General features: G+C 47.8%; 1 protein-coding gene across 1 annotated transcript; it reads left to right on the top strand.

Moving 5' to 3' along the window:
* Window positions 1-26413: 26413 nt before the first annotated feature.
* On the top strand, window positions 26414-137426 carry RTN4R (reticulon 4 receptor). Its single transcript, XM_077308493.1, has 2 exons — window positions 26414-27282; window positions 135255-137426. The coding sequence occupies exons 1-2, from the start codon at window positions 27261-27263 to the stop codon at window positions 136679-136681; spliced, it is 1449 nt and encodes a 482-aa protein (XP_077164608.1). The 5' UTR covers window positions 26414-27260; the 3' UTR covers window positions 136682-137426.
* The last annotated feature ends 6753 nt before the right edge of the window (window positions 137427-144179 follow it).

Genomic DNA, 144179 nt, shown 5'->3' with positions numbered 1-144179 from the left:
CCGAAGTGCAGTTTCAGGGGCCTCTGCCATCAACAAACCCATTTCAATTAATATTAGTTCAATTAGCCTCGAACACAAAGGTTATTTCCTGCAATTTTATGGCTTTTCAATGGTATTTGCACGGGTATAATTCACTCCTGGCTCAGTTAACTACAGGAAATAAAACTGGCATCTGGGGTAATATATTCATTACTCCTCTCCCCTGGAATGTGCTGTTAAAAAGTCTCTTCTCCACACAGTTCTAACAAGTACAGATGACTTGTCGGGCGCTTCATGGCAGCAATGTGCCAAGCTGAGCTGCCTGTTTGGGATTCTTGCCAGCAGTAAAAAACAAAACAGTAGGTTAGCAAAGCTTCTTTTCAGAACTGGGTGTTGCACTGCAAGAGTCCAGCAAGAGAGTTCCTCTGGGATTTCTGAACATGCTCGGTGCACCCATCAAAGGGTGCTGTATATGGATTCTTGAACAAGGCTACTGGGGAAAATACATTAGGAGAATAGAGTAGCCCGGTCCCTTGTAGCTGCTGGCAGGGGTCTGGGGATGGGGGCGGGAGCAGGGGGCAGAGAAGAGTACCAAAAATTAATGTGATGTGCTGATGTAACCCAGAAGAGACATCGGTGGAGGTGGTGGTAAAACTCTGACTTTTGGGCAAAAACTCTATAATGGGATTAACTTCTTTCCATAGGGTTTTGTCCCCAAACCAGAGTGTTGCCCCTGGCATCACCACATCCTGTTTAGTTCCTGCTTGTTCCCTTCTTGTGCCTGGTAGGTTCCCCTGGTTTCAGAGAGCCTGTAAATGGAGAGAGAAGCTCCCAGCTGGGGACTATGAGAGCTATAGACTAATTACCATAGTGATAACAGGGAAGTAAATGGAGAAAAGGGTGAAGGGGAATATAGCATCTAATTCCAGTTTTTATGCCACTGACGCACTGCAGAGTCTGGCGAAGGACCTTGTTTGCCAGTTTGGTGTAGTAGTTAGGAGTGCGGACTTCTCCTCGAGGTAGCCTTGTAGGCAGACACTATCTTCTATCCCTCTCTGCTCTATCGGAAATGTCCTTCCATAAATAAACCTTTTTCCTCCTTTAACCTAAAATACAGCGTGTGCATATCTATGACTTATCTACCCTAACATGCTGAACTCCCTCCCCTTCCCAAACCTTTCCCTTCTCAAGCTCCACCCCAAAATGCCCAGGTATTTCCCAACCAGGAGCTGGCAACCCTCGTTGTAAGGCAAGGATCTGTACTCACACTGCCCAGTTTGGGTTGTGCCACCTCTAGATTGTATACTGCTGAACTGTGGAGCAGAGGAGTCCTTGTCCCTAGAGCAGACTATGCCCTAGAGCAGGGGTAGCCAACCTGTGGTCCTCCAGATGTTCATGGACTACAATTCCCATGTGCCCCTGCCAGCGTTTTCTGCAGGGGCTCATGGGAATTGTAGTCCATGAACATCTGGAGGACCACAGGTTGACTACCCCTGCCCTAGAGTGCACCTGCTCTTTGTAAGCTTGGGTTTTGTGAAACAATACTTGTAGCTCTGAGATGTATCCAGTTCTCTTTTTGGTGGGGGGAAAAATCACTTTTACTTGCTTAGCAAAGAGGTTGCTCTTCCCTCTCAGAAAAACGTGTGCCTGTACAAAATAATAAATGCAAATTGAACTAGCTAATGGCTACTTTGAGGAAATAGAAGAAATGTCAGGGATGAAGTGTCATCTGGCCGTCCCCAAAGACTTGAACAACTGGGCTGTGCACAGTGGTGGATTGGAAGTGACAACTCTGGTAATCATGGAAATGAAGATGAATGTTGGCAGATTAGCTGGAGTTGAGGCACTCCACCTGTGTCGACCATGTGAGTTCACCTGCTCTCCATCTTGTGGAGCTTGTCAGCAATGTCAAAGAGCCTAGCCTTGCTTGAACAAGGTCAATTCATCTTCTCCTTGGTACTCAAGGGTAGATCCAAGCAGCCAGTTTCCTTCACTCCTGAATTAAAGGTAAAGGTATCCCCTGTGCAAGCACCGGGTCATATCTGACCCTTGGGGTGATGCCCTCTAGCGTTTTCATGGCAGACTCAGTACGGGGTGGTTTGCCAGTGCCTTCCCCAGTCATTATCGTTTACCCCCCAGCAAGCTGGGTACTCATTTTACCGACCTCAGAAGGATGGAAGGCTGAGTCAACCTTGAGCCGGCTGCTGGGATTGAACTCCCAGCCTCATGGGCAGAGCTTTCAGACTGCATGTCTGCTGCCTTTACCACTCTGCGCCACAAGAGGCTCCTGACTTAGGTCCGTTCTATTCCTGCCCTCTTTGTACACTTCTTAAAGGTGACTGGCCAACAACCAGTAGTGTGGAACTGTAGACTGGAGTCCGTAGACTCTTGGGGCCTTTTCGCACAGGGATCTTTGTTGCAAATTGTTTGCGGAATGAAAAATCGCCATTTAAAATAGTGGAATTCGTCGTTATGCATACCTGCCTTTGTAGTGGAATCAGTTGCGTTTTTTAGCGTTTCCCACAGGCTTCCGGTCTCGGCAGAAATTGCTAGAAAGGAAGCGCTATTGCCAAGCTCGTCCCGCCCCTGGCCGTCAAGCAGCCAATGGGCAGCCGTTAGCATGCTCCCAAACAGCCCCTTTCCCTTTAAGAAAGGTTTTTTTAAAAAAAAAAACGACCCATAGCAATGAATCTAGGTAGATTCGTTGCTACGGAGAGACCCATCCAGCTGCCTAATGTGAGCTGTCGTTTGATTGTATGATCATTTGCACGCTGCCTCGAGTGATAAAAAAAAAAATCCCCCCACCTCTCACGGGCACGATTTTCGGCTGAATTTATTTGTAAAAAATAAAGGGACTTTATTTCAGCAAACGGGCTTTTCAGTTGTTTGTGCTTAGTGACTAAAGGTGAAGGACTGAAGCCAGGGAAGCCTCTAAACAGAAAGAGGCTCGCCGGTGCGTTTATCCCCGCTCGCTCGGAGAAAAAAAAATGGCGATCGCTTCGCCGGAAGTTTGGAGGAGAGAGCCAGGGGGAGGGACTTTGAAGAACCAGCAACAATGGTAACGCACAGATCTTTAGCGCTACTGTTGCAGATTGGTTGCAGGAGTGTATCGCTATCCGGAGGGTGAATCCACTTTTCTGGATTCCCCTGAAAGCGCCACAACGAAGCGCTTTTTGCTGATTGGTTTCAGGATTGTTGCAGATTGTCTACGACGTCGTGGGTTATGTCAAATTAGTAGCGTTTCCAAATAGCAACCATTCTGCTACTTTGAAGCCGTGCGAAATGGCCCTTGGTCTGATCCATCAGTATTCCATTGCTGTTCTTGCTCTTACAGTTGACCTGTCATGAGGAAAATCCTGTCTCCGGAGCCGGCCAAAGAAACATCAAGTGGTATCTTCTTCCTCTATGGCACACAATTGAAGTGGACATTCAGAAAGTAACTAATCAAAATCTGATTTGAGCACAATCTGCTCATAGAAGGGTAACTAATCTTAATGACACATCCTTCATCTTCTGGATCCAAATGTATTAGGCTAGATCTGCAGACTTTGGGTTGCTGCAGACAGTGTCCCTGTCTGTTCTCTGCTTTCAGTTTCTATTTTCTCCTTATGTAGTTTTGCCAACTTAGAACTGGGAAATCCTGGAGCTTTGGGGGTGGCTTGGGAGGGGCTTGGGGTGGAACTTCAGAAGATTTGGGGGAGGGAAGGGAGGAACTCCAGTGGGTTGTGATGCCCTACAGTTCACCATCTAAAGCAACCAATTTATCCAAGAAAACTGATTAAGGATGGGCACAAACCCAACCATGAAGAAAAACTTTGTCATTAATTCTGCCCTGTTAATGATTTGTGAACCAAAGTTCATGACAGGCCTACCATCATGAATCTCCACAAACCTTTACAGCCATTTGTGGTGGTTTGAGGATAGAGCAGAAAGCAGGGGTTTAAAGAGACTCTAAGCCCATTTAAATCCATGCTTTGTATTCTTTTGTGCCACAAAAAAAGCTGAGTGGCAGGGAGCATCTCCCCACTGCCTTTTAAAAGGAACTACACAAGAGAGCTGCTCATCTGTTTTTCAGGCTCTTTGCAAATCCAGTTTTAAAGAAACTGGTCCCTTTCAATGAGGTTTGTAGGGCCACGAGCTGAATCTGTTCACAAAGGAACCTCCCCGTTCAGTTTGTGGTTTGTGGCATGTCCCTGAATTAGTGCCCATCCCTAAAATCAACATCTGTATGAAGATCAGTTGTAATTCTGGGGGGTCTGTAGAAGTTGGCAACTCTTTAATATTTCAGTTCTACAGAGCAGTAAGGAGTAGTTGGAGGAGCAGGCAGGGTGAAGAATATTTTGGCAGCTATTTGCCTGATAGTCACATCATCCAACTAACACATTTAGGCCGTGTTTGCACCACACTGTGAAATCTCTGACCAATATTTCTGTGCAGCTGTCTCACTGATCTCAAGGGGAGCTTCCATTCTATAAACACTGGAGCTTTCTTTGGCAGTGCAGAAACAGGCAAATGGTTTGCTTGAGGGCAGAGTTTTCCCACCTTTCCAAAGGCAGCATTACCCTGCACCTCTGGACAGAAACAGAGGCTTTGTTGTTGTTGTTATTATTATTTAATTTATAGCTCTCCACTCCCAATAAGCTGGCTCATGGCAGGTAACACTGGAAAATCCCCCAATAAAAGCCCCCCCCCCAAAAAAAACCAAGTCAAACAATTATCTTGCCAGCAAAAAACCTCTCTGTGATGAGGGAAGCTTTCTGTCCCTCTTGACCAGGGTGGCTAAAGAGGCAGAGGCCGGCCTTCCTATACCCCACCCCCCCTTTCAATAAGCAGCCTACCAGGTTGACAAAGCAGAGGCTGCAACTTCCATTCTCCCCAAAATAAAATAAACAAAAACAACCGGGGGGGGGGGGTTGAGAACAGAATCCATTCTTGTTTATGGAAGATCATCTCTCCAACTATAAATGGCTTTGGGAGCACAGGTTTGCCTCTTCAGAGGGATGGGGTGTATTTACTTCTTCAAAAACGGAATATGCAGGCTTGAAATAGGCAGCCAGGAGCCTCCCACGCCTTATGTTGTGGTGCTCTGCTATTTGAAGCTTTTCGTTTTCTCTGAGCCCGCTCACCAACTTCTTTGTGGGCACCACAAGCAAGTCACAGGCTGGAAGAGACCTGTGTCCGAGCCTCAATGGCGCTTTATTTCTGGGCATTCTGGTAAAGCATATCCTTTTGCTGGCTTTTCTGATTGAGATCTCTAACATCGAGATCATTGTTAGATCTATTGTATTGGTGCCACCCTCTTCGGAATATTATTCTCCCCACCAGGCTGAACTTGGGGGGAACTCAGGTTAATATCAGAATTGTGACCACCGCTGCTTATATGTTATGTGTAACTTTTGTTGATGTTAATTGGGGTTTTTATGGGGATTTTATTGTGTTTTAACTATTTATGTTGTAAACTGCCCTGAGACCTATTTGGAGAAGGGCGGTCTAAAAATTAAATAATAATAATAATAGTAATAATAATAATAATAATAATAATAATAATAATAATAATAATAATAATTGTTACTAATTACTAATTATCACCTTGGAATCTGGCCTTCCCTCTGGGAATTATCCCACTTTATCACCCCCAAGCACTGTACCTGGCACACTAGTTTGCACAAGAGGGGCTGAGATGTGCCTGGTTAAATAAGTCAGCATATTGGATGCATTCAGCATCTTGTGCCCATCAGAACGGGGATGCCTCACGGGACAGTAAGCTCTTCTCCCTCGTTCTCCAGCCAACAAGCGGGCAGTGAAATTGAAGCAAGGGAGGAAGTACAGATGCCCCACCATGTCTTGATGCCACCCGGGCTGCAGCTGAAGGGTGCTGGGTATTCTCAGAAGCATCACCATTATCCCAAAAAGATTCCCATCTCTGATCTTTCACTGCTAGTCTAAAGGGCAGGATAAGGACACCAGTCTGCAACATTAACTGGATTGCCCAACCTTTTCTGGAAGATAGCTCTAGCAGCTGACCAAAACACATATGTATATATCTCACTTGTACATTCAGGGGAGTGATTTCCTGGTTTTAATGTGTCTCCACTGTCAAACCTCTGGGCAATATTCCTCTAGCTACTCTCTCACCCCAGCTCCACTGGCTTTCCATTTTTTTTCCCTTTGCTATCTGTCTGCGGTCTTGGGTCTGAAAGCCAAAATGGCTCACCTCTCCCTCCTGCACATTTGCCTAATGGTTTGTCAAAATGCCCAGGGCCTCCAATTGACACTATCAGCTTTATGAAAGGCCATCAGCTTCAGACTTGGGGGATATTGATGTGTGCCTGTATTCATAGCTCCATAAAACTAGTTTATGGTGTTATAATAACCCTAAATATGGGCTGTATTGGCAAGTGAAGGCGAGCAGTCAGGAGTGCTTTATCCACAGTGAAATACGTGCCTTCTCTCCTCCTCCCCCCCACCTCTAGGCATCAATAGGAGATTCTTGATGGAGTCAAGTAAACAGATGCTTTCTTTCCAATATTCTTCTCCGCGGCTGGTTCCAAATGTATCAATATATCTATTGGCATTTCCAGTGAATGAGGCATAAATCAGGAAGGCTTTTCCCCCCCTTTGAGGAAGAACTCCCCCCCCTCCTTATTAGAACACTGCAATGCAAGATCTTGGGTGTTGACGAACAAGCTGTGCCATCTGCAAGGCTAAGGATAGCATCACACCTCCCTCAGACTCTTTTGCAGGACCGAATAAGATCTCCTGGAAAGAGAAGGGAAAAGAGACCAACTTTTATCCTCTTCTCCATCTGGATATCTGGGGTAGGTGGAGGGGGTGTGCCCAGCATTTCCATCAGCGGACAAGAGGTGGTGACGGTGGGAGTAATTCATGTGCTGTGAGGCTTCCTAATGGGGGAAAAACAGAAGAAATAATTTTGCATTATCTAATGCAGGGGTAGTCAGACTGCGGCCCTCCAGATGTCCATGGACTACAATTCCCATGAGCCCCTGCCAGTGAATTAGGAAGCCGATTCTACTGCTGATCTACTCTGTGAAATCTCCCCCCCCCCCCCGGATATCTAGTCAGTATCATAGTACACAAAGTTTGAAGCCATTATTGTGGCTCCTGCCAACAAGAACCACTCCATGCCCTCCTCTATGTCTACCACTCTATGCTCTCCTCTACATCAGGCATTTGCTGGCAGGGGCTCATGGGAATTGTAGTTCATGAACATACAGGTTGACTACCCCTGCTCTACGTGACAGCCTTTCAAACACTTAAAGCAACCTTTCTCAACTTTTTTACAATTGAGAAACCCCTGAAACATTCAAGAAACTCCAGAAGTGGCATGATTGTGCAGAATATGGCTGGGAAGCAAAGCTATGTACATGCCCACCTAGGCCCCTTCCCTTCCACCTCCCTCTCCAGCCCCATCATTGGCCATTTTGGGACGGATGGGTGTATTGACACGACCATATGTGGTCATATCACCCAATAAATGTTTAACAAATTTTAAAAATCTCTTAACTCCCACCCATTCGGGAAACCCTTCCAGGGCCATCAAAGAAACCCCAGGGTTTCACAAAACCCTGGATGAGAAAGCCTGAAAGCAACCATGTCCCTTCTCAATTTCCTTTGGACTGAACATTCCCAAATCCCTCAGCCTTTCCTTACAGGGTTTGGTCCCCAGGCCCTGGATCATCCTTGTTGTTCTCATGCACTACCTGCCCAGATGTGCACACTTTCCCCATTGGCATCTGGCATCTTGTAAAATCAAGGGCTGAATATAATCAGTCAGTTCCCAAATGCAACTTGCTATAATGTACTTATGGCCAATCACACGGTAAGTCATATATCCAAAAGAGAATTTTTACTGTGCTGGAAATCAAGGTTCTATAGTTAGATCAAAATGCATTTTTCTTTTTAAAAGCCCCATTTTTTTAACATAGTTACTTTAATAAATCCAATTTAAGAAATAACCTTCAGAAACCAAGTGGAAACAGTAGTTAATCATAGCTAATTTGGCACCTAACTGTTTTCACAGAGAGGAGAGGAGCAATTGTAAGTAGCAGGGACATTGTCCAAGCAATATACTAATTTTGCCACCAAAGAGGATTTGCACTAACAGCTTTCTGCATTTCTCCACCAATCATTGCACCGTATCAGTGACCTGGGAGGACTTTCTGGATTTTATAAATAAACTGTGGTGATTCTGCCACTTTGTTCCCTCCATGTACTGTGCATTTACATGTTGCTCTATCACATACTTAGCTACTGGACTGAGTTGTATGTGATCGAGTGTGATTTTCTATCACACTCTAATGTGAAGAACTGTGTTTGATTCCCCACTCCTCCTCCACATGACCTTGGGCCAGTCACAGTTCTCTCAGAGCGCTTTCAGCCATACCTACCTCACAAGGATGTCTGCTGTGGGGAGAGGAAAGTAAGTGGATTGTAAGCTGCTCTGAGATTCCTTCGGTTATTAAATAGCAGAGTACAAAAAACAGCTTTCTGCATTTCTCCACCAATCATTGCACCGTATCAGTGACCTGGGAGGACTTTCTGGATTTTATAAATGAACTGTGGTGATTCTGCCACTTTGTTCCCTCCATGTACTGTGCATTTACATGTTGCTGTATCACATACTTAGCTACTGGACTGAGTTGTATGTGATCGAGTGTGATTTTCTATCACACTCTAATGTGAAGAACTGTGTTTGATTCCCCACTCTTCCTCCACATGACCTTGGGCCAGTCACAGTTCTCTCAGAGCTCTTTCAGCCATGCCTACCTCACAAGGATGTCTGCTGTGGGGAGAGGAAAGTAAGAGGATTGCAAGCTGCTCTGAGATTCCTTCGGTTATTAAATAGCAGAGTACAAAAACACAGCTAGTCTTCTTCACTCAGCTTGGCCTGGGCCCAGTCAGCCTCCTGGTGGGCCTCATGAGAGGACAGAGAATCACCAGGAATGGTTTGAAGCAGAGCCAGAACATTTCCCCTTGCTCATTTTCCCCAGCTCAGGCCTAATGGCCATCCCTCAGCTCACTGGCAGACGGGGGACTCTTTTAAAGACCCAACATCTGCCAAACATCTGTGAAGCTGGCACTCCTTCATTGCAGCTCTGCCGGGCTTGCATGGGGAGGATCAGCAGCAAGTCTGATTTGTCTTGTGGGGACTGGGCCCCTCTTTGCCTTCTGATATCACTCAGAGGAGCGGCACACTCATTCACAGGACGCGTCTGTGTGTCACACACTGGTCTCCCTGTGGCTTCCTCTGCATCCCATTCTTTGTTTTCCAGAAGCAGTCACAATAGGTGTGTCCCTTTAACCTGTGCGTGGGTGAAGGGTCCAATCCCAGGGAATGTCATCCTACTTAGAAAGGGGTGCAGGTTACAGGTAGGAATGTATTTCCCACAAAACCAAATGGAAATGCAATGAACGGAATCAAATTAAATGAACACGCGCAACAACAAAAATAAAGGAAATGAGGTAAAGGAGCCCAAAGGAGAAATAAATCCATGTTTTGAGCACATTCGTAGTGGAAATCAGGGGAAGCTGAGGGAGTGATTGACTTCTCCTTAGGGCTGTGCGTTTAGAACATAACTAATCAAAATCCAATCCAAAAACGTCCTGTTGGTTAGCCCTGGAGGAGTAACTAATCCAAATCGCCTCCAATTTTCAGTAAAGAAGAAATCAAATAGGGTACGCGTGAATATTATATCTGGCAACTGTGCCTGTCGTGAGAACTCAGATTTCCCTTTCTCTGGGAGAGCGAAGGACGAGATCAAGTCAGCACCAATGAGTTTGCCCAGCCAGGTTACTCTGCTCATGTTGGCTGGTTCTGGAGCAGGGAGTGGCTCCCGCCAGACTCTTGAGAGCATTTTCCTGACAGCCTGAGCTTATATGGTCCCTGTGTGAGCTGGGTAAGATAAAGGTAAAGGTATCCTCTGTGCAGGCACCAAGTCATGTCTGACCCTTGGGGTGACGCCCTCTAGCGTTTTCATGGCAGACTCAATACGGGGTGGTTTGCCAGTGCCTTCCCCAGTCATTACCGTTTATCCCCCAGCAAGCTGGTTACTCATCTCGGAAGGATGGAAGGCTGAGTCCACCTTGAGCCGGCTGCTGGGATCTAACTCCCAGCCTCAGACAGCATTTCTACTGCCTTACCACTCTGCGCCACAAGAGGCTCTATGTGAGCTGGGTAAGGAGAGGCAATGTTTTGCCCCCGGGGCAGAGACTGGAAGGCTGTCCCCCTGATCAGCAGCCCACCTCCCCTGCAGAGAGGAAGAACGGTAGATTCTGGATCTCAGATCTCTTTGACATCTCCCGTTGTGATTAAAACAATTACCTGTGGTGGAACCTGAGATGTATACGCCTGCCTTGCCATGTGGAAAGCTGAAGTCTTACTGTTTTGCTTTGCTTTCAACAGAGGGGGAGCAAAAAAGAGAGAGGAAGCCAATCCCACTACCCTCTCACCCCCGACCATCCAAGTTCTTTTGCTTTTGAAGGGGGAAATGCTTCTGTTGCCTTTTTCATAGCCCCATCCCTTGAAATGTTCCTAATTTTCCACCTGAGTCCTGGACATAAGAAGAGTCCTGTGCTCCTTCTGGCCCAGCATCCTGTTTCACACTCTGGCCAACCAGCTGTCCTGAAGGGCCAGGAGACGGCACAGAGGCTGAGGCCTTCCCCATGCTTGCCTCCTAGCCTTTGGTGTTCAGAGAATGACGGCCTGTGAATGCAGAGCTTCCCTTTAGTCTACAGCGCTAATAGCTATTGATGGATCTATCCTCCATGAATCTGTCTAATCCACTTATAAAGCTCGTGGCCATCACTAAGTCTGCTGGCAGCGAATGCCACAATTTAATTACTTGTTGAGTGAAGTGTTCGCTCTTTTCCATCCTTTTTGTTTGACACAGCAACCATTTGCAGGGAACGGTGCAGGAAGCACTAAAGCAGGGGTAGTCAAACTGCGGCCCTCCAGATGTCCATGGACTACAATTCCCAGGAGCCCTTGCCAGCATTCGCTGGCGAATGCTGGCAAGGGCTCCTGGGAATTGTAGTCCATGGACATCTGGAGGGCCGCAGTTTGACTACCCCTGCACTAAAGGCACTTGTTTGAGAGCCAGCGTGGTGGAGTCGTTAAGAGCAGCGGGCTCTAATCTGCAGAACCGGGTCACATTCTGCACGGGTGACCAAACTGTACCTCTCCAGATGCTCATTGTAGTCTATGAGCATCTGGAGAGCCACAGTTTGGCCACCCCTGCCCCATTGCATCACAAGCAGCCAGCTGGGTGACCTTGTCCATCGCAGTTCTCAGAGCTTTCTCAGCCTCCCCTCTACCTCACAGGGTGTCTGTTGTGGGGAGAGGAAGGGAAGGCTTTATCAGTTGCTTTGTGACTCCTTTGGGTAGTAAAAAATGCGGTACAAAAACCAGCTCTCCTTTGAGGCATCTTGGTCGAGGCAGCTATGCTATCCAAGGTCAGATAGAGTTCCACCCGAATCGGAATCCAGACCAGTATCATGGCTTCCAAGGCAGAGGGAGGCATTTCCAGATGTGCTGCTTTCTAACGGAGTCCAAAGTTCTTAAGATGTGCACCCAGTGGCTTGGTTCATGCCATGAGAACCTCACGATCACGGGGGCTGAACGCTGAGTGGGCTGTTTTGCCAACATGCCAAAAATGTAAATGTATCCATTGTAGAAATGCTGCCTTTGTGCTTGTACAGGAATGCATTAGTACATTGTGAAGCCGGTAGCAGAAAATAATGTCTCATATTAGCCCATTGCTGGGGACTCTTTTCCTTGCTCTCAAATGGGCCCATTTTCTAATTCAGCTGTGCAGACACCACTCTCCCCACCCCAAGGAATGCTATCAATCCGAGGGGCCTTGGATTTCCCTGTGCAGGTCTATTCAGAAGTATGCCCCATTGTACCCAGTGGACTTACTCCCAGGAAGTGGGCATAGGGCTGACATCTGCACTCATGGAAATCTGTAGCACCCCTTAACTCCTTTAGAAGGTTTTCCCAACTTTGATGATGATGTTATCTGTTCAATCCTGTCCAACCCTCTGCAATTCTAAAGGAAAGTTTTCTCCATTTGTCTCTGTCAATGACCGCTTCTTTCAGTTGGTTCATGGTCATCCCTGTGTCGGCTTTGATCGTGTCGAATCAGCGGATCCTTTGGCAACCACGTTTCCTTTTGCCGCTGACCATGCTGAGCATTAATGATTTTTCTAGCGAGTCTGATTGCATGATGTGCCCAAAGTAAGTGAGCTTTAGCCGTAATATCTTCCCAATTACATCGTTGGTTTGCTCCTCTCTAAAACTATCTTGTTGGTAACGCTGGCTGTCCATGGTATTCGCAGCATTCGTCTCCAACTTTGCTGTAGGCAAAATCCAGTGGCAACACTAAGGATTCAATGAGATAGGACATTGGGGAGTCCATCGACTGAGTTCCCAGCGTTTTTAAAATGTAACTTTTAGGCATGTAGGGACACCATTTAGATCACAGTGAAAGGGGAAGAGCTGTTTAAGCCTTCCCCTTGTACCATTTTGCCATCTTGAAATGGCTCAATATTTGCCCTGCATCTGACCCACCAGGACCGACATTTGACCAGATTATGCTTTTGCATCACACTGAAGGAGAGAACAGGCAGGCTGCAGCTCTCGCCCGAACCTGTCTCCCAACTTGATTCGCAGCCCTGAAGTCTGCAAATCCTTCCTCCCTCACACTGTGATCATCCCCGCATGACAATGAAGTGCATCCGCGTGAGCTCTCAGCCACTGAGCGGACAGGTTTCGAGGCAGCCCTCCATCCCTGTTAGCTTTGTTGAGCCAACAGTAACGAGAGCTGGAAAAACATTTGCAAAACAAATTGATACCTGGCAACCCGAAGTATGAATGCATTTATTTCTGTTTAACGATAAGCCATCTAGCCATGGATCCTTTTTGGCTGTTGTGGGTTTTTTGTGGGTTTTTTTTGCAAAAGTTACTACATTATAAAATTGTTCCCATCCATAACAAAGCTGCTTATCAAGGCATAATTAACACTTGTAGCTTCCAAAGCAAATATTGAAAGCAGAAGGAGGGATTTCTGAAACTCGCACAGAGGAGGACAGAGTGTTATAAATAAATTTCAAGCTGCAAATCTTTTCAACAGCTCTCTGCTGTTTATTTTTTTTAAGGTTCACTCAGGCTTCTAAATAGATCTGTAGACATCTCCAGAGTAAAGCTGCCAACTCTGGCTTGGGAAATTCTTAGAGGTTTGGGGTTGGAGCCTGGGGAGGGCAGGGAGAAGGGCATCAGTGGGGTATTTTGCCATCCAGTCCAACCTCCGAAGCTGCTGTTTTCTCCAGGGAGATTGATCGCTGTAGTATGGAGGCCAGTTAGAATTCCAAGAGATCTCCAGGCCAGATCTGGAAGTTGTCAACACTATGCCAAAGGCCTGCTTATATGGCTCACAAAGTTAAAATGAAATAAATAAGAAAAAAGGCAACATGAGAACTATCAGTAGCAAAGAAAGTCAAAAAGGCAAGCTGGGGGCATTAAAAAAACGAAATAAAACAACATTCAGTGCTCAGGTTTCCCCAGATAATTCTACTCCTTCCTTTTAGGCAAATCAGAGCACAGTAAAATGAGACCTCAGTTCAGGTCTCCATTCAGCTTTGGACAAGGGATCTTTCACCAACTTTGCGGGGGTTTGCTCATCTGAACAAATGGGACAAGGACAACATGTGCCCCCTTGGGGAAAGGGAAGGTACCATTGGCAAGGTACCGCTCAGTGAGAACATGGAATCCCTTATTTGGGGACCTGGATAAGAGGTTGTGCTGAACTGATGGACAGAACCTTCTCATCATTTGGAGAAAGGATTCTCTGGCCTTGCATTTGCCTCTCCTTCCCACAGTGCTCCCAGGCTCTCAACCCATCAGGAACAAGAGGACAGATTTAAAAGGGATGTACCTCTCCTTAGGCAGGTGACTACCCAAGAACTCAGTCCAAATTCAACCGGCTTCAAACTTCCAGAACTCTTTCATTAGTGCAAAAGCAGTGATAGCCAAGCAAAAACCATGCACATTTTAATTACGTAGTGTTGCCCTGAAATTATTTGACAAGAGGCAAAGTTTCCAGCTCAATATATTAGACCAGGGGTAGTCAACCTGTGGTCCTCCAGATGTTCATGGACTACAATTCCCATGAGCCTCTGCCAGTGTTTATAGTCCATGAACATCTGGAGGACCACAGGTTGACTACCTCTGTATTAGATGACTTGTATCTGTCTGGTTTTTCATATACTCTTAGCCTCTTCCATCATGTCTAGCTGATGCTCCTGTGTCCATTGATTACTTAATAGGCATAAAAGCAAATCTTTCAAGTTCATAGGTCCAGTTATTTTGGTTTGGCTCCCCTCTTACAAGAAACAGAATTAAAGGGAAAGAAACAAACACGAGCCTTTTGAAAACGTTACGAATCCGATGCACTGCTCAAATGATGAATAATAACCCCAAGCAAAAGACTCCCAAATAAGACCAGAAAAAAACCCTCAGAAAAACTCAGCCATGCCATTTCCAAGGCCCCGTGAATACAGAATATATAAATATATATTCAATAATCAGTGAGCAGAATAAATTAAAGAGCTGAAAATGAAACTCAGAAGACCAGAAGCCTTCTTTCAAAGGGCAGCCAGACAACGAAGCATGAAAGCCATAAAGAAGGGGAACTGCCCAATGGGTTTCAGGGTAGGAGCTTCAGACAGAACTCCCCCCCCCAAAATAACAACAGTGTGTGGGGTACAAGGTAACATTTAAGTGGGTTTATACTATGTGTAGAATGAAAAAAAATCCCACAGTCAGAGTAGTTCAGCAGCAGTTGAACAAATACCTATCCTTGATGCTGTAGACCGAGCCTGCATTGAGCAAGAATTTGGACTAGATGCCCTGTAGGGCCCCTTCCAACTCTGTGGTGGTATTATTTGGACAGTGTGGTTTATTTGCCAAAAAGGAAACAATGAAATTCTAACTACTGCCATTTGTTAGTAAAATATAAACAGTGGAATATCTTATTTGGATAGCTTCGCGTTCTTCTTCTTCAGATGGTTCTCTTCCTTGTTTGGTGGCTGCTGGTATTTGCCCCCTTCTACACTCCAGCGTCCAGCTGTGGCTGCCTCTGGACAGCAAGGAGTTTGCCCAGTGGCATGCATAGAGGAGGATGTACCCAAGGGATTCACATCATAGAATCATAGAATCATAGAGTTGGAAGGGGTCATACAGGCCATCTAGTCCAACCCCCTGCTCAACGCAGGATTAGCCCTAAGCATCCTTCAGGCCTGCCCAAGACTAGGTCCAAACAGATCCCTATGGAGACATGGGGGGGGGGGGGAGGGCATCAACTTCTGCTCCTCTGGCCTCTGAGCTCAAGCTCTGTAAAACCACAACCAGAACTGCAGTTCTGTTTCCTCCCCCAAACTGGCCAAGACATTTACTTGCTTGGCTTCTGACCAAGGATGCGTTTGGAGGACTGTCTGGGTCTGGGGAGCATGGCTTTCTGCCAGGGGACACATTTCCTCTTTGCATTCCTGTCATCTATCTGAGGAGGGGCATGGTTGGAGCATTCCTCAGCACCACTCCTTGAGAACTGAGCTGGCGTCCAGCCACAGAGCTTGTCCAGCCACAGAGCTTTCCCTGACCCTGAGCAGTCAGAGATTAACCACTTATTACCTGCCACGGCTTCTTGTAGCTAGCAGAGTCCTTCTCAGGACTGGTCCTCCAGGGCAGGGGTAGTCAACCTGTGGTCCTCCAGATGTCCATGGACTACAATTCCCATGAGCCCCTGCCAGCATTTGCTGGCAGGGGCTCATGGGAATTGTAGTCCATGGACATCTGGAGGACCACAGGTTGACTACCCCTGCTCCAGGCTACAGTCAGCACCCCACTGGAGCATAGCCCGACTGGAAAAGGGCAGCAGTTGAACAAGTATCTTTATGGTGCACAGGTTTCTTCTGTTTCTCTCCTTGGACTCTGTTTCTTTCCAGTTTACCATAAATTAGCAAAATTTTGCAGAACACAAGGCAGACTCCCAAACTATGCTGCCTACAGTTTCCACATGAGATGAGTCTACTGGAAGATGAAGAATTGTGTTTTATACCCCACTTTTTACTATCCGAAGGAGTCTCGAAACAGATTTCAATTGCCTTCCCTTCCTGGCCCCACAACAGACACGCAGTGAGGTAGATGGGACTGACAGAGCTCTGAGAGAACTGCAGTGGGCCCAAGGTCACCCAGCTGACTGCTTGTGGAAGAGGAATGGGGAATCAAACCCAGTTCTCCAGGCTTAAGGCCACCACTCGTAAGCACTATAGCGGTTTGGTATGGTGGTTAGGAGCGGCAACTTCTAATCTGGCAAACTGGGTTTGAGTCCCTACTCCTCCCCCACATGCAGCCAGCTGGGTGACCTTGGGCTCACCACAGCACTGATAAAGCTGTTCTGACTGAGCAGTGATATCAGGGCTCTCTCAGCCTCACCCACCTCACAGGGTGTCTGTTGGGGGGAGAGGAAAGGGAAGGTGATTATAAGCCACTTTGAAAATCCTTCAGGTCTAGAAAAGTGGCATATAAGAACCAATTCTTCTTCCTCTTTTTCTTCTTCTTCACAAGCATGTGAGGCATCTGTTATTGCAAGGCAGTGCCTAAGCAGGAATAAGGATGACCCTCTTCTCAGCATCTCCTTTTCTCTGCAGCTCATGCTTATTCCAGTTTATTCTGCAAAGACCTATTTCTCAGCCCACTTGGGTACCTTGTCTCCAGCTTTCATGTCCCTCCTTTGTAGATCCATGCACATCTTATGCCTCTGCACAATAATTAAAAAAAAACATCCAAACCCTAACCATGCTTTCCCCTCTTTACTTTTGCACAAGTGGTAGGTCTTTATCTCGGCCATTCCCTTTTGGGGGCAGAAGGAACATCTTGAAGATCACCCAGCCAGGCTGACCTTTCCGTAACATCTGTGCTCAGGTCAGTCTCTTTGCTTCCCCCCAACTGGCCCTGTACTTTCCTTTGAAGGCAGCAGGGAGTTGTCATCCCACCTACGGCTTTCTTCTATTTCTAGGACTTTACATCTTTCACCTCCTCACCAAAAATCTGTTCGCCTTACAAAGTTGGTGTTTTATTGTCTGTATCTTTTCTTGGGCAGCTGTGCTGCCATTGGCTGAGCTGGGCTGATTCTGCACTTAGTTTGTTTCTTTCCATTGTGGATCCTGCTGAATTCAGGTTAATTTGAACTCAGGTCTTCCTCTATCCCACCCCCCAATTGAAACAGAAAGTGTTCTGCACTTGAATGGGGAAGCTCAGAGCAGGGAGGGGGAGCCAATCACGGCAGGAGTCTCTTTCATTCTTTTCTTGAATGGGAGGGAGGATTGGAGACCAGCAGAGGAGAGGGAAATAATAAGAGGCAAATATCTGCTGAGACAAGTTAGGGCTTCTGGAGCGCAGTCACTTTAAGGGTAACTTTGCAACTGGGAACCAGGAAGTCTTTGAACTGACGCCCTGGTCAATCAGGGAAGTCTGTTTTGCTATGAGGCACGGAGATGGAAGTTAATTTGCAAAAAGGCTCCTTCCCTTCAGACCTTGGGGTCGCCAGCTGAAACCAAAGAGCAGAGAAGCTCTTCTCTGCATGCAGCTCCCTCTCCAGGTAAGTTTCCATGCAACTTTAGGAAGGATGAGAGTCTGCAGGCCTCACTAATGCTAAATCGTTTTGTGTTTTCAATCCCTTTAGCCTGGTGCGGATTTGGCAGCTGTTCCCACTTTGCCTCTCCAGCCTTTGGGATTCTTCCTCAGGCTCCTGCTTGCCAAGCCTACTTCCCCAGATGCAGAAATAAATCTAGAAACAAAACACGGCTGCGTCTCCATCTTTATCTATTCTCCTGGCCACAAAAGCCACTTGGCCACAGCCCCACTGTAAAATTCTAATCCAGGTGTCCCTTCCTTTGGCGGTCCAGAGGATGTAGAAAAGGGGTAGTCAAACTGCGGCCCTCCAGATGTCCATGGACTACAATTCCCATGAGCCCCTGCCAGTGTTTGCTGGCAGGGGCTCATGGGAATTGTAGTCCATGGACATCTGGAGGGCCGCAGTTTGACTACCCCTGAAAACAATGCAGATCAGTAACTGCACATCCAAATATGGCTCCCAGCCCCTAGACCCGATTATAACATTACCAGGCCTACTGCATGTTCAAGAGTCCTTATCTACAACCACAAACATGTGGCTGTTGCAATGGAATTCAGGTAATCGAGGTGCCCCTAGTAACAGAAGAAGAGCTGGCTTTTTATACCTTGCTTTTCACTACTTGAAAGAGTCCCAAAGCAGCTTACCAACACCTCTCCCTTCCTTTCCCCACAACAGACCTCCTGTGAGGTAAGTGAGGCTGAGAGCGCCCTGAGAGGAACTGCTCTGTGAGGACTGTGATTAGTCCAAGGTCACCGAACTGGCTGCACGTGGAGGAAAAGTAGGGAATCAAACCCAGTTCTCCAGATTAGTGGCTGGCTCTCAGTATATGGTTGAATAAAGTTTGACTTTAGTATATGGTTGCCAGCTTCAGCTTTGTGGCTGGACATCTCACAGTATTACAACTTCAGGGGACAGAGATCACCTGGAGAAAATTGCTGTTTTGGAAGGTGGACTCTGGGGCATGCCTCACTGAAGAGCCTCCCCTCTCAAACCCCACCTTTCTCAAGCTCTGCCCCAGATTTCCAAGTCCTTCCCAACCCAGAGCTGGCAACCTTACCTATACTATTGGAATTTTATCAGTCTTATGTACTAGTCAATTGGTTTTCTTTTATATAATGCCAATAAAGGTCTTACGCATGTATGTGTCTATGTGTGTAACTCTACTTAGTAAGATCATCTGCCACACTAAAGATGTAACTTGGGGATTTTATGGGGGGGTTTATTGTGTTTTAATTGTTTAATTGGTTTATGTTGTAAACTGCCATGAGACCTAATTGGCGAGCAGCGGTCTAAAAATTCTATTCTATTCTATTCTATTCTGTTCTGTTCTGTTCTGTTCTGTTCTGCTCTGCTCTGCTCTGCTCTGCTCTGCTCTGCTCTGCTCCTGTGTGCTTCTGGACAATCAGTTTCCCAGCTAGGGCATTTCCCTTCCTCATATCCTGGATGTGAATCAGGATATGGGAATGCATGTGCTCTACTCCCAGAAAATCCCAAATTCAATCCCCAGCACTATGAAGATGATATAGGAAATGTTGCAAAAAAAACCCCCTTGACCTAAGAAATTGGAGAGCTGTGGTTTCCGAGCAGAGTAGGTAATACTTTATACGTGTTATAGGAACAAATTGAGGAAATCCCCCTTGTTCCCCCAAGAACTGATCTCAGCTGCTTGTGAAAGAACTGAACAGCTGAGGCGTGTTTTTTAAAACAAATCATACAACTCAGGCCTAGAGCCTGTATACAGCAGGGGTAGTCAAACTGCGGCCCTCCAGATATCCATGGACTACAATTCCCATGAGTCCCTGCCAGTATTAGCAGGGACTCAGCATTTGCTGGCAGGGGCTCCTGGGAATTGTAGTCCATGGACATCTGGAGGGCCGCAGTTTGACTACCCTTGCTGTATACATTTGACAACACCAGCAGCCATTCTAACAAGAATCGCTAGCATTGGGAAACCAGCAGAAAGGTTTCCGCTCTGGGATACCTCGTTTGGCTTATCTGCCAAGCCGGGGGAGCATCAATGACTGTAGTAAGATCTGATCGGTGGCATGGAGCGCATAGGATGTGCCAGGTGACCTGACTGGCAAAGAGTTGGGGGTACCGCTCATGACCACAGGAGCCCTAACTCTGGATCGGTGGAGAGGCTTCTCCCAAAGGAGGCAGGAAGCTTTAAAAAGGTGGCATCTTCCTTTGTTCTTTGTCGTGACCAGATGCTGAGCCCAGGTGCTGTGACTCAGACTCCTCTGCAAGGGAGGCAGCAGGGAATTTGGGGATGTGTTTGCTCCACCAAAGGTAATCTGTCTTGCAGCTTAGCTAGACTTGCGGTTGATATTTCCTCCCCTTAGACCTGTCTCACTAGGCAGGGGTGTGTGCTCTGCCTTCATTGGAATAGTCAAGTTTTCTGGTCAAGAAAGCAGAGCGTGATTCAGATCCTGCCCACATGCCTTCACTGCTTCTATACCAGGGGTCGTCAAACTGCGGCCCTCCAGATGTCCATAGACTACAATTCCCATGAGCCCCTGCCAGCAAATGCTGGCAGGGGCTCATGGGAATTGTAGTCCATGGACATCTGGAGGGCCGCAGTTTGACTCCCCCTGTAAGCATAGAGTGGGGGGAAGAGGGGAAGGAATGGGAGGCGCTGTTCTTTTTACTTGCTCAGAAGCATCCTCACCAGGCTTCCCCAAGGTACTGGTTACCTCCTGGTTGGGCTTTGTAATTTGGGGCAGGGGCACCAAGGGAAAGATGCTTTTTTTCATGCAGGCAATCCTGCAAAATGCATGTGAGGAAGCACAGCCACAGGGCAGGTTTCGGACAGACTCGATGGCATTGTGCCCAGCTGAGGCCCCTCCCCTTTCATACCCTGCCCTCCCCAGGCTCCACCCCCACCTCTCCAGGTTGGCAACAGTGCCAGGTTGGCAACAGGTTGGCAACAGACGCATCAAGGAGGAGAAAGATATCTTTCTAGACACCAGCAGGAGGCAGAAGGCAGGTGACCTCGCCTTCAGACCTTCTACTAATTGAAACCAACCTCAACAGTGCAGGGGGTTGGACTAGATGACCCAAGAGGTCCCTTCCAACTCTATTATTCTATGATTCAAGAGGAGTGGGAGACGGCACAGCAGATTTCTGGAAGGAGAAGCAACGCGCTGTGTCAAGCCTGCCCGCCCTTAATTTCAGTCTTCCTTTGCGTCTTCCCCAGACTGCAGCCAACTTGTTTGTCAAAGAGCCAGACTACACATTATGCTGGGAACATGATCCCACAATGTGAACTTTAATGGCATATGCTTAGCCATGGAGGGGGGGGGATTGGGAGCAGGGTGCACTGCTGGGGCAAACTGAACTTAACCACTTCCCCCAGATCCTTTTCCTGACTGAAATGCCTCATCCTGAGCGGCTATGAACCCTCAGAGTGAAAAAGACAGATACAACACCCATTTTTTTTTCCTACTGGGGCTCACTGCCTCTCTGAGGTCCTTGTGGGAAAATAGTTCTAATCTTCTCATTATATAATCATAGAATCATAGAAGAGTTGGAACCTCAGAGGGGCAGAATGCCATCAAAGAGTCCACCCTCCATAGCAGCCCTTTTCTCCAGGAAAACTGATCTCTGTAGTCTGGAGATGAGCTATAATTCCAGGAGATCCCCAGGCTCCACCTCCACTACCTAGAGGCTGGCAATTTAGCCAGGGAGGAGCATTCAAGGACTGGGGGGGGGGGGGGTAGTCAGCCCTTCAGTTTGTCATGCGGGAGGAAAGGAAGCTCAGCTGAGGGCCTTTTAAGCCCCTTCCTTCGCTGTGACTGAAGGGCAGCCCCAAGCCAGGCATCCTGTGCTCCCTGCAGGGAGCGGCTTGGATGTACATTGGCTGCATTACAAGGCTTTCATTGTTTGGTATTGACTGCATGGTCCCTTGCCACATGTGTCCTGATATTAACCAATCCAAAAGTTAAACAGAAATAGTCATTTCCATCTGTCAAGTGTCTGTCCATCTGTCAAAGTGAAACTATGTTATTGTAGCCCTTATCTCTGAATGTGCTTTTTCATGGGGCCTCTCGGCTGGGTCTGGTTCTGCTAACCATAACATCTTATCTAAGCCTGAAGACAGCCAAGGACATGTGAAAGTAACACTGTTTTTAATTGCATTTGTCTCCTCTCTCTGCCTCCCCTCCCTTGGGAACTTTCAAGTTTTGGGCGGGAGAATTGTATTGATAAGGAGAAGCAAATCTGTCCTCAGGCAGATTTGACTTAATGTCAGACGTTGCAAGGACTCACAACCAACTTCTTAGAAATAGAAAGTTTTATTGAGAAGCACTTCATACATCTAGACTAGCGAAGTCAAATCTGCCTGAGGACAGATTTGCTTCTCCTTATCAATACAATAAGAGCCATTTGTGGCGCAGAGTGGTAAGGCAGCAGTCATGCAGTCTGAAAGCTCTGCCCATGAGGCTGGGAGTTCGATCCCAGCAGCCGGCTCAAGGTTGACTCAGCCTTCCATCCTCCCGAGGTCGGTAAAATGAGTACCCAGCTTGCTGGGGGGTAAATGGTAATGACTGGGGAAGGCACTGGCAAACCACCCCGTATTGAGTCTGCCATGAAAACGCTAGAGGGCGTCACCCCAAGGGTCAGACATGACTCGGTGCTTGCACAGGGGATACCTTTACCTTTACCTTATCAATACAATTCTCCCGCCCAAAACTTGAAAGTTCCCAAGGGAGGGGAGGCAGAGAGAGGAGACAAATGCAATTAAAAACAGTGTTACTTTCACATGTCCTTGGCTGTCTTCAGGCTTAGATAAGATGTTATGGTTAGCAGAACCAGACCCAGCCGAGAGGCCCCACGAAAAAGCACATTCAGAGATAAGGGCTACAATAACATAGTTTCACTTTTAACTAGCATGCATGATATAGGACCTGGAGCTCCCAGGCACCAAGCAATCTAACTGTCATGGAGGAACTCAGGCTAATTTATGACAGGGTTTTCTAACAATCCTGACAGGTGCTTAGCAAAAGGGAATGCCGGGGGGGGGGGGGGGGGGAAGGAGATGATGCTGTGTGGTAATAACTACTTTGTTGGTTATTTAAGCTGTTGCCTTCTGCTGAAAAATACGCAAACCAGCCCTTTTATCCAGGGGAACTGAAGTCTGTAGTCATGAGATCAGCTGTAATTCCAGGAAACCTCCAGACCCCACCTGGAGGTTGGCCATACTCCCCTCTCCCAATTTTCACCTTGAAATTCCTGCCAGTCTTCAGTATTTTCCACTGCCCCCCCTTCTCAAATTGGTTAAAGCTGTCCCACCGTGATCGAAACGGAATTCCCAAGAAGGACATTTGTGCACGTACAGGCATCCTGCCATTATATTTATAATTATGGCAAGTTTTAAGAGCAGTGTTATTCTCTGGAGTAAATTTTATTGCTAGGGTTTAAATGGGTAATTCCTGGCAGTCTGGATCAGCAGAAAACAGCATATCACTAAGGACTATTGCTGGTGAGTAGAGGGAATGGAGATGAGGAGAAAAGAGAATGTAGGGTATGTGTGTGTGTAGAGGGGTTGTGGCTCAATGGAAGAGCTTTACATACAGAAGGTCCCAGGTTCAGTCCCTGGCTTGTCCAGTTTAGAGGATCAGATAACAGGTGATGTGGAAGACCTCTGCATGGGGCCCTGGAGAAGTGTTTTCTGTCTGAGCAGACAGCATTGACCATGACGGACAAGTGGTCTGATTCAGTTTGCAAATGCATCTTCATGGGTGCTGATACATGGCCCTTCCCACAAGAAGCTTGGGACCTCATTTCCAATAATAGATCGGGGGGGGGGAGGCAAAGGCTAGAAAGGAGGGATGTGACCATGAGCCCACCCCTGTCCTGGGGGACGGGACTTCTGTTACTTGCTTTAGGATGCTTTGGGCTGATCCTGCGTTGAGCAGGGTGTTGGACTAGATGGCCTGTATGGCCCCATCCAACTCTATGATTCTATGGAGACTATATAAATTTTAAAATAAATAAATAATAAATAAGGGGCTGTACCAATGCCTCACAGATTCTGCTGAGTGGTTATTTCGAAACCCACCCTTCTGTCTTTCCATTGGGCAGCCCAGTCGTCAAAGTGTGCTGCAAGTGAGGTGTGCTCAGGTGTGCGCGCGCTTCCCGAAAGCTTCTCCATGGGAAGACATCCTTTCAGTGGACCCTGAAGAACCATTAAGTGGCACAGCTGAGCAGGGCTACAAAGGGACCCCAAAAGCACTATGAACAGATAGACAGCAAAGGGGAGAACGAAGGTAGATGTTTGGCTTTCAGCCACACCTGCCCCCTTCTGAGATGTGAATCGGCTTGGGCCCCACTGTGTGGGAGAGAAGCCAGCTTCTGGCTTTTTAAAAAAGAAACCCTAAATCCATGTTCTTCTCTCACAGCACAGCTCCAAAGAGGGCCTAAATAGAGAGGGGAAGAAACCTTTCAATCACAGACTCCTAAATTCAAAGAAGGATGTATCATGCTGTAATTAAGAATTAGGGAGAGATGAACATATAATTATACCGCTGAAGCAAGGTGTCTCCTAGAGATCAGAGAGGCTGGCTCGCTTCCAAGCGGCAAATGAGCTCCATGGCGCTTGTCACACTGCAATTGGCACCCAGCCCATCTTTGCCAGGCACCACACAAGAGATGCCCTTCCAGTCGCCACTGCTGGATTGTCGTAGGAGGCGGAAAATGGGGCAGGAAAAAACAGGCCCTTTGCACTCCTTAAAATGATTCACATTATCATGGGGGTGACCGAGTCCCCTTTGCGATGCTCTAGCGCAGGGGTAGTCAACCTGTGGTCCTCCAGATGTCCATGGACTACAATTCCCATGAACCCCTGCCAGAGAATGCTGGCCAGGGCTCATGGGAATTGTAGTCCATGGACATCTGGAGGACCACAGGTTGACTGTCCCTGCACTAGCATCCTGCCTGCCCTTTCTTTTCCCAGAAGGGGTTCTTGAGTGTGATGGCCTCCCCACCAGGCATTGCCAGCAGGAGACGCATCAAGAAGGCATTTGGATGAGGGGGAAGCTATGTAGGTCTGCTGCAGAAGAAATGAGGAAAGTGGACTGTAATGAGCAACACATTATGCTCCCCGGGGAAATCCCGATAACAGAAGAGAGGTGGCAGGTTTTAGTAGCAAAGTGTCGGCCCAGGATCTGGAAGATCTGGGTTTGAATCCACTCTCTGTCCTGGAAACTTGGTGACTGATCTTGGCCCCTCTAAATCAGTGGTTCTCAACCTTCCTAATGCCGCGATCCTTTAATACAGTTGTGGTGGCCCCCAACCATAAAATTATGCCAGTGTTCTTTCACAGAAATCAAACCAGAACTGGCCAATGGCGTGACGGCCCATTGTTCATGATTGTATATGAATTGCTTTTTCCCCCTGGGGTTTCTCAGTTCAGCTCTGCCTCTTGCCCCACCATGCCAATCTCACTCTTTTCCACTGCTCCAGAAAGACGATCTACCCGGCAAGGCTGTTGTGTAGATGGTGACCCCCGGCCAAGCTGCTTGCCCTACTGTGACCCCTGTGAAAGGGTCATTCGACACCCAAAAGGGTCCCGACCCCCAGGTTGAGAACCACTGCTCTAAATAAAGGGCTTCACAGGATTCATGGGAAAGTTGGAACTCTGTGCCACAAGATGGGTTTAAAGCAGGGGTAGTTGGGTTTAGATGGGCTAGATGTTTAAAGCAGGGGTAGTCAAACTGCGGCCCTCCAGATGTCCATGGACTACAATTCCCAGGAGCCCCTGCCAGCAAACGCAGGGAGAGGCAGGACACCCTGAAATGCCAGCAGTTGAGGACAACCAGCAAGGCTCCCTATGGGCTCCCCTGACCAGGTGCTTCTGGGAACACAAGGCCAGCAGAGCTCCTCTGGTGTTCCTCGAGGGCTGTAGCCAAGCCAGATGGGGGAGCTGCACACAGCAGAACAAGGAGAGACCTACCCAATGCCACTGGAGGGAGATTCTTGGCTGGTCATGGAGCACATATGTTGGATCTTTAGTGGCATTGGGTGCCCATGACCTGTGGCAGCGGCCCCTCTGTCGCCTCATGGGAAGGCCACCCCCTCTGTTCACAGACGGAGATTCGGGCTGCAGAACTATCCCGTCAGAGCAGTGCGGGGGGGGGGGGGGGTCCTGGCTCCGCCGGGATGAGACTGGCGGGACAGACGCCGCCTTGAAGAACCTTCCGGGGGGGGGGGGCTAAGCAAAGCTCCCACTTCCGACCTCACTTCTGGTTCTGTGGTGTCCCCCCCCCCAAAAAAAAGATCAGCCCAACTCGCGTCAGGAAAGGGGGGTGGCGGGGGACCACCCGTGTTGTGAATTCAGGGCAAGGACGCTCCAGTCCAGACTGAAGGAATCGCAGGATGCCGAGCGAGTGCGGACGCTGCGCGAATGGCCAAGGCGTGGCGGCTGCTGTCCAGGAATCCCCCCGCCCCGGAGGAAGACAGCGCGATCCGTTTCTTCCGTCCTGCCCGCCCAGCCCCTCTCCACTGCGGGCTCTTTCCCCGGTGTCCTATAGGTGGCACCGTCCCTCCAGGAATGCGCCCCTGCCTGGGCTCCCAGCGCCGCGTGGGGGAAGAAGCCGTCTGCCCGAGAGAGCGGCCCCAGCAGCAGCAGCAGCAGCCCTCGCCCCACTCCCCGTCGCCGGCTTCCCCCGGACGGGAGGGGCCCGGGACCCCCCCCCCCCTCCTTACACACGCCCCGCCCGCTTCCTGGCCGCGGCTTCCGACAGGACTGGCGCCCCCGGCTTCCCTCCCGAGCGGCCGGGCTGGAGAAGAGTTCCCGGGCCCCGGGCGCGGCGTGGGTGCGGTCCGGCGCTGTCGTCCTCCTGCCTGCAGGGCTGCGGGACTCCGGGGTGACTCCTGAGCCTGCGGGAGGCCTCGGCGCAGGACCCCTCTTGGCGGGACGCGGTCGGCGCACCGCCTGGCCAGGCGCTCGGCTTCCGACGCTCACGGCCACTCCTCCCTTTCTCCTCCCTCTCTCCCCCTCCCTCATTCCCTCCCGCGCTCCCTCGCTCTCGCTCTCGCTCTCCTGCAGCCAGTAAATCCGATCTAGGCCGATTCCTCTCACGTCAAACCACATGATCCCATAAAACATTCATCACCTCGCCGTCCCCCGCTCCAGCAGCCCCGACCAGCTTCCCCGGCCGCTCGCCTCCCGGACCGCCCGCGCCGCCGCCGAGCAGCCGAGCAGCCGCCCGCCCGAGCAACCCCGACGCGGGCTCTCAAGCACCGGCCGGCCAGGCTCGAGGGCAGCCGGGACTGGAGCTTCGCCTGCCCGCCTGGCGGAGCGCGCCGCAGCTGCATCCGCAGCCCAGCCCGGCGGCGCCCGCTCGTTCGGAGGAGGCTCGCTCGGCTGCCGCTTGTCCGCCTGGATGCTGGCTCCGGCGGCGGGACTGCTGCGCCGCGTCCTCCCGATGAGCCCGACGGGCAGAGGCCAGAGCCCCGCGCCCGCGCTCGGCTGGAAGTTTGCATGAGGCTCCGCTGCGCCTCCCTGTCGAGGAAGGAAGGACGGATTGGTGCCCCTTTGTCCTCCGAGACGTGCCTTCCCGAGCCCCTAAAATGAAGAGGGCGAGCGCTGAAGGTAGGGGGCTGCGCCGGCGGGTGCTCAAGTTCCGAGGTGGCAACTTTTCCTCCTGCAGGGCCAGCGCGACAGTGGCCGGCCGCGGGGCTGGGGGACCGGGGGGGGGGCGGCCGGGCAGAGGAGGCCGAGTGCCCAGCTGGAGAGGGCATCCCTTCAGCGATTGGTCCGGTGTGCCCTGGACAGGACGGTGGTGATGGTGTGGGGGTAGGGAGCCGCCAACGATGGGCGGGAGGAAGGAAGCCCCTTGCGGGACAGACCCCCGCCGCTGCCTTTTGACTCTCGCCCTAGTGCGGGATGTGGCCCCGATGTGGGGGACGAAGGGTTGTGGCGGGCGACAGCAAAGGAGAGCCCGATTCGGCGTGCGAGACTTGTCAGGCAGGCTCAGCAGGAGCAGGAACAGGAGCCGGGCTGGTGCCTTGACGGGGACCTTGGTGCCATGTCCGGAAACTGCCCGAAGCCAGCCAAGGGGGCGCCCTCGCCAGCCAGCGGCCGTGTGCCTGTGCGTGGCCGGGGGTGGAGATGGAGATGGAGGTGGGGGTGAAGACCTCTGGAAGGAAAGGGGCCCAACCATGTGTGTGTGTGCCAGTGGCCCTCGGGTCGGCGTCATTTTTTGGTTGCGCCGCCGATCGAGAGTGGGAGCGGAAGCCTGGAGACCCTGCCTTGGGGCCTGCAGGGGGAGAAGGGTCCTTTCGCGGGTTGCCCAAAGTGAAGGGCGAAGAAGAGACGCGCGCTCCGGTTTCGGCCACGGTTTGCCCCCACGGTTTGTCCAGCTTGCCGGGGTTTCTCAGGAGCGCCCCCCAGAGGAGTTCCAGCCTTGCAGCTCCGGCAGGTGTCTGCAGAGGCGCTCTTGTGAGGGGCGACGGCGGACGGAGGGGGGGGGGGGAAGGGGGGGACTTCGGCTAGCGGCAGCCCCGACCCTCTCGGCTCCCACCTTGGACTTGGGAGGGGAAGACTCCTGGTTGGACGGAGGCCTCCCCCGCGCTGAGGGTCCGGGAGGGTCTTCTTCGTCTACCCATCCATGGTTTTTCCTAGTGTGAGCTCCTAATTTTCTCAGATGCGGCCAGATCTGGGAGAGGGGAAGGGCGCTTGTCCATCCTGATCGGAATCCGGTTTTTAATGGGGGATTTTCCAAAGCGAGGTGGGCCTCCTGCTGGGCGGGTGAGACCACAGAATCCTCGAGGGCCGAGGGAGCCGAACGCCCCTCACGTCTAGTCTGCGGACAGCGGGGGAACGGGGGGAGGGGACGGGACCAAGGGTCTGCAAAGGCGCCCAAGATCCGTTCGTTCCCATGCCTTGGCTGAAGTGCAATTCCAGGCGCGGCCGGGAGGGCCGGGAGGAGTGCCCCTGGTCGAGGGAAGGGAAATCCAGGGGTCTCCCTCCCGGGGGCTGTGCAAGGGTGCCCTGTGGGTGGCAAAAGGGGCCAAGCCCCGATGGGAGAGTCCCGAATAGGCTTCGGGGACTGCATGGGAAATGGGGGGGGCATGTGTTTTTTTTTGTGGGGGGCAAGCTCCCCTCTTGGGTCCCAATGCCCAGCTGTGTAGAAAGAGGCGCTAAACTGGATTGTGGCTTCAGCGCAAGGAGGCGCGCGGGACGCAAACGCGGCGTAGTTCGGTTGAGCACCGCTTTGGTTCCGGCGTGTCGTCGGCATGAAGGGCTGCTGGCTTGCCGGAGAGCGCGCAGCGGTGCGCTGCGCTGCGTGTCGCCTGTTGGCAGAAGAAGGGGGGAGCAGGACTGGGTGTTCCGCCGATAAGCTCCCGAGCGGAGCCGCGGCGCCAAGTCTTGTCCCAAGGAGGCTGCAGCTGAGCAGCGCAGGGGGCTCCGGGGCCACCCGCCTGTCCGGCTGCCCTTTGCAGCAGCAGGAGCGCTTCTGGAGGGCGGTGGGGCTGCCTTTCGGATCTGTCACCTCCAGCCCCAAACTATCTCCACCCAGCCCTGTAAATATCCCAGCCTTTTTGCCCCAAGCCCTTCTTCCCCCCTAGGAGAGATTCCAAAAGCATCTCCTGCATTATCTCGGCCATGTGCGAATGCAGTGAGGTCTCAGCAGAGAAATCAAATACACATTTTTGCGAGGCAAATTTTACACTGTTGGTACATTAACAGAGGCACTGAAGGGAAATCTAGTGTTTTGCCTGTGTATGAAAACACCGTAGAAATGGGAGGGGGGGGGGAGACATGCCTGTCTAAGGGATTCTAGAGCAGGGGTGGTCAAACTGCGGCCCTCAGGATGTCAATGGACTACAATTCCCATGAGCCCCTGCCATAAACGCTGGCAGGGGCTCATGGGAATTGTAGTCCATGGACTTCTGGAAGGCCGCAGTTTGACCACCTCTGTTCTAGAGCTCTCTCCACCCAGATCCTTACGCTTGTGTGAAGCCCCAGGCAAGCCGTGGAAAGGACAGGACTGCAGGACCACCACAGAACCAATAGCGTCTCTTAAGGGTCCCTCCTGGCCAACTTGTTATACCATGGGACATAAATAAGAGCATCCACAGAAGTGTGTGCACACACGCATATGTACAAGAGCACATAATTGGTGTTCTTAAAAAAAAAATCTGTGCTTTTATTTTTTGTAAAAAGAACCCCTCCGGTGTTTTGTTTTTATGACTGCAAAGATACGCTTGTGTACAAACAATGCTTTGTGTTATGTCTTCCCTTCCCACCCCCCATGTCTAGGAAAAGCAAGGGGGGGAAATTCAGAGTAGTCACAGGATAGATCATGTAAAATAAGGAAAACACCCTGCAAATATGTTTAGCTGGCATCACTTGTACCGGCTGCAGAATTCAGCTTCCCGTCGTGCAGGATTTGTACACAGAGCAGCCCACACAGCAACACTCCCCTCGCCCAAATGCATTTGCTAACTCCTTGTGGTGTTCATGAGTGGCGGCTGCAGCCAGATGCAGCCAGGTGTTCCGAAACGCCCCCTTGTTTTCCCTTTTCCACCGAGACAGCACGGTGCTAATTAAATCACCTTCTCTTGTATTTTGTGGGCTGGGGCCTTAACAAAAGTGCCGCAGGGGACAAAAACACGTATTTCCCTTTCAGGGTTGGCAGAGGGCCTTCCTCTCCCAAATGAAAGGAGCATTATTAGGGCCCAGTAAAGAAGGCACATGTTGTGTCGCCTAATCCTGCAGAATGAGATGGACCAGATACTTGAGGAATGAGCCCTTTTGCGTGGACCAGTGGCAGGGCCTGAGAGTTCAAGAGGGCCCTGCCTTCATACCCTGCCCTAAGAATGGGTGGAAACGGGTCTCACCTGTCCATTAACCAAATGGTCATGGCTTCTTTCCAGAGCATCTTAGGGACTTCTTTGGGTGGGGGCACTGATATTTCTCCCACAAAGACCTCACATTCCTGCTCTCTGAAGAGAGGGGTTGGCCATTAAATCAGTCTGCATTTGTAGTGCAACTGGGACTCTTGTTTGCTTCCCTGGAAAGTCTTAAAACATTTGACTCAAATAAGAACTTTACATTTGCTTCCAAATTAACTATAGACAGAGGGAGGGTTTTTTTACTTGGATCCCTGCCATGCCTTTCTTCAGGGCTACACCACTAAATTCATGGCATTTCTGCTTGAAACCAAATCCAAAGGTTGCAGTAGTTGAATAAAAAATGTGCCCCAGGATTGGCATTGAGTTCAAAGTTAAAGAGAAGGTTACTTACCATGAAATAGGATGGATGGGTGGCTGGGTGGCTGGGTGGCTGGGTGGCTGGGTGGATGGATGGGTGGCTGGGTGGATGGATGGGTGGGTGGCTGGTTGGCTGGGTGGCTGGGTGGATGGATGGGTGGGTGGATGGATGGATGGATGGATGGGTGGCTGGATGGATGGATGGGTGAGTGATGCCAAGGAGAATTAATTCAGGATCATACTGAACAGGCAGTCTGGTGCTTTGGAAAATATGGATCAAGAGAAAACCAGACTGGGAAGATCTGGGTTCAGATCCCCACACAGCTTTGCAGCACACTGGACGACCTTGGGCCAGCTACTCTCTCAATCCAGCCTACCTCACAGGGTCACTGTAAAATGGGAGAACTACAGATGCCATCCGGAGGCTCTTGGAAGAAGGATAACAGTATTGTGTTCTTGAATGGCTGCCTCATTCGTGTGATGACAACTGCTTTGTGGCCTGTCTACTGAGGCAGGTGTTTCTTTTTTCTTTTATTTTTTTATGGGAACCCATTAAGGCAGTCCTGGATTTTCACATACAAGGAATGGACGTCCACCAGCTGGAACATCTGGTTCTCCAACTGCATTTCTTTTCATGTGGGAGTGGAATTGTGGAATGCCTGTAAACTGTTGGAGCTAAAGAAAGACGGGCTGGCAACTGGTGGTCCCGAGGGCCATCCAGCCTGCCGAGTGAAGGTCAACCCCACCTAGAAGCTGACCCCCAGAAGCAAAAGAAGGTTGTGAATCCAGGGACTTAGCCCAAAGCCAAGTCAGGGATGAAGCTTGGTGACTTGGCTCACAGCATTCCTCTCTTCCTCAAAGTGGATTTCTATGAAAGTTTAATAGCAGCCCACCAAAGTCAGGGGATACCCCTAGATATCGCACGTAGCAGTGAGGTTTATAGTATTTTTGCACAATCATTTTTGTTTGTGTGTGTGATTCATGTGAATGCATGAAGCTGCCTTGCAGTGGTCTGCCAAGATCAGCACCCTCTCCTCTACCTCGCAGCAACTCTCTGGGTTTTCACAAAGAGGTTTTCTACATCACTAACTACTTGACCCTTCTAGCTGGAGACGCCTGCGATTAAACTTAAGGGGATGTTGTGCATGCAAAGTGGATGCTCTCCCACTGACACACCAGACCATGCATGATTTGCCTGGCTCTTTCAGGACTGGGATTATTGCATTTATTCAGCATTCCAAGCACCATGTTTGATACCTGGGAAGATGAAATCTGTGTCCCAGATCTTGTGCTTATTCTCTAACCTTTCTACTTCCATTGTGGCTTGTGGTTGTAATTTGTGAGTGATATTAGTCCCAGAGATTCCACTCATCATGCTACATTTTTAAAGAATCATCTCAAACTCTTCTTTTGGCAGGGAGGGGGCGTGCATATTCCCCATATAAGGTTATAATGAAATCCCAGGGGCAGCTTGTAATGCTGGACTACCTTACAGGACTGTGGTGTGGATTCTTGTAGAAGTGGACATACAAAGTGCTTTGAGTCCTTGAAATTCAGCTTGGAAAGAGGGATGCTTGTGAAATTTCTTTCCTGTGAATGTGGGTGTCATGTGATGTCGGTTTTCAGGTGTTGGCTGAACGGTCATCAAATATTTGTTGACATTTTATACTGTGATTTTCAATATTTTGATATTTCACAGTATTTGATAGCTGGCACGCAACAATGTTTACTATCTCACCAGCACTAGATGGTCAACATGCAGAGAGAATCAGAAGAGAGAATTAGCAGCAGAGAGAATCAGAAGCAATGGGACTTGGACAGCTTGTGAGACAGACTGGAGGCTTGGCCAAGTAGCCCACAGGTTTCACCCTGACCAGAGAGGATGAGAAAACAATAGTTTTCAAGATGTAGATCACGTTTCCTAGCTGTAAAAAGAAAAAAAAAAGAATGCATTATCTTGATGTGTGTTATTCCAGTCCACTACAGAACGAGTAAAATCCATTTTTCAGGGAATGTATCAGTGTCTCTCCCTCCCTGCATCCTCCTGTAACAGATTATCATAGAACTTGATGCAGTAATCCAAACTCTCTTCTACCATCCATCACTGCTGGTGCAGTTGGCAACTGGAGACGACGCAAGCCACTGCCGTTAAATGAATTCACATCCGAACTTGAATGTAGTTTTGAAATTTGGAAAGGTCTGCGTTTAAAATGTGATTGATGAATCTGAGTGTCTGGCCGTCTCTGGAAGGATCCAGGAGGTCTGTGGTTGGGGCCTGCTGCTTCGGAGAAACTGCTTTGCATCTTGGAGATCCTTCAGTAGCCTTGGCACTGTGCAGTCTTGTGTGTATGGCCAGGTGATCCTCGTGGAGGGTGCTGCAGGGCCTAGTTGTGTGTGTGTGTGTGTGTTTGTACACCTGGAAGGTTCAAGGTACTTGGGAGGCCATTGTGGTGAAACCCAAAGTGCTGATGAACCAGGATGTAATGCTGTTGCTGGAAGATCAGATGCTAACACAGTGACAAGTTGTGACAAATGAAAAGGGGCTGTAAAAACCTTGTCAGTGATGTGAATGTTTGAGCACACTTTCAAAAGGTTCCTTCTGGGCTGTCACAATTGCCAGTGCATCAGTTCTGCTCTGAGCCTTGATGAGGTTTAGGAGTTACACGGGGCTCCCTGTGTTTGTGTGTGTGTGTGTGTGTGTTTTGCCTACTTTGCTGCCAATGAAGAGCTAGAAAGGTTGTGAGAAAAGAAGAGCTGGGTTTTTATACCCCGCTTTTCACTGCCCGGAGGAGTCTCAAAGTGGCTTACAACTGCCCTCCCTTCCTCTCCCCGCAATAGACACCCTGTGCGAGAGAACTGCTCTGCCAGAACAGCCCTAAAAGAACTGTGACTGGCCTAAGGTCACCTAGCTGGCTGCATGTGGAGGAGTGGGGAATCAGACATGGCTCTCCAGATCAGAGTCTGCCTCTCTTAACCACTACACCAAGCTGGCTCTCAGGAGGGTCCTAATATGTGTTACGTGGGGATACTTAGTTGAAGCATGTTTTATTTTCTTCTAATGGATCCGCGCATTTACTTACAGCCTTTGTCAGTGTCCGAAACAAGCTTCGTTGAAGCTCTTTCTGACACTCTTGCGCCCTGCAGGGCAAAACAGCGCCTTTGAATGCTTCTTACCAATGGCTGTTATCTGTCTCATCCTTCCATGTTCCATCCTGCCCTCTGTTAATTAACACCACTCATCCTTCCATTACTCTGGGTTCCTTCAGCATCTCCCCCCACCCTCATCCTGTGGCAGTCCATCCAGGAGCATATTATAGGCACAAGTGTATGGATTAAAAAACTCTCTTGAGAAATCTGCTTGACAAGGACTTGAGATATAGGCTATGGAGCGCATGATGCAATACTTGTCTCCATTGCTGCTGAACATGTGCGTTTGTTGAAGCTCATGCTGAGGATTTGTAGTACTTCAGATTCAGAACCACTGGATCATTGTTTCATCCGTAAATACATTTGGGCACTTTTATCTGAATGTGCACTGCAGCAAGAGGTTTGCAAGCATTGTTCTCACACACATGTGTACTCAGCATGGGTGTCCTAGACTTAAATTGGTTTAATGGAAGCAATTTTTTAGGAGGGGGGAACACATTATACCATTAAAAAAAAAGCACACACTAACAGCGTAGAATAATTGTCACAATATTCTCAATGAAAATATTGCAGAGTTTGGTAAGATTCATGATGTCGGGAATAATATTCAGCCTTGCTAGGACGTGCATATTCACCCTGTTTTGTTCATGGTCATGGTATCTGGCTGCTGTTCTGAGTGCAAGAAAATGTGGCTGGACTAGATAGTTCAGTGCCCCCCCCTAATCTGTGAACTCCAGATCTGCAATCTCTGATGGCTGCTATTAATGCCTTTGCAGAAAAATGCCTTTGCAGAAAAATGAAATCCTGCAGTTACTTTCCATCTTAAACACAACCTGCCCCAAACCTCATATTGCTGCATTGGTTGGCTTCTGGCAGTCTTCAAGCAAAGGTTGGATACACACTTTTCTTGGATACTTTAGTATGCTTAGGGCTGATCCTGCGTTGAGCAGGGGGTTGGACTAGATGGCCTGTCTGGCCCCTTCCAACTCTATGATTCTATGATTCTATGATTCTCTTATGGAAAGAAACACAATGTATGCACAGAGTCTGTAGAACTCTCCAGATGGCCATGGACAACAATTACCATGAGCCCTTGCCAACTAGCCATGCTGGCAGGGGCTCATGGTAATTGTAGTCCGTGGACATCTGGAGAGTCTCAGTATGGTCACCTCTGCTGTAGAGACTCATTGCATCACCCTGGGATTCCTGCAGGATCTTTTATGTGTGCATCTCAATGGCCATAAGGACAGGCTTCTTGGTAGTCAGCAACCATACCTTATGGCTCTTCTTTCCCCCAGCACATAAGAGCTGTTGCCTATTCCTGACTTACCTCCAGGCCTGGGAGTATTGCCTGCTCGGACCCCATCCCTCTGAGCTAGCTTCATGGGCAGTCAGTTCAAGCAGAGTCTCTACCTGAAGGAGTGAACTTCTGCGTTGACCCTGCATGGAGAGGAGGTTGCAGCGTTAGCAAATGTCCATTGCACGAGGCTGCAAGGACATTGTTCTACTGTACCACTGAAGCTGCCAAAGGAAGGCGCTGATTGAATTAGATGGACTCTCTTCCTTTCCCTCTCTGGACCTGCAGTGTTTTCTGTTACCGTGGCCTTCATTAAGGGGTGTCTCCTCTGACAGCCAAACTCCTCCTCTGATGCTTCTGAAGGGGATGGAGCATTTAGGAAGCAGGCAGAAGCATTCACGGACCATGCTTTTAGGCATTGGGGCAGAAGGCGGAAGACATTAAAAGCTACTTTTGATAGAATGAACAGAAATCTTTCATTCGAGACTCACCAAGAGGCCAAATCTGGCTCTGTGAGGGCTGAACATGTAGGAGTCAGTCACAGCTTCTCCAGGACATATTCTGGACAGACAAAGAGCAGGGCTGCCTGAACCTACACATAATGGAAATCATTATGTTCATAGGGGGGAGATGGTCTGTGACAGCCAGCATTGAGTAGCAATGGGAGTGCTGACCTAAGGCCAGGCCCAGGTCAAGGGCAATGACTTTCTCACAGGGCTGAAGTAAAGATTAATAACAACAACAATAATGATAATAATGATAATAGAGTGAAGAACTGTTTTTTGTACATCGTTTTTTTTACCACCTGAAGTGGCTTATAATCACCTACCCTTCCTCTCCCCACAACAGACACCCTATGAGGTAAGCGGAGTTGAGAGAGCTCTGAGTGAACTGTGATGATTCCAAGGTCACACAGCTGGCTGCATGTGGAGGAGGAATCAGACTGAGATCTGGAAGACCCAGGCTCCTGCCTTGTCCGAGGAAGCTCTCTGGGTGACCTTGGGCCAGTCACAGTCTCTCAGCCCAACCTACCTCACAGGATTGACATGAAGATGAAACAGAGGAGAAGGGAACAGTGTAAGGCACAGCAGGTGCCCATTAGGGAGAAAAAACATGGTATAAATGAAATGCCTTAGTTGTAGGCTCCCAGGGCCCCGCCACCAGCTACTGTTGGGAACCAAATGCTGGGTTAGACTGGACTTTCTTTTGAGCTGTTCAGACAATGTTTATCCTTTGAAATGGCAACTTCTTCCCCATGAGCCAGACCGTCAAGGACTGTATTTCAGAGGAAGAAGTCTTTAGGTCCCTTAAAGAATTTACAGGTTGCAGCTTCAAGCAGGCAGACTGCTTTTTCCAAAGGAGACTCACTCCAGACCTCCAAAGCCTACAAACCTGGAATATATCAGGCCCATCTTCTCTAGAACAATGCTCTAGAATATCTAGAGCACTTGACATACATGGTCACATGTGTTTGTTGCTTTTTGTTCAGACCTTCTTCCAAAGAGCTCAGGAGGGTGACATTCTCCTTATGTGATCCTCACTACAACCCCAAAGTTGCCAAGTGAATTTCCTGGTAAGTGAGAGCCAGCTTGGTGTAGCAGTTAGTAGTGTAGACTTCTAATCTGGGGAGCCGGGTTTGATTCCCTGCTCCCCCACATGCAGCCAGCTGGGTGACCTTGGGCTCCCCCACACGCAGCCAGCTGGGTGACCTTGGGCTCGCCACAGCACTGACAAAAACTGTACTGACTGAGCAGTGATATCAGGGCTCTCTCAGCCTCACAGGGTGTCTGTTGTGGGGAGAGGAAAGGGAAGGCGACTGTAAGCCGCTTTGAGCCTCCTTTGGGTAGAGAAAAGCAGCATATAAGAACCAACTCTTCTTCTTATTATTTATATAAAGGACTCAGATGGGTGGAGGGTTGTGGCCATTTGAGTCAGTGGTAAAGACAAAACCTGCCCTCCACTTTTCAGTCTTCCAAGCATTGCAGAAGAAGATAATGGAACAATTAAGCCTACTCAGAGTGAGGGCATCGCAGTGCATGGAGCATTGCCTGCAATAGTAGTGGGTGGTGCATGCCCACAATCCCATTGCCAAAGCTGATTGGTTGCATTGCATCATGATGCCATCCCATTTACCCTGTGACCTCAAAATCTTTGGGAAAAGTCAAGGAAGAAAAGAATGGCTCTGAGGCAGGAGTAGAGATAGGGATGGGTCTGCAAATAGATGCACATTTGTTTTCTGCCCCCCCCCAACCACACACACACTTGGGTGACCCTTTAAGTATTTGAAAGGTTGTCATTTGGAGGAGGGCAGGATGCTGTTTCCTTGGCAGCAGAGGAAAGGACACGCAGTAATGGGTTTAAACTACAAGTACAATGATATAGACTAGATATCAGGAAAAAAATTTTCACAGTCAGAGTAGTTCAGCAGTGGAATAGGCTGCCTAAGGAGGTGGTGAGCTCCCCCTCACTGGCAGTCTTCAAGCAAAGGTTGGATACACACTTTTCTTGGATGCTTTAGGAAGCTTAGGGCTGATCCAGCGTTGAGCAGGGGGTTGGACTAGATGGCCTGTATGGCCCCTTCCAACTCTATGATTCTGTGATTCTGTGACCCACAAATGAGGCCTGGTCCCTGTATAACAGTTGCATCCCAGTTCTTCAAAAGGAAGATATGAGCATGTGGAGACTAAATGTTTGCAGGAGACCTTCTGCAGTAGAAGCAGCTTGCAGGTCACATGTACTGGCTTGGGCTGTGCAGGACCTTGGCGAGCTCCCCAGGAGCACCTCCGTGGGAGGCAGATGGCGATCTTGTCACAGAGGGCAAGCCCAGCCAGCCGCTTCCTCCCTGCCAAGGAAGCTTGTGACTGCAAGCCAGCGGCTCATGAGCAGCAGTCTCCTTCCCAGTGGCGAGGAGACCCTGACCACCGTCCCACGGCTTCCCTCCACTTCTCATCAGGCACAGGAGCATGGGAAGCGTCTCTTCGTTACCGGATGGGATTTTACAGCCTGCCGGTTCAATCAAGGGGCTGTGTGGACAGCCTGTTAAATGGCCACTGGTCAAATGTTTGACGATTTGAGGGGGGTTCTGGTTTTGTTCATGTTGCCATGGTGTTTTATACGTGGTCGGCTACGACCCTGGGAATAAGTAGCAAAACAAAATACAAGTTCTCCTCAGCTCAGACAACTTCGGATGTCTCCCAGAATCTGAGGCACTGGAGATACACAGATATTAAAGGGGCAGAATTCAAGGTAGAATTCTCTCTAACGGCCTTGGATTGTTTGCCTGCTGCAGCTCCTTGGAAATCCTTGTATGGCAGGTGGACCAATACAGACTCCATGCCAAAAAGGCCAGCACAGCTCCTGCCAGATTCCGAGAGTATAAGTTTCCTTCAGAGTGGTCTTTGGGGGATTCAGCAGTCATTGTCAAGGAGGTCAAAGGACTGGTTAACACCGGATTCTCCCTCCTGCCTGCGGTTCTGCAAAGCCAGTCTGAGGAAGAACAATGTTTTCATTTTCCCCCGAGAGAGCCATATGGTGGCTGAGATTCTCTGCTGGAGCAATTCACTTTTGTTGGGAGTTCATTTGCGTACTTAGCTGCTAAAAAGCGAGTAAAAAGTGATGAATTAGTCTAAGGCGAGGTGTGTTTCCCTATCAAAATGACAGATTTCTGCAAACCAGATTTGGGGGGTGGAAACGTTTTTAATCGGTGAGTTTGCAACCACAGTTTGAAGGCTTATGGGCACAGGGATGCTGTTCTTGGCAGCTCGGAGCTTCCCTTGACACAGTGCCTTGAGCATTTATGTCACGGCAGATTTCTGTGGAAGTTAAAATTTGCGTGCTTGTTTGACAACACTCCATATTGGACTTAACATGTGTGCTTTTGCTACAGTTGCAGGAGTCAGAGGAAGGCATAAAATATGTTGCATGCTTAAAATAGTGAGGGGAGGATGTTAACACGGAAGGGAGAAGAACGGCTTTTTTATACCCTGCTTTTCACTACCCAAAGGAGTCCCAAAGTGGGTTACAATCACCTTCCCTTCCTTTCCCCATAACAGACAACCTGTGAGGGAGGGGAGGCTGAGAGAAACTGCTCTGTGAGAACATCTCTAACAGGATGAGGAAAGGTTGGGAGAGCATGAGCATCATGGCTGCGGCCTTCCGCTGTTCCTTGCCTCCAGCATGTGGCCATTAGAGATGACTCTCTCTGAATGTGGAGGTTCCATTTAGCTGTTGATAGAGAGCTCCTCCAAGAACCATTGACCAGACAGGGCTCAGGAGGAGTGATGCCATGGAAACGGGAGGTCCTGCCCTGCCTGACCTTGTCACCGTGCCAACATGAGTGGCCATTTCCTAGCCAAGGGGCAGGATAACCTGGGGGCAGAGTTTAAAGGCCCCAGATGCATGGCGGGGCCATTGGACCACGTCATGACATGACAGAACCCAATGCTAGTAGGATGATGGGGGCAGTGTTACTGGGGAGTGGGGCGGTCTAGAAGGAAGCTCCTACGACAGGCCAGGGAAAATGACACCAAGTGCAGTGGTGTGTTGGCAGGGAGGAGGAGGAAGAAGATGTGGGTGCAAAGAACCCCCTCCTCTTTACTGAGGCCTAAGGAGGATCCCCACAAGTGAGCTGCATGGGGATGGAAGATGCCATGCCCCAAAGTGGGCAGGTTGGGCTTAACAGTGACCATTGCCACTTCTGGCTGTGAGTTCCAAAGTTTAATAAAGTAAAGGATGAAGAATTCCTTCTTTTATCCACCCCTGAACCCAGTGGCTGTGTATTCTGACGACCCTCCCTGTTCTTGTTGTTGTTGTTATTGTTGTCAGTTGCGTGTCCAACCCATCGTGACCCCATGGACAATGATCCTCCAGGCCTTCCTGTCCTCTACCATTCCCTGGAGTTCATTTAAGCTCGCACCAACTGCTTCAGTGACTCCATCCAGCCACCTCATTCTCTGTCGTCCCCTTCTTCTTTTACCCTCAATCGCTCCCAGCATTAGGCTCTTCTCCAGGGAGTCCTTCCTTCTCATGAGGTGGCCAAAGTATTTGAGTTTCATCTTCAGGATCTGGCCTTCTAAGGAGCAGGCAGGGCTGATCTCCTCTAGGACTGACCGGTTTGTTCACCTTGCAGTCCAAGGGACTCGCAAGAGTCTTCTCCAGCACTAGAGTTCAAAAGCCTCAATTCTTTGATGTTCGGCCTTCCTTATGATCCAACTTTCAGACTCCAACTGTTCTAGCCTCCTTAAGACAGCGGTCTGGTCTGGACAGCCAGTTCTTCTATTCCAGTGCTCCATTTTAAACCGAGATCATTGCTCAAAGCCTCCTATTCCCCAAACCTAGACATAACCATTCATTACCCTTCGTGTCTTCTCAGAGGTTTTTGTTTGGATGACTCAATTGTAGCCCATTCATCAGGGACTGGTATGGAAACCAAAGGCTCCTTACTTACCGATGGGTTAGTGAATTCCAGCATCCTAGCATCTTTGTTTCAGAGCTATGTGGCTTTGCTTTCCTACAGGCACGGCTGGAGAGCCCCACCCCTGAGTGGCAGCCAGCGTTACCCGTGCCAAGGCAAAAGCACTCCTACCTTCGTCTTTACACTAGAGGGCTGTCTGTTCCTTTCCCTTTGGAGCGAGCACATTAGTCCGTCTGCTCAGAGCGTTCCTGTCGTTCAGAGTCTGCAAACTATTCAACAGCGGCCTGTTCTTGTCAGGTGGGAGTCGCTTTGCAAGCTTTTATTTACCGCTCGCCGAGTCTATTTGCACTGCATACAAACATCTGCTTTTTCCCCTTCCCCGGTGCTGTTTATCACGTTGAAGCCATTTGTATTGAATGCTGCAGAGACCTTTTCTCGTGTTTATTGAAAAAAAACGATTCTCTCTTGATTCTTCCAAGTCAAGGAAGGCCCCAAGCTTGGCAGCTTTCCAGACCAGGGGCAGGGAGGGGGAGGAATGAGGAGGAGAACGTTCAATAGCCTGCATGTTGTTGCACTTGGATTGGGTTCAGCATTGTGTTTAGCTGTGTACATTTGCAGGGTGGGCTTTGGGACTGGATATGCATTCCCGCCTCAGGCACAGAGAGATGTGCGGCATCAGCTAGGCTTGCCAACTCCAGACTGTGAAATTCCTGGAGATTTGGGGGTGGAGCCTGGGGAGGGTATGGTTTGAGGTGGGGAAGCACCTTAGCAAGGTATGCCATAGGACCCACTCTCCCAAGAAGCCATTTCCTCCAGGGGAACTCTCCTCATTAGCAATGTTACAAAGGAACTGTGATTTTGGGAGATTCCAGACCTCACCTGGAGGTTGGCAACCCTAGCATCAGCCCCTATGTTTTCACACCCTTCCTGTCTTGTCCCCTGATTCTTGTCTTCTCATGATCTGGCCCAAGTATGATAATCTCAGTTTAGTCATCTTAACTTCTAGGAGGAGCTCAGGCTTGATTGGGTCTAGGACGTCTTTGTCTTTCTGGTGGTCGACAGGATCTGTAAATCTCTCCTCCAACACTGCATTTCACACGAGTCAGTTTTCTTCTGCCTTATATTATTAGGCTGTTTTCAAAGAATACACAGAGTTTCCAAAGATGGGAAGTGATGCACCGATAACTTTACATTGGCATAATTGCGGCTGGTCTCTTTGTGTACGGGTGTATTATTTCTTGTATACGTATTTGAACTATTATTTTTCAAATATTGGATAATGGTAAAAGATAGCAGCAAAGGAAGGAGAAAGGGCATCATGTGCTTGGGCCCAAGAGGGCACAGAACAGAAGCACAGAATGGAGTCTAATCCATTGCCAGGAACTGGTCATGGGGCAGCGCAGTCCAGCAGGGGTAAGCCAGTGCATGGCCTCCTGAACTGTCTAGTCAACAAAGCAGGACCTTCTGCCTATTCTACCTTCAGGTTCCAACCAAACCCACTGGAGATAGGTAGAATGAGCAGCTTCCATTCTTACTAGGAGCTATACGTTCTACAGCCTGGTGTCAAGGCCAAGCAGGCCAATTTGTAGACCTGGCAGGACTTCTCCAGCCTGCGGGATGTTCGGCAGGCCAAACATCCAGCTCTGTTGACCAGGGCAGGGCAGAAGGCCAGCCTTCCAATCATTGTAGGCAGCCAATCCACAAGCTCCATACTGCCTGCCAATCACAGGGGCTGAAGCTAGGGTTACCAACGTCCTGGTGGAACAGTAAGGCTAGGAAACCATGAAGGCAGCAGGAAAAGAGGAAGACCCAACATGAGATGGATGGACTCTATCAAGGAAGCAACGGCTTTTAGTCTGCAAGACCTGAGCAAGTCTGTTAATGACAGGGCATTTTGGAGGACATTAATTCAGAAGGTCCCCATAAGACAGAAGCTGCTGGATGACACCTAATACAGACAATCATCATATAAATATAAACTCTGCAGTTTTTTTTTTTTAATCCCTCCCCTCTGCTCAGGGGTTAAAACCTTTCCCCAGGATCAAGCAGATGCTGCTGAGAAGAGGAGAGACAATTCTAGGCAGCTCCCTGTGGAACATCCTAGCCACTGTGGCACTTCAGTTTAACTCCTTAGAGTCCTGCAGGATCCCTACTGCTTTCCAGTTTTGTATATTGCTGTCTCCCTCTCCTTTACTGCAAGATGCAGACATGTGCACTAGTCAAGGGAGCAGAAAGAGAGGGAGAGGGAGAGAGAGAGGGAGAGAGAGAGAGCTGATCTCTAGATTTCAACCCGCTGGGAAAAATCCTAGCCAGGTAGCCATGTTAGTCAGCTGCTGCTTTTATTGATGTGGATTGAGGACATTGTAAAGCCACCAGGTCATCAAAGCAAGAAAAAAGCTCATATCACCTTTAAATTTGAAAATGGTTTTATTGTTGTTGTCCGAACTGAGTGACATGGAAGGGTGGGACAGAAATAAAAATGCATTGTTGCTGCTGCTGCTGCGATTGTTATTCTTATGATTGTTGTTGTTGTTACTTATCTCAGTCTACTGGGAAGTTCTCCCCATGCAAAGCCCTACATGCTTTTGAGCAGCTCCTCTTCATTTTGGCTAGGATTGTGTGGGAGATCTTCTCAGTGGATTGTGTGCGAGGGGTCCAATCTCATTAAACTACCTCACCTTTCCTCCTTGTAGGGTTGTCTCTGCCTAGGGCAGGGGTAGTCAACCTGTGGTCCTCCCGATATCCATGGACTACAATTCCCATGAGCCCCTGCCAGCGAATGCTGGCAGGGGCTCATGGGAATTGTAGTCCATGAACATCGGGAGGACCACAGGTTGACTACCCCTGCCCTAGGGGACAGATCCACGTGGGCGGTGAACCCCGGAGGGAGGCCCTTCCAACGCTTGGGTGTCCTTTGGGCTGATCCAAAGCAGCTCCTTCCCGTCTCCTGCACGCTCTCTCCATCTGCCACTAATCTCTCCGACAACAGTGGGGGAATAAATAATTGTAATTACAGTGCCTGGCCACACAAAGAATGATGGATTGTGGGAAACCACGGAGAGGAACTGCTTGCAAATGAGGAAACAAGTATGGAGAGGGCCTATTAGAGGCTGGCTCCATCCATCACCACTGACAGGGCCCAGCTGATGCAGGGAGATGAAGGTGCCTCTTGCCCTGATTCCCCCATTTAGCTGTCAGGCCTTGGTGTGCTCAGGCAGGGAGATGGTGGGTCTGAATCGAATCAGCCCGGGGAAGGCAGGTGAGAATCTATTAGCAGGGAAGGGTTGGGAACTGGGATGCAGGCACAGGTGAACATTCTTGCTGTGCAGGCAATTAGGAAGCACTTCTGGAGGGCCTTGGATTTGACAGCCTCCGTGGGTGGAAGTATTCTGAAGGACCTGGACTTCTTCCTCCTCTCAGACCCATCCCAGAACTCTCTTTGCTCTTTCCCCTTCCTGTCTGATGTCCCCCATAATTGCCTGGACCCTGTAATAACTCATCGTGAAGTATTTTTGAAGGGATATTGCGAGATTAGCAGATCCCCCTGAAGAAGCCTGCTAGTGAAATATGTAGGGAATATTGGGAATTTTAACTGAGAAATAAAACTATATTTTTACTTCCTTTTGCTCTACCAGCCTTGGCCTAGTGTGATCCATGGGTCTGCCTGACCCAGGGGAGGGGCTGTGGCTCAGTGGTAGAGCACCTGCTTCTCATGCAGGAAGTCCCAAGTTCAGTCCCTGACATCCTCAGTTAAAAGAAACATGTTGTAGGTGATATGAAAGTCTTCAACCTGTGATCCTGGGCCTATTCCGCACATATAGGATAATGCACTTTCAATGCACTTTAGAAGTAGATTTTCCTGTTCCGTACAGGAAAATCCATCCGCAAAAGCACATTGAAAGTGCATTATCCTATGTGTGCGGAATGGGTCCCTGGAGAGCTGTTACAAGTCTGAGTAGACAATACTGACCTTGGAATACCAATGTTATAACTCACTATAAGGCAGTTTCATGTGTACATGTGTGTGTGTAAAAATCTATTATCTCTCCCCCCCTTTCTCTTTATCTGTCTGACTAATAGCAATAATGGCCTCATGGCTGTGTAATGAATGTCTTGTCTGGGCATCGCTATCTTTTTATATCTCTGGGGATATGTGTTTGTTTGTTTTTTTGAAACATGCAAAACAGTGAGCAACATTTTGACCACAACTAAAACATTGCGTGGCCGACTGGAAGATAGATAAAGACCACCTGCTGGCCACAGCTGCCTGAAAACACTGCCGGCTTTTGAACAGGTACTTGTAGATGTTCAATAAGAGTCTTAGAGGTCCTATTATTTGCCCAAAGTAACTGACGGCTGCCTGTGCTGCTGTCTGGAACAGGAGCCTTGCTCTGCCACCTATGTGTCACCTTTCTGTCGAGATTGTATCTCCCCAACACATCCCCCCTCTGATTGCTGGCTCTGGTGCCAAGCAGCCTCTGTGCTCTGGTCCACGTGGCCTCCACTCCCCACCCATTACTTGAAAGCTCTGTGGAGGATGCAGTCGGCTGCTGCTTAATAATTCATTGCTCCCTGATTTCATGTCCTTGTAAAATCTCCATTAGCCCTGTAACTGTGGTTAGACCCGGAACAGCCTGCCTGTCCTGTTAGCTGGAAAAGCTTCTCTCTCTCTCTCTCTCTCTCTCTCTCCCTGCATCTGCAGAGGCATCACAATTCATGACTGGTTGCTGGATTTCATGCAAGAAAACTGCCACAGGCCAAGCCTGGTCTTGCAGAAGGAATCGTCATGATGAAGAAATAACTCGCAGTCAGGGCTGCCAATCAGCTAGGGCTTGCCCATTCAGTGTTTTGGTTTCAAGTTTGATATACTGTTCAGTAGACCAGGTGTACAGGGATGGTTTGGAGGGGGGGGGGATTTAATCATTTTGGATTGCCCACACGTGATCATTATGATCGGCCCCATGACCTGCCAAAATCTACCTCTCTTTCTCCACCCACAGGCCAGGTATCTTAAGGCTCAAGTTGGCTACCTGGTTGGCTTGTTCCACTGAGTCTCTGGACTTCTTGAGAGATGTAAGAGGAAGCCGTAGGTCAAGGGCAGAGGGCATTCAAAGCAGGGGGGAGTGTCTCCATGGTGGTATGGGTAATGGACAGGACAAAGCCTTTGGGATGTAAAGGAGAAGGACATAGTATGGACAGAGTTGACCTTCAGATTGGATCAGGATATGGGATAACCAGTTTTAAATCCCTGTTCTGCCAAGGAAGCTTGGGCCCACCACAATCTCTCAGTCTAATTTACCATTATAAGGCTTTTGTTGTGCAGACCAAATGAAAGTGGGGAGAATGATATGAAATGTTACTTTGGGGCCTGGTTAGGGAGAAAAGCAGGATCATTTTTTTTTAAATTCTGAAAACAAGATCTTATTGGAGTTGAGGAAGCGAGTACACAAATATGTAGACGATATATCTTTCAAGGGAAATTAACACAATATGGTTGGAACCTCCATGGCTGAAGGCATCTTTGAAGACCAGATGCTGGATAAACTCATCCCAGATACACCTTGCAGGATTCTGCTTTTGCAACAGAGTGCTGGATTAGATGGGCTCTTGTGTGGAAAATTTACAGACGAGCAATCAAAATGATTAAGGAGTTGGAGCATCTTTTCTATGAGGAAAGGTTGAAGAGTCTGGGACTTTTCAGTTTAGAAAAAAAGACAGCTAAGGCAGAACATGGTAGGCATTTATAAAACCATCCATGGAGTGTAGAAAGTAGATAGACTACAACAGTGGTCCGCAACCTTTTTCAGGCTGCGGACCGGCGGCGGCAGGAAGGGCGATTGCCCGGCCGCGCATGCCATGCATGCACGGCACTACCGTGCATGCGCGTATGCGGCTACGCATGGCGCAAACGCGAAGGCAGGGAGCTGCGGCCGGGCACCGGGCCACGGCCCAGTGGTTGCGGACCACCGAACGACAACATGTCAACACTTTACACACCCAATATAGTTGATGGGAAATAAGTTCAGGACAGACAAAAGGAAATACTTTTTTGTTGTTGTTGTCAGCCATTCAGTCATGTCTGACTCTTGGTGATCCCATGGCACAGCTATCACCACGATCCTCGATCCTCCACTGCCTTCCTCAGCCATGCAGTGTTCTGGCCGGCGTCCATTTTGATTGTGTCCAACCACCACATTCTTTGTTGGCCTGGTTTCCTTTTTCTACTGACCAATCCTAGCATAATTGCTTTCTCCATTGAGTTGGATCACGTGAGAGGGCCAAATTAAGCGAGCCAGTGTATCGTGATATATCAGATTTTATGTGCTGTAGTATTATTTACTCAATGAGTAATTAAATCGTGGCATTCATGGCTGGTGGATGGAGTGATGGCCATGTATACAGACTGTTTTAAAAGGAGGTTAGAGGCATTCATGGAGGCTAAGTCCATCAGTGGCAGAGGACAGGCCATTAGGCCATATACCTTCAGAGACAGCAGACCTCTGAATGGCAGAGCTACAGGCCGGCATTGGGGAAGACACTGATCTATATTAGTCTTAATGCCATGTTTGTTTGAATCCATATGCTGGACTGGGTGGACCACTGGTCTGATCCAGCTGTGCTGTTCTTGTTCTTGCATTGATCCATCCAGCCTCTTCGCATGTCGGCTCACTTCCTTACATTCTGACCCTCTCCTCTGCTTTGCTTCTTTGCTGTCACTTTAGACCCCAATGAAAAGAATAAAAACATGACAAATTCCCTGCCGACGCAGTTAACAATGGCATTGCCGCCGAAGTTGGCAAAACGTTCCCTCAGAGGGCAGAAGGAGATGTTCCGTGAAGCCCTGTGATTCTTTGAAAGGGTTTTCTTCTTGTACAAGATGAAGCCTTTGGAATGTAAAGGAGAAGGGCAGGGGATGGACAGAATTGACCTTCATGCGCCTTTCCTGCTGAATATCATCGCTTCCTTTTAGTCCTGTCAGGGAAGTGGAAAAAATACACACACATGGGAAAACTTTTTAAAAATTCTAACATGGAAATGTGCCATTGTTGGTCTCTGCTTTTAGTGCTCTTTCTTTAATTGTGGCTTGGCAGGGGAACCTGACTCTTAGTGCATGTAACTCTGTGCCCCATATCCTCACCTGAATGCAAAATGTGGAAATGCAGGTCACCTTTTGCATTCCAATTGAATACTTAGCATGCCTTCCAGCTGCAGCACAAATCTCTGCAATCCATCGTGTTGCTCATGATGTAGAAGGACCCTTCATTCCACAGGGCAGTCAGCTCCCCTTGGTGTTATTTCCCCCAAGCTGGTTTCCCCCAAGCTAGACTGGCCACCAGGAAGGCCTTGGCATACCCAGAGATTCTGGAGCTTGAATTGCGCATCTCGTTCTTGGCTGTGGAAATCACCCTCCTTCCCCCTTCCTGGTTCCAGCAGCTGCTGCTGCATTTGACTTGCTTACTTCCCCTATTGTGGTGGTAGAGAAACATTACATCCTTAGCATTGTGTTTTCTAAGCATCTGATAGATGGGGCATGCTATTCTTTCCCCCCCTAAAAAGAAAAAGGTTCTCACTAAAATTGGAGGCATCCTTTATTTGGACAACTGAAAAGATGTACTTTTTAAAGTGCTCAAGACGACACATTAACTGCCCATGTGGGGCCAAACCCAACCACACAGTTGGGAGATTACTGTTTGGAGTCATCACCAGTTTTCAAGCCCATGGAGGCTAATTCAGAGCAGGATGCAGTGTGAGTCCAGGGGGCCTTTAAACCTTCCTGTGTTCTTTTCCCAATGCAAAATGGCCCCAGGGAGCTACTGTCTGCCCAATTGGGAAAAGATGTGAATGCAGACAGGAGTACTTGTACATCTTTCCTGGGGCCATTTTAGATTGGTAAACCAGCGTGGGCGGAAGGCTTAACAGTAGGATTAATCAGAAATGACTTAAAGAACCTGAAGCAGAGAAATGACAAAACAACCAAAATGTGCCAGCTTGGCGGAGAGGTTAAGCGCAGTGCCCTTTAATCTGGAGAGCTGGATTTGATTCCTCACTCCTCTTCCACATGTAGCTGGCCGGGTGACCATGGGCTACTCACAGTTCTCTCAAAGCTCTCTCAACCCCACCCACCTTGTAGGGTGACTGTTGTGGGGAAAGGTAGAGTAGGCGACTGCAAGCCGCCTTGAGACTCCTTCAGGTAGTAAAAAGTGTGGTACAAATCCCTAGCTTGTCTTTGCTCAATAGCTGCTGAATGGAAAGAGGCAGGACCAGAGCAGGAATTCATGCAGAGAAGTGCTAGGCATTCCCTTCTGTGGACAGGTATTTGGGGCTGGTAGGAGTCATTATTTAATTCATTTATATCTTGTATTCTCAGTTTGGGAACTTAACTAGAACAATTAACTGCAAGCTTTGATGGAAATTCTTTGCCTAAACTTTTGTTCTTGCAGTAACCTAAAGATAGCTCTGTAGGAATTGCAGTCCATGTAACTTCTTTCCTCACAAGCTGCACCTGCTTAAATTCTATATCACTGCAAAAGATGTCAAAAGTACACCCTCCTTCTTTGTAATTGGTTACCCTGCATACCTTTAGGCCAGGGGTAGTCAAACTGTGGCCCTCCAGATGTCCATGGACTACAGTTTCCTTGAGCCCCTGCCAGCATTTGCTGGCAGGGGCTCATGGGAATTGTAGTCCATGGACATCTGGAGAGCCACAGTTTGACTACCCCTGCTTTAGACTATGGTATGCCAACAAAACTCCACATTGGGAAATAGCTGAGATTTGGGGGGTGGGGCCTGAGGAGGGCAGGGTTTAAGGGGGCGGGGACTTCAATGCCATAGAGTCCACCTTCTAACGAAGCCATTTTATCCAGTTGAATTGACCTCTATGACCTGGAGATCTATTGTAATCTCAGGAGGTCTTCATCCAGCAGCAGGAAATTGACAACCCTGAACCGGGGGTTAGAGCTTAAAAGGCATCCAGATCTTGAAGCGGGCAGCAGGCCTGGCGAAATCAGATCGTACCTGAGTCCTTCCTAAATGTTAGAGGCAGGCCCTAACATAAGACAAGGTGAAATTGTAGCTTCGAAGGCAAGGTTCTGGTTTGGAAATTCCCAGTTATTGGGGCAGGTGGGGTGGAGCCAGCTGGGGGAGGGGGAAGGGGTATCAGAGTATAATGCCATACAGTCTGCCTTCCAGAACACCCAGTTTCTGTTATCTGGTGATCAGCTTTAGTTCTGGGAGATCTCCACATGGAAGCTGGCCACCCTGTTTAGACTGTTGCTGTGGGACCCAGGGTGCAATTGGACAGGACCATGGTGATATTTGGCAGGAGGGGAGGGTATTATTCCCAGTAGAGTCATGATGGTAGGAGGACACTGAAGCAGTCATGCAGCCCAGCAGTTCCCAGACTGGAGGCTGAATCCCCCAAACAGGATGCAACTCCCTGGCTTGACTTGTGGCAACTTGTGTCATCTTGATGTGGCCCTTAGCCTCAGGGGATGAGCTACGTGCCACAGTGAACTCATCTCATTTGCTGCATGGTCTGTAATGAGATCCCAAATCTCCAGGGATTCATCCTAGGAGATGTTCCCTTTTGTTCTGAATGTAGAGCTGAATGTATCCCTTGTGCCACAGTTGGAAGGCATTCACCAGTCTGGCCTTTGGGAAGCTCTGCAAATGAAGCTGCTTAAGAGGGTTTTCGAGGGGGCTAAGCGGTAAGCATGCACTTTGATGCTCGGGCCTGGCTTTTATGAAGCTCTTCTTTTATCTCTTGATGTTACTGGGATGTTTTGCTGTTTTATTCTGGTGATTTGTTGTGATCTGTTGTTTTAAGTTCTTTTCTTTGGTACGCGGCTTGGCATGTCATGTTAGGAGAGAAGTAGGTTAGAAACATTTTAAACAGGAAGCAAGCAAACAAAAGAACCCTCTCAAATAACCCTCAATTGATTTTATTTGCCCGCGTCATCATGTGGCTAAATCTGATAGGTAGGGTTGCCAGCTTTGGGTTGGGAAGATTTTTGGGGTGGATCCTGGGAAGGGTGGGATTGGAGGGGGAGAGGGACCTCAGAAGATATAATGACATAGAGCCCACCCTGCAAATATTTTCCTCAGAGGAACTTATCTTGGATATTTGGAGATCATTAATAATGGAGGCAGATCTCCAGGTGCCACCTGGAGGCTGGCAACCCCACTAATTGGCTATATAGCATTTTGATGTTGTGATCTCTGATTGGCTGGGTTCACTCAGATGAGGTATCTAAGATGCAAAAAAAAAAAAAACAGCAGTAGTAATCAGGGAGAAAAAGGCACTGATTGGCTACGGGAAACAATTGCACCCAAAAGCATCATAAAAGCAGAATATTCTTGCAATCATATATTTTTTCAAGAAATAGTCTTATCCCCCCCTTGACTCAACGCCTCTATTTTTTTAAAGCTCTGAAATCAAAACAGGATAATATTCAGCATAGTCCTAATGGTGTTTGGATTTCCCATCCTAGACCTCCCATCCTGTCCTGGGCAGGCCGTGGTTTGGGCTGCCCCGCCCCAGTACCTCTTTGTCCTCTGAATTGTGTTCACACCATTAGGGGAGCACCTAATAAGGACACAAGTTTCCATCTCAGCCTGTATGTCCTTGAGCAACTCCTCTTTATTTCAAAGCCTTGGAAAACCTCCCTGGAGGATTAATGAGAAGGAGATGCAAATTGCCTTATTCCCTTCCAGGCACCAAAGCCTCTTGGGCCAGATGTGCCACTGACCCTGCCGGAAACGTTTCCTGCATCTTTGTATGAAGACTGAGCAGGTTGCCAGCAAACAGCACAGCTGGCAGGAGAAAATTCCACTCGGAAGCCAGCCGCCCATTTGCTGCTGACAAATGAGCACTTGTCCCTGAGAAACTAGGTCACAAGTGACAGGTTGCAGGCTGACTTTCTTACCTGAGATGTATGACTCCCAGCAGGGTTTATTTTTGGCTGCCCTGCAGTTTGTTTTCACCTACTCAGGTGAGGAGGCTCAGAAGACCATAGCCAGTTAGCAACGGAAATCCTCCAGGTCTGAGTTCGCCCCGGCAGCCCCCTCGGCTAGATTTGCTTGGGAGAGCTTCGGTTTCCTTGATGACCTTATTTATAGGCCGCCCACAGCCCATCCCATGGGGGCTCAGGGTGGCTAATGGTGATAAACAAGAATGCATATGAATGTAAAATTGTTAAAAACTAATAGCTTCTGAATTTAAAAAGAGGAACCTGATAGTTGCAGGGGTAGTCAAACTGCGGCCCTCCAGATGTCCATGGACTACAATTCCCAGGAGCCCCTGCCAGCGAATGCTGGCAGGGGCTCCTGGGAATTGTAGTCCATGGACATCTGAAGGGCCGCAGTTTGACTACCCCTGGTTTATGGCAACCTCACTCAACTTTTTAATGGTTGAAACCCCCCTGAAACATTCTTCAGACTTCAAGAAACCCCAGAAGTGGCACGATCATTCGGAATATGATTGGGAAGCAGAGCTGTGGACACACCCACTTGGGACCTATCCAGGCCCATCACTTTAAGAGGGGTGGGTGGGTTAACATGACCATATATGGTCATATCACCTAATAAATGTTTAACAAAATTTTTTTAAAAAATATATAAAATTAACTCCCACCCTTTTTGAAAGTCCTTCCAGGGCTGTCAAGAAACCCCAGAGTTTCATGAAATCCTGGTTGAGAAAAAACCCCTACTCTATGGGTAAATTACCTGAGGAGGGGGGAGAGGGGTAAACCATGAGGCCAGTGCTGGAAGGTGCCTACCATCAACCATAAGCCTGATGGAAGAATGGTAATAAAGTCCCGAAGGGCCCAGATCTCTGTCAACAGAGAGTTCCACCAGGATGGGGACAGGGGCAAAAAAACACTGGCCCGGGTTGATGAAAGGCACACTTTGGACCAACCTTTCCCTGTTTTTGACTCATGGCATCTTGCTGTTGGGGCCCCATGGCCCATCCCCTGGGACTTCTCAGTTGCCTATGATACCAACAGCCATGATATCCTTCAGGGCTATGATGGCCAAGCTAGGCATCAGGAATCCCCATGTGGTCATCTGAGGTCATGTGAATCATCAATTCCAGAAGGCTGTGCTGAGGGGCAGCTGCTTGATTCCAGGGTACTCTCTACCCCTGAATTAACATCCACATTAAATTATTGGGAGAGGTCTTCTGGAGGTTACAAGAGCCATTGAGAAGACGATCCTCACCTAAGCTTCTCCTAATCAAAATAAGGCAAATTGTTAGATGTTAGTCATGGGTGGAGGAGAACCGGTCAACTAAAGCTCAGTCCAGATATGTTTGGTTAAAACATTAGCCAGGTATTTAGCCTGCTCTAGATACTATGGGATTCCTCCTAAATGAGCAAGGGTGCTACTTGAGCATGTCTAGGGGAAAAGGGGCAACTCTCCTCTGTGGAGTATAGTACCATAACAAAATTTTCCATTGGAACCTGCCTTGGGCCATCATTGTCATGCAATGAAATATACTCCAACTCAGAGGAGGATTTGTCCATACCATACTTGAGGTTTTAAGTACCCACCTCTCTAAGTGGCAGTGCAGATCAGTTTGCAAATGAGACATAGGGTTAGTTGGGACTACAGATGGACTTTGGTAGAAAAGTATGATTTGACTATGATTATCTATGCCCTGGTAGTCCTTCAGAAGCATAAGCATTGTGGGACCAAATTTTTGAAGGACTTCTTTCTCTATGAATCTGCCTAGCAGTTACATGTTTTAGCCAGTGTGGTGTAGTGGTTAGGAGCAGTGGCTTCTAATCTGGTGAGTTGGGTTTGATTTCCCGCTCCTCCACATGCAGCCAGCAGGGTGAATATGGGCTTGTCACAGCCCTGTTAGAGCTGTTCTGACTGAGCAGTAATATCAGGGCTCTCTCAGCCTCCCCTACCTCACAGGGTGTCTGTTGTGGGGAAAGGATGGGAAGGTGAGAGAGGAAGCCACTTTGAGACTCCTTCTGGTAGAGAAAAGTGGCATATAAAAACCACACATTCAGACGGTAGAAAGATGGCAGCCAGAGATGGGGACTTTTCTGTGATTGCACCATAGTTGCAGAATGGCCTCTATGCAGCGGTTCACGTGGCACCAGGCCTGCTGAATTTCAGCTGCCAAGTGAAATCTTTCTTTTTAATACCTAGGTATTTGGTTGTTCCTTTCCTTTCTTGTATATGCTCCTTTGTGTTTGTATATATATTGTCAATTATGCAGAATATTTTTTTCATCCTACGTCTCCAAACTCTTGCTTGAGATATCAAAGAAACTGACGGATTACAAAAGTATATTTCATCTCAAAAAATAAAATAAAAAAACCAAACATGAAATGGAAAATCTGCTTCCTTTCATTTGCTTGAATGATGAAAATGAATGAGAAAAACCAATGGAGGTACAAATGCAGCTTGTTTATTCATTGCTTTTGCCCTGGAGCTTCCCTCCCTCCCTTCTCTTAGTCTAATAAGAAAGCACAAATTATACCAGAGTGAATCCTAATGAATCCTGCACTGTACTAAAAAAGATGGATCCCCTATAGGTCTAGCCAACACCACAGTGCTAAATAATGCATCAAGAAAGAACTCTTCTCAATAACCATGTTGATAATTATTGCGAAAGACAAATGACATAATTTTCAACTAGGATGTACAGAACCTTGAGAAATTTGACTAGTCTCACGAATCTTGAAAAATGTGACTAGTCTCTTTTAGCTTCACTCAGAGATCTCCAGTAGTTCTGCTTGAGGTAGAATCCACAGACTTGCTTCATTTTGAGCCTTCGGGCGATGTTTTTTGGGTGGCAATTTGATTTTTTATAGATCTTTAAAGCTAATATCAATTAAATATGCTTCCATGAAAATGAATTACATACTATTTAAATGATTTTAGATTTGCAGTAGATACATGCTCTGTTGCCACAAATGCTGTTGTAATGCTGTAATGCTGTTGAGAGCCAGTTTGGTGTAGTGGTTAGGAGTGCGGACTTGTAACCTGGCATGCCAGGTTCGATTCTGCGCTCCCCCATATGCAACCAGCTGGGTGACCCTGGGCTCGCCACGGCACTGATAAAACTGTTCTGACCGGGCAGTGATATCAGGGCTCTCTCAGCCTCACCCACCCCACAGGGTGTCTGTTGTGGGGGGAGGAATGGGAAGGCAACTGTAAGCCGCTTTGAGCCTCCTTCGGGTAGGGAAAAGCGGCATATAAGAACCAACTCTTCTTCTTCTTCTAATGAACCTTCTTTTCTCTGCCACCACGAGGGGAACCGAATACTGGGAGGTTGATCTTAAACAAGGCAGGTGATATGGCTGGAGCCTGACCCCCTCCCTCTCCCCAAGCCATGTATCTGTCACAGAAGAATAAGAAGCAGGTCTTCTGCGACTGCCTTGCTTATCAAAATACCCTAGGAATTATGCAAAACGTAACCTTTCGGTTCATCGTGCTTGTTGCCGTCTTAGAAATGTCCTTCAAAATGCCACCCTGTGATTGGTCTACACATCCCAGCCAGCAAAAAAAAAATTTTAAGCCAGATTTAGTCTTCTCCCCTGAGCCTATTTACTTGGAAGGCTTTCCTTTTTAAAAACAAGTTTTTAATAAATGTCTTAATTAGAGCAAACCATTATTTGTCTGATACCAGATGCCATTATATTATTGGAAAACATGCATGTATACTACTATCAGCATTAAGCTTTGAATTTCAAAAGTTAAAAAAGCACCACTAGTAATGAGAGACTCTTCTAATATTCTGTCTACTGTCCCTGAAGCTTACTTCTTAATTTGGACAGCGAAACAGGTGTTCCTAATAGCCAATGTTTTCTCAATGGCATTTGTTTAGTTCAGCCAGTTCTTCACCATCACATTTTTTTGCGGCTGCTACTTAACTTGACATTAGAGGTGCCCGGCAGTTGTGCCCTGTATCCTCCAGAAGCAAGAAAAATCTTCCTTGAGTCTAAGGGCAGACTAAAATTAGTCATCTTTCTTTGGACCCCATTTCTATCACTAATGGGGCCCCAAAGCAGCCTACAATACCATTCTGCATTATGGAGAGAGGTTGTGGCAAGCAGAAGATCCCAGGTTTAATCCCTGGCACCTCCAGTTAAACCGGCCACATAGTGAGGAGAAAGACCTCAGCCTCAGACCCCCCAGAACCACTGCCAGTCTGGACCAAGGGGCTGGTTTGTTAAGGCCAATTCATGTGTTCATGTTATCCTTATAATAACAGCCCTGTGGGGGGCAGGTTAGGTTAAGAGAGAATGGCTGGCCACCCTCTGGATTTCATGGAAGAGTGGGATTCAGACAAGAGTCTCCAAGTTCTTCTGGTCACCATGTCACATGGGAGCTTTTTTCAATCTCCTCAATTATTTCAAGCCAACAAGACAGGCGTTTTCACATATACAAATCAATCTACGTGTAAGCCAGCGGCAGTCTTACTGATGGAGCAATCTGAAACAGGGTGGAAAAATCCAAATACCCCAAATGTGGGACAGAATGCTGTGGAAAGGTTTCCTGGGTTCAGCCCCACTGACATAGATGGGAGTGGTACAAGAAGCTCCTCCACCAGTTACCTGTAAAAGTGCCTGTCATAGTCAAAGCACCTTTATTGGCATAACTGTAACTAAAGCATTTATGTTAAAAGACAAGGTATCTCAACTCGCAATTCGTCTGAAGAAAATCCTATGGAGGAATTTTTGCAATAGCTTCAGTTACTTGAGAGTTTGATCTGATAAGAGAAAGTGTGCTATTGTCAAGGGATCGTGAATCTTGTTCTCCCTCATGAGCGGATTTATGGACCGTTCTTTAAGATGGTTGTGCTGCTCACACAGCAGTGTTCCGCTGACTCCGGTTTCTTCAAAGAGCACGTACAAAGTCTGTCGGCGTATGGAATTTTATCATAGTTTACCTTAGTCACTGCTGTTGGTAGTACATTTCACCATTGCTGCCCTTAAAAAGTTGTGTTGTGTCCTGTTGCCGCGTTACAACCCAGACCCTCATGTTGCACCTTGCAGCAGGTGTCTGAGCAGTCTCAAGGTCAAACCAGGTGTTACAAATGATGTGAGTTCATCCCAAGGACTTGCACCCGACTGGCTAGAACTCTTGCCTGTCCAGGTGAGGGACCAATTGGAAGGTGCTTCACGCCTTCCAATTGGACCCTCACCCAGACCAGCCCTGCCCACTGTCCGCCCACCTTTTATTTAACAGCGACCCAGTGTTAAAGATCTTGTTGTGAACCGCCATGAGCTGGCTGGTCCAGGAGCTGGCGGTATACAAATTTAATAATAAATAATAATTAAAAAATAAGCCTCTACCTAAGCACATAGTGTGATCTCCTTTGGGCCTAAGGAGGCCACACTGTGTACTAAATGTCAATTTAACTTGGAGCAAGGTGGATGCCTATGTTTGTAAATCTGGAATATTGCTCTTAGTGGCGTAGCCTTGTCTGCCTTCATTTCAATCTGGTTGCACAGGAGAAACCCCCCACAATTAATTCTTTCAAGGACAGGTGTGACTTGGATTTTCCACCCCAGACATCCTGAGAATCTCATTTTGCTTTGAACTGCTGCTGACATTCCCAGGAGTTCTGATAAGGGCAGTTTGAGAGCTCTTTATAGGATCTCATAGTTCCATTGGAGGCCAATTAAGAGACCGATTAAGCCCTCTGTAATCTCCTGCCACTCCCTCTTAACTGCAGATAAAACCCATTACAAACCCATCATAAGCCACAGTGGCAATCATCTTAATTAATTAGCATTCGAGGTTGAATTACGCTACTGTTCTGGGCTGCCTGTTGACAACTCGAGAATTACACAGTGGCAGCCAGGTGACTTCTATTACTCTGGCCTTGGGCAAAATATCAGAGTAGCTAAAGCTCATGTGTTGAGCAGAAGTCACATTTTGGGGCTGCTGTCCCTCCTCCCACCTAGGAACCCATCTGTTGACTTTGCTGTTGTTCTGGCCACTTTTTAATGTTCAGGGATAGTTAATGGAAACAAAGTGGTTGGCCATTAAAGTCAGCTTCCTGATTTTGAGGCCAAAGCAAAGAAAGGTGGATCTTCTGTAGACCAAGTTAAAGCTGAAGATGCAAGGAGTCTTCCCCTCCCAACACCCCTTCTCCCCATGAATCTATCTCCTATGGAGTCATGTCATTGGTCCCTCCTTTCCAGAACAGTCCACTTTGATTGGTTGGAACTACTGAATGTAGACTTCATTTGCTGTTGATCATTCCAGGGGCTTGTTATGATTCCTCCTACCCAAGTCTATATGGTGAAATGTGTAGTGACTTTGTAAAATAAATATATTTGTTATCACCTGGCATTTCTTCCCTTTTTTGGAACTACTGAACAGCCAGACTCATTCTGCACACCTTGGATAATGCACTTTCAATGCATTTTAGAAGTAGATTTTCCGCTTTCAGTGCACTTTAGGAGTAGATTTTCCTATTCCGCCCCGGAAAATCCGGCTGCAAATGCAGGTTGAAAGTGCATTACCTAATGTGTGCAGATTGGGCCCCAGTCTTTTTCTAGCTCTGCCACCTCAGCCTTATTTAAGTAGATTGGGAATTAAACTGAGGGTGTTCTGCATGCAACTTCATTATGAACAAGCTCAGAGACTGTGTTTTTGTTGTGGTTGTTAAGTTCGGTATGTAAGTTGCTGAGGGTGTTGGACTAGATGACCCTGGAGGTCCCTTCCAACTCTGTGATTCTAAGAGTTGATCTGCAGAGGCAGGCAGTAGCAAATCACTTCTGTTCATCTCTTGCTTTGAATACCTCAACACCTCCAAACCAGAGCTGATATATACATGGAGGCATTGGAAACATTTATTTATTGTCAAATTTATAACCTGCCCCTATTGGCCCATCCATCCATAGCAATTTGATAAATACAATATAAACATGGTAATAATTAAAATATTAAACTTGCATCTGGTATGGTATTTAGATAAACAGAGGAAGTATAGATTAAGTTATCCTCCAATGGGATTGATTTAGATGGGACAGTGATGATTTTCAGAGCTTTGCGTCAGGAAAAACTGACTGAGCCTACAGATTTTAAAGTTGTGGCTACAGCTCTCTCTTCCCATAGTAGATGGCTGTGGCTTGAAGCTTAGGCAACAGAACAGCCTTTAGAGAGCCAGTTTGGTGTAGTGGTTAGGAGTGCGGACTTCTAATATGGCATGCCGGGTTAAATTCTTCACTTCCCCACATGCAGCTAGCTGGGTGACCTTGGGCTTGCCACGGCACTGATAAAACTGTTCTGACCAAGCAGTGATATCAGGGCTCTCTCAGCCTCACCCACCTCACAGGGTGTCTGTTGGGGGGGGAGAGGAAAGGGAAGGCGACTGTAAGCCACTTTGAGCCTCCTTCGGGTAGAGAAAAGCGGCATATAAGAACCAACTCTTCAGCTCCTCCCCTTCCCACCCACTCCTGGCCCATCATTGGCCATTTTGGGAGGGGTGGGCGGGTCAACATGACCATATATGGTCATATCACCTGATAAAAGTTTAACAAATTTTAAAAATATATATTAAAAATGATTTAACTCTCACCCATACAGGAAATCCTTCCAATGTGTTCTCATGATGACTCAAACCACTGCATTCTGGACCAGATGCAATTTGTTGGTCAAAGTCAAGGGTTGGCCCACATAGAGTGAGTTACAGAAATCTAACCTGGAAGTGACTGTTGTATCAATCACTGGCTAGGTGCTCATTGGGCCAAGTAGGGCACTAGGTAGCTTCACCTGGTGAAGATGGGAAAACGCTAGTTGAGGTATTTATTTATTTTATTAGATTTTTATACCACCCTTTCCATACGGCCCAGGGCAGTTTACATGGAATGTTTTAGGAAACATAGAAGCTATCTGACACCATTTAAAGTGAGGCAGCAAAGATCAAAGTTAGATTCCTAGTAGAGTGGGCTGTGGCAGTCATGCTTGTTTGCCTGTCCCTTTCCTACTCAACCACAGGCCCTCTGTCTTGAAGGGGCAGAGTTTCAGGTGACTCTGTTTGAGCCAGGTAAAGGTTGATCAGGTGAAGGTTTTTCTGGCATGCAGAGAAAAGGTGGGAAAGCTTTCCCTGTGTAACTGAGGCATGCCAGGCTGTGTACATAGCCCCAGCACTGGCATTAGGGATGACAGGCTTGCCCTCGAGGAATGGCATCTCCCCAGCTGTGGAGATCTTGAGCATGCCGAGAAGGCTGGGGATTTGGGAAGCCATCATGTTCCCTTCCCTGGGTGGTTGTGGTGAGTCAACAGATGTTTTGCAAGCTGCTGCTTCTCCTGCAGTTTCTTGTTCCAATTTCCCTTGGAAATGTGACACCTTGGACAGGTGCTGAAACTTGCCTGGTCCAAATCCCTTTTCGGTTCTCTCGGGCTTCGCTCCAATTTATGCCGCCAAAAGGGTGAGGCATGTGGCACTGTTGACGAGGCTTTCTGTTGACAAACTGGCAATACCAAAGAGAAATGGCAGGGGGAGAGGACTGACTTCCAATGGTCCAGCAGATGTTCAGCAACATAACCTTGTTTCCCAGAAATATATCAGGAGGGGAGAGGGATGGATCTGCCCATTGCACACATGAATGATGCCAAACTCTGGGACGGAGAGGCAGCCAAATCAGCCACTGCTGATTTCCTCTTGTTTAGCTGATGACTGGGCTTGTCTCGCGGTTAGTTACCTTTTGCCCAACTGCTGGCTTCAGATGGCTCTCCCGGGGTCCTTTTTATGCACGCAGCTCCCAACTAACTTTGCACCTGGATGGCTTCTCTGAACAGCAGAGACCCAATTACCCTCTGGATTCTCCATTTGTAAACGGGAGCTTCTCTCATTAAGGGATGGCCCGAGTGACACTTTCTGCAACCAGGTGCAACCGCTTGGCACTGGGCAATCAAGTTGGCTCTGCGATGCTCTTTATCTCCATTCCTGCCTGCATCTCTTGTGATTCATCACCGGCTGCTGGGAGCACTGCTGTTTCCTGCCATCCCGGTCTCCCTGAAAGACCACTCTGGGGCGCTTGCACAGTTCTGCGAGTTCTGTGGCTTTTGTGATCACACATGAGAGGCAGAATAAGGGCAATCTCAGAGCCTGGGCAATTTTCTTGACACCTGACAAGGGAAGAAATCAAGATGAAGGACAATGCCATTTGCAGGCTTCGCCTAGCCCTAGACGTTGGCACGGGCTCCTTGTCAGCAAAGCAGCAGGGGGTGGGGACGTCCAGTCCACTGAGAGCTGTCAAGGTCCCGTCTCTGAAAACTTAACTTGCAAACGGAACTAGATCAGTTTCAGATTCCTCATCCTTGCTGGTTTGGTTAAAAAAAAACCCCAAAACAAAACAAAACCCAACAATGACAGGGCTTTAGTGCAAATTGAATCCGGGAACCTGTGTTTTTGCATCATTTCTTGCATTGTTCTTGGCTGGAAAAATGCATATAGAAAGTGCATGACATGTATAGAGAGCGGACATTAATAATTTTAATAATTGTTTATTAACATTAATCATTGTTTATAAATGGCACAAAAAAGATCAGAAACACCAGCAATGAAAATGATTGGAATGAAGATGCTCACAGTAGCAAATAAAAAGAAACCAGAAAAGTGCACATTCATAATTCCTAAATTAGACCCCACCCCTTGACTCCTAGGCCAGCTAGATGCGAGGACGGAGATCAAACAAATGCAATAAGCCAGGGGTAGTCAACCTGTGGTCCTCCAGATGTCCATGGACTGCAATTCCCATGAGCCCCTGCCAGCAAATGCTGGCAGGGGCTCATGGGAATTGTAGTCCATGGACATCTGGAGGACCACAGGTTGACTAGCCCTGCACTAAGCAACTAACAATACAGTCCTAAGCCCAGTGAAGTCAATAGACTGAGAAGGATGTAGCTTTTATTAGGACAGTGCTGTAACTTGGTCTGTTGGTTTCATGGGGGATTATTCATTACCAACTCAAGCTGACTTTTTCTTGATGGTTTTGAGATGCTGGGCCCCAACCCAAATCTATAAAAACCACCACAACCATCTACCAGTCTGCCTGTCTGCCTTTCCCTTTTCTGAAAACTCTGGTCTGTGGTCTGAAAACTGGAAGGGAAGGCAAAATAACAGATGGAGGAACCTGCTGAGTTTCCCTGAACAGAGAGCTGTGTCCAATATGACTTTGCTCTTGGCGGTGTAGAGAGGACTATCCCTGCCACCCCTTGCTCTTGAAAGTGTTACCTCCCTAGCGGAACAGCAGTTCTCCAGGGTCTTGGGCTGAGGTCTTCCACATCCCCTACTTCGCAATCTGTTACTCTTACGATGCACGCACACAAAAAAGTTTTCAAGGTGATCGACAGCACTGAAGAACGCTCAGTCAAAAGTTAACTTTCTTGGCTGCTGAGAGAGGCAGGCTTCTTTCAATTAGCGATCAAACTGTGATCAGAGCACAGATGTGTTCTCCTGCGACTGATTTCACCATTGTGGGGAAAGTGTTGGAAGAGGAGGCTGGTGGCTCTCGCTGGCTTCTTGTGCTTCTTGCTGTTTTCTGTGGCAACTGGCACCGTCAGCTGTTCCAGACTTCCCTCCTAAGCTTCTGCAGGTGCGGAAAGGAGTGCCCCCTTCTGATTACTGAAATGAATGGCCTTGCCTGTTTAGAGGCAACAACATAACCCCACATGTAGTTACTAGAGTATTCAATGAAAGCACTTTTTTTTTTCTTATTACCCTCCAAGGACTAATTTCTGAGGCTAGCAAGAGAATGAGGGCTTTGTAATGCACACTCTAATGAATGCCAAGTTTGCTTCTTAATGAATAGGACGTGCCGTTTGCTGAGCACCATTAAGGAAATCAAAGCCATTCAAGGTTCAGTTCTTATGTGCATCATTTTTGCAAGATAATATGGCATGTGACATAGATGCCTACATTCATCAGAGTAAGTAAAGTGGTGAGCTCCCCCCCACCCCTTGCCATATCAAGTCAAGGGTTTTTCTTCCTTTCCTCAGCAGGGAATTGTGGAATTCTCCATGCACGTAAAGGTGCAGTGGCATTTATGGAGTGTATATGCCTTTAGAAAATCACAGCCTTCTCTCAATAGCTTTAACAATTCAAGCAGGCTATTGCAAGCTGAAGGGACCCGCTTTCTAGTGAATTCGTGGCCCCTTCCTTTCTTGGATGCCAGTTTATTCATCCTACACTTCTTTGCAACAAAAGAGGATGTCCTCGTCTCTTTGGCCTGCTGTTCTCATTAGATGCAAATGCTCCCCTCCCCTTTTTCATCAATGCACACCATGTGGTTGCCAATGAATTCGAAAACATAAGAATAGCCCTGCTGGATCAGAACACTGGTTCATCTAGTCCAATAGCCTGTCTCACATAATAGTCAACCAGTTCCTCTGGAGGGTCAACAACTATAGCTCACAAGAGCTCTGGGGGTATAATTGTGGGAGTGATTGGGGGTCATAGGAGGGTTGCCAGCAGGCCTGGAGGGGAAAAAATGCTCTGTTCCTTCAATAGAGGCAGACTGCATTGAAATGAGCCATTGAAGTTTTTCATAGCATGGGGTGGGGGGCAGGTAGGGGGGTTTGAATAACATTATCTGGTAGATAACAGGTCCTGGATAGAGAGATCTTTTTGACCACTATGACTGGTATTTCACTAACTGGGCCCATATTTTTCAGCCTTTGGCTTGAATCGGTGCCATAGTGCGTTAGGATTAAACCATAGTTCCAGGGGTCCTTTTGGAGGTGGGTGGTGGGAATGGGTCAGTTCTGCAAAGGCAATGCAGAAGAGGAGAGTTCTCTGAAGAGTGGCTCTCTTCCCCCTTGAGATGAATCATTCTAAGTTTCTTACCCATTATATGAAAACAACCATTTATTCGAGACGAGGCAGAATCCTACTGTTCTCGCAAGAACCTGTGGTCAGCTTGCTGCTGTAGTTTAGATTTCTTTACATTCGTGATTGTTCATTGTTTGTATTTAAAAATGCTAAAATGAGTTCATGTGGGGACCATGATGCCTATCCAAGGAAGTGCTAGTCTGGATACGACCCTTGTGCTCTTGTCAGTGGCAGAGAGCTGCCCCGAATGCCAATTTGACCACACTATTGTTTAAAAAGGACCAGCTTACAGCAACAGGCTAGGATCTGAGAGACCCAGGTTAAAATCCCCACTCTGCCACAGAAGCTTGCTGGGTGACCTTGGGCTGGTTTCACTCTCAGTCCAGGGTTGTTGTTGTTGCATGGATAGTGAGGAGGGATGCCACTTAGAGCTCCCTGGAGGAGAGGTATGATTTAAAAGGTCCCTACTAAATAATGAATAAAATGATTCTAGGACTGCTAAGGCCTTGGCTGTATGATCACAATAAACTAATTCACTCTGATTTGGTAAACGTGCTAAGAGCCTATCCTTGGTCGTTTCCAAATGCACTCGCATATCAGTCATCATAGAGAGCCTGGCATTTGATCTCTGGCTAGCTGTGTCCTCTCCATAGGTTTAGGCAGGCTAGATCTATGAGGAATAGAATTGAGAGGCCTATGAGCAAGGTGACCTCCTACTGTCCCTTGTAGGGTTGCTGGTTCTGGAGATGTTGGGGATGAAGCCAGCAGTGGGTGGGATTTGGGGTGGGAAAGAAGCTCAGTGTTGCATAGTGCTACAGAGTCCATCCTCCAACGCAGCCCTTTTCTCCAGGGGAACTGAACTCCTTATTCTGGAGATGACCTGTAATTCCAGGAGATCCCCAGGTCCCACCTGGAAGCTGGCATCCCTAGCCCCACTTGGTAAGCTGAAGGTCCCTGGCCAAGCTCTCAGGTGTCCTGCCTTCTCCATTTGAGTAAGTTTAAAACATTTTTTAAAAATGCCAAACTGAGAGCGGCACCTTTGCCAGGAAAGGAAGGCGCCGAGTATACACACCTACCCGTGCAAACCTTCCCTCTCTCCTCTGAAGAGGCCGCCGTTGGCTGGCCAGATGCCAGAGAAGTTTAAAGTTCCACGGTCCTAAAATATTTATTAACGCGAAGCTGTAGTTAGCACTTAAGCTGAAGGCAATACAGTAGAAGTCTCTTTGTGGAGATGGAAGTTAGTGAGGCTGAAAAGCCATTATGCTGTAAATATAAACTATATTAAGTGCTTGGTAGCAACCTTAAATGTCCCTTTGTCGGCTCACTTCACTTCTGCAAGGCTGAACGTCTGTGCTTCAAGGATTACTTGGCTCTATCAATCCGCTGCAAAGGCCATTTCTGCAGACGCCGTTGCTTCGGGACGGTGGCGAGAGGTCATCCCTGAGACGACGGGCTTCCAGGGCACGCACAGTTCAGGGACTGTGTTTCGAGAGAGTTGGGCGATGCCCCCACCTCCAGAGAGAGCAGAGCAACATGCAAACGAGCCTGAATAGAGCCTGCTGGGAGGACTACTTTCCAAGCCCTTGTGGCTTCAAGACAGGGCTGGCTGAATTTGTGAAGGATGGTTTCTGGGGCTCAGCCGGGCGCTTCCCTCGTGGGCTCACGGAGAGTGGGAGATAGTGAGTTCCGCTGGGGCATCAGGAGCTGCTACGATGACCCTGGATGGCGGGCGTGGTAGGACGGAGGCCTTTCAAGCACCCCAGGAGTGCTCTTTGCTCGGTGGTGGAGCACGTGCTTGACGCAAGAGGAAACTGTCCTCAGGAAGGAGGTGAGTTTGATTTTTGAAGGCTTCTCCTGTGACAACAGGACCAACCATGGCTGTCAAACTTTAAGGAGACTGAGGGTCAATGGAATCAAGGGACAGCTGGGCTCAGGGCCCCTCCCCCTCTGCAGGGACCCCCTCGAATAAGAATGCGGCAGGAATTGTCTATACAAGCAAGCTCTGCTTTGCAGCAGCAGCTTACCACAAAAGGCTTTTCCCCCACCCTACCCTGTGATTGCTTTTGTCTAGAGTTGACAGCTCTGGGTTGGGAAATATTTGGAGAGGGTGGAGCCAGGAGTGGGTGAGATTTGGGGCAGGGAGGGATTTAAGTGGAGGTTAATGCTATGGAGTCCACCCTCCAGAGCAGCCATTTTCTCCAGGGGGACTGACCTCTGTCACAAAGAGATGAGCTATAGCTCCAGTGCATCCCCAGGTCCCACCCAGGGACTGGTATCCTCATGTCTTGTACTTTTAAATGTATTGGTTCCATTCTACCTGAAATGGTGGCTGCCTCTTGAATGCCGTTAAATGAATGCTGAACAATTTCCCAAGCTTCATTCCTCTCTGCTGCACAGATGAGTTTTTGGATAGGACTAGGGTTTCTTGCCAACACCGAGAGATGGGGTGGTACAGTTGCTAATTTTCCAGGTTGGGGAACTTCTAGGGATTTGGGGATGGAGCCTGGGGAGGACACGGATCTCAGTGGGGTGCAATGCCATTGAGTCCACCCTCCAAGGTATCCATTTTCTCCAGGGGAACTGATCTCTGCAATCTGGAGATGTTCTCTGTAGTCTGGAGATGAGCTATGATTCCAGGGGATCCCCAGGTCCCACATGGAGGCTGACATCCCTAGACAGAATCAAGCACGGTGGAACAAAGACTTCTGGGAATGGCAGAAATGCTCCTTCTGCTACTCTGCCACCAGAGCTTTTAATAGGACTCCAGCCCTCTGAGGACCCTCCTAGGCACTCATCTTGATCAACAGTGCTTGGAGGGTTTGGTGTGGCTAATGCTCTAGAACAGGGGTGGTCAACCTGTGATCCTCCAGATGTTCATGGATTACAATTCCCATGAGTCTCTGCCAGTGTTTGCTGGCAGGGGCTCATGGGAATTGTAGTCCATGAACATCTGGAGGACCACAGGTTGACTACCCCTGCTCTAGAAGACTCAATTTCCAATGATTAACAATGATTAACATTCCTGAGACTCATGATTATAGAAAGAATACGATAAGAAAATCTAAAGGATTGGGAGTAGAAGCTGAGCCATTTCATAAGGATTCTCACCAGTCCACTTTCTCATAATAGTCCATACAAGCTATCGGGTGCTGCTTCTTAGGTTATGAACTGTGAATGAGGTGCCTGGCAGGCCTGCTGATTTTTAGGACCTCAGTATCTTCAAAGGGGTGGGTTTGACTCCTTGAGCTTCAGTGTCCCTGGGTGGCCATCTACTCAGGGCCTGATTACACATTACACAGTCCTTGGGTTCTGCCATGGGGACTTTCATGGGTGAATTGCCTTCTCCGTATGGGTGACAGTGAACTGGGTTCTGGAATCCAAACCTCCAGTAGGGATGCCAGTCCCTAGGTGAGACTTGGGGGTACCCTGGAATTATAGGTCATCTCCAGACTTAAAGAGATCAGTTCCCCTGGAGAAAAGGGCTGCTTTGGAGGGTAGGCTCTATAGCATTAACCAACTCTGAGGTCCCTCCCTGTCCCAAATCCCACCCACTCCTGACTCTACCTTCAAAGTCTCCAGGTATTTCCCAACTCAGAGCTGGTGACCTTAACCTCCAGTCATATCTAGAAAACAAATTTATGGATCAAGGTGACCATCAAAAACCAGGTATCGTTTCCTGGTATCTTTTCGTCAACTGGAGATCAGCAGTTTGGGGCCTGAACCTACAGTTTGGTTTGATGTTGGCATCTCCTCCATTGCATTTTTGTCGGATGATAGAAACATGCAGATCCAAGTGGGTGGCCATATTGGCCCGAAGCAAGAGAACGAAATTTGAGTCTGGTGGCACCTTTAGGGCCAACAAAGAATGATTGTGTGTATAAGCTTTCATGTGTGTGCAGACTTCTTCAGAACCGTGCAGTGTGCATTTGGGATTTTTGGAATCCTGGGGGCAAGGAGCTTTATTGGCTTTCCCCCCGTACATTTCCCACCTATGCTTTGTTCATTGTGCTTCCAAAATCAAATACATGATTTCACAAATGTATCCCTATACCCAGTCAAAGGCAACCAGGATGGGACTCTCAAGACCTTAGTGGTGGGGAAACTGAGGCTGCGGTCAAAGTGTTAGGCTGATGCTATAAACCCAATATATCAGCAATAGGCATCAACTTTCTCACTGGTATAGACCTCTCCTCCTGCCAGAAGCCTTGGGGCATTGCCCTTCCCTGCTCTGGGGCATGACACCCCTTGAAAATGGCTGTGTGATATGTCTCAACCTGGTGGAATTCTGCATGCCACCTTTGTTTTCGGATAGGCATGCATGCTGAGCCAAGATTGGCTGCTTCCAGATACACTTGCCAGCAGATCAGGCTCCATTCCCCCCATGGCTTTATTCCTCCTTCACATATTCGGCATACTGCATGCAGCGGAGCATTCAGCTGGGAATACATGCACGTTCCTTGGCTAGAAAAGCTCTCTGAGTGGATGATGCCTTGCCCCTGTTTGGCGTCTTGGAGTGAAGCTGCTGGTATTTAGATGAAGATGTTTTCCTTGAGCAGTTTTCGTTGTAGGTCCCTGTAGCTCTCCAACTGCATTTTACTAGTGCAGAATCCTGATCACTGTGAGGTTTTTTTTTTTTTTTTTAGGAATTTACACAATGAGAGTTGGTATTTGCTTTAGCTCAAGTCTAAGTAAAACTGCAAATAAAGATTTCCCTTGGAAGGCTTTGGCAAGGCAGACGTGCTCACTCTGTGGTCTCTGCAGGCAATTAGAGGGAACCTCAAGCTTTTGTGGCAGGATACCTCTAAAGGCCACTTGCCAAGGAGTAAACGCCAGGGGAAGGCTGCTGCTTTTAGGACTTGCTTGAAGGCTTCCTGAAAGCATATGGATGGTCAGTGTCGGAAACAGTGACGGACCTTCTGTATGAGCAAGCCAAGTGCTTTTGTAAGCCATAGGGGAACTATTTAAGACCCATTCTGCACACATAGAATAATGCACTTTTAGTGTGCTTTGGCAGCTGGATTTTCCTGTGCAGAACAGGAAAATCTACTTCTAAAATGCATTGAAAATACATTATCTGTTGTGTGCAGAAGTGATCCCAAGTGTGATTCCTGGGGTCTGCTTGCTTCCTCCTCCAAACATTTCTCTAAACCAGAGAGCTCATCCTGGTTTTCTTACATCTCACTGGAGCTGGAGGTGCTTCAGGATACCACAGGAGATATCACTGTTGGGTCTGCAAGGAACATTTTTCTAGATGTGTGAAATATTGCAACAAAGACTACTGCAACAGCAGAACAAGAAATGGCTCCGGTCCTCGTAAAAATATAATTGAGATCTGTCTCCAACACTAATGAGAACACCTGTAAGGTCCAGGTGGAAGATATGGGAATAGCCATTTTGTTGTCTCTCTGTATCTGTACATGGGGTGTGACTAGAAGGTGATAGAGTCAGTTTGGTGTAGTGGTTAGGAGTGTGGACTTCTAATCTGGCATGCCGGGTTCAATTCTGCACTCCCCCACATGCAGCCAGCTGGGTGACCTTGGGCTCGCCACGGCACTGATAAAGCTGTTCTGACCGGGCAGTGATATCAGGGCTCTTTCAGCCTCACCCACCTCACAGGGTGTCTGTTGTGGGGAGAGGAAAGGGAAGGCGTCTGTAAGCTGTTTTGAGCCTCTTTCGAGTAGAGAAAGAAAAAGCTAATCCAGTTGTCTGAAAACCACATGATTAATTGTGGATGGCTTTTGCAAGTATAAATAATTTCATATTTAAATAATTCAGCATAGATTTTTGTGGGCCTGGACCAGGTTCATCCCTGTCCCCTGGGAGAAATTGAGAAGTCTATGCCCCTGCCTCGTACCGAAGAGAAATACACTAGTCCTTATATCATCAAAGATGGAGATCAGTTTCAAACAAGACTCTAAGGACATTGGTTACAACAGTCCCTATGGGCTAGACCTGGAAGATAGTGTGGAAACTCTGATTGATACAAACTGTGGTGGCAACATGTCAGGTAGGCTGGAATGTCTGAAGGTTGGGGACTCTTTCTGGTTACTGCCCCCAAACTATGGAATTTTCTTTCTCAGGAGGCAAGATTGATGAGGTTTGGTTGCCTTTCCAAGTTTTCCAGAGCAAACAAAATACTTGATTTGAATCTTATGAACAAGATATATGCACACCAGGCAGTCTCTACAGTGAAGTGTGCAGCCTCTTGCACTAGCACTTATTGGAACAAGGTCAAGGTTTCACATGAGCCAGAGGTACCTGTGCAAGAGGAACTCTGTAGCCTGGAGAACAATGGTAATTCTGGGAGATCACCAGGCCCCACCTGGAGGCTGGCAATGCAGACTAAAGACCAAAGATGGGCCAAAGAAGGACGCCTAAGGAAGGAAATGCCTTGGGACCAGAAAAACTAGCAAAATGGAAAAATTATTGTTAACATGGGGACTCTAGGCCTGCAGTTTATTAAAGTGGGAAACTTAAAGGTGTGGCTGGATACTTTTCTTCCACTTGTTTCCTACCATTAGAATTAGAGTTGGGAGTGGGAAATATTCTATGGTAAATTTGGTTTCTACCACTGAAATTTCGCCCAGTTACCAGAGCGTTGGCCCAACATCCCGGATGTGATGACATTGCTTCCAGGTCACATGGATCCTTCAGCACCACTTTTGTGCTTTCTTCTGAATAGCCAAATCTACTCCAGTGAGGCTTAGCCTCTTGCAGCGTCTGATGAAACTATAGACAGCTGTTCTAGCAATTTTTTAAAAGTGTGTTTGAAGTAAGAAAAGAGTGAATTTCTTTTTGAGGGGATGGGGGCTTTCCTGTGTGAACAATATCAATGCACATTCCTCTGAGGTTTACTCCCAAGTAAGTGGATAGGAGCCACCTTAAATTCCCTTGCCAGAATGGCAAAAGGTATGGGAAAGAGAGAAGCTTAGAATGTTGGTGAGATCTTACAAAGGAGATGTAGGAAAAAGCTGCATGGTATTCAGACCCCAAGGTCAGCTGTGCAGTCTGGGCATGTTAGTGATTGTAGCCTTACTTTTAGAGGAAGATGAATTCAGAAGTGAACTGCTTTTCAGACCTTCAAAGCAAGAAACAATTGCAGAGATTACTCTTTCATAAAAAAAAGGAAGAAGCTGTATCTAGAGCAGCTTGAGCAGATCTCGAGGGCTTTGGGAATTCTAACCCTGATCACTTTGGGGTTTTTTCCTTCTTTAAATAAAAATAATTCTCCTATCCAGCAATGGTATTTCTCTATGAGGACTTCAGACAGACTCCCAAATGTGCTTGCTACTGAATAAATTATGAACAGACTTCTTCTCATAGAGTGTGCTTTTCAGGCAGCAGATCAAAAAGCAAATTAAATCCTCTTTGGTGTAATTTCCAGGATAGTGGTCTGGTTCATTTTGAAGAGCAGGGTGATTTTTAATATGTGTGTGTGTGTGTGTGTGTGTATGTGAGTCCTTTAAACCTCATTTTAAGTTGCTTAGTAGAAAAGCTGAGGATGACAGGGCTGACCTTGGAAGGAGAAAAAGACTCTGGCCAGCTGGCTTATTGAATCACTGTTGTCACAGGTATGGCCGTTTTTCTCATAGACAGGATCTTGAAAGCCTGACCTACCTCTCAGAGTTGTGGGGATTAGAGGGTGGAGCCAAGAACGACATTGCATGGGTGTGGAGAACGTGAGAGTATACTGAATAAAGCTAACCCTGCAGTCTTCTTCCGGCTCTTCCTCTTCCTCCTCACTGTTGTGCTTCTGGTTGATGGCCAGAAGGCATCATTGCAGTAACTAGCTAAGCAGGTCAGGTGATTCAGGAGACCAGTCGTTTTCCTCTAACTGTGTCCTAGAGCAGGCGTAGTCAACCTGTGGTCCTCCAGATGTCCATGGGCTACAATTCCCATGAGCCCCTGCCAGCCTTTGCTGGCAGGGGCTCATGGGAATTGTAGTCCATGGACATCTGGAGGACCACAGGTTGACTACCCCTGTCCTAGAACTACTCATTCTGGCTCAGCTTTAAGCAGCATCACTCAGACACACCTTTGGACCACACATTCTTTCTGCTTTCCAAGAGACCACCAGCCCTGACAGAGGGCTGGGTCATGGCATTATGTTGACAGCAGCAAGTGGTAGCTTATGTGCTGGGCAACTTTCATGTAGAACCTGGGGGAGAGATAATGTTTTGGGGCTGTCGAAGCAACTGGATCCTGGGTTCATGGAATAGTCTGAGATGTGGTGAGATGTGTATTTTTGGAGAGATGCATCCTGGTAGAAGAAGAGTTGGTTCTTATATGCCGCTTTTCTCTACCTGAAGGAGTCGCAAAGTGGCTTCCAATCGCCTTCCCTTTCCTCTCCCCACAACAGACACCCTGTGAGGGAGGGGAGGCTGAGAAAGCCCTGATATTCCTGCTCGGTCAGAATAGCTTTATCTGTGCTGTGGCGAGTCCAAGGTCACCCAGCTGGCTGCATGTGACGGAGCTGGGAATCAAACCCAGCTCGCCAGATTAGAAGTCCGTGCTCCTAACAACTATACCACGTTGGCACTGCTTCCCTAGGTCGCTTTTTAATGAGTCTGTGGCATCTGGCTTAATGGAAAAGAACAGAAGTATTTCCTTATGTTATTAAGTTAGAAATTTGGATCAAAGAGTTCATAAATGGGGTCAAAGCTAGCACTGCATCCAATATTCAGGAGGCCAATTTTGCAGCCAAAAAGTAGCCGTTTTTGGCAAAGAACAGTTTCATTTTCTGAACAACAATTTGATTTTGCCAGTGTTTATCTTCTTTCATTCAATTCTGTTACGTGTTATGATTTTCCCAGTTGTTGCTGCTGCTTCTTTTCTAAACCAGTCATGTTGTCTTCATACCCCACCAGCGGTCACAGTCATCGAACATCAGTAAATAAAGGAAATATCAGTAAATATGAACCCATGAGTCGACATGACCTGTCAGAGATTTGGCAAATCAAGGTGGTATTTGAATGGACAGTAAAAGAGCAGCAATTTAAATGAACAAGTGAACCTTTTTGCCAGAAAGGCTGAACATCGGCTGCCAAAAGCATTTCTGGGCATTGCTGAAAACATTTGCCCAAAAGGGGGATAGCAAGTAATTCCCCATTCCTGGGCATGATTCGAAACTGAGTTTCATTAACTAGGTTATTTGCCAACATTGGTAAATACTTCAGGTTTTAAAAATGTAGCAACCAGTCCCAACCCCGCTGTTCTTGTGGGCAAATGTATTCCAAAGCTGGTGCAGGGAAAGGGGCTTCCCCTATGCAACGCAAAGGTGCATCGTGTAGTTGGTACAAGCCTGATTCTATTCATTCTGCACCTCCCAAGATCGATTAACTCAGTGGAGGAACATTTCAATTAAGATCAGAGGGGGATCCAGGGAGAAATGGAGGTTTCTCTTTCCAGGCTGGCAAAGTCACTTGTAGTGATAGCTGATTGACGCAGATGGCCTTGTAACTCATTAATGCAGCATCTTCTTAACTTGGGTGCATGGTGTGTGTGTGTGTGTAAAATACTGCTGCTTGCCCCCTTCTTCAGCTGTTCCACAAAATGATAGCAAGAGATTTTTATGTGGCCCAGGTGCTTAAAATTGTAACATGGAAAGACGCATGTGTGTATTGGAGTGGGGGGTGGGCTACTTCAGATTTCTGAATGTGAAAGATATTTCTTACTTGGGGCTGTATGATATGCATACAGACCCTCTTTCCACCGAGAAATGGTATTGATCTTGCAGGTAACCTCATGGCATGTCTTGAATCGCCTTCGGTGTTGCACCTTGGGAAGAATCCCAAATTTGTGTGAATGTTGTGCTGGGCAAAATTTGCTGGCAGCTCTATTTGAATGCCCCCAAAGAGAGTTTTGCAGGTTAGGACTGGAGGTGGGAAGTTGAGCATCATGGAAGAGGTTTATAGGGACTGTATTATCCCTTGGGCCACCGGGGCTAGTCCTGGCTCATCAGATCTCAGAAGTTAAGTAGTGTTGACCTTGATCAGTATTGGGATGGGAGACCTCCATGGAATACCAGGGTCACGATGCAGAGGCAGGCAATGGGAAACCACCTCTGAACATCTCTTGCCTTGAGGACCCTGCTGGGATTGTTATATCAGTTGTGATATAACACCCACCCACCCCTTCTTGATCAGCTTCACCCCCTTCACCTTGTCTAACCCCCCCCCCCACCGCCCATTTTCTGTGCCTGAGCCCCTGATAGAATTGCCAGGTTCTAGGGGAGCCAGGATATTTCTCAAAATTACAGCAAAGAGAACAATGTAAGATGCTTTGAATCCAAACTAGGAAGAAAATCTGGCTGTATATGGAGCAAATATTATATTCTATTACAAGGGTTGCCAAACTGTGGCTCTCCAGATAGTCATAGACTACAATTACCATGAGCCCCTCTCAGCATGGCAGGGGCTCATTGCAATTGTAATGTATGAACCTCTGGAAAGCCATAGATTAGCAACTCCTGTTATATTCCGAGAGATATAGTCAGCTCTGTTTTGTGAGCGCCTGAAGGCTACTGTGACCTAGCCCATTTGGACTGAAGAAGAATACGGTTTTCTATTTTTTACACCACATGACATTTTACAAAGTCTTTGCTTTTAACCTTTTATTACGATGCACATTTGAATTCCTTGCATAAAAAAAGTCTTATTTAATTTGAATGTACAGGACAGACCTTTGAGATCCTTCCTACTCTGCTTACCCTTTTCAGCTTTGGCTCATATAACAAGGATGCATAAACTCTAGACAATATTATGATTTTTGTCTCTTTTAATAAGGATTAATCAGGTGTCTCTGGAGACCTATAACATCCAAAATGTTATAAAAACCATTTGTTGCAGCTTTTATAGGCTTGGGATTTTTGGCTGGGTCAAGGAGATGGTATAGGAGAGCAGGACATGGATTCTGCCCCTTTTCAACTTTGTAGAGGACAAAATGCTTTCTTTTCTTTTCCCACAGTCTTATTAATTTCTGAATGACCTTTGTGAGGAATGTGGCTGTTGACTAGTGTTCCTTCTAGTATTTTGCAGAGGACAACAGGCACCTTGTATTCTTCTGATATTCCTATTCTCACTAATGCAGAGCGTGGTTTAAATGTAGATTTTGCTACCAGAGGAGGCAGTGATGGCCACAGGATTAAAAAGCTTTAAAAAATGATTAGATAGATTCTTGGAGGAGAAGTCTCAGACCTCTTCTGCACAAGGGATTTGGCCGGCCTCACTGCCTGCTGGGGATCGGAGCTTAGTCCTACTTCCAAAGAGAAGCGGGCCTGGACCGGGTGGACCTAGTCCTGGTGAAACTCAGGCCCTCAGCCGGCCCACAGCAAGGGAATGCAGATAAATCTGCATTCCCTATAAACCTCTTCCATGATGCTCGACTACTACTTCCCACCTCCAGACCTAACCTGCAAAACTCTCTTTGGGGGCATTCAAATAAATCTGCATTCCCTTTTTTGCCCTGGGATTCAGTAGGGCACAGTTGACATACTTTCCATAGAATTTTCTTGGCAAGAAAGACAGGGTGTGTTGCCAGGTCCTTCCCTGTGTCTCTGTAATTGGCCTGCGGGCTGTTACCTACGCAGTTCACCCCCTCACAACGTTGAGGAAGACAGTAGGACTTTAGCACCAAAGTCACGATTGACAATGTGAACATTGAATGTATTGATGATTTTATCTTTCTTGGCTTCTATGATCACTCAAAGTGGTGGATGCAGCCGTGAAATCAAACGGTGGAAGACACAGCTATGGTGTAAAGGTTCCGCCATGCAGGGGGTGGCAGGGTTTTTCTCCCTGCAGAAAGATGGAATTGCATGAGAAAAACAAAACAAAAAAAACAACAGCCACCCTCATTTGGTCCTGTGGCACCACAAAGTGCCATGGAGCCTAGTGGGACATTTTTGCCCCCTCCAGGCCTCCGTAGGATGGAGAGAGGAGCCCAGCCTGGAAGGCCCGGCTCTTCCTATCCATACAGGTCTCTGCTGTGCTAGGTCCCATTGACCCCTGGAGCGCTTAAGGGAACGTGGAAAATATCCACACCAGGCCCAGGTGGGGGCTGGACCAGCAGCGACATCATATGGAAGTGAGGATTAGCCCCGCTTCCATAAGGGTGCCCTGCCGGCCTTTTCTGCCTATGAAGAATTGGCCTTAAAAAGCATACCTGGCATGACTGTACACACAATCATAATCAAGGCTGGATGCTATTTTGTTGGTAGTGTTTTATTAAAAGGCATAAGTAATATTAATACATATATGGGTAAGCTGTTGCATAGAAAGCATCTTGGTTTTCCCATCTGTATAATAATCTTCGGATTTAAAAATCTATCAGTGGCCATGTATACAAAACATTTTATGAGTAGAGAGGGCTAGGAGGAACTGAACACCATAGCACAAATATGCACAACATTGTGTACAGGGTCAGCCAGCCACCTTGGCTTCTCGCTTGCCTTGAAATTTGACAGTAATTAACATAACAGTGGAATATTCCAAATGCATGCATTTTACTGTGGAAAACAGGTGAGATGATTTGGGAATCCCATTTCCAGGTTGAAATTCAGATTAAGGAATTTTCAAAAGCATCTTGGGGTCCCTCCCTAGAGGACAACACTATGGGGCTTTTCGCACGCCTTCAAAATCGCACAATGGTTGCCAATTGAAAACGCTACTGATTTGCCATTATGCACAACGTCGTTGACAATCTGCCACACTCCTGAAACCGATCCGCAAAAAGCGCTTCCTTGTAGCGCTTTCAGGGAAATCCCCAAAAGTGGATTCACCCTCTGGAAAGCGCTACACTCCTGCAACCAATCTGCAACACTAGCGGGAAAGTTCTGTGCGTTACCATTGTTGTGGTTTCTACAAAGTCCCTCCCCCTGGCTCTCTCCTCTGATCTTCCGGCGAAGCGATCGCCATTTTTTTTCTCCGAGCGAGCCTCTGTTTAGAGGCTTCCCTGGCTTCAGTCCCTCCCCAGAGCTGTTTAGTCACTAAGCACAAACAACAGAGAAGCCCGTTTGCTGATGTATTTTCCCTTTATTTTTTACACTGTTTTCGGCCGAAAATCAGGCCCGTGAGGGGAGGGGGGTTTTTTTTCACTCGGGGGGAGCGTGGCAACGATGAAATGACAGCTCAAACACACCTGCCAGCTGGATGGGTCTCTCCGTTGCAACGAATCAACACATATTCGTTGCAATGGGTGTGTGTGTTTAAAAAAACCTTTCTTAAAGGGAAAGGGGCTGTTTGGGAGCATGCTAACGGCTGCCCATTGGCTGCTTGACAGCCAGGGGTGGGACGAGCTCGGCAATAGCGTTTCCTTTCTAGCGATTTTTGCTGAGACCGGAAGCTTGTGGGAAACGATGGAAACGCAACTGGATTCCACTACAAAGTCAGGTATGCATAATGACGAATTCCACTATTTTAAATGGCGATTTTTCGTTCAGCAAACAATTTGCTACAAGGATCCCGGTGCGGAAAGCCCCTATGTATCCTTCCCCTGCATGCTCACGTATTACCGAATGTTGTTTCCCAATTTACAAAAAGTGTCAGTAACCTTTATTTATGAGATTCGGGAACATTTTATTCATGAGATTCCATTTTCACTATGAAAGTTGCCTATTCTAGAGAATAAACATTTTCCTCCATTTGCAAGACTGAAACAAGTTGCTAACAACAGGACAATTGGGAGGTCGATAATACTTAGGGTCCCTGGAAGTCAGAAGTGACTTGACAGCAATTAACATGCACACACAAAACTGGTTCTTTGGGGAGGGGGGAGGGTTTCTCTTCTTTTATACAGTGTTGTGCTTGCTCATGGGAGGAGAGTGGCCATGTTGAAGCCTCGTCTCATCAGATCTCAGAAGCTCAGCAGGGTCCTTGTGTGGTTGGGAGACCACCAAGGAAGCTTCTGCAGTCTCTGCACTTTGCTTGCCTTGAAAGACTGCATTTTGCTTGCCTTGAAAGCCCCATGCTGGGTCTTTTGTGATTTGATGGCGCTGATGCACCTGTGCCTGTTCACAGCCATTAGTTCCCTGGTCTGCTGCTGCTTGGGAAGGGGATGGAACTACCTCAACTGGAGTGCCATTCCTTCCTTCCACAGGCATGAATTGCACATGCAGATCTGTACCACAGTGAGTTACATGCAGTGCGATGAAACAGCACCCATGTTGGTATCTGCATTCCAAGGCACAGCTAATTACCCACCCTACATTATTTTTAATATCACGTACATTTAAATGTGCACCTCATTGCAAGGGGGTGTTGACCCAGTTTCTCTGCTCTGGGGATGCAAGCAGTCTTCCCCAATACCCATCCTCCTGCAGACAGTTTTGTCGATAATGACGGCAGCAGCAGCAACTGATTCTTCGACATGAACACATAGCATGTATGCCCCGTGGTGCCTTAGTGTTCATGCACATACGTTTTACGTGCATTACCCTGTTTTTGCTCGATGTGCTCAACATACTCCACATGGAGCAGTGAAAATGCTTTTTCGGCATGGGTGCTGTTTCAGCATGGGAAAATGGCTTGCAGGGAAGTTAGGAAAGGTTTCTTTTCACATAGTGGCATTCTAAGCTAAAGTGAGCCTCCCCTTTTTAGAAGACAAAGAAGAGTTGGCTTTTATAGGTTGAGGGGCTTGGGAATGTTCAGCCTGGAGAAAAGGAGGTTGAGAGGGGACATGACAGCCCTCTTTAAGTATTTGAAAGGTTATCATTTGGAGGAGGGCAGGATGCTGTTCCCATTGGCTACAGAGCAAAGGACACGCAGTAATGGGTTTAAACTACAAGTACAACGATATAGGCTAGACATCAGGAAAAAGTTTTTCACAGTCAGAGTAGTTCAGCAGTGGAATAGGCTGCCTAAGGAGGTGGTGAGCTCCCCCTCACTGGCAGTCTTCAAGCAAAGGTTGGATACACACTTTTCTTGGATGCTTTAGGATGCTTTGGGCTGATCCTGCGTTGAGCAGGGGGTTGGACTAGATGGCCTGTATGGCCTCTTCCAACTCTATGATTCTATTATTATATCCCGCTTTTCACTGCCTGGAGGAATATCAAAGTGGCTTACAATCGCCTTAGCTTCCTCTCCCCACCACAGGCATCCTGTGAGGTAGGTGAGGCTGAGAGAGCTATGACAGAGAGAGAGAGCTATGTGAGAACAGCTCTAACAGGACTGTGACTAGCCCAAGGTTATCTAGCTGACTGCATGTGGAGGAGTAGGGAACCAAATCTGGCTCATCAGATTAGAAGCTGCTGCTCTTAACCACTACACTATGGTGGCCACCTGTTCTGTGGCTGCAGGGAACTTGGACCCTGCTCTTTAAAAACCTGCACATCTTATTTGGCCCTTTTTCCAGCAGACAAGGCCTCACTAGGTGGGTATTGGAAGATATGGGATACGATATGTGTCCTGACCCAGTCTGGCAAGGCCTCGAGGAAGACACCCTCCCTCTCTCCTCCTCTCTCCAGTATGGATAAAAATAGCTCTCCTTACATGATGCTTCGGAGGATGAATGATGAAAATAAAATATAATGGGTTGGGAGGGAACAGGAACTGAATTTGTGATTACTCATGTTGGTTTGGAAGCATACCTTCGTGTTCAAGGTTTTCTTAGTCCCAGGCTGCAGTAGTCCTAGGCTGAGCAGGATACCTTGAAATTGGCCTGTTTGGAATTTTATTTCATTTTTGCATGTTTAAAGAGTCTTTCAGAACTTACCTCTGGGCCATAGGGAAGATGTCCTGATTGTAGAGCACTGCCCTTTAACTAGGGTTGCCATCCTCCAGCTGGAACCTGGAGTTCTCCTGGAATGATACCTGATTTCCAGAAGACAGAGAAAACAGCTGCTTTAGAGAGCGGATTCGGTCACCTCTGTTGAGGTCCCTCCCTTCTTTGGGGGTATAGAGGCTGCTACTAGGAGGGAGACCTATCAAGCCCCCTCTGGACAGGTGAAATACTGTTCAGGATATCCTGACATTATTTATTTATTATTTATTTATTGTATTTATATACTGCCAACCCAAAGGCTCAGAGCATTTACATGAAACAAGAAAATGATACAGGTAATATCTTTAAACCGCTCGGAGAGCGGTATAAATAATTGGTTAAGGGCTAAGTGGGCAGAGAGTGGGCGGGGCCGGTCCGGGTGAGGGCCCAATCGGAAGGCACAGGACAGAGTTCCAGCCAGGTGCGATAGCATGAATACAGAGGGAGGCCTTCCCCCCGGGCCCAGAAGCACACCTGGGGTGGTGTGCTTCTGGGCCCGGCTAGAACACTCTCCCATCCACCCTTTCTAGTGCCCGTTGTATTTACAAGTACAACGGGCTTTAAATCTAGTCATTTATAGAACAACAAGGTGAATAACAACAAGAACATTAAGGAATGGTAGAACTACTAGGAACCTCAGCTTAACCCTTAATGAGACCCAGTGGGTTGGGCAGATTCATAGCAGTTGTAGTAGGAGGGGGGGAGGCTAGGGGCCAATTGGAAGCAATGGTTTAGGTCAGCCAAATATCTCATTCAATTGGTGAAAGCAATAGCAGTCATGAACCAGGGCGGTGTAGCGGTGTTGAATAGGACCTAGGAGACTCCATGTTCAGACCCCCCACTCTGCCATGAAAGCTTTCTGGGAGACCCCGGGGTCTTTTCCTCTCTCAGCTGAACCTACCTTACAGGGATGTTGTATATAATCAATCAACAGTTGTCAGTGAGCTGCCCAGAGATAACTGAAGAATAACGGCATGTGATCTAAAACGCTGGGCTGCAGTTCCTTATTATACTGCTTGCATTTTGATCTCACCTTCCCTCTGACAAGCCCCAAATGGCCCACATGGTCCTTCCCAATTCAGCCACTGAAGCCTGTCAGGCAAATTAGGCTAAGAAAGTCAGCTCCATGGCTCGGTGCTATTTCCACCTACAATTCGCAGCCGCCCTAGCTCCGGTTGTCAGGTTTCATTAGCCACCATAATTCAAACGTGATTTTTGCAAACGTCGACAATTCAGATTTGGAGGGCAAAACTGAACTCTGGATATTCCTACGTTTGGAGACTATTCACCATCACAAGTCAGAGAGAAGAACTAGATAGAAGGACTTGTGTGTGTGTGTGGGGGAAGTAAATTGGTTACAGTTTTGAAAGCAACTCTCTAGAGCAGGGGTAGTCAAACGGCGGCCCTCCAGATGTCCATGGACTACAATTCCCATGAGCCCCTGCCAGGAAGGGGAGAGGGCCTGGCTGCGTCCTGGAAATCTTGTCCCAGGGGCAGTGTAGCAGAAAAGCATTCTCTGCATTCTGTTACAAAAAGCTATCCCTGATACTTGACGTGGATGAACAACCCGCACAGCACCTGATCTCCCCTTTCGCTGGCTCCTTTCCTGCAAACTAAACTGATTCTCGTTCCCTTTTTCCCACTGGATCCACTGGAGCGTTGTGCTCACACATGAGTTATCTCCAGTGCCATTCTGAGAAAAGGCGGGGGGGGGGGGGGGAAGCTATCAAGAAGATTTTGTAACATTAAAAGAAATAAAATACTCCCCGGCTCTTGGGGTCACGGGACTGGTAAGCCGGCCTGCTCAGACATATTAGAAATTGATCAGTCTTTAATCTGCAAAAAAGAGGACGAGTCTTTTTTCCCAGCGTTATCTGGTGACCTTTTCAAGCTTCGATTCGCTCCTGTCAGTCCTGAAGGTCCAACGCAGAGCAATGGAGATGAATGGGGGGGAGGGGGGCCCAACTATTTGCCCAGACAAGCCTTCACCATCATCACAAGCCTGCAGTTCCCAGGAACATTGTTTGCTGCCTCTCCCAGAACATTTCTTTTTTACAGCAAAATAAATTCCTTTTGCGGCCTAGAGGAATCCGGGGAGTTGCACATCATTTTTTACAAGGGGCTCGACATCTCTGATTGGGACAGAATGATGGCGGCTCGGCCTGGCTTCATCTTGGTGGCTTCATTAGATTTTTCATAGTCACCATCTACAAAGGCTCTGGAATGGGAGGCTTTAGTTTTGTTTTTTTGTTAAAGCTCTCTGGTGTGTTGGCATAAGCTCCCAGTTGCATTTGTGAGCTGATGGCTTTCCGCCTCTCCAGCTATTGTCCTGTGCCTGCCGACCAGCCAGACTCTTATACACTCAGGTAGGACTTCATAGGTCTAGGTTTAGGGCAGAAGATATAAATTGGGGTATATGCACTGAATCCTCTTAATAGGGAAGAGGGTATGGGTATGGTTCAACACCTAGTTTGTATTTAGAACAGCTTGCAATTTCACCCCTTGGAAAAACGAGTTAAATTTTTACAGATCTAAAAGCTCCATCTCTCTTATAAAGCAACTACAAAGGGAGAATTCAGTGTGAAATTGCTGGATTAGAATCCATTAACTAGTTCAAGGACATTTATCCTACCCTACACCCATCGTAATGGGGGAGAGTCTTGGGATTCCTAACTTTCTATAGGTGCTAATATCATATGTATCCCACTGTGCACAGGTGTTAACTATCTCAGCCATATCTTCCTACTGTTCAGTTCATTCTGAATTATGTTTTACCTTTCTTAAAGCAGTTGGGAATAATTCAAGAAGTAGATTTTGTGAGTCTTTAAGGTGCCACAGATCTGGTTTTATCCCCAACTCTGAAAAGACTCACTGTTAGCAAATCTCAAAAAGACCTTCGTCTGAATCCTGAATCCTGAACAGGGTCTGTCAATCAAATTGGTCAATATTGGATGGGTCTGACAGATGGAACAGGGCATGTTTAGATGTTCATCTTCATAGCCATTTGCCATGGGGTCGAAATGCATTTGGTCTGTTCTGTCATGTGCAGTAAGATGTGTGTTGTTTTTACTTTGTTTTTAACAAGTTAAAGTTCCCCTTCTGAATGTTTGTCCTGACTAATTCCAGATGGATCATCTTGCTTCTTGTTTGAATTTAGGAAGTACGTTTCCAAAGAGTCTGCTGTCATTTGGGTCTTGAGGTTCTGGGGAGTGCCTTTTTATCTCTAGTCTCAACAAGGATCCTGTTGAGTGCACGGCTGCATACATAGCAGGCAGATTACCACTCAAAAACCACAGTCTCAACCTACATATTCCAGGAGTATCAGTGCACTTTGTTTAATAAATATTTGTAATGATTTTTTAAAATATTGTTTTGCAGCCCAACTTTTGGGTTCCTGACTTCTGTTCAGGTTGGGTTTCGGTTTCCTTTTTTTGGTTTTCAATTACAGTTGCTAGAAAAGTCAGGGTTTCCTGACCTTGCTGAGTCGGCAAGCACTTTTAGAATGTTGAGAACAGGGAATGGCTGCCATCACAAAATGGCTGCTGTGGAAGACTGGGACAGATCAGAAAATGGCTGCCAAACATTGTTTCTAGGTTCTCTGCTCCAATGAGCTGGAGGGAACCTAAGATTGGTTCTTTGCTTTGGGGATGAGATGCTAATGGGCAGCAGGATACTCATAAATGGGTGACCTCGTGCACACAAGTGCCACACTGGGGGCTACTTTCATAAGCTGTCAGCCATTTAGTTGTCAAAAAACCAATGCAAGTGCATGCCAGCCTATTTGGAACAGACTTAGTAGCTGCCGTGTGGAAACTGTTGCTGTTAATTTTTAATCTGTTTGTTACCTACTTTTAAACTCATTTTAAACTTAAATTTTATTTATTTGAAACATTGTATTTATATATCACTTTGTGCACCACCCTGAGCTGGCTTGCTGGGAGGGCGGCTTAGAAATCTAATCAATCAATCAATCAATCAGTCATACCATTGCATGCTAGCCATTCATTACTTTGAAAGGCTATGTACATTGCATGTCAGCTTTTGCATATACTCAGAAACTCAGTGCCATTGCATGCCACTTATCCCATGCCATCAGTTGCTAATATTATTGCATGTTATCTAGTAACTACTACGAAATCTTAAATGGTATTATGTGTTTAAAATCAAATGATGAACTTTACTATAGAATTACAGATACATGCATGAAATATTGGACACAAATGTGAATGATTACAGACTGTAGGAAAAGAGCCAAAGAAAATGTTGAGAATCTTTGCTGTATAATGCTTCAGTGTTTTCTCTTGTTTTCACCATGCACGTGCACTGGGTTTTCTTTGTTGTTCTGCATTGATTTTCCTCCCTTCAGTACTCAGCTTACTTTCTGGTCCCTGTTTCCCTGGGTTTTCTAAGCGTGCTTTAGTGCTGACTTTTACCCTTATTTTATCCCCAAGCCAAAGGTAATTCAAAAGTGTGCAGATTCCCTCAAATCCCCCCCCCTTACTGTCCCTCAGAGGTCACTTCCTGCTTACATTGAAGTCACTCTGCTCAAACTACGCCTTCCGTCATCCTCCTTCCTTCATTGGTATATAAGCTCCATTTCCCCCTCATTTTAAATTTAATTTTTTTTTACAAGTGGCATAAGTCTAGCGATATGGGACTATTGCTACTCTTGGATTGTTGAATTTGAAAAAAATCTAAATGACCAAGGAAATGTTTAAAAGGATCTACGCAAGATTTAATTCCTTGCTAGCATCGACTTGAAAGGGAATTGGAGGAGGAAAAGGGCAGCATCCCCAGTGTAAACAAAGCGGGGAGGGGGGCGGGGGGGGGGAGGATTTCAGTGCTGCATGCAAATTGGGGGAAGAAAATTGTTAGCATGGAATGAAGCTGATATGAGATGTAAAGAGAAAGAGACTGGGATGGGAAGGCTAAAGCTTTAAAAACATTTTTCTCTTTAATGCTAATGAACAGAATTGTAGTGTGTGTGGGGGGAGCATCTTGGCAGTATCTGGAAGCCTAACATTAAAATGGTGGCTGATTCATATGGACCTTCTGCAAATCACTGAAGAATCACTTGGGATGAATCCATTAGAAGGAAGAGGGTAGTCCACACAGGACTGGCTTAAAAAAAAAAAAAACTCCCAAGATCATGATCAGAGTGCAGGATTAAACCACAAAGAGAAAATCGTGCAGAGTTGCAAGGAAGGGCAGGAAATTAGTGTTATTATGCAGCCGTGCTAGGGCATTGGCAAAAATACATCCCCCTTTGAAAAAATTAAGTAGCAACAAGACTAAAAAAGCTCCCTAGAGCTTCTGCCAGAAGACCCTTCCCTCTACAAATTGCAGCCCTGTGCAAAGCATGGTGGAATGGCAGCCAACTTTGCCTAGGCTGCACACACACACAGAGGCATGCACACATGTTGCCAATGATCACAGCTTGCGATGCCTGCGTCAGTGGGTTCTCCCATGCAGTCAGTACACTCAACATATTCCCCAGTATTATGAAATCACATGACCCTTCCCCTTTTCACAGTGGCTGATAACACAGCCGAGAATCCACGAGTGTCCTGCAATACGGAAAATGAGGCTTTGCAGCTGTTTGTCAGTTTTTTTTTTAAAAGAAGCCTTGCCCATTTCGACATTGGGTTTCTTCCCCTTTGTCTGCATTCCTTTCTATTCCCCTTCGTTCAAGGAACAAGTGCCTGAACCTGAACAATGAGGATTTATATGGATGACTGCAGTTGCAATGGGGCAATTGTGGAATTTAAAAAAAAATAAATCTTTGGACAGCCCTCCCCACGCATGTTGCAAGTTATGTTCCACGCTGATTTAGAAAAGTGTGTTTTTAAATATTGCAGCTGTGGAATAGATACACTGGAAGAAAAAGAATGGTGTGCAAGGCGGGCACAGAACCCCAAGACAAGATCAAAAGCTTACTGCTTTGAAAATCTTTGGGAAGATGTCCCTTTGCTCTCTTTGCTGTTGCTTTTTCTGCAACCTGAACCCACTTGAGGATGAGCTGGCGCTGGGCAGTAAAATGGAGGTGAATGTTCATCTCCCCCATCCCTCCCGTGCAAAGCTGTGAAATTCAAATTCCCTTGTGAATATTCATGCTGGCTCCCATGCTGCTCCCCGGGGAGCCAGCAAGGAGCTTTGAGTGAGAAATCAGATGAGATGGAGGAGGAGCAGAATCCCCACTGAATCCTGGGGGCTTTAGGCAGTGGTTTGCTGGGCTTCCCCCAGACCCCTGACCCTCCTAGGATACCTCTTGAAGCGGCAAGCAAAGAGCATTTGTGGTGGCTTCGTGGATGGATAACTCAAGTGGTTACAAAAAGGTCTCTTCAAAAATTCATGCCGCTCTGTTGCCTGTTAAAAATATTTTTGCAGGAAAGAGCAGCCGGCAATGCGCCCCTATTCCTCTCCCGCACGGTGATCCTTGCTTTGCATACCAACCCATCAATAATTAAGGTCCCCAGTGTTACTGTGACAACAGCCTACTGAGGCTTGAAGCTCTGTAGTTTGGTCCTGCTGGGGCAGGAGGTCCAGGCAGGAAGGCCCCTGTGAGAGTCGGGGAGGTTTTCACTCCAGCAAAATATCCAAGGAATTTCAAAAGAAGCAGGAAGAGTTTAGATAAGAACAAGGGAATGTCTCTGGGGTGTCCCACTCATCCCCATGCTACGATTTTGCATCTGTGGAGATGTAGGAAAGGCACAACGTTTAATACAGAGCCCAGAATTCTCCCTAAGAATTTCTGCTTTCATGTTTTAAAAAGACCAAGCTTGAGACCCTTCTGGTTGCAAAGAAATGTGTGGGAATAGATCAATCAGATTTTCACTTTGGGGTGGAGGGGAATGCTTCAGTGTGTTGCCAAGCCCTCCCCCTCTTATTAGCAAATTACATTCAAAATAAAGAAAAAAAAATGATATAAAAACCAGAGAGCACACGCACACCTGCCTTATTTGCTTAATTTATACAGGTCCTAGAATTCTGATGTTCTTGGCACAGAGTGTAGGTTACCAAAGTGCAGAAATTTATGTTATTTTAAAGTTGGAGTGAGCATGCACTGCCCAGGTTATGGGTTCCCAAAGAGCTTTTCTCCCTGTTTATCTGATTCATTCTTGCTTGCAGCGAATAAATGAATAAATAATAAGCATTTCTTTTCCCCGTGCAACTGCCCACACCCATGTTGAAGCCTTTTGAAATAAAGTGCGAATTCCCCGATGGGGGAGGTGGAAAGATGTCAATTTTTTTATCTCCAGCAGCCTTGCCCAAGGCCCCTAGCGAGTGCAGCCTCCTGTGCGGGGAGGGAGCCTACCCAGGGCTGCTGGGATGTAAAGGGGCACAGAGACAATAAGAAAGGGAAATAAATAACGCATACTTGATAACAGTGAGGAGTGGCTCCATGGTTAGAGCTCGCTTGCAGCGGCTCTTCTGGAGAGCTGGGTTTGATTCCCCACTCCTTGTCCTTGGGCTTGACACAGCCCTGATAGTGCTGTTCTCATAGAGCAGACCTGTCGGAATTATCTCAGCCCCACCTAGCTCACAGGGTGTCTGTTGGGGAGAGAGGAAGGGAAGGTGATTGTAATCTGCTTTGTGTAAAAAGTGGGGTACAAAAACTTAGCTCCTCCTCCTCGTATTCCTCTGTAATAGCATAATGGGCAAAGAATCGGGGTGCCAGTTCTGGATTGAGAAATGCCTAGAAATTCTGCAGGTGGAGCCTAAGGAGATCTGGGGAGGTCTGGGCGTGGAGGAACTTCACTGGGGTATAATGCTATAGGGTCCATCTTTGAGAGTGGCTGTTTTCTCCTGTTGCATGGAGATCAGTTGTAATCCCAGGATATCTCCAGCCACCACCTGGAGGTTGGCAACCCGAGTGGGGGATTGCCAGCTGTGTATGGGGAAACCTAGAGATTTTGGGGTTGGAGCCTAGAGAGGCTGGGGAGGGGAGGAAGTTCCCCAAGGATGTGATACCATAGAGTCCTCACTCCAAAGCAGAGGGAACGGACCTCTATAGCCTGGAGATTAATTGTAATTTGGGGAAGTCTCCAAGTCCCAGCTGGACTTTGGCAACCCAAACACAGGTGCCTGTTATTGGTTGGAACAGGAAGTGTCAGAGGAGATCCTCCCTCTGACTCTTGGCCCAGGAGAATGCATGTGAAGGGTGGTTTGGGTGAGAATTCTCCAGGGAGACCTGAGTCAAGCAGCAGCTTTTGTAAGTCAGAGCTTGCGTCTTCAGATGCATGGAGGCCATATGAACTGGTCAGGTCAGACACCACCGAGATCAGAGAGCTGCATCCTTATGCATTGCCTTCCTTAGCCCCCAACTTGATGGTGTTCTTCACGCCTCCATTTTATCCTCATAACAACCCTGTGAGGTAGGCGAGGCTGAAAGTGGTCAAGTGGCCCAAAGTCACCTAGCAACTTTTCACAGCAGGAGAGGGATTCACACCTGGGCCCCCCAGATCCTTGTCTGATGTTCTAACCCAGGGATTGCCAACCCACAGGACCAAGGTACCACATGGTACCACAAAGACCCCTCAATGGTACTGTGCTGTGGGGGGTTTCAAAATGGCAGGTGGGGCCCCCTCCCAAAGTGACCACAGGTGGGCTGGGAGGGGGTGGGAATGGGAGGGGCCCTGGCCATTTAAACCTTTGCCTCTCGAGGTGCCTCTTATTTCTGGGGGGGGGGGGCGTGGCAGGGAGTTGTGGCCACCTGACATCACTTCCTGGTACCTTGAACCCTGGAAAATATTTCAGTAGAACCTCCAAGGTCAAAAGGTCGAAAAGGGCTGCTCTAACCTCTCAATCTCACTGCTTCTGTCTCTGTGCATCTCTACCAATAGTGCCATCTTCCTGGCATTGGTGGTTTGTGGGCAAACACAGGCACCAGATTTGGGCACTGATACAGTTGCCCACCCCCCATGTGCCAGTGGCTGAATTGCTCCCTCCCCACCCCCCACCGTCAGAAGCGATAGGGATGTGAGTGTCCTGCATTGTGCAGGGGGTTGGACTAGATGACCCATGAGGTCCCTTCCAACTCTATGATTCTATGGTTCTATGATTCTAAGCAGTATGGGCCTAGCACTAGTGTGCTATTCCCTGCTTCCCTGCCATTCCAAAGCATGCCTGATGCTTCTTGGTGCAACCCCTGGAGCCTTCCTTCACTCCTTTTGTGCATCTGTGTGGGTTGGGAAAGTGGTTTGCTTCAGCAGCAGGAAAGACTCGGCCTCGCAGAATCCCCCCCCCCCCGTTAGCCTTGGCAAGGAAGATGCTGCTGTGGGCTGCCGCGTCCCGTTCCTTCCCTCGGTTGCGGCCCATCGGCGTTGGCGTGAAATGGCTTTTCTGCATCTTGCTCCACATTGTGGGTTTAGGAGCGTTAGGAGGGCGATTCTTGCTAACTGGTTTATTGCTCCAGCTCAGCCGGGCTACCGAGAGGCAGCCGGGACGCTGTGCTGGACATTGCGTTTTCTAATAAGCAATTACTGGTGTGAAGCCTGCTCAGGCAGCGAGGAAATGGGAGCAGGGGAAACGGGCTCTGGTGGCTGGAGAAATGGAAAATGGATTCCCCCCTCCCCCTTTTAAAGCTGATCAGCCTCATGCCGACAGAGCAGTCCTGCAGCCCCCCTCCCTGACGTTCTTACAACACGCTATCTTGGACACCCCTGATCCCACAAAGAGTTCTTATTGGGATTACCAAGGTCGTGTGTGTGCAGCTTAAACTGTTCTTTCTTGCAGACACAATGGACTGCAATGAACGCCTTTCTAGGGTTATCACAAGCAAGCCGATCAGTCCTTGCCCCATGGAATGTCCAGTTTTAAATTTAATGCAGAGAAAGTGGAGATCGAAGGAGCATAGGACGTTGGAGGTGAGGGTAGTGGGAAGAATCATTGTTCAGGTGAATACATTTGCTTAGGAAAGTGTCCTTGGCTCAGCAGCTGAAGAGCTGCTTTGCATGCCAAAGGTCTCAGGTTCAATCCCTGGCATCTCCAGTTAAAGAAAAAAAAAATCTAAAGATGGAGTAGTAGCTCACATTAAAAAAAAAACAAAACTCTGCCTAAAACCCTGGAGAGTCACTGCCAGACAGAGTAGAAAATATTAACTACGGTCGGACAAGTGGAGCAAAGAAATCCTATCGAGTCTGCAGTACATCCTGGTTTTATTGTGAAGGTATTGTTGTGGATTCTGGGTTCTGCCCAGCGTGGCCTTGAAACAACGGAATTTCTCTTTCCCAAATGTAGTCACTGTGCATCCTGTGATGAGGAAGTCTAGAGCAGGGGTAGTCAAACTGCGGTCCTCCAGATGTCCATGGACAACAATTCCCATGAGCTCCTGCCAGCATTCGCAGGCAGGGGCTCATGGGAATTGTAGTCCATGGTCATCTGGAAAGCTGCAGTTTGACTACCCCTGCTCTAGAGTATTTGAAAGCCTGTACACTTTAAAAAAGAGCCTCTTGTGGCGCAGAGTGGTAAGGCAGCAGACATGCAGTCTGAAAGCTCTGCCCATGAGGCTGGGAGTTCGATCCCAGCAGCCGACTCAAGATTGACTCAGCCTTCCATCCTTCCAAAGTCGGTAAAATGAGTACCCAGCTTGCTGGGGGGGTAAACGGTAATGACTGGGGAAGGCACTGGCAAACCACCCCGTATTGAGTCTGCCATGAAAACGCTAGAGGGCGTCACTCCAAGGGTCAGACATGACCCGGTGCTTGCACAGGGGATACCTTCACCTTTACCTACACTTTGAAAATGATATTTTGGCTGCTCCTGGTAAAAGATATTATAGGACTTCAAGTGGGGACTTTTGCGCTGGCTTAGTCAGTCCAGATGTTTCCTTCTTTCTTTTATTGCCGTGCCAGGTTTTTAGGGAGAGTTGTTTGTTTTAGCTACGATGCTTGCCATTTGAGGAAAGGCAAAAATGTTTGCAACTCTTTCCCTCCCGCCACTCCTTTGCATATTTTTGCGTCTGCTTGAAGTCATTAAGTCATCAAACCGCAGCTGCTGTTTGTGAATCGAGGGAAGGAGCGTCATCCTTGTTGACCCTGAACTGTTTCCTTGCAGTGCACCTTGAGTCCCAGGGCAAATGACACAGCAGAGGAGGAAGATGTCCAGATCTGGATGTTGATCGGCAACGGTCACTCTTCTTCACTGCGTTATGTTAACTGGGAGTAGGGATGCTAGTCCTCAGGTGGGACCTGGGGGTCCCTTGGAATTACGTCAGCTCCAGACTAAAGAAATCAACCCCCCTGGAGAAAATGGCTGCTTTGGGGGGTGGACTCCATAGCATTATGCAACACTGAGGTCCCTCCCTGCCCCACATCCCCCCACTCCTGGCTCTACCTCAGAAGTATCCAGATAGTTCCCAACCTACAGCTGCACGATTTCGGCTGTGCAGCACGCATGTGCGCATGCGCAGGCGCGGCCACGCATGCGCGCTGCGCGGGCGTGATCGTCGCCCTGCCGGTCCCCAGCCAAAAAAAGGTTGGGGACCACTGCTGTACCATACAAAAGTGGGGCTGGCTCTCTCATCATGACTGCATGAGTCAGGAGTTCCAGCAGGGGGCAGCCTTAGTGATTCTGGTAACCTGGGCAGAAGGCAAAGTGGGTGGGGCCACTTCAAGGCAGCACAGCTGCCCATTGGCTGTGGGGAGGATGAGGCCCCTCCTCCCACAGACAGTTGCTTGCCAGCCAGGGCTAGTGCTCTCCTCGCTATTATTGTTGCCACTGTAGTCAGGAATAGCAGCCAGGGGCAAGGGCAGCCCAGTGCACAGGGCTGCCCCACCTGCCCCATGGCTAAGACTGCCTATGAGTTCCAATATTTTTCTTATTCACGCTTTCTATTTTAAGGTCCCTGCTGGATCTCTTTGAACTTTTGCAAGCTGGAGCAGACATCATTACTTTAAAAATCATGAGAGATCCATTTCGGCACGGCTGCCTCTTTCTCTTCCAGGGCTGGGGCATGCACAGTCAATTGCAATCTCCGGATCATTTCAGCAGCCCCTTTCCTGGCTGGGTTTGTTCATTCTGGAGTAAGCACCAGCCACACAAGAAGCAAAGCTTGTCAGGAATGTGCTAGTCCCCTCCGTTTATCAGCTCATAGCCCTTGATCTGTCTCGCCTGTCCCTGGGCTTGCTGAATGATTGCACCGCAAAATGATTTGTGCCGAGAGTTACAGGACAGCAGGGGGGGGGGCTCCCCCTTTTCTGCTGGTTGCTTAAACTTAAAGGACTGCTGAATAGTAAACTTCAGCAGCTCCAAACACACCTTGTCATTTGCAAGAAGTGAAGTGTAAATGGAGTGCTGCAGCAGACGCAGGTGGGGAGGGCTTGGGGGAAGCAGGCATGGATTTGGAGCTACATTGTGGATCAGGCCGGGGTTCAGGCGTCTATGTCAGCAATGGCCAGCAAGATACCTTCAGAAAAAAACACCAGTTGAGCTGGCTCATCCTCGGTTTACCCCTACCCACTGATACCCAGAGGTATGCTGCCTATGACTACTGAGGACCATTTAACAGCAACAACAATAATTGATTTGAATTCTGCCTTTCTCTGGTCGGTTCAGGGAAAGTAACAACAGGTTTTAAAACAATCGCATAGAAATTTAAGTACTAAAACATTTACAAATAATTAATAGCCACTATCCCCCAATACATTCCAGTGGGTTGCTATGTTGGTCTGAAGCAGCAGAACAAATTGAGAGAGAAATTAGTGGCACCTTTAAGACCAACCGAGGTTTATTGAGGGTATGAGCTTTGGTGTGCACACACACTCCCTCAGATTCAATGTTGTTTCCCATGCAATTCAATCTCAATCTTATGAATTCTGTAAACGGCCGCGAGACATTTGAGAGCGGGGGTATATAAATATAAAAATAAATAAAATAAATAAAAATAAATAAAGTGAACACAAACAAATCTAAATTGCTGTTCTTCCCTATTTGTCTCTGAAATCTGTTAACCATTTTCATTATGCTGTCTATTAATTTACTCTCACACTCTACCTGTGAGTTTGAACTGATTCCATGACATTGTATCTGAGGAAGTGTGCACGCACACAAAAGCTCATCCCTTGAATAAAACTTGGTTGGTCTTACAGGTCCCACTGGACTCTAAATTTGTTCCATCCCCAAATACGTTTAGTTCTTTTTAAAGCAATCTATGTATGTATGTATGTATGTATGTTTGTATGTATGTATGTATGTATGTATGTATGTATGTGTGGTTTATTTGTTTATTTGTATGTAAGATTTATTTGTACATGACCATAAAGGTAAAGGTCTCCCCTGTGCAAGCACCGAGTCATGTCTGACCCTTGGGGTGACGCCCTCTAGCGTTTTCATGGCAGACTCAATACGGGGTGGTTTGCCAGTGCCTTCCCCAGTCATCACCGTTTTACCCCCCAGCAAGCTGGGTACTCATTTTACCGACCTCGGAAGGATGGAAGGCTGAGTCGACCTTGAGCTGGCTGCTGGGATCGAACTCCCAACCTCATGGGCAGAGCTTTCAGACTGCATGTCTGCTGCCTTACCACTCTGCGCCACAAGAGGCTCTACATACATGACCATAGGTCTTTACTAAAAACAATAATAAAAATGACAAATTTACAATGATCTATTTTTATAGCCATCAATGTATTGTGTTGCACTGAGTCTGGTCACTTAATTGTGCATTTTGTGGAGTGTTGCTAGATTTGTTGTCTGGAACAAACTGCTGCTTGAACCATCTCACTGGGGGACTCCAGTGGGAACCAGAGTCACAGTTTGGGGTGTGAAATTCTTCATATGATGAGCTCTGAAAGACAATTTAGCTGCTCAACATTGCAAGCCCAGGAGATGCAAAGCTGACGTGTGTTTGGAGACAAGGTCAAAATCAGCCAAAATTATTGTCTTGAGCTAGCTGGAAAATTTTGATGCCATGGGTGAAATTCTGTTTCTAGTTCCGCTCTCCCAGCTTTGAGCTACACATTTCTGCAATAACTGAGGGTGAAGTTATTCCATTATTGGAGACAGAAAAGTCACAGGGTAGTAACTTTTCCCTTAATGCGCATGTGTTAAGAATTGTTATGGTCATGTCTGGTTAAATTTAGTTATCTGAGTTTATTTTTCTACCAGATCCAGAGTCAGGGCCAAACTAGATGTGTCATCAGGCAATCTGTTAACATACCTTTATTGATTCTATTATTTATTTATTTTTGAATTCATACCCAATATTTTCCCAGAGATGTTGTCCATGAGCAGCCTTCTGGAGGTTTTCTTATTGTTGAGAATCCCCAGAAGTGGTGTGTTCCTGCAGAATATGTTTGGGAAGCATAGTTGTGTACACATACACACACACACACACACACGGACCTACCTCACAGAATTGTTATGGAAATAAAACGGAAGGAAAAAGAAGAATACATGCCCCTCTAGCTCCTTGGAGTCAGGGTCGGACAAAAATGCATTCAGTTGATGGGATCTATTTTTGTTTTTGCGGGAACAACCACACAGATAATTTTTGTGCTTTCCCACATGGGGCAGACAGGGTTTGTATGTGGTAGTGGTAAAATTCTGAATAAAGAAAATGGACCAGGTGGAGAAGATTGGCTTCCCCTCTCCCAGCCCTGAATTCCACCCAGATGCAGGATCTTCACTTGTTACAGCTTGTTTGACTCCAACGGCCAGAATTTAGCCACTGAATTCCTTTCTCTGCATGTGGATATTTACAGGCTGCTGTGGAGGTGAGGGCTCCCTCGTTGCTTTCATAAAGCTGTGAAGAGAGCGTGGAATCTTTTAGGCCTTGGAAGACCATTTGTCCATGGGAGAAAATCAGGATTGTATCTCCGGTTTGAATGTGTGTGAAGAGAGCGTAGAATCTTTTAGGCCTTGGAAGACCATTTGTCCATGGGAGAAAATCAGGATTGTATCTCCGGTTTGAATGTGTGTGAAGAGAGCGTGGAATCTTTTAGGCCTTGGAAGACCATTTGTCCATGGGAGAAAATCAGGATTGTATCTCCGGTTTGAATGTGTGTATGTGTGGAGAGCCAGTGTGGTATAGTGGTTAAGAGCAGTGGCTTCTAATCTGGAGAGCTGGGTTTGATTCCCCACTCCTCTCCATGCAGCCTGCTGGGGCACCTTGGGCCACTCTGAGTTCTTTCAGAGCTCTCTCAGCCTCACTTCCCTTACTGGGTGTCTGTTGTGGGGAGGGGAAGGGAATCCGCTGTGAGACTCCTTCAGGTAGTGAAAAGCAGGATATAAAAAACTTCTGTATTAAATTGGCTGTCTTCTTACCTTGTTTAAATTTTAATTACTATCAGTTCTATTTTTGGTAGATTGCTTTTAGGTTCTTTCAACAGGTGTTCATAAATCCAGTAGATAATAAATGTCCTTTTTGCTAAATTTCCGTCCACCTCTCCCCTTCCGATTTCTTTTTCGCTTCTAAAATAAAATTGAAAGGGTACAGAGGAGAGCAACGAGGATGATCTCGGGCCAAAGGACCAAGCCCTATGAAGATAGGTTGAGGCTAGATATCAGGAAAAGAAATTTCACAGTCAGAGTAGTTCAGCAGTGGAATAGGTTGCCTAAGGAGGTGGTGAGCTCCCCCTCACTGGCAGTCTTCAAGCAAAGGTTGGATACACACTTCTCTTGGATGCTTTAGGATGCTTAGGGCTGATCCTGCGTTGAGCAGGGGGTTGGACTAGATGGCCTGTATGGCCCCTTCCAACTCTATGATTCTGTGATTCTCAGTTGAGAATTCATAATAACTTAGTAGTTGGGTTGGCACATGTGACTAGGATTTAGAAGATGACGATTCAAGTTCCAAATCAAGCTATGGAGCCCTTTGGGTAACTATGGGGCAGTCCCTCTCTGTGAGCCTAACCCCCTTCACAGCGCTGTTGAGGACAGAATGGAGGAGAAGTGGACCAGGGATATCAATAGTTTGGCTTGATAGAGTGGACTGTAATCCTGATTCCTGAGTCTGATTCCCAGCTCCTCCACATGAAGCATGATGGGTGGCCTAGGCCAGGGGTAGTCAACCTGTGGTCCTCCAGATGTCCATGGACTACAATTCCCATGAGCCATGGACTACAATTCCCATGAGCTCATGGGAATTGTAGTCCATGGACATCTGGAGGGCTGCAGTTTGACTACCCTGGCCGAGAGCCAGTGACAGGAAAGGCAATTGTAAGCCACTTTGAGACACATGAGGCTTGCTGGGTGACCTTGGGATTTGTATGTTTTTAATCTTTTGTATTCTGGACTAAGACTGTATAAATAAACTGTCAGTTGGGGGTGTGGTTTCTGGAGTGACCTTGGGCTAGTTACAGTTCTCTCAGAGCTCTCTCAGCCTCACCTACTTCACAGGGTGTCTATTGCGGGGAGAGGAAGGGAAGGCGATTGTAAGCCGCTTTGAGACTCCTTTTGGTAGCAAAAAGTATAGTATAAAAACCAACTCTTCATCTTCTACCTCAACTCCTTGGAGGATGGGTGTAATAAGAAATGTTATGGACTGATTGACTGATCCGAGGGCAGGGGGCAGACTAGAACAGGAAAGGGGTGGCACTTCCCCCAGTTGGTACATGTGTGTAGGGGGGAAATCGCTACTAGTCTACATTTGTTAATTCATTTAAATATATGCAGGATAAAAGACGGAACAACATGAGCGTAGCTGGCTGAGCTGCCTGTCTGTTTCAATGCCATTAATGTGCTGGAAATTCCCCAGTCCTGATGCCTCAGGCATTCTCAGTGGGGTTTTCAATTTTGTGCGTGTGTAAATTTTGCAGAAATATTCCACGACACCGCAAAGGCCAAAAAAAGAAAAGAGAGTCAAAGTAAGAAATCAGCATTTTCCTCAATGCCCCGGTGAGCGGTGGGTGACAGACAGAGAAGGGAAGGGCTGCATTATTAATAGAGGTTAGCAGCCTGTTCCCCTTTTGCCGGTTGGGAGTGGAACCTGTCCCTTCTCTGTGGCCGACCTTTGCTGACCTGAGCCCTCCCTTTGTTTCCTGTTGGCTTGTGAGGGCCGCACTGTTGATAGCTGCGATCAGCTGAGAAGGAATCTGGGGGAACTGAATCCAGGATGACAAAATCTGAATCCAATAGCCCTTTCAGACCAACCAAGATTTATTCAAGGCATGAGCTTTCTCTAAATGATCAACCAGGATTGCTTTCAGATGTGGCTGGCACTTAGACTGTGCCCTCTGAGACTGAGTACCTGGGTGCAGAGGCCATACGGTGAAGGTGTGTCTTTCTGGTGGTGGTGGGAGAGCTTCTTTTGGCTCCCTTTCCTTTAGGTCTGCTTTCCCCTAGCTTCGATTACTTTTATTGTGTGTGTGTGTGTGGGGGGGGACCTTGCTGTTTTCAAGCATGCACAAAAGATCACAAAACATATGCCTGGATCTAGTGAACGTCACCAATAAAGGGCCCTCCTCTGCACGCTTCTCCCATTCTGGACTGATTGCAAGTAGTCTGAGTGATTATTATACTGGGCAGCTACAGTGAGCACGTTCATTTTTTAAGGGTCCAGACTTTTAAACTTGAAATTGTTTTTACTGTTTTTATTGAATTGAGAGGGGCGGTCATAGAATTCAAATTATAAAGAAATAAAACGCAAGTGGGGGAAAAATACAATCTACAAGACTCGACCGAAAAGGCAACGATGCTAGGAACATTTGAAAGCAAGAGGAAAAGAGGGAGGTCAGCTTGGCCGCCTCCATGCCACCTGACTGTTGAGTGCCTGCGCACACGCATTCATGCGCACACATGATTCCGTGCGCACACCGACCCCACCAACCCCGCCACTACTGCAGTTGGAGTCACCAACTCAGAGTGGTTGAGAACCACTGCTGTAACAGAATACAATTATTCCCTTCACCACTTTCTTCTCTCTTTTTTTTTTTGCTGTTTTGATTTTGGGTGGGGGGAGCATGGTGGATTTTAACACTACAGAGGTCACCATACAAAGCACCCATTTTTTCCCAGGGTACCTGATTTGGGTAGGCTGGAAATCATTTATACATCTGGAAAATCTCCAGGGACCTCCATAAAGGTTGGCAACCCTACAGTCCATACCAAGTTCAGCGAAATTTGATTCCCAACAAACCATCCAGTGCAGCTAAGAGTAGAGTTGCCAGCTCTGGGTTGGGTAACACCTGGAGATTGGGAGGGGGTGGATCCGGGAGAGGGGGAGGCCCTCAGCAGCATATAATACCATAGAGTTTATCCTCCCAAGCAGCTGTTTTGCTGCAGGGATCTGATATTGATCATCTGGAGATCAGTTGTAATAGCAGGTTGAGAAATACCCAGAGGTTTTATGGGTGGAGTCTCAGGAGGACAGGGGTTGGCAAGGGGTGGTGGTGGTGGTTTTCAGTGCTGTAGAGCAGGGGTAGTCAACCTGTGGTCCTCCCAATGTCCATGGACTACAATTCCCATGATCCCCTGCCAGCAAACGCGTGTTAGCGTTGAAGAATTGTAGTCCGTGAACATCTGGAGGACCACAGGTTGACTATCCCTGCTGTAGAGTCCACACTCCACACATGCAGAGCTCTGGCTGCTTCGAATTTGTTCCTGAACTCCGTGGTAGAGAAGCCCTGATTGGCCAAGGCTGTCCAGGTGACAAGCTTGCCTTAAAGGGGAAGCCCCTAATTTCTCTCAGCAGAAGCTCCCAGAAACCCTAACCTCTGTCAGTAGCGAAGGGTTTTTTTCTCCCCCTTCTGCTGACTCCAATCCTCTCCCCCCCCCTTCAAGAAAAGAAAGAGGCTCCTGCTGTGCTTGCCCCCCCCCCCTTCTGAACTTCCCTGACCATGGGCAGAGCACTTTTCTGTTTCAGGAGGGGTGGGGAAGGAAGACCCGAGTTCAAATTGATCTGGATTCAGCAGGATCCACAGTGGAATAAACAAAGTAAGTGCAGATTCAGCCCTGGTCATGAAAGAGGCCCACTTCATCTCATAAAGCATCCCTGGGTGAAGGTGGCTTTCTAACTGAATAGCGGCTGCTCTTTGCCCACCCCTCCTCTCCCTGCTGCAGGGAGATGAGCACAGAGAACCTGAGAATATTAATAACAAAGAAAAGGTCGGAACCATTGTTTACCCTGCTTGGGTTAATAAATTTGTTTCCATTTGCGATTGCAAACTGAAATTAAAATGACCGTGTTTGTGCTGAAGAATTACATTGCGTTGCTGCAGGTAAAGCACGTTGGACAGAGAATGAATAGATTCTGCCGGGGAGAAAGAAGGCCGATTTGTATAAAAAGAAAATTGGGTGTATTTTTTTCACCGAAGAATTTATCTGAAATGAGCTGGAATCTTGGGCCTTTATGTTTAAATAAAACATCATCCTTCCAAAGTTTAAAGCCAACGCCTACACACACTGCTGGAACACTGTGGTCTCCAAAGCCCTTTGCATCCCTTTTAGGTATGTTCCACATGCCACTCCTGTGGGTTTGGAGTTTGGACCTCATCCAGTGGTTTATAACTCTTTACAGAGTCCAACTTGATACTTTTAAGCCAGGAACAGTTGTGAATCCCTGGGTATCAAACAAGACCTGCAGATATTTATTACTAATATATGTGCATATGTGTGGCAACGGGTAGCCTTAAGAAGGAGGAGCCTTAAGAAGGAGGTGGATTTGGGGAAGGAAACAATGTCAGCTATGTATAGTTCTAGGGCCTAAAGCCTGAAGCAGGGGTGGCCAAACTTTGGCTCTCCAGATGCCCATGGACTACAATTCCCATAAGCCCCATGGACACCTGGAGAGCCACAGCTTGGCCACCCCTGCTTTAGCCATTGGGCAGCAACCATTTCCTCCAGAGGAACTGATCTCCGTCATCTGGAGATGGAGTTGTCAGACGCTGCCATGCTGTCAGCACGGACTCCCTCCAGGAGCTCCTTCCACTACACTCTTTGAACTCAGAAGAGCATCCAGCATGCTGACATCACTGAAAGTGGTGCCAGCATGTTGGGGACATTGGGGTGATGCTCTGGCTTTTGGGAAAACACTATGCTAAAAAATTGGTCTCAGCCTATAGTTTTACCCCAAACCCATGTTGTCACCCCCCGATGACCCAGGCATGCCGACATAACTTCTAGATCAGTGGTCCCCAACCTGCGGGCCGCGGCCCGGCGCCGGGCCGCAAAGGCCATGGCGCCGGGCCGCGGCTCCCTCTCCTCGCCCCCCCCCCCCACCCCCGCAGTAAAAAACTTCCCAGGCCGCAAGCTTGCGGCCCGGGAAGCTACTTACTGCGGGAGGGCCGGGAGAAGGAATCAGGGCCGGGCCGCGCCCGTGCAGGCCGCGCCGGCGCGGCCCGATCCACGGACGCGGCCCGCGGGTGTGGCCCGATCCGCGGGCGCGGCCGGGCGCGGCTCGCGGGTGCGGCCGGGCGCGGCCGGGCGCGGCTCGCGGGTGCGGCCGGCGGGCGCGGCCGGGCGCGGCTCGCGGGCGCGGCCGGGGTGCGGCCGGCGGGCGCGGCCCGATCCGCGGGCGCGGCCCGAAGCGTGGGCGTGGCCCGCGCGGGCGCGGTCCCTGCGGGCGCGGCCCAATGCCCTGCCGGTCCCCAGCCTAAAAAAGGTTGGGGACCACTGTTCTAGATGACACCAGAATGTTGGGATGTTCTTCCTGGTCCTGGTGAATATGTGTGTGTGTGTGTGGGGGGGGGGGAATCCAAAAAGAGGCAAGGATCAAAAGCAGCTGCTTTTTTGGAGGGGGATTTCCCTCCCACTTTCTGAAAAGCTCAAAGTGAGAGGAGCAACACCAAAATAGGGTTTTCCACAGCTCCAATGGGGTTCTGGCATCCTTATCTGGAGAGCAATTGTAATTCTGGGGTCATACCTCAATGTGATAACCCGGGTCATACCTCAATGTGATAACCCTCCTATGGCAGGATACAAGAAACCCCCATCAGGCTGTATGGGAACATATAGGTGTGGATTGCTGCCGAATGTGCTGTGGTGTATTGTTTGAGGATTTGAACAGCAGTGCAGTGGGTTTTCCAGAAAAACACATGCATCAGAAAATAAAGCGTGATCTGATTTACAATATTTATTTTGACTTATATTTAGTAAATGAAATTTTATAGTCCTCCAATGTTAATTTTACAGCCCAATAACAACAGATGTTTCCGCTGAAATATTTGATTACACCCCCCCCCCCAACTTGCAGTCTAAAGGTTATATTCAAACAACTTCAAAGCTTTATGGAAAGATTGTTTTTATTGGCGCAATAACTAAAAATTTAAAGCCAACATAATCTGTTATATTGCATGCATTTAAGAAAAGAAAGCCAATGGTACTGAAAATTGTTAACGCTTCAGTGTTAGCAAAACTGTGTATGATACCCTGTGGATGTGGTTGGCCACTGTATTTCAACAGAAGTTAACTCTTTTCCATGGAGGTCATTGGGGCAACTAAGTTTCACTTTCCCTGGAATCCTTTCCAAGACTTCTTTAGACTGGGGGTTACAATATCCCTTCCATCAAGTGAGAAAAGACATGAATTAGAATTTGAGTGTTTGTGTTGCTTTGCCAAAAAATGGCACTTCCTATAAGGCAAATTTATCATTTAACTCAGGGGTAGTCAAACTGTGGCCCTCCAGTTGTCCATGGACTACAATTCCCAGAAGCCCCTGCCAGCAAATGCTGGCAGGGGGTTCTAGGAAGTGTAGTCCATGGACATCTGGAGGGCCGCAGTTTGACTACCCCTGATTTAACTGATCCTGCATTGAGCAGGGGGTCCGACTACATGGCCTGTATGGCCTCTTCCAACTCTATCATTCAATGTATTTTTAAGCCTCCCCCAAACTGTTTACAAATCAGTAAAGCACATCTATTAACTCTCTTGATATTTCTGCGAAAAATATTAATCCGAATCTTTGAAAGAATCAAGTTTACTGTATTAGCAACAATATGCATTCTTTGTCATTCATTTTATGAAGGCAACCAAAGTTCAGAAATGGAAATTTTTCTGTAGGAAAACAGCGCTGGTGTATTTTCTGTCCCACGTCTCTGATGGAAAACAACCCAAGAAGCAGGCTTGAAGTGTTTTGTGAAAAGTGGAGCCATTGACCAAAAAGAGGGCAGCTATCCACAAGGGGGGAACTGCAGTTCTCTCAGAATGACAATGGATGTCAAGATTACAGAGACCGGTCCTCCTGGAGCTTGTAAAGATAAACTTAGGCACCCCACATCCCAGCTGAGCTCATTCCCCTCCCCTTCGAAGCAGCACCCCCAAATATCCAGGAATTTTCCAAGTCAGAGTTGGGAACCTGAACCAGAAATCAGGCCAAGAACTGAACCGGTGGGTGTTTGCTCCTTTTTGCCTTCTAGAGATTCCAGAGGATTTGTGGCAGCGTTGAGTCAAACGTGTCCATTCCTGCCCCCTTTATGTCTTGCACCAGGGCACGTTTGGTTTTGTGGATGAATACTCCGGTTGCCAGCTCTGGGTTGGGAAATACCTAGAGACTTTGGTGGTGGAGCTGGATGTGGGTGGGATTTGGGGGCAGGGAGAGACCTCAATGGTGTATAATGCTATAGACCAGGGGTAGTCAAACTGCGGCCCTCCAGATGTCCATGGACTACAATTCCCAGGAGCCCCTGCCAGCGAATGCTGGCAGGGGCTTCTGGGAATTGTAGTCCACGAACATCTGGAGGGCCGCAGTTTGACTACCCCTGCTGTAGACCAGGGGTAGTCAACCTGTGGTCCTCCAGCTGTCCATGGACTACAATTCCCATGAGCCCCTGCCAGCATTTGCTGGCAGGGGCTCATGGGAATTGTAGTTCATGGACAGCTGGAGGACCACAGGTTGACTACCCCTGCTATAGAGTCCACACTCCAAAAATAGCCAGTTTCTCCTGGGGAACTGATCTCTGCCACCTGGGGATGAGTTGTAACACAGGGAGATCCCCAGGTCCCACCATTGGACTGGCATTCCAGGGTTGCACTGAACAGCCTATCCCACTGGGTTCATGTGCCTTCGAAATAATGCCTCAGCGTTTGAGACCAATAAAAAAATTATCCACACCTTGAGCTCTCCAGATGAATTGGTGGGCATTGCTCACTCTTCTGAAGCCTCAGCTTCCGATTTCTAAAATGGGATTCAGACCTGAGGCTATTTGAAGGGAAATAAAATAGTTGTAAAGTATGTTGTACAATTTTTCCTAAAAGGATCGTAACAACACTCTTGGCTGTTTAAAATAGAATGCATGCATACAGACATACACGCCTACGCCAAAAGTTGGGGAAACTGCAAAAATGATCGGGAAATCGATGACTGTTTAAATAAATGCCAGCACATTGGTCTGTGGGTTATACCATGGGGAAAAAACATGCTTGTCAGATCACTGAAGACTTCCACCGTAAAGGCAAATCACACTGGCTGTGCTTAGTCTGAAAGAAAGAAGAAAAGCTGAAGTTGTTTTTTTATATCCCGCTTTTCACTACCCAAAGGTCACTCAGGCCATTTCAACACTGGAGCATCCATGGTGGGCTGCAGGCTGGAATTTGACCTGGGGCAGGTTGCCCTGCCTTCTCTGCTCCCACACAGGGGAGCATTTGGCCCTGTGCACCTCATCCACCCAGGATTTGTGCTCTCTCATGGGAGGCAGGGCAGCAAAGTTCCCAGTGCGGAAACAGTCCCAAATGCATACAGAATAGACATCCTGTGAAGTAGGTGGGACTGAGCGGGCTCTGAGAGAACTGCTCTATTAGAATCACCCAGGGAGAATTGCGACTAGCCCAAGTTACTTGGCTGGCTGCAGGTGGAGGAATCAAGCCCAGTCCTCCAGAGTAGGCCACTCTTTAACTTTTCCCTACTCACAGTCTTTTCTAGCAGTTTAGAGAGGGAGGAACAGAAAGAAAATCCAGCTAGCATTTCATCGCCCTTTGTGCAGGTGAATGCAAACTGGCAAGAGCTGTCAAAGTCCTTCAGAGTCAATAGACTTTTTGTCAGTTTTGCTCACTCTGGATTATTGGGTTGGGCAGTTGCCAATTTGGCTTAGGTGGGCAAATTAGCTTGTAGGGATACCCATTTTCCTTGAGAAACACCTAGGTATGCTAAATATCCCTCTTCTTCCATTTCATAGTCATCCCCCCTCCCACGCACACACCCCTTGCTGCTTCATTCAGGGTTATTCGGACCCTACCTGGGACTTCTTTCTTCCTTATAGATTAGCCAAATGAACAGCCCTAGTCAATGCAGGGAATGAGACTGATATCGTGACTCTCAAAACCAGTGGGAACAGGCTATGTAGTGAGCCAGCTTGGTGCAGTGGTTAGGAGCGCCGACTTCTAATCTGGCACGCTGAGTTTGATTCTCTGCTCCCCCACATGCAGCCAACTGGGTGACCTTGGGCGTGCCACAGCACTGATAAAGTTGTTCTGACCAAGCAGTGATATCAGGGCTCTCTCAGCCTCACCCACCCCACAGGGTGTCTGTTGTGGGGAGAGGAAGCTGCTTTGAGACTCCTTTGGGTAGAGAAAAGTGGCATATAAGAACCAGCTCTTCTTCTTCTTCATCTCACTTAGAGGACATTAGGCCAATTGAGAAAGAGAGGGACTGAGCACTGATTGTAGGCAACATAGCAGTGGCACCGTGTGCTGGACTGCATATTTCGCAGAGGCAAGAATGGTAGATAGAGCCGCCTTTATTAAATTGCATAGTTATTCCAAGCAGTTAGAGGTGTCGTAAGTAAGATGACATCACTACTTTATATAGCTGGTTGTACAGATGCCAGTCTCCAGGTGGGACCTGGGGATCCCCCAGAATTCTAGCTCGTCTTCAGAACACTGAGACCAGTTCCCACGGGGCGGGGGAGGGGATGGATGCTTCGGAGGGTGCACCCTGTGGCATTGCACCCCACTGAGGTCCCTGTTCCCTCCAGGCACCACCCTCACATCTCCAGGACTTTCGACAACTGGAGCTGGCAACCACCCCCCAAGCCCTGCTGGAGGCTGGGGGTGGGGGACCCGGCAACCCTAACCAGGTGGGTTAGGCTACGTATTATTTATTTTTTTATTATTTTATTTCAAAAACCAAGCTGTACACTGTCAGCAGGGGCAATGGAGCTGGTTGAAGAAGAGCAGGTATGAACATGGTGAACTGATAAAGTAGCAACTTCAACAGGAGCACCAAAAAGTACAATGAGAGGGAGGGAGAAGAGAGGTTCTTGTTTTGTTTTTTTTTAAAGTACCACACTCAAAATAATTTCAGCTTGGCCCTGTGGGAAAGACTGCATTTTGTTATCTTTCTTGAATCAACCCTAAAATTTGATAACCCGCCCCAAGGAAGGAAGGCTCTAAAATTAATTTAGCAAGCCCACCTAAAAATTAATGCTTTGCGTGACTCTAATGAGGCTCAGCAATGCCCATTCCTTTGTTTGGTGTGCTCTTATTTGCCAGCGGTTCCAATGCGGTAAAACGGATGAGAGGCCACATGGCCCAAGCTCTAAGTGGGGCTGCCGAAACCTAATCAATGATTGATGAGGGATTTCTTATTTTTAAAGGTGCATGCTAATGTCTGTCTCCAGCAATGAGACAGAGAATAATGGGGCCTTCCTTAACCCTGCCACTCATAATCCAGAGTTTGCATTTCCTTCTCAGAGCTTCCTGAAGGTCATTTTGGGTAAATGCATATCAATGAGGACACAGACAAATGAGCAAACCTAATTATAATGCACTTACCCACAATGCACTGGGCAACGGTCTCTGGATACTAGCCTACTAATCTTTTATTAGCATCTTCTGCCAAACAATAAGAACACAGAGCAACACATAAAACACCCCCAACAGCGTTTGCATCTTCCTGAAGTCTTTGCTTTCACGAAGCAAAATTTGGAAACCAAAGCAATCATCAGGGTAGCATGGGGGAGTTTGCAAAGGATGATGGAAGAGGAAGGCGAGGAAATTTGGAGTCAAGTAGATCTTGGCACTTGCGGGCATGCGAAGGGGAGTCGTGAGATTACTGCCAGCAAGTCAGTGACAAGAGCTGCCTAGAAGGAAGAAGAGATTGTCAAGAAAGTTTCCCGAAACTGGGAAGTCATTAAGGCTTGAGGCCTCTGCAGAGGAAGCGAGGCATGTAAGGAGGACCAACGGTTGTGGCCATCTTCTTGGGTGGTTGATGGGTCAAGGAGTTCCTGCCTTGATTATAGCACAGTGGGTTCCTGTTGCAGGGTCCTCCAGTTGGGGTTGCCAGCCCAGGGCTAGAAAATTCCTGGAGATTTAAGGGTAGATTCTGGGGACAGTAGAGTCAGGGGAAGGAAGGGACTTCGGAAGGGTATAATCCTCCAAAGCAGCAGTTTTCTCCAGCACCTCGAGGCTTGGCGGGCCGGCGGCAAGGTCCCATCCCCGGAGGCGGGGCGGGTGAAGGCAGTTGCGGTGCTGCCGCGGCTGTCGGAGGGGCCAGTGCCGCGGGGGAAGGTGGCGCCGGCTCAGGCACTGTTGCGGCTGTGGCAGGAGGCTGGGCCGCAGCCGCAGGTGGCAGGCAGGCGCGTGGGGCGTTGGCGAGGCTTGGGCCGGCGGCAGCTCCTCGTCTGCGGGCAGGCAGGCGGCAAGAAAATGGTGTCGTCGGATGTGGCCGAGTTGGGGGGGGGGCGGATCGGGAGGCGCTCTGCGCGACTTGAGATTGGTCCCTCCGCTTGTCAGTCCGGGGGAAGGGGCCAATCATCTTGGACAGGGCCCGCCCTCAGGGCCCTTACTGCTTTATTTTATCCGCTCCGCAGGAGCGGTTAAAGATTCTAGGCATTCACCCACTTCTGTGTCCCACTGAAGGAAAGAGTCCCAGATCACCTGGAGCCGGAAGCCTACCTAACACCTCACAAGAAAATGGCAAGCTTGCTTGGTGAGGGTTTTCCTACTTCTGTGTGAGCAACAATCCTGCTTAAGGAGTGTTCTCCGTGTTCTTTTGGATGCTTTGCTGATTGCATAGCTATTGTGTGACTGACCTGTAAGAGGGATTCCTTGACTATTCCTGGTAACATGTGAGCGATGCAGTGTGTACTGTCTGGGCCACTCTACTACCTTTGGTGAGTGTGTCAAACCAGGATTTGAAAGCATGCTTTGAAATTGGTTTATTAACTCCAAATGAGGAGATGCATCCTGGCTTAAGCTTCGCTTGTTTCCCAGCATCATTCTTGCTGCGCGCACAGGATTCCACCCAGGGCCCTGTGGAGGGAACTGGGGAAAATGTACTGTTTAGGTCAGGGCCTGCTGGTCAGAGCATCTTGTTAGGGTTAGAACAATAGAATCATAGAATCATGGGTCATGTAGTCAACCCCTCAAAAACAAAAAACTGAACACAGTATTCCAAGTGAAGCCCAACCAGAGCAGAGTAAAGCGGTACCATCACCTCCTGTGATACTCGGTTTGATACAACTCAAATTTCCATTTGCCTTTTTAGCCACCGAGTCACACTGTTGACTCATGTTCAATGTATGGTCTACTAAGACCCCTAGTCCTATTATGATACTAGTTGCCAGCTCTAGGTCGGGAAATTCTTGGTTATTGGGGGGTGAAATCTGGGGAGGGTGGGATTTGGGGGAGGGAGGGATCTCTGTGGGGAAAATGCCAGAGCTTCCCCTCCGAAGCAGCCATTTTCTCCAGGGGAACTGATATCTCTAGTCTGATCTTCAGGCCCCACCTGGAGGTTGGCGGTAGACAATAACAATAATGATATTTTTAGTTCTGGTTGATTTTTTAAAATGTATTTCTTCTTTCGATTTATTTCCCGCTGCTATTGGTGAACTGCCTCGCGGTGGGTTACAAAGATAAAAAGATAAACCCCCACATAAAATACTAAAAGAGCAGTCTCAACCCCACACTACATGGTGGTGGAAATAAAAGTCCCAACCTCCTCCTCTTCCTCCTCTTTTTACCCCCCTCCCCACCTCCCAGTGCTTCAGGGGGGGAGTCCAGGGGTTCCTGCCAGTCCTATTAAGATACTAGATGGTATTTAGCCTAGAGGTTCCCCTCGATCTTCTGTGCCCTGCCCAGTACTGCAGGGGTAGTCAACCTACTGGCAGGGGCTCATGGGAATTGTAGTCCATGGACATCTGGAGGACCACAGGTTTACCCCTACTAGGGATATGTTTTAACGTGTTATTGCAATCTTCCTCAAACCTCCTTGGGAAGAAAGATGGACCAAAATATATCTAAAAGGTTCTCAGAGGGGTTCTACCTGGGGACCCTGGGAAATGCTTAATAGGAGCCTTTAGTCAACTGGTTCTGAGAACCTTACCTGAGCCTCATCAGCATGGAATGTCCGCCTGAAAGCCCCATGCTGTGGATTTTTCTCTGCCCAATTTGTGGACTGGATAAGATGACCTATCCTATAATTGCTGCTGAAGTTTATCTGTAGGAAAAAAAATTGAGATGAATGGGGAGGCTCCAAACACCTGGACATTTCTGTGGGAAATTTTAATTAGACTGGCTAATCTTTTTGGGAAAGGGAGTCTTATGACCCAGCACCCTCATTTCAGGCACTGAACTGTTCCCCCCAAGCTGCCTGTTTTCAAACAGTCATTTGTATCGGGGGGGGGGGGAAATGTGTTTATTAGCGGAAGGAATCCGGCACTAATTCCTGCGGGTCCGGAGCTCTTGCACATCCACAGCGCTCATCAAAAGGTGTGATCTCACCTGTCGAGGCAAAGCCTTCCTCTCCAATTTCCATCCCTCTAACATGCCGAGTTAATCAGATGATGTGCGAAATGGTTTAGTGCTGTTGGGGGGACATTGGAACGGGCGGGGGGTGGGGGGGGTGGGGAGAAACCTCTGCGAGGGCTCTTCACAATGTGACGGCAATCTGGAATATTCATCTGCTTTGAAGCACTGGCTACTGCTGCTGCTGATGCATTATTTATAGGGCAGGAAATTAGACTCAGAGGAGTTGAGAACTCTTCAAATAAACTTGCTAATTCTGCCAATTAAGAATGTACAGGCTGTTGGAGAGGGGGAGGGAAGGCACGGCAGGCCATTGGATTCCCCCAGTGGGTGTCACCGTCCCTTGACATGTCCCTGGAAGACCACTTGGAGCTGGTTTGGCCAGTTGATGACCCTGCTTACCAGTTGGCTATCTCAGCTCCAGGGGATGTCTCCGTCGTGATTTGATTAGGGTGGCAACCCAGGTTTGCCATTTTGGGGCTGGGAAATACCTGGAGCTTTTTGAAGAAGAGTTGGTTAGAGTGGCGGCATCTAGTCAGGAGAACTGGGTTTGATTCCCCTCTCCTCCTCCACACACAGCCATCCGGGGGATCTTGGGCTAGTCACAATTCTCTCAGAACGCTCTCAGTCCCATCTACCTCACAGGGTGTCTACTATGGGGATAGGAAGGGAAGGTGATTGTAAGCCACTTTGAGACTCCTTTGGGTAGTGAAAAGGAGGATATAAACACCAGCGCCTCTTCTACTAAAGAGCCAAACTACATCATGAGTCAGAGCAAGAGTTCAACAAAGGTAACAGGAAGCTTCAGTCAGCCTCAGCCAAATGCCTGGTGGAGGAATACTTGGGTCTTCTACTTGGGACTCTAAGTAGAAGAAGAGTTGGTTCTTATCTGCTGCTTTTCTCTACCCAAAGGAGTCTCAAAGCAGCTCACAGTCACCTTCCCTTTCTTCTCCCCACAACAGACACCCTGTGAGGTGGGTGAGACTGAGAGAGCCCTGAGATTACTGCTCAGTCTGAACAGCTTTACCAGCGCTGTGGCAAGCCCAAGGTCACCCAGCTGGCTGCATGTGGGGGAATGCAGAATCAAACCCGGCTCACTAGGTTACAAGTCCGAACTCTTAACCACTACACCAAACTGGCTCTCACACCGAACTTCTGTTAGGGCCCTGATCTCATCTGGGAGCTCATTCCACCAGGTGGGGGCCAAGACAGAGAAGGCTCTGGCCCTGGTCAGGGATCACTAGCCGGTTGGAGGTCGTGGAGTGCAGAGCTCTTTGAGGGGCGTAGACAGAGAGGTGGTGCTTCAATTACACTGGGCCCAGATCACATATGGCCTTGAAGATTATTGCCAAAACCTTAAGCCTGATCTGGAATTTGACTGGTAGCCAGTGCAGTTGTTGGAGGATGGGCCAAATGTGGGATCTCCATGGTGTTGCTGTGAGGACACTGGCCACCGCATGGACCCGTTGCAGTTTCCGTCATGTGGGTCAATGTGGCTAGGTGTTTGGGGGCCAAGTAGGGTGCTAGTAGTTTGGCTTGGCGAAGGTGGTTAGAAAGCCAGCATGCTACTCTTGTGACCTGGGGGGGAAGCATCCAGGATCACGCCCTGGTTCCTGGCGGAGTGGGCCACTGATAGCTGCACACCGTCCAGGTCGGGCAGACATGCTTCCTTACCTGGACCCTTCCTGCCCAGCCATAGGACCTCTGTCTTTGAAGGGTTGGGCTTCAGACGACTCTGTTTGAGTCACCCCATTACTGCTTCCAGGCAGCTGGCTAATGCTTCTGGGGGAGAATCAGGGAGGTCATCCATCAGGAGGCACACCGCCCAACAAACAAACTGAATGTTACTGATAATTGGCAGGTTGATTAATAATCCATGAAGTTTCTGCAGCACAGACACTGGTCATCGGGAGTACTTTATCAGGAGGGGGCACCAACAAAAGCTCTTGATAAGAAATATACACAGGAGCACCCTCTGTGATTGTTTTGCTACCCAAGCCTAAGTCTGGACATGGGAGACATTTAGACTTCCTGACAACTTCCCACCTCCATCAATCCCGTTCTGGAAAGCACTTCTCAGAAGCCTTTGAATCTTGTCCTCTGCCATTCTTCCCACCTGCTGCTTTTTCTACAACTCCCCCAACATACCTTAACTTCACCAGGTTTGGTTGCTAACTACATTTGACCTTATTTGTGTATTGATTGAGAACCAGCATGGTATACTGGTTAAGAGTGGCAGCTTCTAATCTGGTGAGCTGCGTTTGATTCTCTGCTCCTCCGCATGCAGTCAGATGGGCGACCTTGGGCTAATCACAGTCCTGATAGTGCTGTTCTCACAGACCAGTAATATCAGGGCTCTCTCAGTCCTGCCTACCTCACAGGGAAGGGAATTGTAAGCCACTTGGAGGCTCCTTCGGATATTGAAAAGCAGGATATAAAACCAACTCTACTTTTTTATATATACCCCACCTTTCTCACAGCGAGAGGGGATGCAAGGCAAATTCCATCATTCTCCTCTCTTCTATTTTATCCTGGCAACAATTCTGTGAGGTCAGTTTGGCTGAAACTAACTGGCCCAAGGTCACCCAGTGAGTTTCCATGGCAGGGTGGGGGTTCTAACTTTAGTTACCTAGATCCTAGGCCCATTCCGCACACAATAGATAATACACTTTAGAAGTAGATTTTGCTGTTCTGCACAGGAAAATCCAGCTGCCAAAACACATTGAAAGTGCATTATCCTATGTGTGCAGAATGGGGCCTGGATTTCACTTTAACCACCATACCATGCCGCTGTAGGCGTCAGGCTCCTGCTTAATGTGATGTAATTTGGCTTCCTGGAGGCACCTGACAGCTCAGTATTGGAAACCAAAATAATACTGAACTAGTTGATTATGGAGAGTAACAAAGATCATTGGGTAGCTGGCCATCAGGTCAATAGTCCACATTAAGAAAAAGCTTAGATGACTTTGGGATTGGATAGTTTAAATTGGTATATTGGCAAGTCATGGGTTTTATAGATGCCACTGGCCTTTCTCAGGCACACAAGGGTTTTTTGTTTTTTGTTTTTTTACTGTTCCTAACTCAATCACTGTTCCTCTCACAATAACTCTAAAAGCATGAAAAGGTAAAAAATGTGTATTTTGCTCAAGGCCACTTCGGAGAGCTTCATGGTTTCCATCTGGATCTCCCATGTCCAAGGGCAATTTGTATTCCACTGCCCTGCAGTCAGGCCCCATTCAGGCATCCAGCTTCTAAACTCAGGAGGGATCTTGCCTGTTGTGATTTTTCCCCACTTTTCTTTCAAGGAATCCATGGAGGCATGCCTGGCTCTGTTGTTGATCTCACAAAAACTCTATGAGCTAGGTCAAGCAGAGAGAAACTGCACTCAACCCTTAAAAAATGCAAATCCAAACAACATCCCTAGTGTGGAAACCCTCTGTGGCTGGCCTGTAGCTTCCTGGCTTCCTCGTTCTGGCTGGCTTTCCTTTTCTGATACTTGTCTGTGATCTGTCTCTGAAGACATTTGTCTGTGAAGCAGAGGAACAAGAGCAGCTGGTTAAGAATGGGCCCCGGTACAGAAAACCAGCATAATCCCTACAAACTGTTGGGGCATCGAACTCTCATACAAACACAACTGTCCCTAGCAGTCTATACTTGGGCTGCAATCCTTTGCATATTTATCTGGAAGGAAGGCCCATGGGACATGGAAGAACTTACTTCTGAGTAGACATGGTTTGTGTTGCATGTCTGTTTCAGTCCCCAGTGCCCAGGAACAAGGTACGATTCTCGAAAACTTTGCTGGGTGATCCTTCCCTGCTCTCTCTCCCCTCCTCACCAAAAGCAATTTCAAGCCTGCGTGTACCTTTGCCTTCCATTGTTAGGTTTTGCAATAAAGCTGGATGCATTTCATTATTGTTAGCAAATGGTTCCCCAAGCTGGGAGACCATTGTTATGAGTTAGGGGTCGTTTACTCCCTAATTAAGGTTGTAATTCTTCATGTGTTCCCAGTGTAGCTCTTGAGCAAATGAGTTGGAAAGTAATTAATTTCAGAAGCCCCCTCCTTTCCTTTCCTTTTTTTTTTTTTGCATTTCTCAAATAATTGTTGTGTGCACAAGCGGAAAAGGAAAGCCATATTAATGGGCAACAGAATTCGGCATCACTCCAGGCAAGAAAAATGGGGTGCTCTATTGGCACACAGGACTGTCCTCCACTGCTGGAAGAGCAAACAGTCGCTGAGCCACCAAAGCTGTTCTCCTTCTGAACACCACAGAGGGATTACTAAAATATTGCAGGGGAAGCCCCCTCTAATGACATGTGCTGTTTGTTTCATATTCAACTTCACTTTCCTATTGTTGCTTTAAATCCTACCCTCTAACCCAACAGTAAAGAGCCTCTTGTGGTGCAGAATGGTAAGGCATCCGTCTGAAAGCTTTGCCCATGAGGTTGGGAGTTCGATCTCAACAGCCGGCTCAAGGTTGACTCAGCCTTCCATCCTTCCAAGGTCTGTAAAATGAGTACCCAGCTTGCTGGGGGGTAAACGGTAATGACTGGGGAAGGCACTGGCAAACCACCCCGTATTGAGTCTGCCATGAAAACGCTAGAGGGCGTCACCCCAAGGGTCAGACATGACTCGGTGCTTGCACAGGGGATACCTTTACCTTTACCTTAACCCAACAGTGTTCTTATACACAGAGGTGAGGGGTGAGATGGTGCTCTTACATGCCTGAATTCCATGGAGATAGGCCTAGTCTTGCTGTAGACACATTTTAAGCCAGAGTTTTGACTATTAGCCATGTTTCCTTTTAGATGTTGTCTCATAATCTTGACAGCTTGGGCTGTGCGGATACCAAATCCCAATTTTCCATCTGTTTTGGAAGTACCCTAATTAGCAACTCCCCTAGGAGCTGATTCGAAACAGAGCCAGGAGTATAACAAGCACATTTGGAGAGCACTAAATTGTTGTCACTGCCCTTCTTTGACTGACCTCTCAAACTTTTCCTGCGGAGCCCCCAAACCCTTTACCCATGAATGCTTCCCATCCCTGTACCTATTGGCTGTAGAGGCAACAGCTGTTTTGGTTCTAGCAGCAGTGACATGAAAGGGAGATTCTCTCTTCTAGCCCCGTTCTGGCTTCTGGGCATCTGGAATGAATATTACTGTGGCAACCTGGGAAATACCAGGCATTCTGGGAAATGCGGTTTCTTCCAGGCATGCAATGGCCTCAGTAAGGCTGCCAAGTGCCCTGGGGAAATTATGTGTACATCAGGGCCTACATGTTTGTATTGCTCGTTTCATATTGAAACTGAGCATTAAGGGCCATTGAGGTTCATACTCCCAAATTAGGACCTATAAACCTAGGTCACAGCATGTTTGCTGGACAACATAATAACCCTGTGAGTGAATCAGGGAAGGCTGAGGACAGAAGTCGTACAAGTGTTCCCCTGTGTGATATCACTTCAGTGGAGGAACCTTTAAAAAATTAAACTGATGGGCATTCCAGCCAGTGTTCATTCACAACTCAAGCTGATCCACGTTTAGCCGCATGTGCGGCTCTCAGTATAATGTGCAGAAATATCCTGGTTCTACTCAGTGCTGCATCTGGGCAAAATCTAAATTCCTTTCTTGGGTTCTAAAGCCACAGATAACATAAATGGTTTATACGGAGAAGAGTGAAGCAGCAGCACCCCCCCCCCCAGTTTTCTGTGCTCTTGTTCATATCCTTCCATCTCTTGTTTTTACAGCCAAATCCAAGTGAAGCATGTGGGAACACATAGCGAAATCTTTTTGGAAATGTAATTTTGTTGTTGTTAGTTGTGAAGTTGTGTCTGACCCATTACAACCCCATGGACAATGATCCTCCAGGCCTTCCTGTCCTCTACCATTCCCGGGAGTCCATTTAAGCTCGCACCAACTGATTCAGTGACTCCATCCAGCCACCTCATTCTCTGTCGTCCCCTTCTTCTTTTGCCCTCAATCGCTCCCAGCATTAGGCTCTTCTCCAGGGAGTCCTTCCTTCTCATGAGGTGGCCAAAGTATTTGAGTTTCATCTTCAGGATCTGGCCTTCTAAAGAGCAGTCAGGGCGGATCTCCTCTAGGACTGACCGGTTGTTTCGCCTTGTAGTCCAAGGGACTCGCAAGAGTCTTCTCCAGCACCAGAGTTCAAAAGCCTCAATTCTTTGACGCTCAGCTTTCCTTATGGTCCAACTTTGCAACTGGGAAGACCATTTGTATAATCAAATCCAGGCTATGGACATCTGAGGCTTCAAAATGCTTCTCAGGTATTTCATGATACCAAACAATATGCTGCTCCTGCTAAAAGCATGAGGCAAGTCCTGAGTGACTAATCAGAGCAAAGAGGCTCACTCCAAATGTCCTTGAGAGCCAGCTTGGTATAGTGGTTAAGAGTGATGGCCTCTAATCTGGAGAACGCCCACATGTATCCAGATGAGTGACCTTGAGCCAGTTACAGGTCTCCCAGAGCTCTCTCAGCCTTACCTACTTCACAGCGTGTTTGTTGTAGGGAGAGGCAGGGTAGGTGATTGTAAGCTGCTTTGAGACTCCTTCAGGTAGTAAAAAATGGGGTAGAAAACCCATTTCTTCTTTTGAGCCAAATTCAATGAGTTCTTATTGGGATTATCTGTAGTGGTAATTTGGATTTCTTATCTTCTTCACATAATCTCTGGATGGAATATTTACTGAACATCCACCAGACATTGGATATTTGGCATTGTATATATTTAGTTTCAGTCTTTGACAGCATTTTGACTTTGACACATCCTAGTGTTTGGTATTTGACAATATTAGATGGGCTGATACAAAACTGCATTTAGCATTTGGCAGCTGATGAGATTTTAGATTTGATGTCTGCCAAAACCGTCAGGCGATGCAAACGTGTCTCAAGGATTTGAATGCAAGGGTATTCAAAATGCAAAGTAGAATCCTGAATTCAAAGTTTATGCATTAAAATTTGAGTGGCAAACTTCAAGTGCTTGTAAACAGTCATGTTGACTTTAGAATGTAGTACTTAACAGCACAGGTGGATATGGAGAAACAGTGAATCTGTAGTATGTCCCATGCGGTGCTAAATATCTGGTGGTGGGTCTGCTGGGAATAAACCATAGCTCCATGTTTTGCATGCCCCAGGTTCCAGGCTCTATCTCCAATATGTCTAGTCAGATAGGACACCTACCTGATGCCTTGAAGAGCTACTGTCAGTTGGAGTATCAATCAATCAATCAATACTTATTTATGGTCATTTAGACCAAAATTGGAGTAAACAGAACTGAGCTAGAGAGACTAATTGCTCAGTATAAGGAGGTAAGGCACAAACAAGAGATACCGCAAACTTCAGTTAGCAAACTTGGACAGATTGAAGTGGGTGGGCAGAAGGGATTGTGTTGGAGCTTGGCTCTCATGGCCCTTTCTTGCATGCCCATGGAAATGCCAATTGCCACTTTCGGATCAGAAGACGAATTTCTTCCAGGCTTGACTGGCCAGGATTCTAGAGGGTGGTTTTTTTTTGGGGGGGGGGGAAGCAATCATCTGGGCATGGAATTGGGGTCACTCTGGGTGGGCAGGGAGTTGTGAATTTCCTGCATTCTGCGGGGGGTTCGACTATTCCTCTGCCATGCTTCCTCTTGGGTTGAATTTTGCATTTCCCCACCTTGCCACAGTTGATGTCCGGCAACTGCTGAATTGTGAACTGCAAAGGCCGGGCAGAGGGGAAGCAGCACGGGGCCTGCTGAGCAGTACAAGGAAGCTGATGAGGGGCCTGAACTGGTTATCTTGGAAGCAGCAGGACACAGCACCAAGGGTTGGGCCCTTTGCAGGCAGGCAAACCGCCCCAAGGGGCCATCTCCCTCTTTGTGATGCAGGGCTGGAAAAGCTCTGGCCCTGGTTGAGGCCAGTTTAACTTCAGGCGCTGCCCATTCCTTTCGCATGCACCATTAGCATGGCAACATCTCCTCCTCTTCAGGGCAGTAAATTAAGGTGACCAGATTTTAACATTGGTAAAGCAGGACACCATTGACTGGAGGGGGGGGGGGGTTCCTGATTAAAATGTTGGTCTATATGGAGCAACAAAAAGTTTCATAGAATGCATGGAACGCAAAAATAGTATTGTAATATATATATTTTTTAATTTCAACGTAAGTACAATTTGCCAGGTGCCCCCCAGATGTCCCTCCAAAAGTGGGACAATCTGGTCACCTTAGAGCAGGGGTAGTGAAACTGCGGCCCTCCAGGTGTCCATGGACTACAATTCCCAGAAGCCCCTGCTAGCGAATGCTGGCAGGGGCTTCTGGGAATTGTAGTCCATGGACATCTGGAGGGCCGCAGTTTGACTACCCCTGCCTTAGAGTAAATCACAAATGTGCTGGTGGTGCATGCAGGGATAAAGAGGTCAGCCCATGAAAACCCAGGCTGCTCAGAACCCTGATTGGGGAAAGAGTTTGGAATCAATTGCCAGAGGGCCTGCAAGGAAACTCTTTTTGGAAGGGGAGCACATGTGCCTCTCCCCCTCCCCCTCAAAAGGAGAGGGGAGGGCTCCTTGTACAGAGAAGGATATCAGTGGCAAAGAGGTGCCCTGCCAGTGTCGTTTTTCGGAGACCTGCGGCCGTCTCCGATGATCCTGACAGATGAAGGCAGCAGCCTGGCTGCGCGCGACGCTCCTGCAATGATCTCCGCGGCGAAGGCGCCTCCCTCCCCGCTTGGGCCCCGTCCCTTTGACGGCGCCGCGTCGTTAATGATTTTATTAGCATAGAAGAAGGCAGGTTTGCTTTTGACGGCCTCCGCGGTGACAACGAGCAGCCCCTGATTAGAGGCGCGCTCATTAACAGCGGCGGCGGCTCCGCAGAGCAGCGGGAGGCCCGGCGGAAGGGGAGCCGCGTGCCACCAGCGACCCGCCCCAGCGCTTGTCTGAGCGCCGCATCGCAAGGTTGGCAATTAGCGCCTCGGCGCGGCTTGCAAACGGGAAGATGCCTCCGAAGGGCAGCGCTGGGCCTGCCCGGGAAACGCAGCGGCTGGCGGCGGATGGCTCGTGCCTCGGCCTCTCCACGTGCCAGAGCATGGCCCGTGCTGGGACTCTTGGCCAGCCCAGACACAATGGGGAGAGCCGCCCTGAGACCCACGCTGAAGACACACTTTTGGATACACATTTTTCTTCGATGCTTTAGGATGCTTTTGGCTGATCCTGCATTGAGCAGGGGGTTAGACTAGATGACCTGTATGGCCCCTTCCAACTCTATGATTCTATGACGGTGCCAGCAGAGTGCTCTGAATGCCCTTCCTGGCTAGAACCCTTGGCCCAGATGGCCTTGCATCATGCAAGTCCCATGATTCCCAGCGTCTTTGGCCATGGGCAGAGGGAGGGTTGTTAGTGCTGGGTTAGGAAGGAGGGGCTGAGGTAAGAGGTGGGGGTTAGGAGCCCCCAGCCGGGTTTGATTCCCTGCGCCTCCTCCACGTGCAGGCAGCTGGGTGACCTTCGGTTAACACACAGTCCTGATAGTGCTGTTCAGTCCGAGAAGTAATATCAGGGCTCTCTCAGCCTCACCTCCCTCACAGGGTGTCTGTTGCGGGGAGAGGAAAGGGAAGGCGGTTGGAAGCCGCTTTGAGACTCCTTTTAGTAGAGGAAAGCGACATCAGAACCAACTCTTCCTCTACTTAGAGTCCCATCTATGAAACATGCTCCAGGCTTCGAGAAACTCCAGAGGTTGTGCAATCATGCAGAATATGGTTGGGAAGCATAGAATACATGGTCATAAAGGTAAAGGTATCCCCTGTGCGAGCACCGGGTCATGTCTGACCCTTGGGGTGACGCCCTCTAGCGTTTTCATGGCAGACTCAATACGGGGTGGTTTGCAAGTGCCTTCGCCAGTCATTATGGTCATATCACATGATAAATGTTTAACACATTTAAAAAAAATACTTGAAAAATAAATTAACTCCTACCCCTTCAGGAAACTTTTCCTGGCTGCCAAGAAACCCCATGGTATCACGAAACCCTGGTTGAGAAAGCCTGCCCTGGCTACTATACTACATCTCTTATGATGTTCTGATTTAGCTATTATAGCTAATAACCTTTCAATAGACCTTGTGGCTAAATGCGTTTCATTGGGGGTGGAGCTACAACCCCTTCCCCCATCATTTTATGAAGTTTCTCTTTCTGTGCAGGGACAGAAAGCAGTAGAGAAGCTAATGCTCCTTAGCACCCTCATCGAATTGGTGGCTCCTCCAAGCACCCATTGCTAAAGGTTGGATATGCAAATAGTGCTGGCTGGCAAAGAACAATCAAAGGGCTATCTCACACCTTAGCAGAAGTGTGACGCCTTGGATGAGACAGAAACTTAAGGATGCTAAATGCCAGGCAGTATCTCTTTCGTGGAAGAACAGAAAAAGAATGAATGATGCACAGGGAGGTAGGCAGAGAGAAGCAATAAATTCCCTTGACGCAAGGGGAGCTGAATCCATTTCCAGGGTCCATTTTGGCTGATAATATCTGGAAGAAAGAGGTGTCTTATCGGAGCTCTGTCTTGATGGTGCTGTTGCCATGTGGAGCAGCCCAGGTAAAGTTAACCGGAAGCTTCCTGAATACTGTAGAAGTTCTGACAGCCTGCCAGACAGTAACACCAGATAGGGCATTTGTACAGCTGAAGGACCTTGCTTGATCCATTCCTTGCTTGATCCATTGCTGTGCAGAGTATGTGCCTGGAATTTTATTCTTCAATAAATCATGTTCTATTTTTAATGCTTGTAGTTGTTCTCCATAGCGCATAGACCTCCACCATTCAAGCATGTTGGCTATCTTTTTTAAAGGTGCTGGGGGAAAGAGGTGGTTGATTGCTAAATCACTATGTCTGCAATATTGTGCAAGTGTTTTAAGCCGTCCCCATGGTAACTAGTTGTTGGGTTGCTGGAGATACAGGCACTTGATCGAACCATTAAATGCCATTGTGAATGGATGGCTTGGAGTACTGGCCCTTTTAGTGGTAATAATCTAACTGACCAGCTGGTGGCAGTAGAAATACCAGAGAGTAGTGTGTGTGAGGGGGGAGGGAGGGAGGCACAAAGTGGAGATGGGGGGCAATAGGAGGGTCAAAACAGAACAGAGATCGTGGATCAGCACGGCCATTCTGTACTCTAAGGACAGAGAGGGCTCAGTTATCCTCCTCCACTCACATCTTTCAGTTAAAATTGAAAGATGCATTAATTGCATTGTTTTATGTTATGCTGGAAGATGCCCTGAGCAGGCAACGCTGGAATTGGTGGGGTATAAATGAATGAATGAATGAATGAATGAATGAATGAATGAATGAATGATTCTGCAACACTTCCCTTTTACAAAGACCAACAGGGCAGACACACGATTAAGAGGAAGAAGAAGAGTTGGTTCCTATATGCCACTTTTCTCTACCCGAAGGCGTCTCAAAGCGGCTTCTAATCACCTTCCCTTTCCACTCCCCAGCACAGACACCCTGTGAAGGAGGAACTACAATTCCCATGAGTCCTTGCCATTCCCATGAGCCCCTGGTCATCTGGAGGGCCGCAGTTTGACAACCCCTGTTCTACACTATCCCATGCCCTATTACCCAATGCATTTACCAGCCAGGTAAAGGTAAAGGTATCCCCTGTGCAAGCACCGAGTCATGTCTGACCCTTGGGGTGACGCCCTCTAGCGTTTTCATGGCAGACTCAATACGGGGTGGTTTGCCAGTACCTTCCCCAGTCATTACCGTTTACCCCTCAGCAAGCTGGGTACTCATTTCACCGACCTCGGAAGGATGGAAGGCTGAGTCAACCTCGAGTCGGCTGCTGGGATCGAACTCCCAGCCTCATGGGCAGAGCTTTCAGACTGCATGTCTGCTGCCTTATCACCCTGCGCCACAAGAGGCTCTTTACCAGCCAGGAGGACATTGCAAATAATCAGGATCACTGGCAAGTGTAAGCTGAGGATGGGTCTTTGAGCTCTAGCAGTGTTAGGGACGCCTTCAGGGATTCCTGAGGGATTCATCTGCTTCTCATGCACATAAGGAACCACCCATTCATAGTTGCCCCCTGGCAGCCCCAGCAAGAGGCTTTCAACACAAGTGGAACCAGAAGCTGTTTGCCATTGCCTTCCTCTGCAGTATCGTCTTTGGTGGTCTCCCATCCAAATATTGACCCTGCTTAGCTTCCAGAATGTGCAGAGATTCAGCGAATACCATGTCCCCTTCCCTCCCTCCATCCCAGCTCCCTTAGAGCGGGGGTAGTCAACCTGTGGTCCTCCAGATGTCCATGGACTACAATTCCCATGACCCCCTGCCAGCAAATGCTGTCAGGGGCTCATGGGAATTGTAGTCCATGGACATCTGGAGGACCACAGGTTGACTACCCCTGCCTTAGAGCTCCGGATTATACATCTCATTGCTTTCAAGGTCACAGCAAAGGGCTCCAGGCCTCCAACCCTCTTTCCTGCCCCCAGCCTCAGAAACGTTTGCAGAGCCCCTTTTCAGATAATGTACATTATCTCAAGTGAGGGATGAATAACTCCCTGTGTAGTCATCAGCGTGTTCGAGATCATATCCTGTTCTAATTCAGGGCATTTATTTATTGCTATTGTAGCTGTTTTTTTGTTTTTGTTTTTTTAAATCTTTGACGTTTTATGATGTGGCTTTCGATCCTTTTCAGTTACATTGCCTCAGGTGTCTTTGCAAAAGGAGGTGGGATATAAATGTGTCAAACCAAATAAATAACTGGGATCCATAAGGGGAGAACCTCTGCAGCTGTCTGCACATGGAGTCTTCAAGTGTGTCTTTCATGGTGGATAATTGATAAGCCCCCCATTGACAGAGGATCAGGGTTCTCTGGCAAGAAATCTCTGCTGTTGTCCACAATGGGATGCAAGGAGTTTAAAAGCCTATAGCCCGTCTCTTGGCTTATTCAGGACACAGCTAATTCTGCTTTACATTTTCGTTGTTTTCAAAATATGGCCTGAGTTAACAAAGAATGACCAAACTGGGAATTAAAGCCAAAGGATTCTACACGATGTCTCCTTTGGAGCCCCTGACCTACATCCCCTCGGGAATTCGCTGTGGGGTACCAGCTCGTCCCTCTCCACCCTCCATCCCTAGTAATTCAGCAACTCTAATGAATTCAAATTGTGAACGACATAATTTATCTAAATCAAATTTAGCAAAATCAGATTTCATGCAGATGCACAAATTTGATTAAGTTGATCTCAGAGGTTCATTAATGCAAAAGGGTTCTTTGCATCTGCATCATTAGCCCTCCAAAACACAATTCACTTCCTGCTTGAAGGGATACAGAAATTCACCAACACAGGCCCAGCCAGAACCTACAATTAACGCTAGACAAGTCTCCAGGCCCCCAGAAGCCTCGGCCTACAATCCTTCACGTTCACCTGCATTTACTGCGACTACAAAATGGTTACTGCAGCAGTTTTTCATTTCTGTTTAACAACTAGAAACGTTAACCTAGGTACTTTCCATGGGTTCAGCTGTTTTACTAACTGCATGTTTGAGGACAATGAATGTGGTGGTTTGATGGAGCCCATTTGGGTAGTTTGTCAAGGATTTAAACCATCAAACTAAGTAAACGTATTCTCCAACCTCATTAAGGCAGTAATCCGGTCAAATTATTTTCTGCTGTGCCAGAATTCTACCTACCCAATTGGAACTGATGCATGGGACCTTCCAGAATAACTGAAATAAAGACTGCATGGTTTTTGTGTGGCTGTTTCTAAATCATATAGTTTCTCCGTGCCTTTTTCTGGGGGCCATTTCCTCTCAGGACTGGAAGAAGCCAAACAGCACTGTGTGAGCAGACATGGTGGATCAAAACAAAGATCCCCCCACTGAATTTATTCTAGGAAGGTCATAGGAAGGTCACAATTGCCTCCTTCCATTGTAGCTTGTCTGCACTACTTGGGTACTTAGAGGCTCAATTTAGCCATTGTGGCTACTGAACATTTCCTGCTGAATTCCACCATAAATTTGTAGAATAAGATAGTAACAAAACCCATAAGTGGATTTTCTGTTTTATTTATTTATTCAATTTTTATATCTGCCCCTCTTGGCATGGCTTCTCATTTACAATTTGGTTCTGGAACCCCTTCCTGTAACTAAACTTGTCACTTCCGCACTCTCTACCTTCCAGTCCACACCCACCTTGTCCATGAGTACCTGTCCTTATGCCTTCCATCCTCATTCCCCCCACCAAAAGGAAACATGTCTCCATGCCCCTGCACTTGTCACCCACAGATCTTTCTCTCTTCCCCTTTCCCCTTGCTTTCCCTTCCAATTCCGACCAGAAACTCCTCAAGGCAGGGGACTTCCTTTTTATGTCACATGTGCATTGTCATGTTTGTTGACGGTGCTATGTTCAGTCATAAATAATTACCAGAAGTGACTACCAGAACTGGGATTGAGCTGCAGAATCTCCCTCTTTGGCGGGCACACATCACATCTCCCCTGCTTATTTCCATTGATGATCCGGCCTTGACCCACTCTTTTCTCTGAGCAGGATTTCTCATTTAATGCTAGGTTGCTCATTCTATCCCCTTCTGCGCTTGAAGCAAGGGCCTTCCCTTCATTCTGCCCCTGTGCAAGTTCCTGCTTCTTTCATTTCTCTCTCCCCCCCCCCCCCAACTCTGTTGTTATTCTTCTGGTCTGACAAGTTGCTGGCAGCTGCAGTATCCAAAAGAGTAATTAACCTCATCTTTCCTTTCCCTCCTTCGCATTAATGAAGATGTCTAATAAGTCTGGCTTAGCTTGCCTTCCCCGATGCACGGCTTCCACGGCTACATCACAGGCTAGCCAGCTGCTTTATTCTGAGATGTGTGGGCCTGTTTTTAATATCTACAGCTGCAATCACAGGGAACCTGTTGCAGTGGCAGTCTCCCCTGGCAATGAACTGAAATGCTTTAATAAGGCCATCATACAACTTATCAGATACTCATGGATGCTTTAGGCCAAGGGTAGTCAACCTGTTTGCTGGCAGGAGCTCATGGAAATTGTAGTCCATGAACATCTGGAGGACCACAGGTTGACTACCCCTGCTTTAGGCTGATCCTGCATTGAGCAGGGGGTTGGACTAGATGACTTATAGGGCTCCCCCCAACTCTAGGATTCTATAATTCTATAACTATTATTATTAGTGCTGATAATTTCAATGTTATGTTTTGTGGGCTGAGGGCATTTTTTAGTAAGCAGGAAATATGCATTTCCCTCTGCCCATGGTTCATCTCAGCAATGATCTCTATAGTGAGAGGTCAAAACCAGGTTAGTCCATCTGTAGCAACAGAAAAGAGCAGGAGTCCAGTAGGATCTTAAAGGCTAACAAAATTTGTGGTGGGGTATGACCTTTTGTGAATTTCTGCTCACTTCTTCAGGTTTTATAGTGTAGGCTCATATAGATTGCCCTTTTCCAGGCCGAGGTCTGTGGAAAATACCTTTGTCCATGGGGAAAAATAGATACAGGAAACAATTTAGGTTGCAGGAAGCTGGGGTGACGGGCAAGGTTTCAGGACCAGGAACAGAGAATGAGGCTCAATGCAGGTTGCTGGAGCAGAGATCACGTAGCTTTCCAAGGATGTACTATTTTTAAGTTCATTTTTTAGAAAAATAATCCTCTCCCGCCCCGGTTATTATGACATGTCAATTTTCTTTGTTCTGTTTTCATTCTTTCTATTGGTTTCAGTGGGAAACACATTTCTGCCTGTTTGTTCTTCTTTCATTTGCTAACCGCCTAGAACTGGATTTGGGGAATTGTTTCCTTTGTTGGATGATCCTCCCTGAAAATTTGAGACAGGTGGGAGGAAAGGGTCCTAATTTTATGAGCAAATGGCATTCTTGCTTGCAGAGTGGGCATAGCAGATACTTGCTAGGCCAGGAAGCTGGTTGAGGACATGATTTATACAGTACAACGGGCATCTTATTTATGAATTTGCACCCAAAGCTAGGGATGTGTGGGTCTGCTAAGGAAAACAGACGACCCTGACACTTAACACGCTTGAAAATTTTTTCTTCCTATCTGAGTCTGTCACTTGAAGTGAGCCAAGCTGGGTGAAAAATGTTTTCACAGCCAGAGCAAAGAGAGGAAAGGCAGGGGAAGGGGCAAAGTTAATTGCCCCCTGCTGGTACATTCCGTCATTCTGTTTGTGTTGAAAGAGATCTTGACATCCCTCCCCACTTTCTTTAAACGTGAATGGGAGGTAATGCTTACAACATACACACATAAGCACTCTCAAGATTATCCAGAAAAATGTTATCCAGTAAATAGTAAATGTTAAATGGGTCATCAATTTAAAACCTCTGGTAGTGCCTTAGGAGCTCTTCAACATGGTTTTGAAAGGGGGGGGGGATCAAGAGATGATGGTACAGTTATGATAAACCTGCCAGAAATTATCTTAACATATGCAAACACACACACACACACACACACACACACACACATGAATGAGACTGTGCTTATCTTTTCCCCCCATCAAGGTGGGTAGCAATATAGGTGGTGAGATTTCTTCTATGGAAAGAACACCGCTGTCTTCAAATGAAACTGAAGATGTCAGGAGAGCACAGATCCATCCTGGTCATTGATCTGTTGCATCTCATTTAGTTTCTCTCTCTCTCTCTCTCTCTCTCTCTCTCTCTCTCTCTCTCTCTCTCTCTCTCTCTCTCTCTAATGCATGTACCGCATATGTATTCAGAGCGTACAGCAGACAGGGTATGCATGCCAGCGTCAGAATCATCAGAATAGCAAGCCAACAAGAGCCACTGCTAATGTATTATCAGTCCAAACCCTACCTGAGCCAGTGAGCCAGCCATCTAATTCCTTTAGATAGCTTTAGAAAGGTTGATCTGACTATGCACAGATCCATGGGATGACCTAAAAGGCAAGGGCAGGAACACTCCTTACTTAGTCCTTTGGAGCATCAAGATCTGCGTGTAGATCTGCTGATTGGCAGGCATCCCTGTCACTTACCTATCTGTTGAATTGTTTTCTCCATGCAGTTGTGTAGTGTTTACTGGCAACAGCTCTCTGGCATACCAGTTTCCTTTTCACTGCCAACAACTAGAGTTCTTTTTAACTGGGGATACTGGGGATGCTGGGGATTTAACTTGGAACCTTCTGTGTGCAAAGCACTGGTATCACCACAGAGAGTCACAGTCCCTTTCCCCCAACTATTCTCTTATTTTGTCATTAATTTTCTAAACTGTTTTTGTTATAGTAGCTGTATTATATATTTGTTACAATAACTACATTTAAAAGGATGTGCATATTCTCTTTGGATTTTGATCTGGCTACACATCGTTAATATTTTGTGTGGTTCCAACACTAGTCAGAAACTAGGGTTGCCATCTTCTCTCCCTCTCTGTGTGTCTCCAGAATTAACATCCTCCCAAACATCCTTTTTGTTAACAGCCTTGCTCAGGACTTGCAAGCTGAAGGCCGTGGCTTCCATTTTCGAACCAATCCATCTTATCTGTCTATATCTGTCCTCTTGCTTGACTTCCAGAATAAAAGGGATCAGTTCAGTTAAGGTTGCCCCACAGCACCCTCATTCTGTCTGGTCAACTGGAACTGGGTTGGGATTCTGTTTTCAGTGATGCTTCTCCAATTCCTATTTGTCAGCCGCAGTGTAAGCTGTGTCTGGAAATCTCACTGCCCTTGTATTGCATGGAAACCAGTAAGGAATGGGGTTTTTCCTCTTCTAAAGGGCATAGAGTGGCTGATGCAGCATCTGGTTTCACAGTTTACTTCAGCCCTTTTTCTGGTTTACTGATGCATCATGACAGCAAGTCATTTGCTGCACTGAATTTCCAAATGTGGCTCAAACTGCCATAGGAAAGGGTAACTCTTCAAAAGTACCATCCCTCTGGCCTCGGGTCTTGTGACTTGGGTCTTGTTTTACTCCCTGGCACTTTTGTGGCAGCCAAGATGGGATGCTGAAGGCTGGGTTGAGTCCTAAAGAGAAATTACTTTCAGAAGTTGGGATGGTATCTGCAGGGGGTGATTCTACTTCCTCAGTAGCTGAGTTAGTAGTGTGTTCTTCCACAACAGCTTCTGGGGATGGCACAAGATGGAGGTTCTCAGGAGATTTTGGCCATGTGCCCTAGTTAGGCTCCCGCTCTTCTGAAGCTTCCTATTTTTTTTGTCTGGTTCCCATAACCACGAGCCATCTACTGTTGAACACATAAAACTTAACTGGAGAATCTTGGGAGTGATAGTTGGACCCCTTATGTATGCTTTTCCATTGAGATCTGACCTGATTTGCTCTTTGATATGTTATGAGGAGTTCAGGTGGAAGTAAGAGAAGAACCTGGAAGTTCCTTCTTGAAATCCCTCAAGGGTGAATCATTACCCAAATAAGCATCAGGACTGGCAGAAGCTGGGTGATCCTGGGGTTTGATGGCGAAGAACCAGTTCACAACAAAGGATGGATCTGCAACCCTTCGAATGTCACAGTCAGCAGGTCCCTCAGGCTCAATTACAATGCTCTGAAAAGTCTAAATGGACTGGGACAATCTGGTTAGCCTGCCATTGACCCTTGGGAAAAAAATCATGTCAGCCCTCATGTGGGAGTTAATCAATAAAGTATTAAGCACAGGGCCAGTAGTTTATTACCAGTCAGCATAGCTCGGTGTGAAGTAGGGCTTGTCAAACACATTTACACATTTCACTGTCCAAAGAGGGGCTGCAATGAACAGGCCAAGCTTGTGGTATTCATGATGTAAGGGACCCTGAGATGTATTTCAATTGGGCCGAGGCGTACTGAGGGCGTTTCCCTTGCATGCCATTCACTCTGTTTTCTTAGCGGTTGATTCAGAGCAGGTTGTGAACCCAGTTCCTGAATTTGGTGGCTTCTCCAGGATGCCCCCTCCATGCCTTTCATAACAAAAAAGCGGCTTTAGAAAATGGCTGATGGATTGGAGAGGGATATCCCCCCCCCCCCGCCGCAAGCAAGCTGCCATGTGTCTCTTGGATCAAATTGAACTAAAGGCAGGAGAGCTGCAGTCCACAGGAAAGCTGGGAAAGGCCAAAAAGAACATATTAGGGGAGAGAACAATGGACTGAACCCTTTTTTCACCTTTGCCACTTGTTTTTTTTTAATGTGCAAGGATATGCTTAAGAACTACGGTCCGCCCTGGAGTTCCCCCTTTGCAGCCTTAAGTGGTACCACCCAGGAAAGGGTCCGTAAGATATATGAACCAGCTTCCAGCCTTTGAACATCAAGAATCCCTAAGGCAGAGAAAGGGTTAGGGCAATAAGCGGCCTGATTTATATCTGCAGCAGGGAATCCTTTTAGTGGTCACTGCAGATGAGACCTGCTAAAAAGCTTTGCTCTCTTGAAGCCGCCCTCCTTCCTTCTCCCCTCCTTCCACACCATTAGCCAGATATTAACCTCCCTTTTACAGCTGGCTCCTTCCCCTAGCAAGAGCGGAGTTCTGAGATCAAGCGTGCCGGCATCTAGGATAAGGCAGCTGCCTCCACAGCCAAAATTTTATTTTAGTGCCCAATGGGCTGCACGGCTGGATTTTCACAGCTGTGTGAGCCATTTCCCACAGCCTGCAGAAAACAACCCAGGAGCGATTTAGTGCAAGGCTGGGCTCCAAGGTTCACTTTTACCTGCTCACCTTTGGACAAGGCCAGTCTGCAGAATCCAGGGCTGGTGCTTTTCAAGCTGCCAGTCTGGGTGGTGAAATTGTTTGAATAAAAAGTGTATCTATGTCTTTTCTTTATTTTCTTTCTTTATTTGATTCAATTTGTCCACCGCCGCTCCCAGCAAACTGGCTCGCGGCAGTTCACGACATGTAAGACATCCCATAAAACTTCTAAAAAACATCTCAACATTCCCACCATGCAATAAAATCCCCATAATAATCATGCCCTTAGAATAATCTCCATAACCACAACTATTAAGATTAGACAAAAAATCACAATTTAAACAATTAAGATGGCAGTTTGGTGTTGTGGTTAGGAGTGCGGACTTCTAATCTGGCATGCCGGGTTCGATTCTGCGCTCCCCCACATGCAGCCAGCTGGGTGACCTTGGGCTCGCCACGGCACTGATGAAGCTGTTCTGACCGAGCAGTGATATCAGGGCTCTCTCAGCCTCACCCACCCCACAGGGTGTCTGTTGTGGGGAGAGGAAAGGGAAGGCAACTGTAAGCCACTTTGAGCCTCCTTCGGGTAGGGAAAAGCGGCATATAAGAACCAACTCTTCTTCTTCTTCGTCTAATAGACAAACTCGGTTCTTCCCTATATGTCCATAGCTAAAGCATCAGTGGGTTGTAGCACCATTTAATCAGGTGGAAAGAAAAATGATAGTGAAAAGATATCCATCATCTGGTCTAATACTGGGCCCAGGAACTGGGGTGGGGTGGGGTGGGGGGACGGGACCTGATCATATACCCCAGGGCCTCCACCCAGCCTCAACCATATGCCTGGTGGAAGAGATTCAAACCCACAGAGTGGAGTGCCTTGTGGGGAGCATAGGGAGGTAAGTGGCCCTGCAAGCAGGTAGGGCCCGAGCCATGTATAGCCTTAAAGGTCGAAACAGTACCTGGAACCTGATCCAGAAACAAACTGGCAGCTGCCTTAGCAATGGCTGAACATGGACTTGGTGAGGACCGGACCTCATATCCTTTTACTGGCCTGTTTCCCATATTAGAAATCATTTGGGCTGGGAGGAAAAGTGCTAAAGGATAGAGCATGGTTTATCTCCCTAGTTCCAGAATAAGTCCCCATCCCATACTTTCTTTCCTTATGGACTTCTTATTGCGTGGCTTCTCCCCACTAAGGGCTATAAGCTGCCAGGCAGCAGACTTTTGCACTGAGGACATAACATACCTGCCTGAGAACATTTGCTACTTTAAGAACGGTGAGGCTCAGGTTGAGCCTTAATTATTGAAGTTCTGACTGCACACCCGTGCTGTTCGACGCATATAAAAACAGAATGGAGTATGTTCGGATGAATTTTTCTCCATGACGATTTAGTTTACATAGAATCAAAAAGTTGGAAGGGATCTCCAGGGTTATCTAGCCCAACCCCTGCAGAATGCAGGAAATTCACAACTACCTGACCCCAATTCCATGCCCAGATGATGCCCCCTCCCCCAGATGATGCCTGCAAGAAAGGGCCACAAGAGCCAAGCACTGACAAAATTCATTTTGCCCACCTTGCTGAATGTATATATTCCAACATGCTCCTCCTTCCTATCTGTAGCCTGAAATCTTCCAATTCCTGAAAAGCTTCGCTTCTTGGCTCCACAGAACAAACTGGACCAAATCCAATTGCTTCTCAAAAATGCCCAGTGCTTCTGTTAACTATTTTTAAAAATTGGAGGATCACCTTTTCTAGGAATCCTTCATCCCTTCTCAGCCCTTTCGGATCTTGGTGCATTCTATGCAAAGAGGATGAGCGGGACCAGCTTTTTCTGCAGCTTTTATGCATTTGTTGCCGAGGCGTTATAACCTGCGCATGGTCAGGCTCGGAGGACAAAGAACTGAATAATGTGAAAAGGTGGGGCTTGTGCCCATAGTCATGCTCTTCCTTTAGAAACATAAAAAGGGCTTTTGGTAGACCATTTATGCACTGGGAACTTCACTGCCCCAGCTCCTGTGCAGGAGCAAAAATCGGGGGCAGATGAGGAGCACCAGGACAAATGCTCCCCCACGTGGGTGCAGGAAGAGGTGGGGCAACTTGCCATGACTAAAACTCTAGCCTGCAGCCCGGCATGAAACCTCCAGTGCATAAACGGTCGTACTGAAACCAGGGGTAGGCAAACTGTGGCCCTCCAGATGTCCATGGACTACAACTCCCATGAGCCCCTGCCAGCTGGCAGTGGCTCATGGGAATTGTAGTCCATGGACATCTGGGGGGCCACAGTTTGCCTACCCCTGACTTAAACCCTTATTCCTCATCCCCAATTGAAATGTGCATGAAACTGTTTATGCCTTTGTGTATTCTGCTTCAGCCAGCCAAAATGTAGCAGTTCAAGAGCAGTGGTCTCCGATCTAGAGAACTAGGTTTGATTCCCTGCTTCTCCACGTGCAGCCAGCTGGGTGACCTTGGGCCGGTCACAGTTCTCTCAGAGCTCTCTCAGCCCCACCTACCTCACAGGGTGGTTTTTTGTAGGGAAAGTAAGGCAGGCAGTTGTAAGCCTCTGAGACTCCTTAAGTTCAGGAAAAGTGGCATATAAAAACCAACTCTTCTTCTTCATTGATGAATTTAGACTATAACCTCAGGGCTGGGATGCTTTTTGCTCAGGTTATGCTGTACTTTGCTTCACAGACCGCTGATAACTATGTTGTTGCTGTTATTGTGACTGTCCCTTTTAATACACCCTATTTTCATCTCCAGGGCTATCAAAACAGATGTTAATTCCACCCCCCCACCCAGGTCTCAGACGCAAAGTGGCAAACTGCAGGCCGCAACCATTTCAAAGTGGAATGGATTGTCTTTTATCCCTCCCCACAGAGACATGACAAGAAAAAGCTGTTTGCCTCAGCAAAAAGGCTTGGAGCTGCATCTGAGCCCCTTTATGTCCGAGCAGGAGAGAATTCTAATGATTATTGACCCTCCTCTGAAGGAAGGCTGCATTATAATATCTCTCAATCAATAGAATCAAGAGCCAAGTGGTTGGGGGAGGAGTGGGGGGGAGGCCAGACCAGGCTTTGGCAAACTGTAGAAAATTGCATTTTGCTCTGGCCTCTTAAAAAGTTTGCGGAGCGTCTATTAGTGGTCCCCAAAGCCCTTTCCTTCTAATTGCCGTGTCTGACAATGCGATCGCCCTGGGACTGGCGTGAAGGCAGATAATGGACCCTCTCTAATTGCTTCCCAGTTCTCTGAGTCATCCAACACTTTGGAGATGGCAAAGGGGACACAAGGCCGTGTTTGACAGAAGGAGGTAACCAGCTTTTAAGAAAGCTCCAGAGGAACGGATGCAAAATTCAAAGCTGAGCTTCCTGAGGGAATTGGCAGATCTGCAAGGCTCAGCCTTCCTATGGCGTCTTAGGGGCGTTTTCGGCCTGAGTCACCCTGTGAATTTTTAGTTGTAGCAGGAGAGAGACGGAGCTGTCCGTCTGGTGACAGGAAGGATGAGCAGCTTTCAGAAAACAAAAGATTGGGGGGGGGGAATGGCAAGCAATGGGCATCAGAGTGCATGGCTGAGAGCCCCAGATGGCCAGCCTCTACCACTGCCTACTCCAGGGCTAAATCTGCACAGAGCTTTTATTTCAATCCCAGGTCGATTCAATCCCTGCTGTCTCCACAGAATGCAATTTCTACTTTGATTTTGGATGCTTTAAATTTTCCCTCTACAACAAGCATAATTGGTCTGGAGTGACCTTACCTTTTCCCAGCAATATCTTAGAGTGGATATAACCCTCAGTATTTGAAAAATCGTCATGAGAAAGCGTGCAGCTGTCTACTTTCCCCAAAATAACTTGCTGCTGAGCCTCTGCTGGTTCCATCTTGATGCTGAGCCTCCATGGTAGAGAAGCCCTGACTGGCCAAGGCTTCAGTTCAAAGGTTTCCTCATTCCGAGGCTGCCAGCTTGCCTTAAAGGGGAAGCCATAACTTCTCTTGGCAAAAGCTCTCAGTAGAGATTTGCTTCTTGTTTTTTTTTCTCCCTCCACTGCTCTCTGCAATCCTCTCCCCCCCCCTTCAAAAAAAGAAAGAAAGAGGCTCCTGCTGTGCTTGGCTCACCCCTCCCCTTCTGAGCTTCCCTAACCACGTGCAGAACAGTTTTCTGTTTCAATGAGAAAGACCTGAGTTCAAATCAATCTGGATTCTGCAGGATCCACAACGGAATAAACAAAGTAAGTGCAGATTCAGCCTAGGTTGAGGAATTCCTAGAGATTTGGAGATTGTAGCCTGAAGAAGTGAGGGTTTGGCTAAGGGGAGAGACCTTAGCAATACTGTACAGTCCATGTTCCATATCAGCCATTTCCCCCCTGGGTAACTGATGTCTAGTCTGGGTCAGTTCTAATTCTAGGAGAATTCCAGCCCCCACCTGGAGGCTGGCAGCCCTAGCAGTAACTGATAGTGCTGGTTGAAGAATGGGCAGAAGAAGAAGAAGAAGAAGAAGAGTTGGTTCTTATATGCCGCTTTTCCCTACCTGAAGGAGGCTCAAAGCGGCTTACAGTCGCCTTCCCATTCCTCTCCCCACAACAGACACCCTGTGAGGTGGGTGAAGTTGAAAGAGCCCTGATATTACTGCTTGGTCAGAACAGCTTTATCAGTGCTGTGGCAAGCCCGAGGTCACCCAGCTGGCTGCATGTGGGGGAGTGCAGAATCGAACCCGGCATGCCAGATTAGAAGTCGGCACTCCTAACCACTACCCCAAACTGACTCTCAGCACTGACAGTCCTACCCCCTCCCCCTATTCTGGCGGCCATCACTACATCCTCTGGCAGCAAATTCCACATTTGGGGCTGTCACTCCCCATGAAAAGGTGTGGCTGTACCTTTCATCCTCATCGGCATTGCCCTTTCTTCTTGACTCCACGTGAGCCCCCCCCCCATGTCTGTCTTGCTCCCCATTTGCATCTCTGTGTGTTTTAAGCAGGGCTTTTCTGAGGACACTACTCATCGGCACTGAGTACCTGCACCTTTGGGAGAGGGCGGGGAGGACTTTACCACGTCCAGTTCGCTGAGTACCATCAGGCAGAGAAAGAGAGAGTGTTGCCCTTGAGAACAACCCAGCGGGCATCTGCAGAGGGAGAGGAAAGGGGTGGAAACTGGTGCAAACTTATATATGAGCAGTGGCATCTTTTTAAAAGAAAAAGAGCCCTGTTTTTAGCATTCCTCCTTCTCCTCCTGTCTGGGAAGAAATCATGCTGGGCCGAGTGCTGCCTCCATTGCTTTAATTTCCAGCAGGGGCCTAGGTGTGCCTTGTGTTATTTTATTCCACACAATAGGCTGCGATGTGTCAAAACACGACAAGCCAGCCTGCGCGCGTCACCAGCCTCATCCCAGTGCTGAGCCTTGCAGGGCTGTGCTGAAGCTAATAATATCGGGTACGGATTAGCCTTGCCTGCCGGGCGGGCGCTGGCTGCCCCCTGGGATCGGATCCGGGAGTGGGATGGAGAGCATGCCTCTGCCTCCGATTCTGAGCTTTATTAAACGTGCGGAGTGAGTTACAATGACGAGACGGCAGGCTCCGGTTTGGGTTTCCAGCTTTTGATTACCTGAAAGACAGGCTCTTTCTCCCCCTTATGGGTCTCTAGACACCATCCTCCTTGCCCCAATAAAACAGCCAAGCCATATCTGAGTTATCGGCAGGGCAAGTGATACAGTTTATTGATTGAGATTTATAGCCCACCTTCTTCCTACGTGTCGAGGGAGGCAACGTTATTTCCCTAGCGCTCCTAGGAGTGGCTGGGCTGGACAGACGGAGCACATTAGCGAGAGGCCGGGACCTTGAATGAAATCCTGTGCCGAGTCATCTGTTCAAAGTCCTCTGAAGTCTATAGGGTTAGAGTGGCATAACTCTGCGCAGGATTGCACTGTTTGGGGGAGTCTAGCGGCTGCTGAGCCATGTCGTTCGCTGGGTGATTGTGAGCCAGTGAGCATCTTTCATCTGAGCCTACCTTGCAGGGCTATTGTGAGAATAACCTTCTAACTCGTTACTCATACAGGGCACGTGTGAATTAAATGTGAACATGGGGATCTGCCGTACAATGAGGCAGACCATTCAACAAGCTCAGTCTTGTGAGTGTTACCATCAAAGGCTCTCTGGGGTCTCAGGTGGAGGTTTTTGACCTCACCTTCTACTTGATCTCTTTTTTAGAACCTGGAAGCACTGGGGGTTGAACGTGGGACCTTCAGCACATCAAGGGGATGTTCTATCAATGAGCCCCAGAGCCTCCTGATTATCCAGTTCCCAGGTGGCTAAAGGCCACCCCACTGGCTCCCAAGCACTGCTCCCACCCTCTGGAGAAGCCGCCAGAATCCTTCTGCCTGTTTGTGCAGAGGAAGGTTTACCTTCCTTAGGAGGCAAGAGATGTTGTTCATGCATTTTAATGCCTCATTACACTTTAATGCAAAGTAGCAGCTTGATTGCCGGGTTCGGAGAGTCGAGTCGGATGAGGCAATGACACAGAGCCGGACAAATTGGAGGCACGGAGGGAGGTGGGTCACGCCAGGCCAAGGTGGAAGTCAGGCCTGCCATGATAAATGCTGGCAAAGCCAAATCAAGATGGGACTGCATTCTCCCAGAGGGCAAGGGGTACAGGAGGGTGGGAAGTCTGAAGGATGAAAAGGAAGATAAAAGTTTCTCCTTGTTGGCTGTAGAGCAGGGAGGCCATCGTGAAGCCCCCTTCTTCTGAAATCTCATTTCAGAGATTCTCTGGCTGAGATTCTCCGTCCAGAGTCAGGGAGCCCAAGGCCTGATGCTGCAGGAGAAAGAGGGAGAGTGTATCTGCGAGCTCTGCCCTGGACTGTCACTTGCACACCAGAGCATGCCCAAGGGCACTTGTCCTGGTTCCTTTTGCACATTTCAGGACAGTCCTGTGGGGTAATCCTAGGTCTAAAATCGGGAGGCCAGAAAGGGTGCCTTGGTTTAGTAGATGCCAAACCCCGGAGCCTCCGTGGTAGATGAGCATTTTCAGCAATAGTCTTCAGATTGGGTTCTTACAAACAGGCCCCGATACAACTGCCCTCTTCCTTATCGCTGTTTCAGAAGTGGTGGAAGGAGGGGAATGTGGGAGACGAAGGGAGAAGGAGCGAAAATGGGAAAAAGGAGGAAAGGGTTAGGCAGAAAAAGGCAATGTGCAGTAAAAACAAATACTTTCACGTTATTGGTCTGAGGAGGATCTGGGGATCCAGTATGGCTGAAGGCAACCTGCTGCTTCCAGCTGCTTCCGGGGATGGAGAGTGTTACATTTCAGCCCATGCGAGACCTGCTCTGGGGCCAGTGAAGAGGCACAGGAATAGCACCCCCATGTCGACCATTCAGATGCATGCACTGATTTTGCTGGGAACCTTTTATTCTAAGGCAGGGGTAGTCAACATTCTAAGGCAGGGGTAGTCAACCTGTGGTCCTCCAGATGTCCATGGACTACAATTCCCATAAGCCCCTACAAGCATTTGCTGGTATTTGCTGGTAGGGGCTCATGGGAATTGTAGTCCATGAACATCTGGAGGACCACAGGTTGACTACCCCTGTTCTAAGGGAGTTGATCCAGCCCTGTGGCGAACGCATTTTGCAAGAGATGTTTCAGTTTTGTATAACAGATACATGAAGAAGATGCTCCTAGTCTGATCTGCATCCTGTTCTCTCTCTCTCTCTCTCACCTGGCTGTCCTTTAGGAAGCAAACTGCTGATCTTGGTGCTTTGCTTGAACTTCCCAACGGAGGCGGAATCCTGCCCGGTGGCGTGTGTGTGTTACAGCGAACCCAAGATCACCATCAGCTGCCAGCTGCAAGGACTTGGCGCCATCCCCACCGAGATCCCCATCCAGACCCAGCGCATCTTCCTCCACAATAACAAGATCCCCCAGATCAGGTCCACCAGCTTCACCTACTGCCGCAACATGTCCATCCTTTGGATCCATTCCAACAACATCAGTCTCATTGAGCCCGGGGCCTTTTATGGGCTCGACAAGCTGGAAGAGCTTGACCTCAGCGACAACGTGAACCTGAGGTCCATCAGCTCTTCCACTTTCCAGGGCCTCGTCCACCTCCACACCTTGCACCTCGACCGCTGTGGGCTTCAGGAGCTCTCCACGGGTCTTTTCCGGGGTCTTTTCTCTTTGCAGTACCTGTACCTGCAGGATAACAACCTGCAGAACCTCCAGGATGACACCTTCATGGATCTTGCTAACCTCACCTATCTTTTTTTGCATGGTAACAAAATAAAGAGTTTGTCGGAGAACGTCTTTCGGGGCTTGATTAACCTGGATCGGCTCCTTTTGCACCAGAACCGGGTTAGCGTGGTCCATCACAGGGCTTTCCATGACCTTGGGAAAGTGATGACCTTGTACCTTTTTAATAATAACCTGACGGTGCTTACAGGAGATACGATGGCTTTCTTGGTGTCCCTCCAGTACCTCCGGCTGAACGGCAACCTGTGGGTGTGTGACTGTCAAGCCCGGTCTCTCTGGGATTGGTTTAAGCAGTTTAAAGGGTCTTCCTCGGAACTGGAATGCCACCTGCCTCCCCACTTGGCAGGGAGGGATCTCAAACGGCTGCAGAGCTCCGACCTGGAAGTATGCATCGACTCTTTCAACCAGATAAGAACGAGCGTTTTTAGCACTAAGACCAGAACTGGCAAATTGCCAACGTCCGACCCGCCTCTAAATCCTCACAACATTTCACAAAAGTGCTGCCAGCCAGAAATGGATAAATCTTTTATTTATGAAGCCAAAGGCAAGGCGAGCCCATCTTCGCACAGCAGCCGGGGTTCCCCGAACAATCCCCTGAAGGATAAGGAGAACATGTCCAAAACCAAGTTCCAGCTGGAGACGGACCTTTCCAAAAATGGCAGCAACAAGCAGATCAACGACTCTCCATTTGGTACTTTCCCCAGCGCGGTGGACCCCCCGCTGACCAATTTGAAACCGGAATTCTTGGCCCCGATTCCTCCCTCCACCGTCCCGACCAAAAAGAGGCAGGGGTGTTTAAAAAAGAACAAATCTCGGCCGCAGTGCCGTGTCATCCAACCAACATTGAGTGCCACATCACAGCTAAGTCCATTAATCCCCCCCTTGGTATGGAGCCTATTTTGGTTCTGTTAAACAGGCCATTCCCCCCCCCCCTTTGATGAATGATCCTCCAGTCCCAGACATCTGCTTCAAAAGAAAAATCAAACCCGCCTCTACAAAACATTGTGAACAAGAGGGAGGTAATCTATTCCCAGAGAAAGCTTTGTTACATAAAAAGTTAACTGGATGCCTTTATAACACACACACACACACACACTCAAACAAGCAAAGAAAGTTGTACATAATTTATTTGTTCTTCCTGGAATCTGTGTGTTCGATCTTTTGGCCTTTGGAACTTCACTCCCCCCCCCCACACACACACACACAAGAGGTTTGGGTCAGAACAGATGATTAGAAACAAAACAAAACCATTTCCCATCTCCCCCCCCCCCCCACCCCGGGGAGGGACTAAAGCAGAAAATAATGGTCCAAAAAAAAAAAAAAGAGAGAGTATGCCTTTGAAAATGTTTCTAAAAAAATGTGCTCCACAATTTGAAATGATTCTCAAATGACGTTGCGCGGTCCCCGTCTGCAGAGATGACGCATCAGTGCTGTTTTTACTCCTGCTTTTCTGATACCTGTGGTTTAACCACCTTTCCCTTCCGTGATGCCATGTTTACAGGAGGGGGCATTTGTTAAAGAATGCTTCCTTTTCACTCACTCAAGACTGCAGTATATATATAAATATAAATATATATATATGCATTTTATTTTACTTGTGTACAAGTACGACAAAAAAAAAAGAAAGATACGAAATAAAGATTTCTCTTTTTTTGCCCCCCTGGGTGGTTTCCTCACCTCCGCACACAGAGAGCTGCATGCCACGTGCATTTCAAGCTTGCGTTTTAAAAATTCTTTGCGGCAATCGCCTGGGCTGGATCATCACTGGGAAAGAAGGTAATGAATAAGCCATGCGGCAGGCCATTAGGCAGCCTCTAATTGGCATCAACAAAGGGTTCCCTCGCACGAAATCTCCAGCGCTGATACGGTTTCCCTCCCCTGCTGTCTGGCATATTTCAGACTGCCCAGAATAGACGAGGAATCTTTAAGGCAGGGACCAAGCCAAGGGCTCCAAAGGATTGGTATAGGGAAAGGGAGAATCCTGAATAAGATTCCTGGGGAGGGACAAGGTTGGAAGGAGCATGCATGTGTTGGGCGGTGTGTGTGTGTGTGTGTGTGTGTTTGTGCTTCCTTTAGTTTTCCTTCTTCTCAATAACCCACATGCACATACACCAGCCTTTCTCAACTTCTTTTCCTGTTGGGAAACCCCTGAAACATTCTTCGGGCTTTGAGAAGCCCCAGAAGTGGTGAGATCATGCAGAATTTGGTGGAAGATCTTATGCCAGTAAAGGTACTCTGACTCTGACTCTGGTGGGGAAGCATCGTATGTACGTCCACCTGGGTGCCCCTCCGCTTCCCACACCCTACAGGCCCATCATTGGCCATTGGGGGGTGGTCAACATCATTACATGTGATCATATCACCCGGTAAATGTTTAGCACATTTCGAAAATATATTAAAAAAATGAATTAACTCCCACCAATTCAGGAAACTTCTCCAGAGCTGTCAAGAAACCCCAGGGCTTCACAGAACCCTGGCGGAGAGAGCCTGGCAGACATATTAGAGTAGAGCCCAATTTTCTTTTGTTTTGAATGTCCTGTGGAGGATTACCTTGTGTCTGATAAAGTGCAGAATGGGTACCTTCTGGAGAATAAACCAATCGAAATACATCACAGTCGAAGTTGTTTATTTGTCAAAGTCTAAAAAAAACTAAGCACAGCTCCGAGTCTTGCAGCCGTCAGAGTAGCACCCTAGGAGATGGGAGACTTTGGATGCGAGCCTCCGCAGATCTTTTTAGGAGTAGATCATATCACTGAGTCCAAAGGGCTTAGGCATACTTAAGTGTGCAAAGGAGCGTGCCCCTGGATCCAAGGCCCCATTTAGCCAGGTGGAGAGGGGCATTTAGGCCAGCCACCCTTTCTCGGTCTAGCCTAATTTACCCAGTTGTCATGAAAATAAAATGAAGGTGGGGATAACCATGGGTGCTTCCCTGAACTCTTTGGAGGAAAGAGAGACCCCCCCCCCACACACACACACAAAACACCAGAGGCCCAGAAATAACCCATGGGGTACAGTCCAGGCAAGCGTCCAAATCCTGGGAATTTGGGAGCTGTGCAGCCTTTGAGCTTGTCTGACAAAGTCGAGGGAAGGCTGGCTGCATATTTGGGGCCCCCAATCTCTCGTTGGGGTCTGGAAGTCTGGGTTTATTGCAACTGATCTTCAGATGAGCCGGATCAGTTTCACTGGAGAACATGGCTGCTTGGGAGGGTGGAGTCTGGCATTATGACCTTCTGAGGTCCCTCCCTGCCCCCAAATTCCACCCTGCCCAAGCTCCACCTCCATATTATCCAAGGATTTCAACATTTGTTCCCAGGCTGTAGCTCAGGTGCTGCCCAGTTTCCAGCTGTTGGCAACTTTCCTTCTCCTAGCAAATGCTGGCAGGGGCTCATGGGAATTGTAGTCCATGGACATCTGGAGGGCCGCAGTTGGACTACTCCTGGTCTAGGGGCACAAAGTCAAGAGTGACTCCCTTTTCCCTCTCTAAATTGTGGCTACCCTGGAGAGAGCAGCCTGATGCCACTCTTGCATGCCCTTACAGTGCTGACTGTGCCAGTAGTCTGAAAGGATCAGACAAGTATAATGCCCATGATCCTCCTTCAAGGAAATAGGAGGTTATCCCTGAGACTCCTGAAATATGGAAGAGGCCTTTGGGGTGGTTCCCCAAGTCCCATAGAGGGTATCAACAGCCAGGCACCTTGCTGTAGGAGGCACCCAACGGTGCCACCCTTTAGAGCCCAACCCTGCTTATCTGCCTCTCTGTTGGTTGAACTGCTTGGATCCATGTTGCCTTCATTGGCACTTTAGCATGGAGGATGGGAGGTCAGATCCTTGGGCTTGACTTTGCTAACCAGGGGAGGGTTTCCTTCTTGCAGCAATCCCCAGGCTTCTGAGAGCACACAATAGACTTCTTGCCCCGAATAAAAAGCCAGTACAGGGTTTACTTTACCCATAGCCTGAAAGGTTGTCTTGGAGCAGGGGTAGTCAAACTGCGACCCTCCAGATGTCCATGGACTACAATTCCCATGAGCCCCTGCCAGCGAACGCTGGCAGGGGCTCATGGGAATTGTAGCCCATGGACATCTGGAGGGCTGCAGTTTGACTACCCCTGTCTTGGAGAGTATGAGAGTGTAAGAATTACTCATGGAGGAGGCCATCCTTGTGTGTCTCACCACAATGAGCTGTCCCGAGCAGGCTTTCCTACTGAACAGCTCAAAATCATGTCTCACAAAGAGGTCCAAAGGCAGCTTCACCAGCAGAATTCTCTTGTGTCTCTGTGCTAAGTGTGAATAACTGGGGCAGGGATCCAGCAGAATTAAACCGGCTGGAAGAGGCAGTCTGGGAAGGTGGCCACCGCACAGCGTGTAGAGCTGGGGCCAATCAGGTTTCCTCACTGGCTGGTTAGGTTTACACCAGAGAGAAAATGGATCCCCTGTAAAGACACGTCTGGTGCAATATGGACCCCTCTACAACAGTGCTGGATGGCTTGAGTTATGGACGCATCCAGGGAAGACAATCCGTTGCCTGTGGGGCTACGTACACAGCACTTGCAGGTAAGCCCTTCAGTACACACGAGAGGTGTGGATCTACATGCAAAGACCTTGTGGGACCCTCTTGTCAGGAAGGATTTTTGCTGGGGGTTCTGGGGATGGCCAATCTATTGAAGATGGTGTTGGCAGCAGTGCCTGCATAAATCATTAATATTAATATTATTGTTATTTATTATTATTATTTATTAGATTTGTATAACCACCGCTCTTGGAGAACCGGCTTGTGGCGGTTTACAATATTTCATATGCAATCAATACATGAAAACATTAAAATTCCCCATTAAAACCCTCACAACAATCACTCAATAACAACGATGGCGATACAATATTAATAACTGTTTCCCATACATGCTCACTGGATGGTCCAAGGAAGCAGGCAGAGGGATAATTGGGCCCCTGCCAGCGTTTCCTGGCAGGGGCTCATGGGAATTGTAGCCCATGAACATCTGGCGGACCACAGGTTGACTACCCCTGGACTAGATGGCCCATGATGTACCATCCAACTCTGGTATTCTATGATTCCATGTGTCAAGTCTGATTCAGTAGACTTATTCCTGAGCCACAGCCTCTCCCTAAAGGGGACCCAATCCGGGAAGGGACTCAAACAACACGCAGCACAGACACTTCCTCCACATGTTTGTGAAGCGGCTCTCTGCACAAGGCAGAGGTAACACTGCACAGAATGCCATAGAGCTAGAACTCAGGGGCATCTAATGAACTGAACGAAGTTGCTGAGCAATAGGTTCAGGATAGACAAAAATACATCCTTGTGCACTCAACGAGGAGACGGGCTGGGAAGGAATGATGAGCGCCAGCACAGAGGGCTTTAGCAAGGCATTAGAGAGGTTCATGGTGGATAGTCAGGGTGATTGTGGAAACTTCTGAAACCCAGTGCCAGGGGGCAACATTAGGGAAGGCCTGGGCCTCTGTGCCCTGTTGGCTGGCTCTTGAGGACAACTGTTTGGCTATTGGGTGAAACAGGCTGCTGGACTAGAGGCCTCATGGGTCCAGGCCAGCAAGGATGTTCTTATGTTCCAAGATCCATGAAAACTGCTACACCAGCAATAGTATATCTGCAACTGCTACCGCCTGCCGTACCCCATAAGAAAAACCTTTTCCCCCTCCTCCTACCCTGATAATTCAATTTGTGTTCCCAGGAACTTTAGCATCCTCCAGCCACAAGGTGGTTTGTGTCCATCATTCATCAACAAGCCCAAAGGTGAATCGCTCCGGCATATGTTTGTCATGCAGGTGACACAAACCCCTGATGTGCTGGCCATCTGGATAAGCCATCTGGTTGACTGGCTGCCTTGAGTTAAAATGGCCTAGGCAAAAGCTGCAAATCAAGGCCTAAAGTGGGGATAAGCAAGAACGGCAGCAAAGGCACGCAACATAGATAGGGAGAGCAATACACACTACAGTACGCATGAGGGTGAGATTTCACTCAACTTATTCAGGTTAACTTGGCTTCTCTTGAATTGGATTGGCGTGTTTGTTTGGTAAGATGTCTGCTTATCCTTTGCACTTAAGGCAGCTTGCAACAGTTTTTCCAAATGGATTTCTTTACCCAAAGGGTTCATAGTCTGAATAATTTTGTAAATTGTGAGATGGAAAGAAAGGGGTGTACTGGGGTTTGGTGTCTAGAGGTACCTCTGGGGTTTTGACCAGGAGTTAGATGGGTCCTCTCTCCCAGGCCCTTGGACTTTGTCCCTGAACAAGCACCTCTAAATTCCTCCCTACTTTCAATTTTAAAGGAAATCTGGAGTCACTCAGCGTTGGCTCCCTGGCCTGTGCTTTCAACTTTGCTTCTGCTGCACAGAGAGTTTCTTCACTGACCGCAAAAGAGCCAACAGAATATTTTCGCTGCAGAGCAAAATGGTCAGAACAGCTTAACTAACAACCTGCTTGAAGTACAGAACCCTGTTTGGGAAGGGGGGGTCTTGTATTGACTCTCTTTTGGCTTCCCTTGTATCTCTTCAAATGTTCTGAAATTCAAAATTTTGCTTTAGGCAACATTTGGTGGATTTAAAATGCACACACAACACTTTCTTCTCTAACATTGGTTTTGGAATGACTCCCACTGGGGGAATTTGTACAGACTTTAGAATGGAAAAACCATGGGGATTATTTTCAGCAAAGATCCATCATGTTCCTGCTTTGATATCTTTTGCGAAAAATTCACACACAATCCTAGTGCCAAGATATTTCCCATGGTCCCGTGGGAATCATTCCAAAAATACAAGCAAAAGAAATGAGATGGCTTTGTGAAATCCAGCAAACCTGGATTTAGCACAGTGGTCCATTAACATTCAGAAAGTCTTGTTTCACAGTTGATTGAAAGTATAGTTTGAGATCTAGAGAACTGAAATAGTGCCTTTTGCAACTTTTTAAATGTTGAGCAACCCCCTGAAACGTTCCTCAGGCTTCGAGAAATCCCAAAATTGGCACAATCATACAGAACATGGTTGGGAAGCAGAGCTGTGGACATGCCCACCCATGGCCCCTCCCCTTCCCCCCCTCCAGGCCCATCATTGGCCATTTTGGGAGGGATGGGTGTATTGACATGACCATATATGGTCATATCACCCGATAAAAGTTTAACAAATTTTAAATATATATTAAAAATCAACTAACATCCATTTGGGAAACCCTTCCAGGGCTGTCAAGAGACCCCAGGGTTTCATGAAACCCTAGTTTGGGGCATAAGCAATGGCCTGATGGTTCAAATCTCCTTGCAGAAATGAACTTGCCATGCCATGCCTCTTCAGATATGATCTTGTCATTCACCCCCAGGCTGATAACCCCCATCTGCAATCTCAGGCTAATCAGAGACAGGATTACAGTGCTAAAAGGTAAAGGTACAGGTCTCCCCTGTGCAAGCACCGGGTCATGTCTGACCCTTGGGGTGATGCCCTCCAGCGTTTTCATGGCAGACTCAATACGGGGCGGTTTGCCAGTGCCTTCCCCAGTCATTACCGTTTACCCCCCAGCAAGCTGAGTACTCATTTTACCGACCTCAGAAGGATGGAAGGCTGAGTCGACCTTGAGCCGGCTGCTGGGATCGAACTTCCAGCCTCATGGGCAGAGCTTCAAACAACATGTTGGCTGCTTTACCACTCTGCGCCACAAGAGGCTCATTACAGTGCTGGTGCTGGTCAAATAGAAGAGTTGGTTCTTATATGCTGCTTTTCTCTACCCAAAGGAGTCTCAAAGTGGCTTCCAATCACTTTCCTTTTCCTCTCCCTTTGTGAGGCTTGTGAGGGAGGTGAGGCTGAGAAAGCCCTGATTAGGCTTGTGTGCTTTGGTGCACTTTGGTGCACTTCAGTGCCATTCAAGCCCTAAGGCACAAAGCTCTGCGCCCACATGCATGAGCCGACTGGTGCACTGCCGGAGCCACCGCTCCCCTCCACGCCGCAGCACTGGATGCCTCGGGCTTGAATGGCCGCCGAAGCAGCCGAAGCACACAAGCCTAGTCCTGCTCGGTCCGAACAGCTTTATCAGTGCTGTGGGGAGCCCAAGACCACCCAGCTGGCTGCATGTGGAGGAGGAGTGGGGAATCAAACCCAGCTCTCCAGCTCTGCGCTCCTAACTACTACACCAGCTGGCTCTTGAGGGGGATACATGCATCTGAATCAGACCTGGTCCATCTGGATCAGTATTGTCTACTCAGACTGGCAGCTTTGCCCGCGTGTGTGCGCCGAGTTGCGCACCGGTGCCCGCGCCTTCCATCCCGCCCCTACGGCGTGGCACTAACTACGTTGCCCTGGAAGGGCCAATTCAGCCGCCACTGCACACAACCCTATTTGGAACCTTTGTCTCTGTTCAAATATTAAGCATCATTAGTGTTGCCTCTGATGTGGAAT

This window comes from Paroedura picta, chromosome 13 (genome assembly GCF_049243985.1).
Source record: "Paroedura picta isolate Pp20150507F chromosome 13, Ppicta_v3.0, whole genome shotgun sequence".
NCBI lineage: Eukaryota > Metazoa > Chordata > Lepidosauria > Squamata > Gekkonidae > Paroedura > Paroedura picta.
The sequence above is the reverse complement of the archived record's forward strand: the minus strand, read 5'-3'. Positions and strand labels throughout refer to the sequence as shown.

What these genes read in the sequence shown, in the direction of transcription:
- RTN4R (XM_077308493.1), top strand. Translation starts at nt 27,261, where the DNA reads ATGAAGAGGGCGAGCGCTGAAG. An exon ending in GAAGAGGGCGAGCGCTGAAG is followed by an intron (nt 27,283 to 135,254) that starts GTAGGGGGCTGC and finishes GCTGTCCTTTAG; the next exon opens with GAAGCAAACTGCTGATCTTG.